The sequence below is a fragment of the Glycine soja genome, chromosome 17, assembly GCF_004193775.1.
Source record: "Glycine soja cultivar W05 chromosome 17, ASM419377v2, whole genome shotgun sequence".
Taxonomy (NCBI): domain Eukaryota; kingdom Viridiplantae; phylum Streptophyta; class Magnoliopsida; order Fabales; family Fabaceae; genus Glycine; species Glycine soja.
In genome coordinates, this window is record NC_041018.1 from 6,139,198 (window position 1) to 6,279,842 (window position 140,645).

Here is a 140,645-nt window from a genome sequence, read left to right on the forward strand (position 1 = left end):
AATAAAATGGAGGCAGGCAACCCTTTAAGTCTTACATTCTTGTCTGAAAAGAAAAAAAACATGTGATATTTCTTAGTATTTGGTTTTATCAACTTGAGTCAGCTGGTTTTGATTAACTGAACCTAGTTTTCAAGGATTAACATGTAGGAACTAATATGTGATCCAGCAAAGAGAGGACTTAGAGTGGTAGAACCACAAAATTGAGGACTAGAAACTTCGAATGTGGTCAATACTCAGTTACAGGCTCGGCTGGAGTTTCAAGTTTATTCCCTTATTTATTTATTGTTTTGGAGGAAGTGGAGGACTGAAGTTTGAGTTTCTGATTTTTTTCTTTCATTTGTATTGCTACTTCCTTCACGCACATATTAGACGCATTTTTTGAATTCAATTTCATTTGGTTGTACTCTGAAAGTATTCTTCTACTGCATTGTTAAATTCAATTAATTTTAGAAGAAACAATGGTGAACAAAATTATTTTTCACCAATATTTTGTATCATTAGGCATATAAGTTGTTAAAAGTTGAGAAAAGGCATCATAGAATATCTCTCATGCTAAGAAAAACTATATAAAAAAAAAAAAGAAGTGGAGTACTTTACAAAACATAAATAAGTAATACTTAAGTATAATTATTTTCACAATCAAATCCCCTGAATAAAAATGAATATCTTACAAATTAAAAAATTTCAAACTAAATTCACAGTTCGTATTTGAATAAGCGTCGATAAAATTGATTGTGAATACAATTGACTTTGGTTAAAATTTATTTTGAAGTCATGTGATTTATAATTTTTTATTATAAAAGTAGTTGTGTGAATTCAACTGTATAATTTTCTATCTAAATGTAAAAATTATTTTAAATTATTTTAACTCATAATTAATTTTAGACCTGAAATCAACTAAGGGCTTATCTTTAATATAAAAAATCAAATATGTGAAAAATTATTTCCAATCAATTTTAAAGTCAATGAATTTTTCAACCTAAAATCAAATATACCCTAGCAAATTCTCACGCATAAGTTCAACTCTAAAGGTTTGAAATTATTGATAGTATGAAAAAGGTTTGTGACCAATAATCTAAAAGTGATTTCCATTAAAGCCTATTTGTTCTTTTAATTTTAACTTGCCATTTTACCAATCAAAACCAAGCACATTTCGTTAAGTAAACCATTCATACTATTGTTTTTTTTTTTTTTGTATTATGTATAATTTCCGTGATATATATGGAGAGACACTTTTTCCCCACTAAAGCCATGAATTAAGAAAGAAATTTTAAGCTTTGGATGCACTTGAAGTAAAAAACTTTGCACGCCCGCTAAAAGGTGTGGTTCATGATTGAAAACGTTAACACATAATTATAACTAGACAATGAAGTCCGTTAATTACACGCATAATGTTGTCACTTTTGTTTTGCTTATTTTAGAAACCTATGGGAATGAAATGTTTTGCTTATTTCAGAGTATCATGATTATCATATAAGGAATAAGCCACGTCATGCACGGTACCTAGAGGGTAAGATGACAGAGTTAAAAGTTGGCATAATGACATATTGGCAGCCTAAGTTCGTTAGTTGTTACTAGACAAACATGAGAGAATATTTAACCCCTAAACTCGTGCAATACCATAAGTTTTATTTAACCCTTTTTTTTGTTCCTTCGTTCCAATTCATCACTTTCTTTTTCTATCTGTCGTGTTCGATATAACTTAATTTCTGCCAATTTTCTTGACAGACTTTAATAATTTGTCTGTGTTAGTCCTTGAAGGGAATGGGACTGCTGATTTTTTGGCCATATCTTTGTTGATTTCAGCAGGGGCCTGATCTCGGCAGTCTCTTTGGATATTTGATCTTTCGAACGCATGGCCTTTTCATGTACTCATTTCCTCTACACATTTTGACTTTAATTTTTTGGAATTTTTTTTTCTTTTGCATTTTTAACTTTCTGCGAGTAAATGGGATTTGTTCTGCTATCTTCACCACCATGTCGATTGAATTTCAATCATTGTGTATAGTACGTATTGGTTTTCTTGGGGATTTTGCCTTTGATACGTATATATACATATATAATATATAGCATGATAAGGCAAAGACTGGTTTGATTATGTTGTCTCTGTCCATTAATTTGGATGTTTTATAAACCAAATAGCACGTTGAATTAATTGGCATGTTTTAATGTTTAATTTTATAGACAGGTTGATGAGAAATTAACCAGGTATTCCTTATTTGTCTTGAAATTGAATTTAATTTGAAGTTGTGTGCATGTCTTTAATTATGTGTTTGAGACAAATAACAAATTTTACCTTCCATGTCTTTGTGTGTTTTCAATTAATATTTACCTTCATTCTCTTTCTGTTGTTTATCTCCTTTAGTTTACTTGAAGCAAATCATTGTTTCTTTAGGTTTTTGAATAGAAAAACACCTATGATATTTTGATGTTAATTTTCATTTTAGATTTTGGTTTTACAGCTTACTAAATTTTCCATTATACAAAACCTGGACCTTGTATCATTTGACGTTGCTGGCTGATGGAAACTGGAGGTGATAACAAAGAAACAGGTAAACATGATTTGCATCAGACATCTCAATCAAAGGAACAAGAACATGAAATCACAAATAATAGCCATTTGGACGACAAAGCTCATCCTTCATCATCAACACCACCATCCCAAAACCCTTCTGATGCATCAGAATCATCACAGAACAAATCATCTAAATGTGAGACTATCCCCACAAACGTTGAATCACATACACCAACAAAATCTGGTGAAGATGATGATGTTCAAAATAGTTCTATTATTCCAAAACATGAACATGGTGAGGTGGCAGTAACGGAAGACAACCAAGGATCATCAGAAATACAAAACCCTCCGGTGCAAGTGATGGAGCGTCCGGGTGAATCAGGAACCTCTCCTCAGTACGTTTTTCCATCCCATGTCTTCTCTAAAAGCAACGCAAACTCCACAGTGGAATGGAGCACTGCCTCTAATGAATCACTGTTCAGCATTCACATGGGAAACATGAGCTTCTCAAGTGAATTGGTTTGTTTTAAATCCGGTGAGTTGGATAAGTCTGGTGATGTGTCCATGCATGATCATCAGCCTATAATAAACGCTTCACCACCAACTCAGCAGCCAGATGCTCCACCAGCAGAGAACAAATTCAATGATATCAGCAAAATAACTTATGAACTACAATTGCTACACGAAAAAAGTTCGAAAGCTACTGAAGCAAAAGCTGCTGAGACTATGAGAGAGGTTATAATGGAAAGTAGTCGAACCACAGAGAATGTTGGTAAAGGGGATGATAAGGCTTCCAATTCCTGTCGCCAATCAAATGGCAGCACCAATTCCTACTCGTTTCAATCGTAAGCTTTCATCACTAACTACTTTATTTTTATTATGTGTATAATATATGCTTCTACAAAAAATTATCACTTAATAACTAACATTTGTCAATAAAAAAAAAAAAAAACTTTGTTATGTGTATAATGCATGCTTCTACTCTACTTAGGAGCTATGTTAATTACTTAATACACGAATAATCAACTTCAAATAAATGGAAGAAATTTTTATATGATCGAGGATCATATGGTTTCAACTAATTAATAGTCGTGTTACATATTATTAACTATTTTGATAAATTAAAAAAATGTGGTTGGAACCAGATAATCTCGAAAAATAATTTTTCGGATGATGGATGATGCATGTTTGTTGATAGTGACCTTTTTTTTTGCTTTGATTAATGTGAAGGTCGAAAGGTCGAGATAAAAGTGTTTCATCCAAGGGTGCTGCTGGAGAGAAGCAAAATCAACAGAAGCAGTCAGAGGAAGATGAAACACCAAATGCAGCTGATCAGGCCCCGAAATCATCCACAAATGCACCAAATAAATGGCTGAATTGCTTTTCGTGCTTTACGTGCTGTAATTAGGACACATTAGGAGATCATTATATTACATCAGAATCTCTTTGTCTTTTGGCATAACCGTTACCTATTTCTATGTCTTATTAAGTCAGTATCATGCATAATCTACATAGCAGAGTAGCTCTAGTCAGATAGTTTTAATTATACTTTTATTTGTCATGTTTCTTCTGCAAAAATCCCAGTTTTGAGATCAGAGAGAAAAAATATGATTTACTTTGTATGATTGGTTGTCAGTTTAATGGTGCTATTAACAGGTTAACAAAGGAATAACAGGTAATTCGCTTGGTATTTCATTGCAAGCTTGTTATCTCCCATGTAGGGTGCACCTAGATTTACTTTCCTAGTTCACAAATTTGTGATAATTGAAATAAGAAATGATTGGTGGACTGAACCACTCCAAACTCCAAACACCTTGTTAATATTCCTATCGCATATCTATGCATATTAAGCTTACACTTCTCTTTGATTTTATTTTCTAAGTAGGTATTAAATAGACGCATATATTTCTATTTTTATTTTTTTAAAAACCGAAAAAAAACTAACCAATGTAATTATTTTAAGAAGAAAATATCGATTTTTTTATTCTAATCTCTCTTTTTTTATTTCCATAAACACATTAAATTTAATATACATTATATTAAGATAATTAATATTAATTATTTTAGTAAATTTTATATTATTTTACTTGTGTTATCCATTATTTGTTACACGATGTATAAAATAAAAAATTATCCAATAACTTGTATCATTGTCCTATGCTGTTTTTTCTTGTCATGTCTAATATCACATATATTTTTAACAACTCAAACGGACCCAGAAATCAAGTATAATTTAAAAAAATAATATTTACCCATAAATTATATTTTAGATTTATATTGTGATAGAAAGTTTTTTTAATTATTTACATTTTTATAAACATTAAAATTCAATTTAAAAATAAAGACAAAAAGATATAGATGAAAAGAAAATGATTAAGAAAATCAAATATATGGTTGTTTGATATAGTTGAGAAAGATTTTTTTATGGTTATTAAATAAATTAAAATTAAAATTAAGAAATGCATTTGAAAGGATTGAAAACATATGTCAAAAATTAATCTTATGAAATAATCTTTTTTATTTTTTAAAAACAGAAAATGACTTTGAAAAATTGGAAGCAAACTTATTTTAACGAGTCAACATGGTTTTTAGGGGTGTTTGTGGGTTAATTTTGGTCAAATTCTAGACTCAACTTAATTAAATTTGATCAATTTTGTTCGGTTGGATTTTCATAATTTTTTTTTGAAACCCAACCCATTCATGAACAATTTGGTTCGGTTCGGACTGACAAATTATCCATCTAAGTTTTTTTTTTCTTAGAACTAATATTTTATATCATGATTCATTTAAATATCCAATACAATTAACACAATATTGTCAAATGTCTTGAAAGTAGTAAAATTGATTCATTTAATATTGTCAATACAATATTATAAAATAGACTAGTACACATTAAAACAAAATATTATTCAAAGAGATTTACTATCATAGTCTGAATCGCAACTATTTTTTACAAATTAATTTTTTGCAATAATGCAACCAAATTTGCTACAATTAGATTTGTTGCAACCAAATTTGCTTGAACAAATGAAAAAAATATGATTCATTGATACTATAAACATGACATGAAAAATAAATATGAAAAAAATGTGAAATAAATAATAATGTACCTAAAAGTAATAGAAGTTTCAATATTAGGAGTCCCAGAATTAAAAGCATTAAAGCTAGACCAAACAACTCTAAAAAAATTGATCGATTCAGTTTGATTTTGATTAAATCTATAAATCTAAATTCGTAATCCAACGTGTATATGAACGATTTTGTCGATTATATTCAATTTTGACTCAAATACATAAATAATCTACCTCAAAGTGTTTAGATCCATCTAAGTCAATTCGGATTCGCAAATGATCATAAATCCATAATGATTTAAAAACCATGTGGCACCTATATAAAATAAAGAAAGAATGTAAAAGATGAAAATTAAGTAGGTTAAAATTATGGTTTAATATAAATTTTGTTGCAATTCAATAATTTGTTATTGATCTTTCACCAAAAAAAAAAAAATTCTTTTAGGTGTAACTTAATGTTTTTTTTTTGGCACAGTATGAATAGAATTTTTTCGTTGATTCTGTTTCTAATTTAATAAAGGAACATATTTAATTTCATAAAAGAATAGTAGCAGAATCACACGATTTCAATTTTCAACTCGTTTTACTTTTTCCTGGAACAATGTATCTTCCTATTTTTCTATGGTCAGTTTATCATTAATATTAATTTGATCTGATTTGCGAGGGAAATAATAATGTATTACGATGTATATAATATTAGTTTCATTTTCTTAACAACGCAAATCGCATTTCCCAAAAATAGTTAAAAAAGCAAAGCAAAACGCAAGGCGCGAACGGTTTGCGAAAACGAAGCGCGAAACCCACGAATTGAAAAACGACGCCCACAACATAAGATTTCAGAGCCAATTCCCATTTCCCGCCACACTCCTCACTATACAAAAACATTTTCACTCTCACTCTCTCGTTATCTCTCATTCTCTCTGTTTTCTCCAAAGCAAAACCTTCCCTACACACTTTCAATGGCCGCCAAAACGGTAACCCCTGACGCCGTTTCGATGCTCCTGGCAAACACTTGCCCCGATTCCTCATCGGATCTCCCCGAAATCGTTGTTCAAGTTCTCGATCTCAAGGCGACAGGCAATAAATACATGTTCGTCCTCTCAAACCTTCTCATTTCGTTGCGCTTTCCCGTTTTCCGTTTTAGATCTGTAACTAATTGCACCGTTTTGTCATATTACAGGTTTACTGCTAATGATGGAAAAACGAAACTGAAAGCTATGATTTCTTCGGATATGTGCTCTCAGGTGCTCTCCGGGGCTATTCAAAACCTAGGTCTTATTCGCGTCCTTGATTACACTGTCAACGTAATACCCAATAAATCGGACAAGTAAGTCACAATTTTGTTGCACATGTCGCTTCATATACCCGCTTTTAAGCTGATTTGTGTTGTCTGATTTACTTTTTGTTGCAGATACCTCATTGTCACTAAATGTGAACCTGTATCTCCTGCGCTTGAAATTGAGATAAAGAGTGAGGAATCTGGATCTGGGATTCTTTTGAAGTCCAAGGTAGAGGGTGGAGTCAATACTGAAGGTCCTGCTGCTGCTGGGATTCTTCTCAAGCCCAAACAAGTAGTGACAAAATCTGCCAATCAGATTCTACGCGAACATGGAAAGTGAGTAGTGTTATTTTTTGTGATACTGTTCACTGCGTTCTGAGATTTAAGGGCTTTGTACATTTGTTTAGGGTCATGTGTTTGCTTTTTTTTTTTTTCGTTTATAAATTCTAACATTTACTCTTATTTTATTTTTAGTTCGGCTCCTGCTGCACGAATGGCAATGACGCGTAGAGTGCGTCCTCTTGTTTCCTTAAACCCTTATCAGGGTAATTGGACAATAAAGGTTAGCGTTACGAGCAAAGGGAACATGCGTAACTATAAAAATGCTAGGGGTGATGGTTGTGTCTTCAATGTCGAATTGACGGATGAAGATGTAAGAATTGTTGTGTATTTGTTTTGGAATGTGAATGTTGTCTTGCTTGTTATGTGTGGAGGGTGATGTTTTTTTGTTTTGAAATTTTCCAGGGTACTCAGATTCAGGCAACCATGTTTAATAATGCTGCGAGGAAATTTTATGACAAATTTATTCTGGGAAGGGTTTACTACATTTCAAAGGGGACTTTGAAAGTTGCTAACAAGCAGTTCAAAACCGTGCAAAATGATTATGAAATGACGCTTAATGAGAATTCTGAGGTGGAAGAGGTAGCCGGTGAAGCAAGTTTTGTTCCCGAAACGAAGTTCAACTTTGTGCAGATTGATCAGCTGGGTCCTCATGTAAATAAGTCCGAGCTTGTCGGTGAGTGTTGTTTAGATGTTCCGATTGTTTGGTTCGTTTATTCTTTTATTGATTGTATATGCTTTAATCTCAGATGTCATTGGGATTGTTAAGAATGTGTCTTCAACAATGACCATTCGTAGGAAGAGCGACAATGAGAGTATTCCAAAGCGTGACATTACTATTGCTGATGACACGTGAGTATTTGCCACTTCACACATACAATGTCTAGCTATTTTTTTAATTATTATTTTGAATTGGGGGATGACAGTATATTTGAATATTTAGGTTATAATACAATGTCATGTAAACCATGTACATGAGTTCACCTACTGGAGTAAGGTTTTTGTTGTTACTTGTTGTATAGTGAAACATTAAATATCTATGCTTGTCATTTCAGCAAGAAGACAGTAGTTGTGTCCTTGTGGAATGAACTTGCAACTACCACAGGACAAGAGTTACTGGACATTGTTGATAAATCTCCAGTTGTTGCAATCAAATCTCTCAAGGTTGGGGACTTCCAAGGTATGCTAAGGTGTATGCTTTGGTAAGTATTGCATACTAAAGGTGCAAGGGGCTCATGTATTCTTGAACATCTGTTTCAGGTGTTTCTTTGTCAACTATAGGCAAAAGTGTGGTTCTGGTAAATCCAGTCATACCCGAAGCAAAAAATCTCAGAAGCTGGTATACTAACATCCATCGGCCTATAGTCTTCTTGTTATGATATTTTTATTTTTATTACAATATATTTATATGCTCGTCTGGGTCACAGGTATGATTTTGAAGGCAAGGATGCTGCAATGGACTCTGTAGGCTCTGGTTCAAGTCCAACATCTAACAATGGGATTAGATCAGTGTACACTGATCGTGTTTTACTTTCTGACATAACCTCAAACCCATCATTGGGGGATGGCAAGGTATTTGGTTGCAAATTTTCCTGAATGTTGGGCATTGCTAATACGATTCCATCTGCTTGTTTGATATAAACATTCATTGGAACTCTTAGAAATTTCAATGGATTTTCATTAGTTTCTAGTTTAACTTGTAGTCTCTTATGTTGCTTTGGGCAGCCCGCATTTTTCAGTCTTAGAGGACATATAAGCTTCATAAAGCCTGATCAGGCAATGTGGTATCGTGCCTGTAAGACATGCAATAAGAAAGTTACTGAAAGCGTTGGTTCTGGATATTTGTGCGATGGATGCCAGAAAAGCGATGAGCAGTGCAGTTTAAGGTCATAAATTATCACTTTTAATTTTAATCTCAGTTTTCTAGATCATATTGGTATTAAGATTTTTTCACTTTGTTCATTTCAGGTATATTATGGTTGCCAAGGTTTCTGATGCAAGCGCTGAGACTTATATCTCTGCCTTTAATCAGGAAGCTGAGAAGATCATTGGATGCTCTGCTGATGATCTAGATAACCTTAAATCACAAGTAACATCAGTTACCCTTCGCTAATTATTGGAGCACGATGATAAACTGCTATTTTAATATTAAACCAAATACCTTGTCTATTTCAGGAGGGAGAAGTTAATCCTTATCAGATGACATTGAAGGAAGCTACTTGGGCTCAACATCTTTTTCGGGTAAGTGTTACTCCGAACGAGTATAATGGCGAGAAGAGACAAAGGATAACAGTTCGGGCAGTTGTTCCTGTTGACTTCGCTGCTGAGTCAAGGTTTCTGCTGGAAGATTTATCAAAGATGAGAGCATAAGATGGATATGCGGATTCACAGTTTCTACATTTTTTTGCTAACGGTTGTTTAGTATGTTACCGGTTGTAATTATTAATTAATTCCCTAGGTGGCTTATATTATACATTTTGCCGAGTTTTATAGAATATCTTTGCCATCCACATGGTTACTGATTTTCCATTATGTCATCAGTGATTCCTCAAAAAGCTTTGCCTCAATGAAAGTGATTTTTCTTTCAAGATTTGGGCTCCTATGTTTGGATGCGATTTTTCTTTCAAGATTATAATATCATTTATAGAAAATTGTTAATATTACTGATTAAACAATTTTTTAGAATTTATAATATAGTCTATTATAATTTTAAAAAGGAAATTAAAGTTTATTTTCTAATAACTTTTGATTTGTTTATCTATATCCTTTTTATTTAAAAAAATGATTTAGGAAATTTAAATTAGATTTTTTCAAAAAATTAACTTGTTATTCCCGGGTACTTTATAAAAATATGGTTGATTAACTATAAAAAATTGTTGAAAATAACTTATTTATATGTCTAGGAAAATAAAAATTAGTTGACTTTTTTAAAATTTTTATTATTATAATTACTAAAATCTCTTTAATGTTAGTTTGTTAAATTTTTTTACAAATGTGTCTAGGTAGGTATAAACATAACAATCCACACCAAAGTCTCAAAAAATGGTACACCTAAACAACCCAAGAGTCACTAAAAGAGCACCTTTATCGTGAGTAACTTGCAGGAAATCGATGGTAATATGAATGAGATTTACTCATGAAGTGGCATTGAGAGAATGAAATTGGCGATAAGATGAATAAAATTGTGGGAATGAAATTGGCGCAACATGCAAGAATAAAAGTTGTGGAAAAGAAAAATAAAATTATAGCACATGAAGGGAGCATTGAGAGAGTAGTTGGATAGTTGGTGGTAAAAAAGGATATTTAAGATGAGTAAATAGCATCGGCAAACTGAAAGAAGACAAAGAAGAAGAAATTCTAGAAAGTTTTTCTTAAGACGAAAGTGGATTCAATAAATTTGAAGGACAATAATTTTTTCTTTCTTGTCTTTTTTATTAAATTGGGATTATTTATATAAAAATAAAGTCACTGTAACTTTTCCTCTCTATTTTCCTTTAGACATTTGCGATTTAGAAAGAAAAGAAAAGGTTTTGAATACCATTAAAGATAGAAAAAATATTAAAAAAATAAATTAGTAATTAAATAATAAAATTTTATTTATTAATTTTAATTATTTAATTTTTTTGTGAGTAATTATTTAAATATTTTACAGTTGAGTTTTGAAATTTTAAACTTTAAAATTATTATAGAATTTTTTTTGAAATTAAAAAATACTTTAATTCAAATTAGTAATTACAAGATCTTATTACTAATAAACAATTTCATAAATATGATTCATATATCCAATATTTTTAATATGACTATACAAATTTAATAATGTTTTGTTACATACAAATTAAAAATTGCATTTCGTGGACTTCAAATAAAAATAATAATAATTTTGTTAATCGCACTAAATATATGTACTAGTATAAAAATAAAGAAAAATCATCATAATTTTTTCATCTGTTTTCCTTTCAGACATTTGTGATTTAGAAAGGAAAGTAAAAGGAAAGAAAAAAAAATTAGGGTTAACGTTTAAATCAAGAAAAAATGAAGGATCTAAGTGAAATTGAAAATGAAGATTTTTCAAAGTTTGCAAAGAAAACGACAGCAAGAGCAAGAACAAGAAGGAGACAGGCTCAGCAACTTACCGGACGACATCATCGACCGCGTACTTTACTTTCTGGACGCAGTTTCTGCGGTTCAAACGAGCGTTTTGAGTAAGCGATTCATTTACCTTTGGACTTCCCTCCCAGTCCTCAAGTTCCACGACCCTCTCCTTTTCCACTCTTTCGTCGACCACTTCCTCTCCCTCAGAGACGCTTCCACCAACGTCCACGCCCTCAACTTCACGTGCCACGATGAACTCGATGATGATGGGCATGTTGTAGATTCCATCATTGACTATGTTACCCTCACACCCACCATCTCCACCAGCATCCAGATTCTCAGCATCCTCACTGAATGCGTCGTAGAGAAGCTTCCTCAACTCTCTATCTGTCAATCCCTCACCACCCTCAAGTTTGCAGACATATCCACCGAGACCCCAACAACCTTTGATTTCGTTTCTCTCGAAAGATTGTGCCTTTTCGATTGTCGGTTCGAGTGCGGGGAGGAAGAGGAGCTTGATCTTTTCAGGGGCTGTGTTAGTTTGAGGTGTTTGTTTCTACATGATTGTCAGTACTATGGCAGGTTTAGGAGGTTCAAAATCTTTGCCCCCCACCTTGTGGACTTCAGCATCAAGGGAATGAGAGTGGATGAAGTGTTTGGTTCTGACTGTGTCGTCGAGCTTTTCGCGGCAAAGCTACAATCTTTTAGCTACCGTGACACTGATCTTTATGATTTTTTCATTGAGTTGAATCTTTCCTTCCTGGAGAGAGTGGATATTGCTATGGACTATTTGGCCGCAGATGCTGGTTTTTCTCTTCCATGACATTGTATCCTTATCGTTTGAAATCATTGAAGTAAGCATAACTCTTTGTCAATTGGGTTGAGTACTTTGATTAATAGTTGCTACCTTAATGTGCTTTGAACTAAATTCTTGTGTCTCTTGGATATTTCCTGGGTTCTAGCTATGTTTTCTGATCTACTGAATGGTCGGTCTTCCCCTTTCACTAGAGTGCAGACCTTCGGGTTAAACATGGACAAACCTTCTTCCTCCTATGTTATACCTACCAATGTCATGGCTTATTTATTTGGTGGATCTCCTGGATTTGTTTTCTTTGGATGGGAAGGTATGGAAATGGTATACAAATGAAACCTCTTATAGTTTTCTTGTAGCACTTATCATAAATGCTGAACATTAACACACGGATTATTTGTCATATTGCTTTATGGAATGCAAATAGTATTTCTTTCTAAGCTCAAAATTACTTGAGAAGCAATTACTCAGAACCGTTTGGTGTTTAAGAAAACTCAACGAACTAAGATACTTGATCCAACTTAGGTCTAACTATAAAGCTTTAGTGGCATCTATATCATAGAAGATCCAACAAAGTTTCAAGTTGGTTGTGGACTTCCTCCCATTTGACACTTGTCTTGGGTCTGATGTTAAAGCTTTGTGAAAATGGATTGGCCATATATGAGGAGACTAAAAGAATATCTAATGAGAAAAGCCAATCAAATATAAAATTTATTGTAGTAAAAAAGGGTGGGGGAAGACCTAAGGCTATGCAATGGTAAGCAATCCCTTCCACTTTATTCCATCCTATCATCATCCTTGAATCTAGTTGCATTTTATACAGAAAAGTGGTATATACCATCACTGAAAATTCATAGTTGTCTAATTTTAGTCCTTGTGATGGACAAATATGGATCATATGCTAGAGTATTGTTCTTCAATGGCCTGTAGAGAGAATGTTATGGTATATTTTTTTAGCCACGTTGAAATCAATTACTGATCATATGTTTTACATTGCAGGTGCTTAGAGTAAAATCCAATTTGATTGAAGATGGCTTCCAGCTAACTTCCACAGCTTTACCTTTTAGAGGATTACGAGATGTTTTGCTTGTGTCTTAACAAAGAACTTATGTTTTCTGCAATGGAGTATGTGTCAATGCAAAGAGGAGTTGACTTATTATTCTTAATCTGGGGTCATATTTGTTACTATTGTTTTTTCTTTGGCAATCTTCTAGGCTCTAGCTGTAATAGCCTTTCATGGGAGCTTTTTTTTTTTTGCTCTTATTTTGTAAATTGCCTATTACATATGGAATCTCAATTAGCTCAAAATAACAATACTGTAAGTGGTAAGCAGAATAGGCTTTATAACATTAGATATCTCATGACTGTAATCTTAGATTTCTGTGTAAAATTGGGCAAGCTCAAGAGTTTCATGATTACAGCTTATAGCACATCACCTCTATTATACTAATGAGGAACCTTTATTCGCAGACACTCTCCCCGCTCTCCATATTCATTCTTAACTTATTCTTTAGCCGTGATATTCATACGCTTAACATGTAAAAGTTATGCTTCAGTGGTGGAAATTTATTGTGAAGTTGGTATATTAGTATCAACACTGCTAAAGGTTGCACCTCCTTTTGTACTAGCAGCAGTCAAGGATGTTGTCTTATAATAGCTCTAATAGACAAGGAAACATGTGTGTTATTAGCTTTGGCTTTTGTTTGAGACGCTTGAAACAACTGATTGACAGAGCAATCACACATTTCTAACATTAATGTAGTCGATTTTGTGTGAATCAGTAGGGATAAATTGATGGCACTGTGGTTTGTAAGTTCTATCGTTCTTAATGACTACTGAGTGTCCGAGTGATGTTTCAATCTGTCTGTTGAAGTTAAAATGGCAAATACTAGTGTGCTTGTTTTAATGTTTGAGACCCCTCAAACAGCCGTTCAAGCAAAAATAACAAAGTGTTACGGGTGTTGCCACACGCGCCATGCAAATAGTTGGTACACCAAGCATAATGTGCAGAATTCTCATTTTATCCTTTCGTAAAACTGATACGGATTGGACAATCCGTAATTGGATCATCCGTGGCTTACAAATTAATGGCTAAAGTAGGAATCGAATAAAATAATTAATGTCATTATATATAATATTAAAATTTCTAATGTATATTTAATGCATATGTAAATTTAGATAATAAATTTTGTAACAATTAATTTTGATATAATAATTAATATATTTACATATATGAATTTTTATGAAAACTGTTTTTTATTTAAAATTTATATATGTAAAAAAAATATATTATTAGATCAAAATCAATTATAATAAGGTCAAAAAATATATTAGTAGATTTATCTTAATAAACATATAATTTTTATTTACAATTTATATATATAAACAAATTAATTATTAGATCAAAATTAATTATCACAAAATTTATTATCTAAATTTACATGTGTATTAAATATACATTAATTATTTTATAACATAATTTATTTATTAGTTAAGTTGGTTAGAGCGTCAATCAATCCATATTAGTGTTGCAAAACAGCAGTTGCTGGATGTATCAACAATTGTGCTGGGTGCATATAGCAGCAACCAATTGTTACTTCTCACAAATGACACCTCAAAATTCATGCAACTTGAATGTAACGGGCTCACAAGCATGTCCAAAATAGTATAGATCTTGTTAACAAATTGCGTTGTGAGTGGTTGAAACTTTTTTAAGACATTGCCACTGTAGCAACATGCTTTTTTTGATGTATGCAGCATATGCTTAAATTTCAGTCTAATCTTGGACAAAATATAATTATTAAGATTTTGGTTTGCTTTGCTGAGTTTTCATGTGATATATTAGTTAAAACCTTTTTTTTTTTATAAAATAAGTAGATAAATGTTCCATACCAAAACTTTTCAAGATTCAGCAGAGTACGAAGGTTAAATGTTGACATGTGGGTGGGGGCATTATCGTGAAAATCCATCCAAGTACAAGCTTTACCACGTGAGTTGGGGCATTATTGTTTTAGTTCCTATACTTGCATTACTTTTGCGTTTTAAACTTACCCTTTAGTTTCAACACTTGGTCCATTCACTATAATTGGTGATTTTTATTTTGCTTAATATTTCTGTTTGGATGCATTTTTCTAAAAACACTTCTCACAGAAAAATAAGAAGAGAAAAAGAAAATGAATTTTTTCACCAAGTGAGTTTTTCATTAGCTAATCATTAATTAATTAATTTATAGAAATTTCCTCATATAACTTCTCTAAAATATGAGAAGACATCTACAAATTAACTACTAATTAACTAATAAAAAACTCATTTAAGCTTAGGAAAAAACTCATTTTATTTTTTTCTTCTTATTTTCTTCTCCTAGAAGTATTTCTAAAAAAATTTACTCAAACATGTCCTCGGTCAAAACTCAAAAGCTCTCCGGTAAATATTATTATAAGCATTTTTTGAGCACAATAAATTAATCCAAACACTTATTGCCATATGTATTCTCAAGATGATCATTCATAAGAGGAGACTAACAAAGCAATTTTATGCAATAGATTCTTGTCATCATCATCTTTATGGTTAGAGGTCCATTCCTGATAACGATGAAGACTACCAGTGAAGTCTGTAAAGAGACCATCAACGCCTATCTTGTTGATCCAGTAATCATACTCCATATACGGATCTTGACTGAAGTTGAAGTGCAAAAATGGGAACTCATTTCGGTAAGTATATGGATGCACCTGCACCAATATTAGCAATTCTATTGTCATTTATTTGACTCTAAAACCATTAATGAAAGACAATGGAATAGATTAAAGAGGGCAAATGTCAAACAGATTCGCACAAAACATATAAGACAACAAAATCAAGAATAAATTCGTTCAATCTTCCAAAAATTATCAAATCCATGAAATCTTAAGGAAGAAAATAAGCTTTAAACAAGAACTGCACCTGCAGGTTATGAGCATGTGCCCTGGCAACAAGATTAGTAGGATTTGTCATATAATTTTCTACCACAGGTACCACTGTGTCCTTCCAAGGTCCAATTCCCACAACATATTGCTTTATGTAGTCTAGGTATTCATCAGATGTAATCTCCCAAAATGACTGCACATTGTCATCACAGTACTATTTTGTTAGGCTTTGGAATAGACAATGGAAACAGCATTGTAACATAAAATGGAGACAGTATTACTTTTGAAAAAGCATAAATTACATAAATGCTGCTAAGATCTAAGGATCGCCGAGGTTCAGTCAAGTAGGAATGGATAATCTCCAAGGGCAGGGATTTTTCCAATTTCAACATTTTTTTTTAAGGAAACCAGCATTGAGTGTGCTGGCAAGAATGACAGTGGAAAGCTGAAAAATAGTAGAGTGAGAGTTGAGAAGGTATTTGGAAAGAATGCGAAGTCTGAATACATTCTTCATTTACATTCCTCCATTTATACAACAAGAAAGAAAAATGTTCACTATTCTCCATGCATGACAAGTATAAAGCTGCACTGTTGGGACTACTTATGCTTTCTCTTTGTAGTGTAATACTTTTTAAGGTCGGAAGATCAGAAGATGTACCATCAGGATATAAATTATTAACTTCACAAGTATAAAAAACTCCATTAAAAATGAAAAACATTTTGTGCCAAAAAGTTCAATAATCCTAAAGTGGCTTAGACATCAGGGGTAAAATGTATTACACACCTGATTAGTGTCTTGCGTTGGAACAATAACATCATCAATTAAGAAAATCTTGGGCAAGTCCGTTTTGTTTGATATATACACGAGTGAAGTTGGAGCAAATGACTGAATAAATACAGGTTGTCTCAACCAATCTTTTGACAGGTAGGAACCCTTGTACCCATATTTCTGAAGTGTCTCCACAAACTTGTCCTCAAATCTTTTGCCATGTGACCATTTAACCTGTTGATTGTATCAACTTAATGAACAGAAAGGAGACAAAACCTCTAAAAGATCTTGACTAAAACATATTACTATTAAGACCAAATTATCAAGCATGAAATTGTAAGATTTTTCATAAAACATTCTAACAGGGTATAAGAATTCTTAATGCAATTTGCTCCTTAGAAATTTGCAACAACATAATCTCACCTCACCTCCTGTAATACTCATTAGCATTAATTTAAAGATGGGAATTTATTTCATTGAGTGCACAATATCACGAGCAGTCCAGCACTAACCATCAAATACATATGTACAATAAGAATGATGGATTCTACTGTATTCTTCAGTTAGATGAATTATATATCAACAGTTATGCCTTTTGGAACAACTTATCTTTGTTGCTACAAATCCCTCCTCTCCTAACATGTAAGCATTTGTTGGATTCTAGAAAGAAATACTCACTTGTTGATTGATAAATACTGGATTTTTTATCTCTGGATATATTCCAACAACTCTGGGTGCATCCTGTGCTATGGTAATGAACTCTTCAAAAGTGATGATTTGAAATTTTCCTGAAATAGATTCCAAGTATAAAGTTAGACTAATGGGTACTTTTAATGTGTGCTAAAGCAATATTAGTTTCATGTAGTAATCACAAGAGAAAAAGCAAGTCATCAGCAGCCAGCTTCCCAAAAAATGAAAAAGAAAATTAGTTCCACTCTTCTGTGTGTAGGGGACTAATGTAACAGAATGCACAGTTGGCAGCAAGATATTGAAGAGGAAAAAATATTGCAAGGATGGGGGAGGAAAGGAAAAGTGAACAAGGAGAGGGTGGAAAATGGTGGAGAGGACAATAGAATTTTGGAGAGGATTTGGTGGCTTAGGCCAGGGAGGGCATAGGCATAGTCTGTGTTTGAGCTCTGGTTGTATTCTCTTTACTGCATTTTCTTCATTTCTTCTATTCCAGTATCTCTGTTTTTGTGTGTTGAGAACTAATTTTTCATTGTAGAGGAGATTCCCTCCTTCAGTTCCATCTTATTTTCAGTATTTATGCAATTTCTTATCAAAATCTATCATGAATTAAAAAAAATATTTATAATGATTTTAGAACTATCAGGTAGTGAACTGTGGTAACTGAATATTTCAGAATCAATGAATGAACAAGTGAAACAAACGAAAGAAAATTACACATAATACTGCAAAGGAGGGACTAACCATTAAATTGTTGGTCCCTGAAGCTATACCTCTGCTTCACCCTCAATGACTTTAGTTCCTTTAATGTGAAATCAACTGCAAATAGCAAACAAGTAAACTTATTTTGGCAAATTAGATTATTCAAACAAGAAGCGAATTGGTTTAGATGGCAAATAGGACTTTAAACAAAATTAGAGAATTTGCAAGGAAGCTGAACAATGGATAGCAAGTTCAGCTACACTACCAGGAAAAAAGCCAGTCATGTTTATCCCTTGGACTTCATATGTTCTTTTACGGTTAGCAAACCCTGTGTGATTTGCAATGTCAGTAGTATCATCAAGGGTAACATCATGGAAACATATAAGAACACCATCTTTGGAAGATAAGACATCAGTTTCAATGAAGTCTGCACCCTCCTCAATAGCTCTCTGCAAGAAAGATTCGTTTTTGAGAAAGCATAAGCCAAAGATGACAATGATATTCATCATGTCATCTACATTTTGCCTAATAATAGTTTGTGCATAATTGTAGCATGATTGCATTTGATGAAAAAACAATTTTAGTCAATTTCCAAATCAGAAAAAAAAATGTAGTTTTGCAAAAAGATTCCTTTCACCAAGTATGCAGGACGCGTTTCTTCAGGAAGCTCTCCGTTTGAACCGCGATGAGCAATGTTATAAGGGCGAAAAGTTTGTAGGGGCTTCCTACTCCCATTACCACCTTTGCTGGGAAGTGGATACAAAGTCCTTGCATTGCTCCCAATTACAAGCAATAGAAATACAAAAGGAGCAAAACCTGTTCAAGTTCAGATTCATTGCACCAAGTTAAAAAAAAAATACTAGTATCTAGCTAGGAAAACTGCAGCAAAAACAATAATTTTCACACAAACATGAAAGGCATACATCCCAAGTGGAGAAAAAATACAATTGAAGACAAATGGTATGGATATTATGGTAAATTTGAATGTTGACTAAAATGAATGGTGAAACTGAAGCATGAATTTCTGACATAAAAATCTACCGTGGCACAAGATCCATTATGCAAGTAAATGACAAAGGGTCGTTGATTAATTAAGAAACAACAACAATTCCAGATCATATACACAGAAATTTTCGGTGACTCTCGCTCAGATCGACAAAAACGAAAAAAAGAGAATGCGGAGGAAAAAGAAAAAGGTGAAGGGATTCTGAAAAGTAAAAAAGGCCTTACTGGGTAAGGAAGCCATGGAGATGGAGAAGGAGATAATGATGGGTGTGGTTGTGTTGTGTTGCTCACTTAATCGTTTCTAAGTCCAATATGGTTTCAACTTAAATAGTGTTTCCTGTTGGTGTGAACGATTTTAATTTTATCCTAAGAACGAATGAAAAATGTTAAAATTATTGGTCAGACTCAGACAGAGGCTTTATGATTGGCGCCGAAATGCTTATGCTGGACTCTACGAATGTTCTCCGCATTGGAAGATTCTTTCGTAACATCTAAATCTAAATCTACAAAATATAATAATAATAATAATAATAAATAACATTGTTATTAATTATTATTTTTATAATTTTGACACCTGTCCTTTTTATAACTTTTTGGTCTTTTTACAAAATTTGTCTTCTTTTACAAATTGATTTCAAATTTTAAATTATTATTATTATTAAATAATAAAGCAATGCATAGGCAAATTTACTTTATTAACCTCATCTCCATTTTTTTATAGCTGTCCTTTTTATAACATTTTGGTAATTCTACAAAATTTGTCTACAAATTGCAAATTGATTTCAAAATTTGAATTATTATTATTATTATTAAATAATAAAGTAATGTACAAGCAAATTTACTTTATTAACCTCATCTCAATTTTTGATAGCTGTCCTTTTTTTTTTTATAGCTTTTTTTGCTCTTTTTACCAAATTTGTTTTCTTTTGCAAATTGATTTCAAAATTTAAATTTTCGATCCTATCAAAGTAATCACCCTATTAGATAACATTTCACTACCAACAACAAAATATTAATGCGATCCTTACGTATGAGTTATCGACTAGTTACACTTACAACTTAAAATACATACACCAATCTATATCATCACTAACAATATTTTGTTTATTCCATCCATGTTTTTTTTATTTGGGCTAGTCTATATTTTTTTCCACGTCTTATTTTTTAATCTTGGTATGATCCTCCTATTTTATTTTATTTTATCTAATATATTAAGGTTATATTTAAATCAAGTTTATTTTTTTTCCATCAATCAATCACACTAATTTTCTTATCTTGATAAAAAAAAACTAAAAAATGGCACTTCATGCGAGTTTGTCATTAGCATGGCTAGTGATAAAAATTGATGAAAGAATTAATTAATCTAACAAAGACAACTCTAAGGGGCTTTAGTTTCATAGAGTATTCTTGCATTCACGGGAATGTGTGGTTAGTAATATAAGATGGGAATATTATTTTTTGGGTATTTTTTTTAAATATTTGATTACATTTGAATATTTCTTGAAATAGGTTTTAAAATTTAAAATAATTTAAATAAAAACATATATATATATATATATATATATATATATATATATATATATATATATATTGGATAATAAAATTTTACATTTCAGGTGGAAATCACTTTCCCACTTCTCCTCATGCTAATATAGATGCAAGAAAGGATGATAAAATAAAAAGAAAAGAAATGATAACATTTATAGGAACCAATTATACCTAGGATTTAAAAAAAGACTTGTAACATACGTGACAATATATATTCTCGCCTTTCATATTCTCATAAATCCATCAACAAATTCCCCTAAGAGATTAAAGTAAATAAATAAACTTTGAAATTAAAAACTAGGATACAAGACTAAAAATGTATTTTTTGTCATTAATTTTAAGTGATTAATTCAAATTTAACAGTAAAAAAATTAAAATAAAAAATAGTTTTAGAATATAATTAATTAAGATTTGAGGTACACAGAATAAAAATTATTAAAAGAAAATTTTTAAGGGTTGTTGAATTTAAAATAGCAACTAAAAGAAAGTATTTCTAGATTCTAAAAGAATTTGATATCCCAATTCTATTGTAAATGTACATTTCAAAGGAGAGGGAAAAAATATTTAAAATTTCTAATTGAAAGAGTGATAACCACACTCTTCAAAGTATATTCTCAACAGAAAAAAATTATATATTCTGATTTATAATATAATAGTATATTAACTTTTAAAATTTTAAAAAAGTAAAAGTTAAAAAAAATACAATTAAGTATAATATATGTGCACATTAATATTTAGACTACTATATTTCCATTCTTTTCTCATGTGCAAGTGTAATGTCATTAGTTTTTTTTTTTTGGGCGAATCTGATTTTTTTATTTATAAATCACTTATATATTTCATGAGTCAATCTTACTTGAATCATATAAAAGTATTATAATTTTTAAAAATTATATATATACTCAAAGTAATTTGAACTTGATATAACTAATTAACTTAAAATAATATTGTATTAGATGATTGACGGACTGGGTGATTGATTTGCTTCCTAAAGGCTAACTTTTTTTGAGAGATTTTCTCGGTCTTTTCTACACATACCCTAAGAAATCAAACTCTTATTAATATATGTAAAAGATCTAACTATTTACCAACTTTACCAATATGAATGAAGTATTATTTTTTACGAGTTTAATTTCTATATATTATTTGTATAAAAAAATTATATTATTAACCAATAAAAAAATTGTAGTAAGCATAGTTTTAATTTAAGATAATCAGCAATAATCAGTATTGAGTTTATAATCTATAATGTTTTATATCACTATATTTTTTTGAATACATTTTAAATTACTTTTAAATTTTATATATGTCAGTAGGTATGTATAATTGTATATAAATATTTAAAAAATATATAAAAATAATTATAAATATTGTATAATTCTATTTTAGCCTTTTTTTTATAATTGTTTTCGCACACTAATGCGAAGGTTAGCAAAAACGAAATTAAAATCATATTTGTCTTTGATGAAAACTTCCCTTTACACTGTCATTAGAACCATGGATAAGGTACTAATTTTGCAAAACTATAGGGATGCTTAGCTGCTTCTACACAATCTAAAAGGGGTGTTAGCTGCTTCTGCACATTCTAAAAGGGGTGTGTGATAAAAGCAGCCCCATCTCCATTGATACCAAATGAATCAGAACAAACAGTGATGTGTTTCATGGGATCTGCCACTTCCTTACCACCAGCATGCATCACGAATTCTGTTGGGGAGGGGAAGCTGCCATGGCAGACACATACAATACAAACTGTTCTCTTCCCAGTAATGGTGCCATCTCCAGTAGTAATCACACTAGGCATTGCATCACTTTCTTGATAGGAATTCACATGCTTAAGCTTTTTGGCTGGCCTCTCATTCTCAATCATAGTCTCAGAGGGCCACAGTGTCATTTCCTGCATTGCTCCTGCTTCAGCATAAGATAAGTTATACATGAGCTAGTTGTTAGTGTAGCATGAGAAACTTTTAATAAAAATCAATAGGAAATTAACCTTGTTTTGTAATCAAGCAGAATTCTTTTATTCTGTCCCCTCTCCGAATCATGTGTCTATACTAACCAATCTTTAATGAGACAGGTAACTAATTTTTTTAATTTACAAGCAAGAATTTTGTTATGCATGTCAATCACCTCCACTCTCTCTGCCACATCGGCAATTATGTTATTTTCCTTTGTCACTGCGTGCATATTCCCATATTATCCTTCTCATCCACGTGGGATAAACCAGCTCCTCTATTCATATCCCTACTCTTATAAAACTGGGTAACAGGAGGTCTACTAGATTGTAAATAGAGAAGCAATCACAGTAGAAGGTGACAATTTGAAGAAATTATTAGGTAGTTTTTGACTAAGTTGGTATTAATTGTCACATAACATGTCTTGAATCATTTAATGATTTCTAGTCAATTTGATCATGCATGTGGACGCGTTAAATATTTGTGAAGACTCGAGTTCTCTTGTTTGCTTCAGTGCTTGCCTCCTTTTAGTTATTACACTCAACAACTTGAGGTTTTCCTATTTCCTCCCAATTTATTATTAGAAATTCGAATTAGCCTATGGCATCCTTTTCAATTTAACTTATGAAATACAGGACACCAAGTACACATGCTTGATTTGTTTTTTTTTAACAACACATCAAATAACATTACACAGAGAGTGTTAAAAAGTGTGTACTCACAACATGGTCAACAAACAAAAGAAAAAGAAAGTTACCCTCATGCCATGCATCCCCACAAGGATTTGCAAATGTCTTGAGACTGTTATAAATTGAGTGAGGTAGAGTCTGAGCACCACCGCCCGGAGACACCGGAAGAGACTTCTCTGCCTCCTTCGCCGCAGCCATTCGCATCTTCTTCATCAATAATCTCTTCCAAGTCTTCACTCTTCTCATTGTCTGCAAGTCCCCAAACCTCACCAGACCCTTCTCAACCATCTTTTCTTCTTCTTCTTCTTCTTCTTCTTCTTCTTCTTCTGCATTTTGACCGCAGGGAGAAAGCTTGAGAGTAAGGTCTATATGCTCAGAGTTAGTGTATGTGTATGGTTTCTTAGAATAAAATCCCTGCTAAAGAAAAAGAACAAAAACATAATCACTTTCTAGTATGAATGAATGAATCAATTTAATCAGCATTGTATTGTTTTATGCGGTTTATTGTCACCTCCTCCATTGAAATCCAAGAAGAGAAAGGTGAAGCCATTAAACAGAACAACTCCTTTGAAGAATACCTGTATTCCCTTTGAAAGAAAAAAGGACAAACAAGTCTTAGACATAAAATTTGGATGAATGAAAAATTGAAAATCGTATCCACTTGCAACACAGAGGGAAATAGAGTAACGAGGATTTCTACTATGTAAAACACAAAAGAGAAAGCAAATGAAATAAAATAGGGAAGTCAAAATCTAAACGCAAGCTCTAATTTAGGGACCCGATGTCACATCCACTGATTCACAAGTGGGAATTGAGGGAACGAAAAAAGTAAAAAACACGAGGGTGGGGTGGTCACGAAGGGACGCAAAACACAAGAAGGATACAAGGAGATCAATTTTCTTATAATTTTGAATTTAAAACTACCTCAAATCTCTGTGTTTTTTTTTTTTTATCTACATGAGTCAAAACGTTTAAAGGATTTACAATAATTCATTTGTGTTTTCTTAATCTTAATCGATTGAGTTAGATAGTTAATATTCTTAAGTTGTATTTGTGTATGGAGCGAAAGAGAAAAAACAATATTACGAGAAAAAAGTTTGTACTTTTATTGTGAGGCCTACCTTTTTTACACTTTAATTCTAAAAAATTTCTTCTATTTTTATTATCTAAACAAATCACACCCTTAAATAGTACTAAAATAAATTTTGTAAGAAAAATATAATTAAAAAATCTCACTAAAAAGATAAATCCGATATTTCAATCCTGACTAGTCATTCACAAAATCAATAATTGAATAAATATTTTAGACTTATTACACTCAGTTTCAAAAAGTAAATCGATTATTCATGATGAAAACACTAGGTTACTAGGTTATTGGTTAAGTCACTAATTGACTTGCATTATCTAGTATAAATGATTAAAATATTTAAATATTATATATATGTATAAATTATTTTTCTCTTATAAAATTAATATCGGTTGTTAAGATTCCTTCTTTAGACTTCAATGACTAAGGTTCAAATCTGCTTTTGTCAAAATTTTATTTTTGTTAAAATAAAACTGGATAAATAATTAAGATCAATATAAATATTTTAATCAAGTAAAAATGACAACAAACATGCTCTAGTCTAGTGGTAAGTAGCGCATCAGCTTCCTTCATGTTCACGTATCACCGGGCTCCACCACCAGACCAATTAATAAACACAACAAAGTATTTATTGAGTTTGCTAATAAAATTAAAAAAATTCCTATTCATCATCTTTCTATTACATTATTTTACAGTACAGAATATTTATAAATAATTCAATAGTAAATAGTCAATAAATCTAATAACAATGACTAATATAAACTTTGACATGATCTTAAAATTTAAATTTAGAATCCAAAAACTATCTAACTCATAACACTAAAATTATCCCCACTTAAACATACTAATTTCAGACGTGGAACAAAAACAAGGAAGACAGCTAAGCTAGAAAAACAGAAGAGAGTTGTCTTAGTTCATTTCAGGTTGTTAGGCTGCTTATAGTCATAGGTTGAGAGTGTGCAAGTTGACAATGCATTCCAAATTTTCCTCGTGTTTATTATCAATGAAAAGAAAGGTTCACGTATCTAATATCTTGTCACAGACTCATAGCATCAGCAGCTGCTGAAACCAAATCTGTAATCACTGTCACCGTTACTCTCATTCCTTACTAAGCGACACTTATTACTCAGCCCCGTACCAGGTTCCCATGTAATTCTCAAAGGATATTAGGGCATCTAGGTCAAGTTAAACCCAAGAAGTACAAACTACGAACCAAGCTATGTGGAAAAGTCACAACATGTTTCATGTTTTTTTTTCTTCTTCTTATTATATTGGTACAACCGTACAAAATAAATTTTATAGAAGTGATGAATAATGTTACCCGAAAATTATAAGTACATATATTATGAGTATTTTTTTAATATAATTTATTTTATACTTAAGGATATTTAACATAAACTCGCTGTAAGAGTCTAAAAAGATTCAGATCATGAAGTGCCTTTGCTTAGCAAGCAGCCAAGCATACCCTCAATATCTTTTTTCAGGGGAGAACTTTAACACCCATCATCATGGTTGGTACTAGGAGAACCACTACCAAGAAAAAGAAGTCAAACAGTTTCAATAACCATTGGTAGAAGAACTAATTTGTAGTGAATTGTGCATATTCGAAGATTAAATTGTATGCATTAAATTGTGCACATTCACATTAACGTGTTTCACGTTCCATATCCATACTTAATGGACCGAGTCAACCATCTGTTTTGCACATTTAAAAACTGTACTTGTAAATTGCCAATTTTAGGAACCAAGTTATATATTACCAACTAGCCCGCATCGGTGGATGGTAAACTAAGTGATAAAAAAAATCGTAATTTTTATATAATTAAAAAATTTGATCCCAACTTTTATTATAATCATTTTATGTTAAATTAAAACAATTTAAAGTTAAACGTACATAGTTAAGGATGATATTGGAAAAAAATATAGACAAATAATTAGATATAGATTATTGTTTTCACACTAGGAGAAAGACGGTTGTATTCTTTAAACCTTTATTATTGACTGGATTTAATTTAAAATAATAAAATTTTAACCTTCACTCATCTGTACAAAGCAGGGGATCATGCTAAGATAACAGCTATTATTTGTAGCAGCAGCAGCAACAACAGTAATAATAGTAATCACAATCTAGCAGATATTAGATTTTCTTTTTTGTACAGATGAGATTTGACATCGTAGCCAAGAATATCGAAAGTAGTTACTGTATTTCATACCAAACACATCGTAGCCATAGTATGTGAATGTACTATTAAACATAACCCAATCGGAAAAGCATTGCCATCGTTCACCGAAAGCTTCAAACCAAAAAACTCACTTCATGTTCAAATTACTGATAAAAAGAACGAAAAAAAAGAAGCCTAAACATCACATTACTGTTAAAGTAGATAATAGTAACTCATGGCAGACAATTTGCTGTTCTACTTTCAAATTGCCATAAGGTCACCATAGTTTCGCATAAGTAATATTGATCCTGCAAACAATCCAGCAGCACGCAGCAATTTCTGCATATGAGAAAAACAGAAGAGAATCAACATTCATTCTAAACTAATTCAAGCTCCAAGATATAAACATGAATTAACAGGAAGAAATACCTTTATAATTAAGTAAAACCTAAACAACACTGAATAGCCATAGCCCATTGCACAAGTCTTATTCATGTTCCTACCACCAACACTTAGTAGCGGCAATTCCTCTAAACTAAGCTCATAAATAATCTTATTAACCAAAAAGTTCGAAAAGTTTGGAGGATGGTTATTCTAAGTGAGAGGTTACAGCAGCCATTCACTACTCCTGGATAATCAATTTCTATGCTTCATTGGTTCAATTGCGTATACTATAATTTCTACAATAATGAGAAATCAGGCATCCTGTCTTTGAGAGTTTCTCGGCAAAACTGATTACAACCAACAATGTTTCACATAAGAGAATGCCTGAATTCCTATGAAACTAAAGGTGATGCCATAGTCACTAAGGCACATGCAATAAGAGGATTAACATTTTCAAACCTTGAAAGCAACATAACAGCTAAGGGTAACAGCTAGTCAGCGGAAGAAATATCCAAAAGTCACAAAATCATTAACACAACAACTTATAAAACCCACAAGAATCTTTAAACTCAAACGAGATCTTCGAGTTCGATGAAGAACTGAAACTCCTCCATATAAGTATTCACACCAGTTGACAATGGCAACGGATTCAACGCCACAAAGTATAAAATCATGGGTCGGCCACGGATCTATCATGTTGCAACGATGAATAAAATGGGAGGGCTATGGCAACCCATCCATTTTGCAAGCTAAAGGCACTCTCATCACAAAAGAGAAATCAATTTTTTTTCCTTCGCACATTAAAAGAAAACACAAGAATAGCCCAAGTTAATAAAGGGTCTCATGATTTTCATACATATAACTGTAAAATTTGAAAATAGCAAATACATCGGGGCTATTGCTTTATCTCACTCACGCTGTTTCACAGAAAAAACAAGGCTATATTGAATAAATGACATTAACATAAGCCAGAATCAAAGGAAAAAGGAACGAAGGGAGCGGTAGCGAATCGAATAGAAGAATAGGAAGAGGGAGAGAGAGAGATTACCGCATTGAAGGCCCACTTCTCATCGTCGTAGATTTGAGAATTGACGAAATCTTTAAGGTACTGAATCGAAATTACAGAGTCGGCCATTGATGTGAGAGAAAAGGCGAAAGCACCACAACGAGATTTTGGTATTAGGTTAGGGCTAGGGCTAGGGTTCTGGGTTTTGCATTTTCACGACTTTTGTTTTATGATTTTTATTTTTGTTGACTCGTGCAAGCGAGCCAAAATGCAAACCACTTTTTTTTTTTTTTTCCTTTCTTGGGCAAATATATGTAAGTATTTTATATACTTGATTACATTGTTTCAAAACAGCTTAGGAAAAACAATGTAAGAATTGATCAAATATTTAAATATTATTATTTTAATTATTAAAATTACCAAAATAAGTATTTAGGTAATTAGGATATTAAAATAAACTTGGAATCAGTAAAAATTAAAATAATTTTAATGTTTAATTACTCATTTCATCTTTATATTTATATTAAGTTTATCTTTTAATTCTTATACTTAAAAATTGCCTCTTATAATTTTTATAGATATTATTTTTAACTTTTTTAATCTTTATAAGTTTAGATGATAAAGATTAAGGGAGATTAAAAAATTAAAAAATGATATGTATAAACACTAAAATAAATTATTTTTAAGTATAGAGACTAAAAATAAAACTTGTTTCAGTAAAATAAAAAAAGAGCAAAGCTTGTGCAATTATAGGAACTAATTTTAATAATACTCAGTTCCTCCCGATGTACCATACAATAATTCTTATGTAAGAATTCTAATTTCTAGCGTTGCTTATTTGCTGTTACTTGGAGTGCGTCATTACAACTAGGACAGATTTTGGCAGGTCTAGTGTGAATCCACACTACCCTCCTTCCTTTTTTCTTTTAGAAAAACATTGTATATGTAAACTTTAATTTAAAGCAAAAATCTATTTTCTTATATTTAATAACATAATTATGTTTTTATTCCCCACACCCGGCAATCAACAGACTAATCTCTTGAATGTACGTTAATTTTTCTATATGAAGACATCTCTTGAACATTTACTGAATATTGCAACTTGCTTTCTCCTGTTGAAAAAGCTAAAATATCATGAAAAAAATGTCAACTAATAGTCAAATACCAATAAAAAGAACATGCACAAAGTCCTCTTACACTCACCCTAGGCTCATCGGTAAAAATGGTACAGTTTTCATTAAGTTTATGAAAAAAGGAAAATGAACTCACATAGTACCAATTTCCATATAAACCTTCCACAACAGAGATTCGTGTAACAACTCAATCGCAGGAACACATCTTGCTCGATAACTTAGCAAAATGGAAGAAGGATGAGAAGTGCATTGGTAATGAAAAAAAATACATGACCCATCCAAAACACTTCTACAAGAACTAATGAACCCACTAATCTTTCATTGAATGATTGCACTGATGACAATCAGGAACCTGAACTTGTGCCTAAACAAAGGGAAAAGAAAAAGGTGTTTGGCTTCCTTTTCCTATAAAAAATAATCAACCCACCAGCTTCTTGTGTATTGTTTTTGTTTGTCTTTTTCTTATTTAAATTAGCCAATATCATGCTGTTGATGCTGATGGTGTAGAATTACGGTTCCCCACACCTTGACGTCCACCGCCCCGTCCACCTCCATTTTGATTTGGCCGTTGAGAACTCCTAGGTTGCCCTGAGAATTCTCCTTGGTTTCTGAATTCATTTCTGCCATAACCCCGTCCACCACCAAATTTCCCACGTGCTCTGAAACTGTCGCTTCGGAAACTACCTCTTCCTGAGTGCCTCCCTCTCCCACTACCGCTGACTAGAATAGCAAGAAAAAGAGCATAATAAACATCTACTTGATAACCTTGGTTTAATCCCCATTAAATATGGATCATGTTTAGTAAAAATGAAAATATATCAGTATACCTCGTGTGGTAGTTCTCTTTTCCTCAACAACAGCTTGTCGCTCACCAACAGTGATAGGTGAAGCCTGAAATTAGTTTTAGCAAGATACTAGATCAGCATCTGTGTCAGGATAAAGACCAAAACCAGAAAGAAATGCAAATATCCCTACTATTGTAATGAGAAGACTAAAAAGTAAGAAATGATACTAAGGCAATGGGCACTGGTGTGAAAAGTAAAAAGGTTGAATGGTTTATGTGGTGGTGAAAGGAACAATGTAGCAATGACGAGAGAATGGAAAATAGAAATCATGTGATTGCAGGTGAGATTATTGCCTAATTGACACAGATACCAATCAGCAAATAATTAATAAAAAATATTTTTTAAACAATAACACACATGAAGCAAGAAGCCAAACAATGAACAGATGGCATGTATCAGCAAGATGGACAGATTTAATTTAATATAAATATAGATAAGTATTTGTATCATGAAGATGCTTCAAAATAAGTGAAATACCCGATAACTGTTCTATCTGCAGGGTACAAATAAGAATTCAACACCCACAAATTCTCTAGTTATTTATATTATTTAAGAAAAGTGAATCATGTAACTTGTAAGTAATATCTTTACCAAACTGCAAGTGATGGCAAAACAGATACTTAATGCTAGACCTGTAGGTTTCTATATCCTTTAAAAAGACAAGCAAAAAATCTATAGATAGACAAGTAATCTAACAGCAAAAGCACAAATCCACAGCATCCCAAATCCCACTTGGGCTCATCTATACAAGTAGTCTACACAGTTAAACGGTAGCACAGTACAAAGCTACTTCCTCTAAACCTCAACAGTCCCTATCAGGGGTGCATGCTGCCTTATTGAATTTCTATTTTCTACATTGGAAAAGCCAATGGAATCCATGGTTTTATACCACAGTTAGACAAGGTTAAAGTCATTTGGACCTATCACCAAAAATTCATAGGGCCCAGAGGCCAGTACAATAATAGTGAACTTATATGTTATGTATTGCAATGACAGCATTGTAGATAATTTTCTGATTATATGACAAATTATCTGCAACATTTTACCAAAAAAGAAGAGAGATAAAAAGTATCACAAGGAGACACAACAGAGAGAAGATAAGTTTAGGATCGAATGTCTCAGAAAGAGAGTTGGAGTGGAGAGGACACACAATCATATGAGAAGAAGACTATTAATAGAGGCTTTAGTTAGAAAAGTGGATTAAATGGAACATAATCCAATTAAAACTGTAGAGGAAAACCTATATAAAATTTGATTTGTAGAGCCCAATGATGTCCATTGATCCATATAGGCAACCCCATCTAGTAATACAGGGCTTAATTGTTTTTCTTATTTTTGATTAATAAGTTTCTATTCAAGAAAATGGAAGCATATTTTTCTTCAGAGACAAACATATTCTATTTCCCAACAACATACTAAGGCAATAGCATATTCATTTTCCGATCAAACTAAATGCTTCCTAATTCCAACTGAATTTTGTGAATGAGTATCATTACTGACTAGCCATCGTACTATTCATCCCCTTCAATATGTTATGCTTATTTTAACTGCAATGGCATTTTAGTCATGACTTTCACCACTGTCCTAACACGCCAGTAAACTTCTTAAACTACTACTCATCATTATCTATCATTATGTCGCCATAACCATCCTAATCAACTTGTCAACATCTGACTCCTCAACCACTCAACCAAAACATCAGCTCAGTGACTTATTTGCTGAGTACTAGTGTCAACATCAGTGCCACATCATAACCAATTATTGTATTCTAAAAAGCATGCCATTTCATCCACTTGTGCTGCTACTGCAACTTTATCGCAACACTGTTTCCCAATCATTTTCCAGATTACCATTATACCAAGCACCCCACATGCTTGACGTAACAGGAAACAAATGGGAAGGAAATATTTTTTAAAAATAAAAGTTTTATAAGAAAAAGACAGTAGTGGAGCATATCAATTAAGAATAACTTATGGTCCTGAAAGAAACAGGATTAGTCAAAAACCAAAACAAAATGAGAAACAAAAAGACACTGCAGGCTAAAACAAGCCTTAACTTCCTAAGTTTGAGTCAAGTACTTGTACCTGCAACCAAAATCAAACTTGAGTTGTCATAGATAACATATCAAATACTGATGTTTGAGAAGACAAAATATCGCAGTTTGTCAAAGAAACATCAGTGATATGAACAATTAACAGTGTGATTGGGCACCTTAATCTAAACAGATATATCTTCTCAAATGCTTTGCAATCATAAGATCCATTTATGCTTTTCACAAAACTATCACAACACAAACACATCCCCGATAAACATCTAACAAGATCAACTATATACTAAACACAAAGAAAATAATCCCCTTTCCAAAATGCATTAATATATTGCTTTAATCAGATTTCTAGAAAGACCTTCCAGTTTAGAAGCAGGCACAATTTTTTATGAGCAAAAGATGCAGAACATATTCTTTTCCTGAACATTCCAGCCCCAGAACTGCTCCAATCAGAAGCTGAACCTTGGGAAATACAGGCAACATTGCTACAAGCTAATGCTAATCGGTACCACTACCAATAAACTAAAAGTATTCTAAAAGATATAAAAAATTTTAATCTTATGGACATCTACAAATAGACACTTCTTCCATGGCCAAATAAACAAACAACAGCGCAGAACTACAAAATCAACAGTTCAAAATTGCTCTGTACCTCAAGTGCACTGTGCATGGAACTCAATTCTTCAAATTCAACAAATCCAAAACAGAATCCGTGCTGCAAGAAACCAAAAATATAATATAGCTCATAAGCTTGCCTCAGAAAATGCTTAGATAATTTGAAAATGCAGACAGTAATATCCACGGACCTTGCTACTTCTAACTTGGATACCACCATGCTTAATAGGACCAAATTTCTTAAAGACTTCTTCAAGTTGTTCAACTGTTGCATTAAATGGCAAGTTCCGGATGTATATGGAGTGACCTTCAGCTGTTAAAAGTACAGAACAAGTCAATTGATTTTCAAACTAGAATTTAATGCACCAGTATATTATAAATTCTATAAAGTATTTTTCCTCCTTTTCTTTAATGTATTTGTTTTGATCTCTACCGTTCACAAGCCATTTTTAGATGAAACAAGCCAGGGAGGAAAACTGTCTAGATCATGGTTGACAGGTCTGAAAAAGAACATAGCTGTCAATCATGTCAATTAGCACCAATGTATACCTTCTTCATGAACATCACTGCTCCCAGGTGCACTATCACTACTAGGAGCTAATGCCTCAGGCACAGGGGTTGATTTGGCAGTAGTAGGCCATTGTTCACTGGATTTAGCAGATGCTATTCTTGCAGCTCGGCTGGGAACATAGACATGACCAGATGCTACATGACTTTTCATGACCTTCATGTAAATGAAAATCATTAATTTAATGAATGTAAAGGAGCAGAAGAGTATCACAAGGCAAGAATATATATATATATATATAACGACAAACTCACAATGGCTGCATATGATCTCCTTGGTGCATCATCCAGGACAGCAGAAGTTGAATCATCAACAGTAACAATATCATTCTGACTTAAATCTGTAGGGGGTTCAGCAACCTCTTCATCAATAACTGATCCTTCTTCCTCATCCTGAGGATGATAAACTTCAGCACCATTATTAAGGTTCTCACCCTCTGCCAAAGTTGCATTGTCTTCCACGAGATGTTTGGGAGCATGCAGATCCTCTAGAAACATGGAAGAAGCAATTACGAATTGAGGTTTAAGTAAACCAAATAACTGTTGAATACATATATGTGGAGAAAACTCATGCTAACCTGATTCTGGCTCATGCACTGCTTCAGCATTTTCATTGATGACACTTACTGAGGAAGAATTTATCTGAGGTGTGTCATTCTCCTCAATGAACCTAAAGACGTCATTTAAGACATAATATCCTTTTTCTTGTGGAGCCAGAAAGAATGTCTGTGAGAACTTCCTTCTCACATTATCCTTCCCAGTTAAGCATCCAGTTACTAAAACTATCACACCTCCCTTATGTGACTCCTGAGCGTCTGCAGTTTTTATTTCTGCTGTATAATCTTCATATTTCAGGGAAATAATCTTTTCATGGATTTCCTGATCCAACAGTTAAGTAAGGAAATTCTTCAGAAACCAAACCATTAATAGGCAGCTTCCCAGGGAGTACAAATGTTATACAAACACAAACTAGACATATTATGTGACAAATGTATTTAGCAAGGGAGTAAGCATGCTATCACATCACAATAGTATTTAGCTATGTATACTGAAAAGAATGAATCTTGCCTTAGGTGGATTGGGGATATATGAAGAAAAGTGGTATGGTACACACCCCAATTAATAGAGTAGATTAGATGGATGGTAGTTCTATCATTAGAGATAGAGGGAGACCAGGAGAAATTATAGCAAAACAATTAAGGATTTAGAGGTTAATGGTTTGCCTAAGACATGGTTCACCATACAACTTTACGACATTGTTTGATCCAAGTAGCCAACTTTACCTGGTAGAAAAAGACTTGGTTGTTGTAGATTGTTGTTGTTGGAGAGGGCAAAACACACTCAGCAATTGTTAAGCTAAATATTTTAATAGAATAATAAGTTTAGCCAAATGACAGAACTGTTCATATAATCGATAAACGGATGTTCAGTTATTGCTCTTTCAATATGATTGAAACAGGTAACAAGACTCAACATAAGATGGGCTGGTATGGTAGTTATCATCTAGCATAGACAAATTGTAAAGAATCCATACTGCAAAGGTAGATAATGACTAAATTGTATTTTGAGGAAGAATCATGAAGTATAGATAAATCTAGCCCAAAAATCACAATACTAGGACAGAAAGTAAATTGATTAATATAAGGACCGACAGTAATCAGTTCAATAATCTTAAATCCAAAGCTACAAATCCATAACAGTTGAACCACAATTCGAGTCATTTGGTGGTTTCTGTTTGATAGATGCGATTTTATTAATTTCAGTCATTCTATAGTTAAATAGGGACCTGATTTATAATTTATAAATAATGCCAAGATAAAATGCATAATATGTGATATGTTGAAAATAACTATTTTCAAGATGGTTACGAATATCTACTTCCAAAGAGTTAATAACGATTTCATTGCATTCTGTCTCTTCATAATGCTTACATTCAATTTCTAAAATGTGACCTGGTAGATTATAGACTTACTTGTACAGTTGTCACAGTTGTCATCACACCATTGCTGTCTGATCTGGTTAAGAAACTTGAATCCTGATAAAATCTGTGCACCAATTCTGGGGATTGATGCAGAATGTGATAATATTGCTCCACAAAGGCATTGCCGACAACTTGAGCACTGGGAGTAGTGGGAGGGATTGTCTCCGGCATTGCCATCTGGAATTTTAAATTTACATTAATGTAAAGACAAAAAAATCATTAATGATGGATAAATCTTGGTTGTGGAAAGCAAGAGAAATATTTCAGCTTGCCACCCTGCTATGCCCCACCCCCATCTCAAATTAACAAAAGAATTGCATAACATATAGTATGTCAGAAAAAGGACAAAACAAAATCCTTTTAAAAAATAATAGTTTTTTTTTTTTTTACAAAAAAATCTCTCTTAAGAAGCAGCAAAAAACACACTCAGTGTGTTGAAATCATAATATAGGGTGAAAACAATTGCAAAGAGTCAGATCAGGACCTACAAATGGAGGGGAAAACACAAATGTAGGGTGAAGAGATAAACTGGAATGAAACTTCACATTTACCAAGTATCAAGTGTGAGGACTATATAGCAAATTTGTAACAGTATCTAAGTGCTTACGTAATATAACACCCTAATCAAGCCACTAGAGAACAGTAAAATCATGATCCTAATCCAGAAACATGGAACACTGGAAGATTAAAGCAAATTATACAAAAACCCACAAAATCATGAGAATTATAAAGTCCTAAAAACCCTAAACAAAATGAAAGTCTACATCAGAACCATTCGAGTTAAGTGAGAATTTTAAAAGTGGGAAAAGGCTGGAAGAACAAAATAGTAGCGTACATCCTTGGAGGGTGAGGGATTGGTCCTAAACGACGCAGTATTGACAGATCAGGTAGCAAGCAAGCAAGCTGCTAGTGCAAAACAAAAGCATAACTGAAAAACTAGAGTATCCGACAATTACTACGGGGAAGAAAGGAGTTGATGAGAACACGCACGTGCGTACCTGATTGGTGGAAGACGCGATTTACGAAGAGAGAGAGAGAGAGAGAGAGAGAGAGAGAGAGTAAAGACTCTGAAGCTTTGTTTGTGTGTTGTGTTCGGATTCGGAGATCACAATTCACTAGAGACGATGACTCCCGCTGTTGCTTTTTCCTTTTTTTCCAAGATGCCTTTCCCACGTTTTATTTTATTATCTGTATCTATAATCTATCTATAACAATATTTTATCATCTATAGTATTATTTGGTGTATAAATTTTCTTTTTGTTTTAGGAATGTTATTATTAGTACATTGTTTTAATATACTTCTCTCAATACATCCAATCTAGTTAAAAGTTTCTGTAAACTGCAAAATCATAAGTGTACCGGAAAAAATGTCTAAATGTAACTAGAAAAAATTACAAAACAAAAAATAAGAGATATTGATGTAAAAAAAGGTTTTGAATTATTTTTTTATATTATTTTATCTGCTCCTCAAATTACTTAATATTTTCTGCTGATTAAAAATTACTCATTATTTTATTTTTAAATCGTGCATCATGTTAAACCCACATGAAAAAAAATGAAATTACAGTAATTTTTTCATTCAATATTTTTTTTGAGGATCTTTTTTCCAAGATAAAAACTATTAAAATTAAACTTTACATTTTACCCAAATAATAAAAATACAAATAGAAAATAACATAGTGTCTATTTTTTCATTAGTTAATAATAATAATTTTAATCTAATTTAGGTTCTAAAATTAAATTATTTAAAATAGTGATTAATTTTTAAAATAAGATAAATCAAGCACATATTTCATTTCATAATTCCAGGAGAACTTTTTGTCAAAAAAAATAATAATCCAAGAGACCTTTCTCTATGCCTTTAAATGAAATTCATAATTTTTATTCTTGTGAAAGCAAGTGTGAAACTCTCTCATACACTCTTGTTGTATTAAGTAATAACTTTCATTTTTGTATGGTAGGTAGCCTGGCCTTTGCTCCTGGAGTGGTTCTTACTGATATTATTAATAATACAATGAAAACACTGTTTTGAATTTTGCCATAGCATTATGCCTTGACCATGGACTTGTCCAAATTTATGGCTATAACTGTCATTAACTAATACATCCAATCAGGTTTTAGCGTTCGTTTGGATGGAAGAGAAAATATTTATTTAAAAAAAATAATGGATCCCATAGCATAAAATTTCTTCTCTAAAGTGACAAGTTTTACAAAGAAATAAATACTATTTACCTTTTCCAGTATTCCTCCTTAGTGCACTCTTAGTCATGGTGTAAAATAATTTTTTTATGAATTATTTTAGACACTAGACTCTCTCTCTCTCTCTCTCTCTCTCATATATATATATATATATAAAATACAACTTCCGTGATAACACTTTTTTTTTATAGAAAAAGTTCATTAATATTTCAATTAAATGATATATTTTAAAAAGTAATAATTAAAATTTTTACAGGTTTATTTATTGTGTATTGTTAATTTGTTAAAAATCTAATGATATATTATATTTTAATTTTAATTATCTATTATTTTAATCTTGATCGAACATGACTGTATTATCACATGAGTAGTAATATATATATATATATATATATATATGTATATATATATATATATGATATAATGTATTTTTAATTTATTTAAATTTATGTTTTTGAGATATTATAATTTTATTTGTAGTTTAAATTTATATTTATTTATGTTAAGAAATAGTCATTCCATGTTTAATTTTAATGTATTAATATTTTTTTCTCTTGATTTTTAATTCACCAGTTCTAGTTAAGGTTAAAAATCACTTTTAAAAAAAAAAAATTGAAGTATTCATTAATATGTATGAATATATATATATCCAGCATCAGCGAGTAACGAGAAGACGAGTTTTCTCTGACAGACACGTAACGGGTAATCCATATCCGTGCCCGATCCATTCCTATTCTCCCTCAAAATTGTAGATCCTTGTAATATTCCGAAGAAGCTAAAAAAGGGTTCTCTCACCAACAACCCTCAGTTGCCGCTCCCTTTCTCTCACAGTTGCGTACCATCACCACCAGTCGCCATCGCCTCCGCACTCCGCACCGCCGTCGCCGACGTCGTACGCACTTCGCACCAACCTCGGCCTCCTTCTTTCTCTCATCCTGCTAAAAATTTTCACGCTGGTCTCTCGTGGAAGTGTAAGCAAGCATCCCAAAACCCCAGCCGCTTGCTTTCTTCGTTCGTTTCTTACATCAGGTGCGATTTCACCCTATTGCTTTCTTTATATCTACCGCTAATTGTTCTCGCTTCCTGTTTGGCTACGCCATTTGAAATTTCTTTAATAATTGTTTTCTTTTAATTCGAGTTTGGATAGTGTTTATGATTTCATGGCGGAATTACTGCTTTCTACGGCCAGTGTCTGTGGCTTGTTTGGTAAAGTAGTATAGACCTGACAAGTGATATGTTGGATTTGTTCATTAGCGTGCCTTCTCTCATTATAATAATTTTTCATTTTCTTATTAGTTTTTATTTCAACTGAACTTTGTAGTCGTCACAGAAATTGATAAGAGGAATTCAATCGAGCCAATTTTGTTTTCTAGAAATGTTTGTTTAAAAATTTGTCTACTATTGCAGTATTTTTGGGTTGAAGTTATGAATATGTTAGGTTATGGATCAATGGCAACCAACTATATATATAATAACTAAATGGAAGGGATTTAAAAATTTTCTTTGGTTGTAGGTACATTAATTAAGATAATACTACTTCTGAAGTGCTGCTGAGGTTATGGAACGTCAGGGTCATGATTATGCAGCTGCATCTGCTATGGCATATGCTCAGCAACAGCGACAAGCTGCTAATATGCAACAACAGCAGCAGTTTGGATTTCATCCCCAGCATCAGCAATTTCCTTCATCAATGCACGGTCCTCCTTTTATACCCTCAGGTCCTGGTCCTGGTCCTGGTCCTGCACCCCCCCCTATGCAACAGTTCCCTTATCATCCTGCCCTACAGCAGCAGCAACAGCAACAGCAACAGCCACTTCCACAATTACACCCTCATGCCCCTCCCCCGCCTCATCTTCTTCTTCAGCAGCAGCAGCACCAAGGACCGCCCACGTTCCCTTCACATTATCCTCCTCCGCTTGTTCCATCACCATTTTATGATTCTGCTCCTGCTCCACCCCCGGTTGCTCCCCCTTCTGATCCTGAGCTCCACAAGAGAATTGACAAGCTTGTTGAGTATGCAGTGAAAAATGGCCCTGACTTTGAAGCTATGATATGTGAAAAGCAACGGGATAATCCTTCCTATAGTTTCCTCTTTGGTGGGGAAGGCCATGGTTACTACCGTTATAAGCTTTGGTTATCAACTCGTCCCCCGGGTGGTCCATTCAACCCGTCTTTTCCATCATCTTCCATGCCCATGATGCATCCTCCAAATCCAATGATGAATCTGTCTCCTCTAAATGCTTCTCCAATGAACCCTGCAGGAATTGGTTCTTCACCTTCGATGCTAGGTCCACCTCATTTCCAACAGTTCTATGATCAACAACACCACCATCAACATCCTCAGTCTTTTGGACTTCCTGGTCGGCCTGAGTATGATCCGTCATCCAAGTCTTTCAAAGGGGTCTTTGGGCCACTTCCATCTGATGTTGCAATGGAGCTCAGTAATGTCCTTAACAATCTGAATGGTACAAAAGAATCCATCAAAGGTGCAAAACTTTGGTTCATGCAGAGATCTCCATTTGCACCAGCCCTAGCAGAGGCTCTTAGAGATAGGGTCTTTGCATTGGATGAAGTTGAGAGACAATTACACATAATATACCTTGCCAATGACATACTTTTTGACAGGTATCATATTTGATTAATTCACATATTATAAAATGTTAGAAATGTTCTTCTAATAAGCAGAAAGTATGGATCACACATACACTATTTTCCCTCCCTGTCTTCATGTTAAAATAAGCTTGGTTATTACTTATTAGTGTAGGTTTTTCTCCATTTGCAGTTTTTTCCTGATTGGTGGATTATTTTCATGACTCTAGGAATGCAATAAAAATCATGTTGTATAGGACTTACTACTGTTACCAAACACTACCCCTACTCATGTATTTCATTTTCCCCCTAAAACCTTCTATTTTCTTCCTAAATCTCTTAGAAATTGTTGTGAAATTTCTTCTTAAAACCTTCTACTTTTTGCAAGATCTTTGCTCTCTTGCTTATTTTGATCCTGGTTTGATAATCTTCTTGACATTGATGCTAGAGTGGATGATTCTGCTTTTCATTATCTTTACTTCACAGCTTAAATCGGAGGACAAGCAGTAATGACCTTGACAATGAAGCTCTTGCCTTTAAACCTGTTTTAGGCTCCATGCTTGCAAGAATTTATCATAATCCACAAAGCAATGAGGAATACAGGAAAAGAATGCAGCAAATGGTGGAGTTCTGGTCTTCTAAGAAGGTATACGATCAAGAGACTATATCTTTACTGAAAGGTGAGATGATTGGTGGGCCACAATCAACTTCTTTTCCTGGGGCTTCAAAGGATTTATCTTCTGCTTCAGCAGAGTCAGGTTCAGGTAAGCTTCTCTTTTTTAGCCAGAATGTTTCATGGCTTGATAAGTCAGTCAATTTCTTCTCTCGTGATAGCTGGATAATGTTCATCTCGCTTTAAGGAATACTTAAGTTTTTTTTGCTTTCTTTTCGGAAAGGGAAGGGGTTTACTCAAGTAATTTTGTTGTGTCATCTGTTGTAAATTTATCCATTAGAACACTGTAAGCTAATTTGGTGTTTTTCTTGCATGTTTTTCCATGAAGTTTTGGAATAAATGACTAGGCATTAATTTTTTATTACAGTCACCCACACTGGTCACCACTGAACTTGAAACAACTTAGTTTCATTTTCTTGACATTACTCTGAAGTTTACAAGTCTTCACAAAAAAAAAAACTGAAGTTTACAAGGGATTGATTACTTCAGGATATATATTATGTGATTTAGTAAATTATTTATAATTTCTTCTCCCTTCCCTATTGCAGGAATACTGCAGACACCTAATCATGTTGCCCAGCAGTGGCAAACTGATAGGTTAGGTGCTGGTTCAAGTGCCTTGGATCAAGATCGTCTTGATAAATTGGCAGCTTCAGCACAGTCACTATCAGTACCCCTAGCAGCTCAGCAGTTTCTTCCAAGTTCTGCTCCTCCCGGTGCCTTTCCTGGGTCAATGGCTATACCATCTTCTGTTCAATCAGCTAACCAAGCACCTGGTGCTCATTTATTGCCCCCTCCATCATCCAACACCAGTGAACAATTGCCACCATATCCATTATTCCCACCTGGCCTCATTCCGGGAATGGTTAAAAAGATGCAGATTGGTAGCGGGGTCCCATATTCTCCTTTGAGCCCTTTGGATATCCCAACTATAATACCACCATCGACTGTACCACCATCAGAAATTCTTCAAAGAGTGTCAAATTTTTTTAAAGAAATTGGAGAGGTAAATCCTTCTGAGGGCCCTATGAATTCAGATTCAAGAGATGATGATGAATATGATAGAGAATATGAGAGGGAGCCTCCAGTACGAAAGGGAGGTGCTTGCATACCTCCACCCCCAACCTTGCAGGTTGATCCAGAGACGGGAACCTATGCTGATGGGACTGTAGAAAGGAAACCAGGATCCAGTGGCTCAGGCAGGTTGGGGCTTGGGGCCACAGCCAATCCCAATGAGGTGAGTCAGTATGATGATGTATATACATCTTACAGGAAGCAGAGAAGCACCAATTACCATTCATCAATGAGTGCTAGAGCCGCCACAAGATGAAAGCATCTAATTACCTTTTCATCCAATATTTTGGATTCCAGGATCTTAGACTAGCTCAGTTAGCTTTGTCTTTATTAATGTTTCTTTGAATGACTGTAGTTGAGCTGATACTTTTGTTTGTTATTTGCCTATGGTCCAATGTGCTTTTTCAGCTGAAATCATGGATTTGATGTATCATTCCTTGACCAAAACTGAATATTCCATAAACTTTAAGTCACACATGGTAATGGGATAAAAAATGAATGATAATCCTATTTTCCTCTATATTCCCTTAGCTGAAGTTTGATTTTGGTATATGGTTTAATGGAGTCTTTATTCCTTGTAACTCTCTATCCTTTATTCATTTTAGCCTTTTTTTTAATGGATTTTGTTTAATTGTATGATTCAGTGTGCTTGAGCGAGTTGTGCTCTTTTTTTTTTTTTTTCAGTTCCACAGACCCTTAATTGAGTTACAATTTAAAGTGACCATGATCAAGCAGATAAATTTGTGAATTGAGCTGCGCGATTTGGTGGCATTGACTAACATACTCAACTTGGGCTAAGAAACTATTTAAGCTGTCACAGATGAGCAAAATCACTCAACTTGACTTGAAACTGACAAGTTAACAGCAATAGCAAATTCTTTATCGTTTATGGCCGCCATGATCTTTTTGTTTTGTCCTGTGTGGTTTGGCTATGAAGGTCAGCCACTCTGCAGGACACATTGAAAAACATGTCCCTTGCAGTAATCTTAACTGAGTCTTATCTACCTAGCTTTGCCTCGCATAACGCCATCGAGTCTTTTTCTGAAACTGTTTCAGTATTGTACATGTTCATCATATCATGGACAAATGGCGAAGGATTAATAGATCACACCTAAAAATGGCATAATTCTGCCAGCCTCTCAACTCAAAGCCCCATTCGGTTAGTGGATAAGATAACACCTCAGTAAGATGGCACACAATTTGATGGAAATGAGGTGTGGGGAGTTGAAAAGGAGGAATGGCAATGGTTAAGCTAAAGCTCGATAGTGTTTGGTGTGTATGTTTCTGTTGGCTTTTGGTTTATGTTTTTCAGGGTGAAAAGAAGGTGGCCACAAAATGTTTTTGCTGTCATAAAGGGATCTGAAGAATCTGATCGATATGTTCTGCTTGGGAACCATAGAGATGCATGGACGTATGGTGCTGTTGATCCCAGCACTGGAACAGCTGCACTACTCAACATTGCTCGATGATTTTCTGCTCTATTGGGCTTGGGGTGGAAGCCAAGCGAGACTATCATTCTCTGCTGTTGGGATGCAGAGGAATTTGGGATGGTAGGTAGTAATTCCTTCTTCACAACTGATATATATCGTGGTTCCATGAATAATAAGGCAAATAGCCAGTTTTTTTGGTTTTTTAAATTTTAAATTCTTGTTAATGTCTGCTATAACCGCTTTCATGATGATATGGTGTCAGTGGTTGTTGATAAGATTGGGGTGAAACTCTACTATTATTTGTTTTCTTTGCCTCAATTAATTGTTGTTATCTTGCTCTTGAATTTCTTCTTGATACAGATTGCAATTTTGTTACCAGTTTTCTCTTCAATGTGTTGTCAGTTGCCTTCTTCAACATTCACATATGCTCACTATCAAATCAAATGATTTTGCTTTATATCAATAATGGTGTCATTTCCTGCAATATTCTCTCTAAATCAAGTTTATCTGTTTATGTAGATAGGATCAACTGAGTGGGTTGAACACAACCTTATTAATCTTGGTTGCAAAGCTGTAGCATACCTTAATGTGGACTGTGCTGTGCAAGGTCCTGGTTTCTTTGTTGGTTCAACTCCTCAGCTAGACAGTCTTATTATTGAGGTCACCAAAAAGGTATTTAGTTGAAGTTATTATCATTTATAAATACATGTGCAAACATACATATGGATGATTCTTAACATATATATCATGCTTACTCCTAGTTTTTTTTTTTTTTGATCAGCCATGCTTACTCCTAGTAATTCAGAACATCAATCAGTTTTTGCTTTAATTACTACTATATAATGTTTGTCATGTCTTCTTATGTGCAGTCTATATATGGTATCTATATTTTTCATGTTAAAAGTATTGTTCATGAAAAGGTTGCTTCTTTGGGTGAACTACAAGTTCATGGAATTTTGAACCATGCTCTTTCGATGGAGGTGAAAAGAAATATGTTTCTTGAGTTGAGAGTTTATATTTTTGGAGACTAGGATGTGAAAATATTTAATATCGTTTTCAATATATATACTTTGATGCTTCTTCTCATATTTTTAGAGAACTCTAATCTCTAAGCATTCACTAAGATTAAAAAAAGAATGCTTCTACTTTCATAAAAAAAAAATCATCCAATTCTCCTCTTAAAAAAAAGCTGGCATAGTAAAGAAGGAACGTATCACGATTAATAGTCTCTAAGGTCTAACCAAAGGTGGCAATTTAGCTTCAAGCTAACTAGCTAAGTATATATAGCCTGCTGACTACATTTAACAACATCTTTTAAATTTGAGTTAAAGCTAACAGCAATTTATATTGTAGTTAAAAGAGTTATATATGATCTGTTGTGGTACTGTTTACTTATTATTATGATAGTTATTAGTGGGTTATGTAGTAGTAGTAAGGATAAAATATTCACCAAAAAAGAGAGTAGTAAGGATAAAATAAAATATGTCTGCTTCTAAGACAATTGTCATGAATAAATTTGTTTTTATTCTTTTCGGTGCAACTGAAGCGGCCTATTTTGGCTACTTTTTTGTTTTGGCCCCTTGACGTCCCAATTGTTATAATTGTTGTGGTAACTCAAGATTTACGTGTAGGAGAATTTTAAATATTAGTATTTCTCTGTGGCTTTTGTTTTTAAGTCCAATTCTGCATATAGTGGACACTACCAGCTAACAGATGGTGCACTCGACACCTTATCATATCTAAAAAAAACGGTGTCAAGCTTGATGCAGTTAAGGTAATTGATTAGCACCAAGTCATTCCTTTCTACTACAGTGTTCGTCTAGGCGAAAAGAAACATAATATTTGTTTAAGCTAATAGATCTTTCTGCTGCAGAAATGATCAAATTCAAATTATCATCTTTAAATATACATTTTTTTTTAATTTATTGCAGAGGTATATGGAACAACATCATGAGGTTAAGGTCTCAAGTCCCAACACTAGAAATGGAAACAATTCTTGCATCAGTTGAAATTTTATTGGACTGTAAATGCTACTTTTTGAAATCAATGTTCGATATTAGTCTACTTAATACCATATCAGTCACTTTGCCTACCTCTAGGACTTAGTCTGCATGTTAAGGTGTTGTAGGGCATGAATCAGTTATAGGGCATGCAATTTTACTATGAATTAAAAGATTTATTTAAATTTTATTATCATTTTATATTATGTGTTTTTTTTATTTTAAATATAATAACAATAATAATTGCAATATAACGGGGTAGAAAGTTGAGATTTAATTAAGAGGTAAATACTTAAATTTTTAGTCAAAAACTTATAATTTTTCTTATGAAACTGACGAACCAGTTGAGCAAAAGGCAACCATAGTTCGTTTCCAGCAATTTGGTGATACAGTGCTACAACTACATCATCACTATATTATATAATAAAAAAATATAGTGATTATCAATGGAAAATATTTATTTATATTAATTTTAAAAATAAAAATAAAATTATAAAGTTTGTATATCCCTACAATTACACATATTATGCTATATTATTATTTTTCTAAAATATACTATAATTGTACTCAATTAAATATTTTATTTTGAAATTTAATTTATTTATTTTTATTATGTCATTATTTTATCCATACGTCATATATTATTACAAATATGTTGGTAGGAAACTTGATTAGTATCATTAGAAATGTTTTGATAGAAAAACTGATTGAAATATATTGGAAAAAATCATTTTAAAATATTTATTACAACTAATATACTTTTCTATTTAAGTCAATGGAAAAAAATATGCTAATTATTTAAAAAATTAACGGTGATTTTCGTCTTACCGTATGATTTTCATTAAACATACATCTTACTTTTCGTGCAACAAAAGTATAACACAGTTTAATTTCAAAATAATTATTATTATTATATTTTTAAAATGAATAAAAAATCATGTATACACTGGCATGACTAGTGAACGCAGAGGTTACTTACTAGTATATACATAACGTACATAGACTACTTTCCAAAATGGGTCTTGACTTACCTGTGCATCCTCTTGATTCATTTTCATTTTCCATTATTGTTGTCTCAAAGCAGAAAGTACAAAACATTTGTGTTTAAAAAGGAAAAATAATAAATTAAAGAAAAAATTATCATTCACAATATTAAAAACAAACATTAAACGAACTTTAATTATAAAATAATGTTTGAATTAAGAGGATGAGAATAGAATAAGAAACAAAAATAGAGAAATCCAAGTAGGAAGGAGTCTAAAAATCAAACTAAACGATCATTCTATGATTCTAAACATATGTTTATATAAAATCTCTTTCGGGTTAACTAGAGCCACCACTCGAAATAAAATCCAATGTTAGCTAGCTCAATTATAATTTAATCCACAAAAGTTATGTGAATTACTAAGTAAAACATGTCTATCAGTGACCATGAATTAGTTGACCCTCTAGATGGTCAATTACTCAATTTGGCTTTAGGGTCCTTCACGAAGTTTTAGATAAATCTATCATAAAATTTTGGTGTTGGTCTCATATTGTTTTGATCTTTTTCAGCTCAATATATGCTAAAAATATTGAACTTATGTTAGATTGTCCAAGAGATAATAGTCATTTCAACTTCAAGTTCAATTTGGTCTATGATTCATGCCACTTTTTCTCATGACTTCTCCATAAAAAATGTAAACATTTGTTTCTTTCCATATTTACCATAATAAGCTCAATCACGTCAAAAAAGTCCAAGTTATAACCTAAACTAGAAGAATATTTCATTTATAAAAGCGTTTGTAACTAACGCCCTTTTATACTAAGATTGTATTCAACCCATCTTTTTAAAAGGTAATCCAGTAACTACTCATAATTCATATCTTAGTATAACCCGGTCTCTATTTAAAATATTATCAAATTTAAATATAATCAGAGAAAAATAGATATTTATTCTGTACATCACACAAACTAAAATTTTAGTTAACAAAAATCATTAAAATAAATTTATTATTTATTTAAAAGACTTTATTATAAAAAAAGTATTTTATGTTTCGGGGTACTACCAATCTACCCATAATTACTTTCTGAAATACTATTTTGTGTTGTGAAATGTATTTTTTAGAATGTTAAAAAAATAAAATTGTATTATAAAAAGTAGTTTCCAAAATATTAAGAAAAACATATAAAAAAAAATCAATCATGGAATCATTAAAAATCTAATATAAAGAAAAGAACAATTGAAGTGAGGAAAATATATAATTAATATTAGTCCTTCAATCTGAATAACTTAAGGGTATTTTTGGATAGATGGCAAGGGGTAAGATGGAGAGGGATGAAATGAAATGGACCTAAAGTCCATTGTTTGGATTATAAAATAAAGAATGGCACATAATGGAAAGTGATGGAGTTCATTTCATTAGATTCCATCAATTTGAGATTCTTTTCTTACCCCTCAAATCGGGCTGCACTCGATGGAACGATTTCTCTCGTTCTCTAGTTAATAATTTGTCATTTTACTCCTTCTACCTAAACACAATATAAACAAAACAAAGGTGTGGATGAGTTCTGGCTTTTGTGGCAAAGAAAAGGCAGATATGCAGAATTAGGCGGTGATGGCGTTCGATGGTCTCAGGAGTGGAAGTTACAATTTTGATCGTGACTTAAATGATGATTTGGCTCTATTAATGACAAATTGATTCTATGGGGTTTGTTGTCTAAGGCTAAGACATGGAAGATGTTTGTGGTGAGTGGCACAACAAAAATAGTGGTTAGACTTCAATTGTGGCATAGTGACTAATGAATGTGAGGAGGGTTTAAACTTCAAAGGCTGAAAGGGTGGATGACAAATGTTCTAATGACATTGACGTTGGATAGCATTTTCTGCAATGGCCAATCTTGTAGGCTTGAACTGCTATGAGTTTTATATTTCTTAGATATGGGTAATATAAAAATATAAAAGTAATAATTTATTCTGCTTCATTTTTTTCCAAACAATAGAGTGATATTTTTAGTCCATTCCATTATATTTTGGTCCATTTTGCTCCATTCTCTACCATCAATCCAAACATAGCCTAAGAGGTGTGCCCCTACAACAACTTGAGGTTTGGGGATGGAAAAATTATAACACTGAAGCAAGAGACTAAGCAATGGAGAAAAGGGGGAGACCATAACAAGAGGTCAAAGGGATGAAGAGAGTGAAAGTGTGATGAAAGAGAAGAAAATGTGTTGTTGTTATGAAAAAAAAAGTTGTAAACACGTTGTTGCATTAAAAATGAGAGTATGCAGGGAGAAAAAAGGTTTGAAGGAAAGAGGTCATTTAAGTAATTTAATTTTAGAAAAAAGAAGGAGAGTGTATTTAGCAAAATAGGGAAGTAAAATATAGCAATGGGCAACTTTGCCCATTTTCTTGACCCGGGTCCGGATTGTGTTTGGGATTGAAAGGAAAGAAACAAAGAGGGGTGGTTTGATCTATGTGGTGATTCAGAAACAAACGAAACCCAGTAGACATGGCGAAATCGGCGTCGAATTCTCTGATGCAGAGCCTGAAGCGGTTCATAAAGAAGCCATGGGAGATCACGGGCCCGTGCGCGGACCCTGAGTACAAATCCGCATTGCCCTTGGCCGTGGAGTACCGCCTCAGCTGCCCCGCCACCGTCAAGGAGAAGCCCATCATCCCCAACTCCCTCCCGGAGACCGTCTACGACATCAAGTACTTCACCCGCGACCAGCGCCGCAACCGCCCTCCCATACGACGCACCGTCTTGAAGAAGCCCGACGTCGAGAAGCTCATGAAGGAACAGACCTTCGCCGTCTCCGACTTTCCGCCCGTTTATCTCAATTCCGCCGTTGAGGAGGACATCAACGCTCGCGGCGGCGGATACCAGTGACTCACAGGTCTACTTTCTTCCTCCCCCCTCCCCATTTCTCTTTATTAGGGTTTTTCATCTTTGGATTTGCGAGATTAACCTTTGGAGGTAAGGTTTTAAATATCGGTCGCGGTCGCATTCGCATTCCGGTTTCGTTGCGTTTGTTGATATTGCGGACAAATGCGATCACGGTCGCGTTGCGGTCAGGGACAGTTAAGAAACCTTGATGTTGTGGTCCAAATCCCGGTCGTGGACCTTTTTTTAGAACCTCGTCTGAAAGTTATTAGGTTAATGAACTTTGAAGAAGCTGTATGGTTTAATAATTATACCTGAGAATTATGTAGCCTGCACGATCTCTCAGAGGTACCATTCCATGACCTAGTGTTTGGGTTATGGAGTTGTTTAACTTAATTCCAACTTATTTCTTCTTCTTCTTAGATTTCAATGTATTTTTTAAATTTGTTTCCATTGTGCTTTTTTGTTCCCGCAACTTTATGTAGCCAAATGAAGTGTGAATAAAATAAGAGGTTAAGTTAGGCAGTTGGCGATATCCATGTAAAGCTTTATTGAATCTTATGACATGGATTAACACTATGGTTTTGCTAATCCTCTAGTCCTTTACGCTTTAAGTATCGTGCTTTGTTAGCAACAGACTCTGGTTAGGAAAGTACATGTTAGAAGATAAATGAAATTCAAGAAGGAAGCTCTGTTGCATTAGCAAGATCTCTGTAAGTGTATTGCTCTTGCTCTCCCCAAACAAGGCTAGAGCAACATCAACATCCAATTTTAGGAAGATTGGAAGAGTTAGTTCAAGAAATCCCATAGGAAAATAATATTTTTTTAGGAGGGGATTTGAATGGTCTTGTTGCTAGAGTTATGAGGGATCCATGGTGTTACACACTCAATGAGAAGGTCCTTTGTGCAGTTTGACATGATGGAAGAGGTGTTGCATTGTGTTTTTTCGAGTGGTGATATCAGTCTGAATGATGGCTCTCACAGGCTCATAGCCACTATATTTAACATTCCATTGAATTCCTGCTTTGCGCTCCTTTTGTTCAACTACCGCCAAGATTTAGAGATGGTTTATGAAATTTCATAATTTTCTCCCATCAGAATGAAAATAGGGTTTGAAGCACATTCTTCAAAGAATGATGCACCAGGTTCCATTGTTTGCATTTTCCATCATTGGCTGTTGATGTGTCTTCCGGTGAAAGCCTTGTTTCTCCATCAGCTCAATGTATTCTGGCAGCTCCTTAACCTCTGTTGAGTCTGTACCTCCTTCCTGACTTGGTTCATAGTTCATACTTGCACTATGTCCATTCCTTGCTGCAACTTCTTCTCTTCTTTGACAATTCTGTCCTTTCTTCTTCTTCTGTGAGACAACCTCTGTTCATTCTCTTTGGTGCAGCCAAGGCATCATCTCAGTCACATCCAGCCCAGGTGCCCAGCGGAGCACCTGATCCTCTGCATTAGTCTCTTCTTGTTGTTGACTTGTTAAACTTGTTAAATATGTCTTATATAGGCGGTGATTGTGTATAGATTATTATTACTTTTGATTATTAATAATGATGTCTTTATTTTTTTTTCCAGCATTTCATATGTGTGGTATAAATTACCTTTTCCTCATTATCTTTAGTGTAGTGGCCATCCAAATATCTGCTATTCCACTATATTGTTTTTGAGTTGGTAGCTCTGCTCTGCTATTCAGATTAATAATCCAGCCTAAACTAACATGAAAGAAAGAAAACTATAATGCACTACTTGTAGTATGCACCTGCTATCATATTAGAAAGAAAGCTATCCCATTTTGAGATACTAGTTTCGTTTCTGCACTAGTGTAGTGCCTTTCTTATTAGTAATTTAGTATAGAAGAAAGAAAAAGAAATCATTCTTACGGTGCTTGAATTCTGCTACTTGATCTTATAACTATAGTGCACTAATAGTAGTATACACGTGCCATCATAACTCTGTTTGAAACTATCTTTGACTGCTTGTCTTTGCTTGTGACCAGGTTTGTGCTATTGTGGGATGACATTATTGGCCCTGTCAACTTTCTGTTATTTGTCAATGGAAAGGTCTGTGTAGTCTTTATCACAGACCTGTAATGACCGTCCATTTTAAAGAGGTGTGTAAACATTTTACATCAATAAAGTGTAGCTGGCTGGAGTTAAAGTTTAACTATATGTTTACTTATTTGTGGATGTGGGATCAAAAAGTAAATTGATTCAATGACTTGATAATGGTTAGAATAATTTCCCCTGCTTATTTTGATTGAGGGAAGCTTTTGAATATCATTTCAAAATTTCTTCAGGGCAACTAGACGGAGCATGCAGCTTACACATCTTGGAAATGAAATCCATATTTTGTTTAAAGCTTTATTCTTGTTAGCTATAAAATCGTGCCTTCACCTAAGAGCTCTATTAGCTTTTCACAAATTTTGTTTATAATATGGTGGTATCAAATTCTCTGTTGCTTTTAGTCTTCTAACTTGTAAATATAATTTAAATTTAAGTTGGGGCGCGGGCCTATGTAATGTCCATGTTTCAGAGTCGGCTCTTTTGTGGGAGGTGTTAGCCATAAAATAAAACTATTCATTAGTCTTCAGTAAGAGCTTATTATTTTGAAAGAGTTGTTTGAAAGAGTTCTTTTGTGGCATGGTGACGAGGTGATCTAGCCATCTGCCCAAACTTTTTCAAATAAGCCAAATTAACCCAAAATACTGATAGCCATCATAATCGTCATTTTTTTAACCAGAAAACACTTCTCATAAACTATCAATTAATCTCATCAAAACACTTCTCACTGAGAAGTCAAACAGAGACAAAACAATTCGACGTTGTCTGGGATTCAACCTAAAACAATATCAAAAAGAACTTCAAGAAGCAGAAACATTACAACCACTAGAAAGTAGAAGCCCAACTTAAACAATAGCATCGCCAACACTTACAATCCTGGTCCAGAGTTCAGCACACTCATTCCCAATTGGACCAGTGATAGTAGAGCCTTTCATTTCACCCTTGGGATTTACTATGATCCAACATTATCTTCAAAGTACATGTAAACGCCGTCTTTTGGGTGCCATGGCTTGCGCTAACGGACAATAGCGACAGGCAACACCTTACGGAGATCAGGCTTTCCCTTCTTGACGGTGTCCATGAACATGTCGCCGATGGCAACCGGTTGAGCCTCCCCTTGATCCCCTTCACATATGATGTAGAGGTGTCGTACCTGAATTTTCAGCAACTAACCTTTTTTAGTGGGTATTCAACTAGTTGAACAACTGCTCTGTGTAAAAAAAAAAAAAGTTGCTATGTTTACAAACTACCTTAAATGTTGCTGTTTTGCTTATCTCAGATTTCATGGTGTTTTACATTTTTTGTAAGCTCTGAAGCCTCAACCAACCTTGTAAAGATATATAACAAGGCAGCCAGTAAAATCTTTGATAATCTTGCAATATGAGTTGATATCATCTTGCATACTTGGTCCTGTCACCCTTTAAGTAAGAAAAGAAACGCATGATTTTTTATTTTATTTTTTTATCAATACCCGAGTTGCCTCCTCTGTCAAGCAACTAATTTTCCACGATTAACAGGCCCAAGATCACAGAAAGATACTTTATTAACTAGAAATATAATCAAAATAGTACATATAAACGAGATAGTAATAATTTTTATCTCATGAGTTTACTTTCGTACTTTATTAACTTTTCCGAGGGGTATACAATTTGCAAGAGGATAGGCACGCACATTAAAAAAATTTCCAGCTTAACTGTTAATGACAAATTTTTTTGGATGCATATGATAACTCGAAAGGGACAACAAAAGCATAATTGTCAGTCAAATAATTATATATATACTATGCCAGCTGATGTTAATTCTGTCTTGTCCCTATCTAACCATAATTGTTCAAGCAGAACACCTCTAGCTACATAAGAATGTAACATTAATTAGAAGACTTACCCATGGTGTCTGGATTATTTCGTATAATATAGATCTTGTAAATATATATATATATATATATATATATATATATATATATATATGATTATTTTGAAAATTATTCGAGTTGGTCCTTTTATATGATCTATTTGGCTATAGTCTATTACTAATGCAGTTCTTCTGTGATTTTATGCTCTAATGAAATTGGCTTAATGGCTTTAGCAATTCAACCTTTACCACCCAACAAAATGCAACATAGCGGCTTAGTTTCAAATTCAAAGGAGCGTCTGAGAAATGTGATTACTGTTGTCTGTTGGAGAGCTTAGGTATTTCAGTAGCTTGTTCCATACTGAACACATATAAGCTTTACTTACTCTTTTTGCAATTGCCACTTGATTTGGACCGCATCCATTATTGTTCCCCTTGTCCTTTTTATATGATTGTGTGTGTGTGATTTTTATACAGTATCAGTATGTAATTGCTTTTCTTGGTAAATAAATCAACTAGTCATCTTTTAGATGACAATTAATACATTACGACACTGAATGCATCTCCACTCCAGGGTTGGTTGTAATTAAGGAAATTTATTGCTCATTTTATTTAGGAGGTCTTTTGTCACAGTAATGTTTTTATAAGTATGTGTAAATTTTTCTTTTCTTTTCCCGATCAAAAGTTTATTTTATGAAAGACATTTAGTTTGAGTCTCGAAAGATTATTATAGGTGATATATTTAATTTCTCTTAAAATATTTATCACAATTGCAAATATAAGATTTGATCGAACTTAAATTTTTTTATTAAAGTAAACTAATTTTATATTCATTGATCCACATGTTTGAAAATAGTGTGGGTAATAACTATTTGTCTATGTTTGACAAAATATTTCAAGTTAATTTTTAATTTTTTTAATTAGTTGAAAAATTTATTTAATTATTTGGTAAATAAGGTTTTTTAGTAACTTTTAGTATTTTTTGAAATATTACTTGAAAAATATCATTTTTTAAACATTAGCCTTTAACTTTTTATATTTTTTATTTATTTTTATGGTCAATATATTTATTTATTTTCCTTGTTACTTTTTTTAAATAAATTATGATTTTATTTTATTTTTTGTTATTTTATACTTTTCCGTTAGTTTTATCAAACTCTTATAATTTAATAAGCTAGCTCTTAACTTCTATTTTTCAACTTCTAGCTAATTTTGTTGAACATAGCCTAACTCTTGGATGAATATATTTAAAGTTTTTTATTTTTATTTTTTTGGGCTACATATAATTTGAAGTTTGGAGTCATGGAAATGGATGTAATGTGAAACATATTTTGAATATTTTTTATTAGACTTAATATACATATATATATATATATATATATCTTAGGGCATTTACAACATAATTGCTTATGTGAGTTGAAAATAAGATGGGTTGTTTAACAGTTTCTATTGTTGTATCATTAACATGCTCTTTCTTATATAATCAATGTTACCTTAACTATTTTTATCAATAAAAAAGTATTTTCAAAGCCAAGAATCAACTGAAAAAAGAGAAAAATTAAGTTAAACAGTCACTTTAATAACTTTAGCATTGGAGTAAATTTTTGTGTAGAATTTTTAAATCTATATGACATTGTAGATCAAAATTAAAAATTAAAGATAAATAACCTAAAGTAACTATGTATTGTTAACGCTTTTATGTGAAGTTTTCATCACATTAAATGCACTATAATTGCACTAAGAGCATCTACACCATGGTTGCTTATGGAAATTGCTTAAAAATAAGATGGAATAAGATGGGTTGCTTAACAAAAGTCATTATTGGAGCATTTGACGTGACATTTCTTATATATACCCCATTGCTTAAATATTTTTTTTTTATCAATGTGTAGAGTTCTTAAACCTATTTACATAATCGAAACTAGAATCGAAATCAGATTAGAATGCGAGAGGAATCAATCACAAAATAAAATTCATTCAACAACTATCTATCATTAATTTTTATATAAAATATTTATAATTTGATGTTCCAATATGTTAAATTACATTAATAATTTATCAAAATATATAACATCTTTCTTATATGTCATGGAAATAATTAATAATTACATATTTTTTAACAATTTTTTTAATGTATAAAAAGATATTTCATCTTATTATGAACTTTAGTCTTGTTACTAAATTAAATAAAAATATAAAGAAATAAAAATACTGTGGTGTGATGTCTTTCAACTTTTATTGTTATTGACAATGTCAAAGCTCGTCATTAGAACGATTGTTATTGTGGATTTTCATAATTCGAAAATTATAACAATCTTCAATCAATCCAATAACAAAGTTTTTATGAGATTTGAAAAAGCAAGATTTCCTTCGATTGCAAGAAATTAGAGTTTAACAATAGTTATAGATATTAACAAAGCGAAAAAGAAAATTGATTATGTAATAACTAAAATTTAATAAAATATAATATTTAGATAAAATTTCTTAAAAAAGATAAAAGTATTATTAATTTTATATTTTTTAAAAATTAGGAGATAAAAATCGATTATATAATAACTAAATTTTGATAAAATGTAATATTGAGATAAGAATTCTTAAAAAAATTACTATTAATTTTATAATTAAAAAATAAAGTTAAGAGATAAAAACTAATTATATAATAATTTAAATTTTAAAAAAATATAATATTCAGTTTTAAATCAAATTTATTTAAAATAAATAATACTAATCTAAAAAAAATTAGGGGAGGCCAAGGCCACCCTCCTTAGAGTTGGATCCGTCCATGCCCTATGTACTATTGGATCCCACTAAGTTATAAGATAGACTAAAACATATTTTTTATTCTCCTAAAATTAAAATATATAAAATATGTCATAATTTGATGAAGTTAAAATTAATTAAAATCAAACTTATTGTGTTAAATGAATATGTAGATCAATTTTACACTTGTCTAATCCTTAAGTAAACATTTATTAAACACACAGGTTCGATTTTAATCCATCTTAACTCTGAATTAAATTATGATATTTTAATTTTAAGAAGATTAAAAACACGTAAAATTTTTGTAATGACAAAATTGGACTTTACTAATTTTGTAAGAATGACATAATTTAGCCTTTAAGATAAATTACTTATTTAAACAACCATGTAATCTAAGTATATTAGTAGTGTTTGCTTCAATCTTTTTTTTTAATGTTGTACATGTGTAACCTCAATATTTTATAACAATGTAACTAAATTATTGTGTTAGTAGACTTTAATTTTCTTTATGGATCAACCCATGCCAACTCACCCATAAGTGAGATGGGTTATATATATTTTCGAACTCACTTATCCAAAAACTGGTCAACATGCCTCAACTCATTTTTGGTAGAGTGCCAATAGGACATGTTAAAGTGGACTAAATTGATTCATTTTGTCAATCCTACCCCTTTCACATATAATTGCACAATGTATTAATTGTAAATAGATATAGGTGTTAGGTATATACTACTTTGTTGAAAGCTAATGAATATATACTTAGCACGTAGTAATTTTTTTACCTAAAAGCTATTTTTTAATATTATAAATTATAAATATTTAAGAGGACGTTAAATTACTTAATTAGTGTATTTGAAACAAGTAAAGGTTAAATGAAATGGTGCAGGTAGCTAGCATCAAAATTTGAGCTCCTGAGTTGACCTTTTGATCAACTACGTGGTAATAAATAATATTGCTGTTATTGGTCTCCTACATGAAACAGACCCCAGCAGCAGGGGCAAAGGCCACACCAATGACCAAAGCCATTTCCCTCCTTCTCAGTCACTTTCATTCACATGGACACACTCATAGAAGTTGGCAAAGCACGCGGTCACTGCTTAAGAGTAATGGTTTTGTAAGGAGAAGAGCCTCCTGATTCCTGGCCTGTCCTTCTCCTACACTTTCTAAAAACTCTTGGATGGGAACCATTTCTCTTAGTTCGATCTAAACTATTAATTCATCAGCTTAATTTGCATCATTTATCTTTTTTTCACCTTTCTCTCTCTCTCTCTCTCTCTTTTTTTTTATTATCTTGGCACATCATATATCTTGGCTTTTGTCGCTAGCTTTTGCAGTTTTGCCTCAGTGTAATAACTACTTGGGCCAGCAGGTTCAAGGAACCTAGAAAAATAGTATCATAGTTATATAAAATTTAAGACAATTTATATATAGTCAGATTTAATGATATCGTTTCATGTCTTTCATCATTATATATAGTATACACGTAAGACCTAAATTTAATTATTCTGTGCAACCTTTCTTCATATATATATACCGCATTTTTATATTTTTATATAAATAGATTCCTCTTCCCAATCGACAATGGGAATTTGTCACTCATACAAAACCCTCTCCTAAATTATCTATTGATCTCTCTGAACACACATTTATTAACTGAGTCATTTCATGTTGCTAAATATCAGAGATCTCACAGTCCTTGACAGTGATAGTATATGTATTCATTCATTAGAGAGTTACTCACTACTACTCAATGGACAGTGTTGATGGTGATACAACGGTGTTTTCAGCTGTGACGTGAAAGAAATATATATATATATATATATATATATATATATATATATATATATATAGTTAAGGGAAAAATTGTCTTTCTACTTAATTTCCCTGTAACATTTAATTAAAGTAAGCATTACTTTATACAAGTTGAGATACATATTTTGATCAATGTGCACCCATGTTCCCCCAGTCATACATAGATATAGGTTTGGAAAAGGAGGTTTTCAGATGTACAGAAGTAGTAGTAATCTTGAAAGTTTGCATGAAAGTGTAGACAATATACACCTATTGGAGGTAATTAAAGTAAAAGGAAAAACATATTTGGCGCAAACTCTTTCTTCAGTTGAGCTGATTATTTAAATATAAATATTTATGGATAAAAAAATATATAAACTCTTGAAGAGTTTCTCCTTAGTCAATGAGGGACTTTGTTCCCATATAGAAGCTTCAAAAACACCTACTAATTAAATTCACCAAAAATAAAACCCCTGCTAAATGCTAAATCCTTTAAATAAGGAGGCTTTTGAAAAATACGTTAAGAATAATATCCGTTTAATTAAGAACTTAAAAAATTAATTTTTCAAACTCAAAAGTATATTTTTCTCTCTTACATCGAAACTCTAGCTAGCCAGTATAAATTTCGAAGAAGCAATTTTCATCTAATTACTATAGGCTCTCATGTGTATTTATAAAAATGTGATTCACCAACGTCTGTGATTGATATATCTAAGTAATAAAGAGCTTGATTCTGTTTAATTAGATAAAGTCTTAGAGTTTAATTCTTGCGTGAATAGTTAAAATATGTGCTGGAAGTTCTACTCCTTTGAATAGGCTCATTAGCTAGTTTCAATTCAGATTAATTTGTTGAACTCTTGTGAATAACAAGGGATGACATGATCTATATTTTTTTTTCCATAAAAATTAAATATAATATCAGAGAATACATTTATATATTTTGTTTAATCAATTAAGTTAGACCTAACTAATACTTTATTAGCTATATAAAAGTTGAGGAGTTATTATTCTAGGTAATGTCTGTTTTTTTAAAAATAATTATTAAATGTTAATCACTTGGTTGTTTATTACTTTTGTACAAAACAATGGATATCTTCTTTTTTTGAGAAAAAACAACAACAATGAATATCTAAGTAACTAAATAAAATTTAAAGAAATAGCTTTTTAATGTTTATTAAGTAACAAGATATAGTTTTCGCAATTCCATTTCAATGCAGATTAATTAATTCTTTGTTTTCCATTTGTCAAATTATATAAATATATATAAATGCATATAGTTATTGCAGAGATATATATAGTTGGGTGTATAGTCTGAACCGAATTGACTCTACCTATTGTAAGAGTGAGTGGTGATCGAGAGAGGGCAGAATTATACGAGATTTAGGGCAATTAGGGGTAAGTAATTATGTCATCATTATACATTATATTTAGAAACTCCTCTCGTTAATTTCATTACTTTTTCTCTGCAATAGCTTGCAGACAGAAAGATAACGCTGGGCACATAAAACTAAAAAAACCTTGAGAAAGAGAGAAACAGATCGACAACAGTACGTCAAATTCATCATTTTCTGTTTCTGCAAACAAAAACTGAATACTTCCAATGGACCATCTTATCTCAAATGATAAAGTTCTCTCTGAATTGAAAATTTAGGGTTTCTTAAATATGATCACAAATAATACCATGCTATATGTATTTCTTGTTTTTTCAAGTCTGATAAATTTGTATATAAAACTAATGTCTCCAGTTGGGTGCATAAATAAATTTTCAACTTATTATTTAATTAGAATGTTCATATATATATATATATATGTGTGTGTGTGTGTGGGGGGGGGGGGGGGGGGGGGTTCACAAGGTTTTAACACCACTTAGGGTTTTGAGTTTAAAGTTAGTTCTGCTTTTGACCAGTACTAAACAACGGCAGTTGCAGTGTCCTGATGATGAATGCCTCAATAATTTAGGTGAAGATTCCAATTTTGTAGATATTTTGAAGGAAAAAGCTGAAGGCTCTTGTTCCTTGTCTCTAGCTCAGGCACACAAAATTTAGAAAAAAAAGATTCATGATGTTTTTTCTTTTTTCAACATTGGCCGGATATAACAATGAAAAGCTAGCTAACAGGCTAGGATTTTTCTGGTGTCATTTTACTAGACATATATATGTTTTCTAGAAACATACGCGAGTGTGTTTTTTAAAGGTAAATGTTGTTTTTTTTGTTTATTTTAGGTGTTTTAAAGGGTAAATATTCTCTGTAAGGCTAAATAAGCAACATTAGTTGCATGTTAGATTTTCTCTTTTCCTTGTTTGCCTGGAAAAGTACTCTTATAGCATATAACGGCATACACAAGACAACAACCTAAATAGGAAACGGTTTAGATATCGATACTACAGTAGTAGGCCAGATTATTCGACTAACTGGACCATATACTAATTCTAACCTGCAAAAGAAAACGCAGGAAATTAAACTTGGATAATAGTAATTATTAATTAGAAGCAACTAATAATTAATCTTCTAGTGCATGTACATATATATGAGACATTGATTACTTATATGCATATCTTTTTGGAGAAGCATATGCATCTTAATTTTGTGAAACAACTAGCATATATACATATATATAATTAGATAACTAATTAATCAAACTAATTGTTAACAGTGTGAACTCATACATACTCCAAATTGTGCTGTGTGCAAATCTCACTGCCATCTGCCTGTGGTCCCTCTCTTTTCTTCCAGCTATAAGTTGAGTGGATGCTTTTAAGAGCCTAAGTTTATGTTGGTCCCTCATCTATTGCGCAGCTATGGATCTATCATCTAATACAACAGATCAGACTCCAACAGCATACATCATAACTTTTGAAATATTTTTTTTTTTACTTGCAGTTGATATAATGTTATTAATAGCTAGCGACAAAAATATATATATTACACTATTTATTTTGTCACTTATTTTTCAGAGTTCATATTGAAAAACAGACTAGAATATATTTTCATCATTTTCTTCATATAACATTTTAAAAACAGAAAAATATAAGAAATACATTTTGTAATTTTGAACAAAAATATATATATGTCTATTGAAAAAAAAAAAAAAGGAGAATTGAAGTTATATTTGTACAAGTTTTTATACAATTAAGAAAAAAAAAGAGATAAAAAGAGAACAGAGAAAAATGTAAATAGATAAATGCTATAACAGAGATAGAAAAAAGACGAATAACATTATATAAATTGCAATATAAAAATAATATAACTCCTAACAAAATGAAAATAAAATATTACAATATTAATTATAACTTAGATGAGTTTCTTCCACAATATCCTACTTTAGGCTGTTAACTTATTTCAGCAATTGGTTGCTAATATATAAAGGAATCTCTCTATATAATGGAATCAAATATGTGTCTCTTCAATGTAAAGAAGAGGCATATGAACAAAATAAAAAACTACTAAAGGAACCGTTCAAAAAGCTAACTACTAAAAGAGGGAGAGAGAGTTATTCGTTAATTGGTCATGAACAAGGCTAAAATAAGGAACAAGTAATTACAATCATTCAATAACTTGTTCCCCTTTGACGGTCTCTTTCCCTGTCCTGATTAAAAAATAAAAATAAAAGGGGAAATTTAGGGAAAGGGGAAATTTTTAAAAGCTTTAAAATAAATAATAACTTTAAAGCATGGGTAGTTAATATTTGAAATAAACTGAAAATTTTAATATAAAAAATAAAAATTTAAATGTAAATAAAGTTAAATTTTAAAAATTTCAAATCTTAACATAAGAAGGAATTTTGGCGCAAACAAATATCATCATAAAATGAACACTTAATCATTTCAGAATTTCAAAACAAATATAAATATAAATATAAATATTAAATAAAAGTGAAGTCACGTATCATAAAAATAAAAGAATATTAATTAAGATTTCCTTACTATTAAAAAGTGAGAACTTAAATTTATAATATAAGAGACGATTAAAAATATACATCAATTCTCTAACAATTTATGCGGAATTTTGTTTATTTTCTTAACTATAATGAGGAATTTATCAACGGGAGTTAATCCAGTAAAAAATGATAAACCTCTAACAAAATTGTAAACTGCAGTTAAAATACTGACTATATAAAAAGCACCATATATTAGGTGTCTGATACCTTAAGTAAATTTCTCTCTCAGAAAGGATAAAAATGCATTTTGAGAGTTTTTTTTTGTTAAAAATATATCTATCGTTGCTAAATAAATAATGCTTCAATTTAATTTCTTTTCTTTTTAATTAAAAGAAAACTCAATGTCATAAATGAATTAAAGGTATTCTTTTTCCTAACTTTTATTCTGCCACTAATTTGTCCAGTCGGGCTAGCTTGCACAGGCAGTCGTCCTAAATAATAAGTCCGGCAATAAAGCTTTCTATAATTAATAATTAGTATAAAACAAACTCTTAATTAGTTTAGTCTTTTAAAATTTGGTGTATTATGATATTAGTTATTTTAAAAATGTTCTATTTTAAATTAATTCTTATGTGGCCACTAATTCTTTGATGATTTTAGTCATCGAATTAATTTTAAAAATATATAAATATATCATATACATCTTCGAAAGGAATTATAATAAATGACACAGAAAATATAATTTTTGCAATATTTGTATTTTTTAAGTGTAGGAGTAATTTAGTGATAAATTTTTTACTAAAAATTAATGTAATGGGACTCCAACTTTGAATAACTAAATTAAAAATTTAGTTATGATTATATTTGTAACACTTAACAATAGTCATTATCAAAGCAGTGATTATTCATTGTTCAACAAGTGGTGTAAACAAATTGAGGAAGTCAAGATAAGCAATTTGGTCAACGTGTCATTTGACAAGGATGCCACATGGTCAAGGTGAACTAATATTTATTTATTTATTATTATTATTTTTTTACATTTACACCCAACATTATGATATGCTGTAAAATTCTAACCTTTTTCTCTTTACAAAAATTCTCAATTCGATGCAACATTATTATTCCTTTGCAGGAAAAAAGGTTGAAGTCGAAACTTAAGGTCATCTGCTCACTTAATTAACATTGAAGACTTTGTACGAAGTTTCTATAATTTCTGCTGTCTCCTCTCCATTTTTCTTCTGTATATGCTGAAAAGTTTTCACCATTTGGCACGCAGCATCGTCACTTTCCTCGCTCTCACGTAAGTTCATCTTGTAATATCTCACTTTTGATTATCACCATCCCTTGTTCTCATGCTTCTAATCTTTTCAGTGAAAATCCTAATCAAATGCAGAATTTTCCCATCAAACTCTTGCTTCTCGCTTCGATTCAGTTTCTTAACTATCAATTGAGTGACTATTTGCCCTAATTTTGGAGCAGCATAGCTTCAGTTAGTCATGTTGAATTGGTAAAGCTGATTTCAGTGTAGAACTCTCCACTATTTTGTTTCTTTCTGACCCTTACTTTTGACTCTCTAATTTGTAAATCTTTTCCACAAATACTCAACAATTTTAGATTATATAATTTGTTGTCATAAATATTAAAACAAAAACTGCATATATAATAACAACACAAAAATGTTTATGGTATATTTATAACCTTTTTTTTTCCATTGTTTATCAGATCGGGTCGGTGAGGAGATCGAAAAGGTTAGTTTTATTGGATGAAATCAAGAAGAAAATCTATGAGATAATAATTAAGTAGCATGATGATAGAAAGTTCAAGTAAAGTTCATGGAGCCAATAACCAACAAGAGGGTGATGATAACAACATTAAAATTGAGAAGCTCTCAAAGGCACCCTCCACTTCCTCCTCATCAAGATCATGGTCAGCATTCAGAAATCCAAGAATTGTGAGAGTGTCACGTTCCTTGGGAGGAAAAGATAGGCACAGCAAGGTTTGCACCATTAGGGGACTGAGGGACAGAAGGATTAGACTTTCTGTTCCCACAGCAATTGAGTTATATGATCTTCAAGAAAAGCTTGGACTCAACCAACCTAGCAAGGTGGTAGATTGGTTGCTTGAAACCACCAAATCTGATATTGATAAGCTTCCACCACTTCAATTTCCTCACTGTTTTGCTCATCATCACCAACAAACCCTACTGCCAGGTACCTCTCAGTTTTCTCTTGGAGGCTTCTATGATGCTGCTGCTAATGGGGGAAATGAAAACCACCTCATGGCAACAAAGTCAACTAGGTATTGGGATATAGATTCACATTCACTAAATAATGGTAAGGATCTAGTTGAAAGTGTGTCAAACTCCCTAAAAGGAAAGAGCTGGATCAAAACAAATGAACAAGAAAATCATCAAGATGGAGGAATTGGTGGTAGTAGTAGCACTCATAACAATAGAGAGGAATATTCTTCAGCTCATTATAAGCTCTTCCCTATTGGGACAACTACTAATAACTCTTATTTACCTGGTTTGTTAAACAATGGCATGACACATAACTCATCCAACCACCATTCTGAGCCTTCAAGTCTATCTTTATCCCACTTTGGAAGCCATGGATTGTTTCCTTCATCACATAATGCCCATCCAAGCAGTTGCAGTGGTGTGCCATTTTCATCTTGTAATTTTTCTGCAGCATCATCTGGTCCCCAATTGCTTTTCTGTCCACCTACTTCTGCTACACCAGCATCTGCTTTTTACTCAGTGGAAAGTGATCCAAGACAATCCAACAACAATGTTCAGATCTTTAGCTCAAGTTCCCAAGTCATGATGCCTCATCCTCTCATCCAATCTCTTCATTCAACCAATTCAACTCTTAATCGACGCATTCCAACATCATTTAGTTCCAAACTTCTTGATTCAGATAACAACAATGATCGTAGCCAACCAAATAAGGGTAGTAGTACTACTCGTTCTTGAAGCTCCTCATCGTGGTTCCTTCCTGATGCAAACGATGTGAATAACTCTTAATCCTGGACATTCTTTTCATCAATTATTCAAGAGGCTAAAGCACATGATTTAAATTTTCTCACTCAGCCGTGAATGTGAGTTTTGTAGGTATGGCAATGCTATACATATACAATATTTATATTTGAACTTTTAAGTAATCGCTGTGGTTGCAGCTATTAATTATTAGCTAGATGTCTTGTTGATTAATCGTCCGAGGTATAATATAAAATAATCTGGAATAGTGTTCATGTGCTCATTGTTAGAGATATATATTATATAAAATTACTCGCGTGTTTTTATCTAATAGTTTAAACGCTTATGGTATGGTATTAGCTTTTAGACCAGTCTCTCTATATAACTGAGTGTTACAAGTTTTTATATCCACTTCATCATAGGTAGACTTGTATTATCTACACTACAAATCCAAATACTTATTGTGTCTCGGGGAGTATTAAAGGTGTAAATCATAAAATTATTCACGTGTTTTTGTTTAATACTTGAATTCTTGTTGGTTCATGACAGTATGACACTTATCTGCATGCAAAACCAATTTAATTAGCTCGTGCCTGTATAGTTTAATTTTGGACAATAATACTTTTTCTTAAATCTCCCACGACCAATAAAAATAAAACATTTTATCTAATCCAAAACTCTCGCCCTTAAAGTGTGTTTACACTCTGTAGAATATAAATTTCAACATGATATTGTATTGGGTCAACGTGAAGCCACCAAATGAGAAAGGACTACTGTTAGGTCAGTGTACTTAGAGGAAGGTTGTGAATGTCAACTCTTAAAGGGGTAACAATGCTAGGAATCTCATATTTTGGGTTGGGGAGGGGTACCCTTGTACTCCATCTTTCATTAACATATTTTGCATTATCGATCGAAATGCTATGAATCCCGTATCGAGTACAAAAAGTAGCTAAAACTGGTATTTTTTAGACTCGCATCTAATGAGCTTATCTCATATGCTACTCTTTATGTGTAAGCCGTAACTGTACGCAGGCATGACACTATCTTTCACAGCCTCCAATAAGCTAGAATTCAATTGGAATCACTGTATACTGAACGTAGTGTAGTTTGAAAAGGGTACAATTAAATAAATAAATGTAAGTCCAAGACAGATATATGTATATATGATTAATGTAGCTTGATCAGCAAATAAACAATATTGTTGTTGCTTCAACTTAATTAGTACGTACTACACACTTAACAGTCCTCTCATTTCATGTAGTATATATATGACAGCTTTAAAGGCTAATTAATCAAAGCAGCTCTTATAACCAGAAATTTCCAAATGATTCCAAGCGTCTTTGAGCTTTTGAACTTTTTCTACTCCTAATATGTATTGCTTTTTTGCACGATTTGACCAAGGAAATGTTCAAAAGACACGGGATACCAATCCCAAGAACGCTTCTCTCACTAGTACACATGCATGCACTCACATCTAATTAAGCTTTGTTAGAATTGTTATTTTCAGAATATGTCACATTAAAATTAAGCCCGCTGAAACCAAGGACATATGTATGATGATATACGATTAATTGATATATGAATGCAGAGGCTAATAGTAAGTAGCTAGTTATAATATGTTAATATATGTATGTGCATCAAATTTAGGTGTTTAATTAATTTCGTCAGTTGCATTATGCACAATGCAAATTGGTTTCTTTAGACAAACTGTGACTTCAGACACTATACATTAAAAGGTAAAATCAAGTCAGACTTTTGTATTCTGAAAGTAATATACCTTGAAAACATTCGGCAGATGGAGAATGACAAGAATAATTCCCCACATATATATGCATGTATGTGATGGTTTTCTTTGCAACTTTAACGGATGCTGCTTGGTTATTTTGTTGGTTTGTCATAAATCTGTTCTTGGTCCTGATGCATGGTTTTTTTTTCTTTACTATCTAAATGCCACTACTACATGGAACAGATGAAAAGGCGAAATAGATTGTGTGCCTTGTTTGGAGTTATTGTATTAAAAGCAAGTGCGCGCATGGCTAGAGGAAGATTGCAACTTGTAAGCCAAGTACCTTTTTTTTTCATTATTATTAGGAGGCCAAGGCTAAAGGCTTTCTCAAACTCCACTAAAAACCACTAAATATATACATTAATAATTTCTAAAATCTCAAATTCTAACAAGGTTTTCAATTAAATCACGTTCTAATCTTGTCGTTCGTCGTGATTGTGGACATGGATTTTTTATGTGGACAATTATAATTAAGCAGTCTTATCGTCGCAACTATAAGCTGAGATCACTAAATCGCACATATACCTTCAAACAAAGCTCACTATATAGTAGTGGGTTCCAAACCTCACTATATATATGGTATGCTCAACTATGGGAAACAAATTAAATGCTGAAAAATATATGTTGAAATTAGATGCAAACTTAATTGGTAGTATCTGACCCTTAGCATTAAAATTAAAAAAAAAAAGTTTTAATGAAGACAACTTTAAAAAATAATTTTTTATAGATAGATGGGGCCTATATATTTACTTTTATTTTTATTTTGTGTTTTTAATTGTTTCTTATTTTCAAAGATTTATACAGAGAACTAAATGAAACAACTTTTGAACTTAAAATAATATTACACAGATTTTACTTTTAAATTTAATGCACTTATTTTTTAACTTTAAAATACTTAAACAATAAGACTAGTAAGCCCTTGTCAAATGATAATTTAATCTCATATGCATGCAACTAACCATGCAGGCCAGACATGATAGAGACAAATACAATGTACAAAGGCTTATGGAGGTGCAACTAAACTCAGCCATCAATGAAATGTTAATTAATTACCAAGGAAATTAAACATCTATATGTAATGAACTCAAAAAAATTGAAGATAAAGATGTTACAGCCCTAATTAAGCTCTCTCTCTCTTAATTTGTGTACATATATAGTGGGGAAATAGGAAATCCTATCTAGCTTCATTCATCTTAATTTGTACCCTCTTAAACAGCATATTGATGCAGGGCATGGAACTGATAGAAGCATTCCTCCTAACACAAAGTGAAAAGGTGAGAACATGTTTTCGAATCGGCGGTTTCTTCTGACCATGAAAAGGAAGCAACATAAAATCACAAGCAGAGGTACTGATTTTGAAAGCAGTCTCTCCTCCCTGTTGACGATAATAATATATCACAAGATCCAAGATAAAATTAAAGGAGACTCAGTCATTGCTGCATCGAAGAAAAAGACAAAAAGTTTTATATGCCAGTGGTCCCGATTCTAAGGTTTTAAATTAACTAAGACAGAAAATGGGAAAACAATTAATTAATACGACGCAGTTACATTTATAGATATATGATTTTATTTTCTCACAGAAATTAGCAGTGCCAGTGGAGTTTGGTGTGTCACATTACCCTCCACTTAATTTATATATACTAGTATTATATTGGCTTTGCTCAGCTTGCAATTAATTACTACTCCACGTACCCTCATAAAGATTCAATAAAAGTAAGAAAAAGTAATCGGAATTAAACGCAACTTTTGAGGTAACTACATAGTAGTAGGTATGGTAAAGGTTCTGTGACTAATTTGTAGGAAGGTGTTATTCAATTAAAAAAAATAATAGTAATATTTCTAATTTCATGTTGTATGTGAGGTGTATATATATGGATGGCTTTGACCGAGTTTGGGTCTCACTTTGACAAAGTATGTCTCTTATTGACTGAGTTTTGAGTTGTACCGATGGCGATTCTTCCTTCCGGCATTCGAGATAAGTTGACCGGTTGAGTATACGTGAAGGTACTCCAAAATTTAAGTTAATGGTAATTTTGGCAGAATGGTGATGAGTAAAAAATGTGTATTAATTGTTGATGTTGGTTGAAATTTATAAGGTGTCCACAAGGCCCAGCCCAAGACATTTTAGAGGCAATGCATTTTTGTTTTTAGATTATAGTATGTGTTTGATTATGAGTTTTGTTTCCCTTGACTCATGTCAGGTTCAACGCTACTGTAAGTAGCTTTCACGTTTTTTTTTTTTCAATTGAATGTAAAAAACAGTATTTCATAGGCACATCAACATATTGAACCAAACATGCTAATAGTGTTGACTCCAATCAACATGTACTTAATAATTTGTGCTTACCCTAGTGGTTGTGGTTGGATGGATTATGCTTCAAGCCTAATCTGGAACAATTATCCCCTAGCTTGGGCATATATAGTTATATACTCTTGAGTTTAGTATGTATAGTTTCTACTTTTTGTATCTAGGTCTTAGCTTAATTCAAGGTGATCGAATGAACATCTCGCATCACTATGTATAAGTTGTAATGCACTAGTTAACATGACATATGACATCAGTTATTGAGTCGTGCATCTATCATGACAATTTAAATTTTTTGGCTAATGTATCATTTTAACTTCTAGTTCTGATCATGAGATGAAAAATTAAGTCGGTTTTACCTTATAATAAAATTGTTTATAAATAACTTCTTGTTCACCTTTTTCCTTTTCTCTCCCTCTGGAACCTTCCCTTCTTCTTTCCTTCAGCAATACCATATTTTATTAATTGTTTTTATTTTTAAATACACTTAAATAAATTGACAAAATAGTACGCGTGATGGAAATATATAAAAACAAAAATCTTGTTGTAATCATAAATAAAGTTCAATTTTTTTTTTGTGTGATTATAAATAAATGGCTTTTTTGATATATATCATTCTGTAGTTCAATGAGTATATTTTCTCTTTCAATTCGACCTTTACCTCTTAATCTCTCAATAAGACTTACAAACCCTTTGAGAGATACTATCACGTAATAGTATTTGTTCTTAATTTTATATAACATCAACTGAATTCAAAGAATGATAATACAACACATTGACCATAATCCATATAGAGTTATAATACTAAACTGTAGAAGGAAAAGCATGAGTATATAAATCTGTGTGGCTTTGTAGCTATATAGTGTTGCATGAACTTTGTAGGCGTGCAGATGAGTACACATTTGCCTAAAGACAAAATATATGGGCCCTGTAGTCCAATGTTACCTACTGCTCTTCTTTCTTTTGTTCCCGCTCGAAAAAGAGAGAGAAAAATGTGAAATATCTTTTAAATCTGTAAAAAAAACCATTATGAAGCCCCCGGCGAGGATCGAACTCGCGACCTTTCGCTTACGAAGCGAACGCACTACCACTATGCTACGGAGGCCATTTAATATATATTGTTAAATTGTTAATAAAGAACTATTAAATTTTACCTCTCTCAGTTTTCATCTTCGCAAGTAATTGATTCGATACAAAAATTATATAGGCAAAGTAAAATTAAATGCTCATTAGTACGAGTTTATTATACAAATTTTGGATAAAAATGTATTTAAAACAAAATTAGGCCTAATAACTTCTTATTTTAATATTTATCTAATAAAAATACACAAATACATCGGTTTATTTGTGTGTTTCGTAGTACATAGGTATTTTTTTATTTTCTATAATTATTTTTCCATTAACGTTTAAAAAAAACTCCAAAAAATTCTTATAGCATTAGTTCTTTCAAGTTCCTTCTAGACTCTATCCAGCGCAACTTCAAATAAAGTTAAAGCAGATCCACACTCATGTATGTCCTTAGATTGATGACTACCGATTATTGAAGGTGACAAGTGCCATCAAGAGCAGTATTGTCATTTAATTTTTTAATGCTTTTAACAATAATGTATTATGTACAAAATTTTATTTATAAAAAAAGATAAATTCATTCGAGAGATACTGACAATCATGACATTTTCCGATTATATATCCACTTTTATTGAGGTGTGCATAGATAGACCTGAGTCAAGCCAATTTATTTTTATAAATATAATTATTATTATCATGATTTTAATTTGTAATTACAATTGCAATCCCAATTGTAATTTTGTCACAATTCTTGGCATTGTGAGAAATTATGAAAAAATATGATTAAAATGTTCATAATTACAATTAAGAGGTGATTGCAGTAAGTTACAACAACCTTTGCATTGTAGCTACAATTACAATTGCAAACCACAATTTAAATCCATGATTATTATACTTATAAAAATAAAACATGAGATGAAATAAAATGTGTAGTTGAATAAATGATAAAATTACTTAGTGAGTTGAAAAGGAACAAAATTAGTTGATAAAAAAACAAAGTTTGATAACAACAAAAAAAATAGGGGCGACGGATTCAAATTAAAAAAATAGAGGAGACAAAATGATAATAATACTAGATATATACTTGTATTTTTCTCAAAGTCTAGAAATGAAAAATTGAGAGCAGTGAGTTGAAATTATAAAAATTGAAGGGGCAAAAAGATAACAACACTAAATATATACTTGTAACTTCATCAAAGTCCCGCGCATCTGCACCCCCTCAGGACAACATAGGTCCGTCAATGCCTTCATGGCAAGGAAGTTGGTGGCCTTACAGTTACAGAAGCCAAACTCAGAGATGACAAACATGTTCCAAAACGAACTCTTGAGAATACTTATGGTGTAAAATCCATGGCAAGTTACTTGCTTCACAATTTAGCAAAAATAGTCAAAGCTCTTAATCTGCAAACTTTTATGGCTTGATACAAAAAATTATGTGTAAATGAACAAAATGATGCATTATGGATTCACGAAAATAGGGAACAAATGGAATGAACAACTTTCCAAATAGCTACCTGTGCCTACCGGATTTCACTTGCAAACTAGCCATTTCATCAATCACAAGCTCATCAATTAAGTCCTTAAATATCTGTCTCTCAGCATCCAACACAACCCCAGGTAATTGAACTGAGAAACCTGTCCAGTTTTCTGAGTGACACATCACATCTTCCCGTAGCATACTTTTCAGTTCATCTCCCTCATCTTCTAAGCTACAATCTGGCTTCACATATTGAAGTTTTTGTACCTCAAAGCAAAGTTCTTTAAGAAGCTTTTGTGCACTGACGAATTTCATTGCTACGAGTTCATTAGGCTTCAAGCATGGCTCAAGAAAAGAGCCTAGTTTTTCACCAAGAATCTCATTCACAGCATCAAAGATGAGTTTCCTCTGCCACTTCTCTGTATTTAGCTTCATGTAAGCAGCTTTTCCAAATCTGCTTTTGTCTTTCGAAAGCAAACTACTTAACTTGGTCTGCTCCAGCACAAGGAATAACTCAGGGTTAATGGGATGACCTGATGAGTGATGTTGAAATGTCAGCAACTCAGAACTCAAAGCTCTCAATAATAGACCTGAAGTTAATAGTATTTCAGCAATGTATCTGTGGTCTGGATTTGTATTTTCACAAAGGGAAGCTATGTAATCGTTTCTAGTTTCATCATGACTCGAATTTAGCTGCCTAAGCTTTTGAATAAGACAATCTATGCTTTGCAATTTCTTGCAGTTGATCGTGTTGTTAACGAAGAAACCATCTGCAGGGTTCCACTGATCTGTATTATCATTTGCTTTATTTTCTTGAGCATTATCAGCTGCAGAAATAAAGCTTATAGGTAAAGAGTGTACGGAAATGAATAAAACTTGCACATTGTATATTAGACTATTACATCATTTACATGTGAAAAATGCAAATTGAAATTTCTTTCTCTAGTGAATACTTGTGGCTAATTTTTCAGAAAATACATATTACGCCCATGGCACCTTAAATTGATGCTCATCACAATTGCCTTTGAGAAATTTTTTGTCTCGTATACAATTTGAACGTTACTTAATGAGGCTGGCTACAGACCAGAAAAAACAGTGGCTAAAGGGAGTACAATTATGCATCATCATATCTAAGTGGCAGATCTGACATTTTTTTTAACGTATTTATACAATATAAACATGATCAACATCAACTCTCTAGTGCTCAATCCATCATAAAAAAGGATTTTCAATCTCTTACATGAGGAACCATTTCAAATAGAAAAGGACCAAGAGTTCTTTTAAACATAAAGTTGTAATCAATCTTGGGGATGGACTGACTTTCTAGACCAAGAATTTGTCTTATTTTATTGGACTCTATGAAATATAGTCATCAGACTTCAGAGATAACCTGTCTCTTTGTTTTTTTATTGTTATTTGGAAGACAGAAATATTACCTTTAGGAGCATTGGATTTACTCTTTACTGGGGATGGCATATCATATTTGTATACCGAGACATCATCGACTGAATCAAGACTTGGATGATCTGAGGCATATGTTGCAGGTTCTGCAATTGACTCATCCTCATTCCACCTCAGAGTTGATTTCTGAAAAATTAAATAAAATATATATATCAACTGATAATTGGAAAATGTCACTACTAATTTTTTTAATTTTCTCATACAGTTTAATCAGAAAGCTTGAATGAAAAGAGATCATCATAGTTCTAACCTTATGCATTGATCCTGAAACCAAATGCTCAATAGGCTTCATAGATGAGCATTGGCTTTCAATAATTTCAGCAGATTGTAAACTGCTGGTAACTTCAGTATCCATCTTTGAGTCAACTGTGATACTGTCTGATTGCAGAGATATTTCATCCCACTGACTACTTAGACTTCTCAATTCATTGCTAGTCTCACTAAGTCGGTCATCACAGTACCGTGAACTAGCAACTTTAGGTCTCAGTTTTTGACTGGGAGAACCTGATTCTGTTGGCTGCTTAAAGGACTGCCTTCTGGGATTATTTGAATCGGATGGTGGGGTAGGCAGGTTAGATTGCTTCTCAGACTCTAACTTCTTCTGTTGCATTCTCAGGCTAACAGATCCCGAATTCTTTACTGAACTTGGACTATTTTCTTTTGGAAGTTGTTTAGACCTTGGTTGGGATTGTGCTGATTTAATAGTCCTGATACTGTTTTCTTTCTTTTCACTAAAACTGGTAGGAGCATTCCAGTGACTGTTTCTAAGAGACTGATCTTTTGCTATTTGATTGGAAGCTGTCCCCCTTTTATCATGTGCATGTACACCACCACTCCGAAGTTTATGGGAATCAGAGAGTTCACCAATTGGAAAGACTGAAGAAGCAGAAATTCCACTTTTCTCAATAAGTTTTCCTGGTTTCATGATCACAATTGGTGATTCTATAGCCTTTACAGATTCAGTTTCCCTGGCTGTTTGTTGCCTCACTGATATAGAATGCTGAATAAGACTCGGATTTAGTTCATAGTCTCTTTTATTTCCAACATTTAAAGCTTGTTCTTCTTCTCTGGTCTCTAACAGCCCCTTTACTTGCATTGCTTCCAGTATCCGTTTGAGAGCTCTGAGATCCCTTCCAGATTGTTTAAATTCAAGATCCTTCAATCTCTTTTCAATCTCACAATAAACTGATGGAAATGAATCTGGTGATCTTGCAGTAGCTTTTATGGCCCGGGAAGTTAGTTTCTCAGAGCTTTGGTTTCCATCCTGCTGCTTCCATGGTGCTGGTTCAATGGGAAACCTTGAACTTAAGATTGGTTTCACAGCCAAGTCAGGATTCTTCCATCGAGGGGAAGTCGTGTCTTTCAATGAGATTTTAGGAGAATTATGAACTCGAAGTGGCTTGACGAGTCCATTTTTCAAAAACTGATCATTGCCTTGAGCTGAGCCAGTTTCACTCAAACTAAAGTTAGTATCACTGGCATTATAGGATTCTGGCAAAGCTTCCAAGCCCATTAATTTTGCTACAACACTAGGTGGCCGGCTCTGGGATGCTGACGGTTGTTGTCGACTAGAAACGTTGTCAACTGAGGTAGAGGCATCACCTGCATTGAAATTTCTTGAGGGGTTACTGGATTTTGAATCAGAGCCATATGCACGCCAAGAACCTTCCCTACTGTCAAGTGAATGTCTAGCAAGCTCTTTTAGCTTTGGTGGGCATTTAAAGGAATCATGTGATTCGAAAGATGTACCACTTGTTTCTCTTCCATCATAAGAAAACCGAGGAGCATCCTTTGAGATGGAATGCCAATGTCCTTTTACTTCATATGATAATCTTGGAAGTTCTTTAGCTTCAACATAATGCCGAGGTGCTTCTCTAAGTTTAGCAAGGACTCTCAGAGACTCCCTTAGATGAATAGGAGTTTGTTTTCCTTTGATGGATTTGGACAGCTGAAAATGTGTTGGGGAATCCTTTTCTTTAGATAGTCCTCTGGCCTCCCTATACATAGAGTCCTTCGCCACATCCCTCAGATCAAGGGACTGACATCTTAAATCGGGAGAGGAACTTGTTTGGTTCATAACTGGCTCCCTCATAGGACTTTTAGGATAACCATTCCGGTTGAAGGGAGCGCCTGCTTGAGCTTTATACTCCAAAGAGGACATTGATGATGAACAAGAAGAAGAGAATGAGGTTCTTGATGATTCCGTTGAAATTCTTTGTTTTTCACTCACACCCCTTATATCCTGCAACAAACTCACCAAGTAGCATAAGTTTAGTTCCATTCAAATACGAGAAGTTCAGACAACATGGTAGTTTCAGTACATTGCCCACACAAGGGAAAAAAAAAAACTTCAGCCACTGAATTAGGAAGTAATAAACAGAATACAGCAAATCCTGAAACAAATTTGAGGAAGATGAACAATTCTTAGCCTAAATTTTGGTCTGGTAACAACTTCCATTATTCAAGAAATTTTAAACTGTAAAACAGTATATAATATGTTAAACGGGTAAAGGAAGGCTTACAGCTGCTGATTGTCTTTGGTGTATTCTATTAGAACCTCTTTCCAGGTTGTCATAATTGGAGTGGGAATTACCTATAATGAAAGCAGAATCGTTAGGTTTGAATACTCTAATGAAATGGAAACATAAGACCATAAGGCCAAGAACCAACACTAAGTGGTGCAAAGGTCATGAGCTAATCTACTTCAAGATACAAAGTATTGAATGAACTTCAATATTTGTTAAATAAGATTATCACAAGCATCTCATCCCGTGAATGCAGAGCCAACCTCAGCTACTAAAATTTGAAAAATTACAACCCCCCTCCAGTGTTCCGAACATATGAAGAAGAAAGTTGAAAAGGAACCAACACAGACAAAAGGAGTTGAAACCTAAGACTCTGACATGAGATTAGTATCCTTGTGATAAATCAACCATTAGGAAACAGCACTAGTGATAAAAAATAATATATTTGAGACTGGTGAAGGGAAAATAGAAAGATAAAAGAAGAAAAAAAAAGATGAAATTATGAAAACCATGCTCACATAAACTAAATTACCAAAATTGAACATTACCTGGAGGAAGCATCTTCTGGGTAATGTGGCGAGGAGGAATAATATGGTGACGATCAAAGAGTTGGAAAACCCCAGTCATGCATCCTATCTGCTTTTGCAAATCTGGGTTGTCATCTGCTAAAGAATGCAATAGCTTTGCTGCCATATCTACCTCTTCTTCTCCAATTAAACTCAACTTCTCTCAACCACCACAATCAATTACAATTACTCCCTCTTCATAAAAGCTTCATCATTTGTACTCTCAAATCCACTAACAAAAGACGACAACAATGCAAAGTGCAAACACTTTCTGATAAGGTTGCAGATTCTATTAAGTAACAATTAATATAACATAGAATCCAGCATTTCAGACAGCTCACAAGGGTCCTTACTCCTTAGTCCTTACCATCCAAATTGTGCTTAAAGATATAAAGGAAGCTCCTTTCTCTTCCTTTACACTCAGAAGTTAATTCCAGGACACGGTTCATAAGACAACTACAAGTCAATGGAGCAGGTCTCCACATTTATGTTATATAGTTCCATATTCAGCATCCACAAAGTTGGTTTTCCATCCTCAGCTTACACATAAACAATAATACTATTGCTAAATTACAGGGCCACAATAAATATTTGATGCAAAAAAAAATCTCTAGTTGATTTCATCAAATAAATATAGAATTGGTTCCTTAAAAAATATGAAAGAGAACAAATTTTGCCAACTGAATTGCATTCCCAAATTTTTTGCAATTAGGACTTATATTAGCATTTGGGTATTGGTTTTACCAAAAATATAGACAATTAATGCTCCCAAAAATATGCACAAAAAACGCAGAGGAACAAATACACACACACAACGGCTTGAAACACCTAAATGAAACTAGTTCCAATGAATTTCTGCAGATCCAAGAAGTATTGTATTAATGTTTTCTCGAGTCTCAACAAATGGAGAATCATGAAAATGGGCACCAAAATCTGGTCAGAGCTGGGTCAGAAAGTCCATGTTTTTTGGTTATATATAATTTGATTTGTAAGAAAGACAAAACAAAAAAAAGGTAACTGAGAAATGTTTAGTGGTCCTCGAGACTCAGATATGATTAGACTTTGTTTCTCTTCCCCGACAAACTAGGTTATGCTACTATTTGAGTAATATATATATATATATATATATATATAATATTTTTAAAAGTTTTTAAAATATTAACATTTTATTTGTTTTAAATAAATTGCATATTCTTACTTCTCTCTTCTTAAATTGCTTGATGTGAAATAATAATAAAAAGTAATTTAAAATTTTCTTATTTTAAATTTAACTTTAAAATATTTATAGGTTAAAAAATGTTGAATCAAAAATGGCTTAAAAAATATTTTTCTAATTTTATATTATAAAAAGTAAAACTTTTACTATTTTCACTTCCTTAATTGGCCATTTTTAATATTCAAATATATTTATTTATTGCTATTTTAATTATATAAAAATATTTATAATACATAGGCTAAAATATAAAAATTAAATTATATGCTAAAAAACACTAAACTCACATCTTCAGTCTCATTTATCCATAGGCGAAAAAACTGTATCAACTCTAGCCCCGTCCTGCCTCAATGCCTGTTCCTCTATAAAACCATTGATTTGAGAGCTTTTAATTAAAGTTGTAAAATTAATAGATAAAACTAGTAAGTTGTAACGAACGATGGCGATAACCAATTTGTCATTTTTTTTATAGAAAAATTGCCCAAACCATGGCATGCAATTTATTTATTAAATAATGGATTAATGGGTATGTCTACTTTATGATAATTGATAATATTTTATAAAATGAAAAGTGATGTGTGTCGACTTTTTTCTTTACCTAAAAGGTCACATTCCATCTATTTAATTAAAAAAAGGGTTCATACTTTTATTTAAAAAAGTTTTGATTATTGAATACAGTTTTTAATAGTATAAACTATAAAGAGCTACAAATCTACGATCACAATTTTGGCTAATTACAGCAAATCAAATAAATAGAAACATAATATGACAACTTTTTTTGCATCTTTTAATAGTAAAATATTAACCACTCACGGATAGAGGTTCTTAGAAAGAGACCAAGAGCTCAAAAAGTTTCTATTTCCTTAACCTAATACATGATTTTGCATATCTTGATCAAGTGAAATCAGTACTCGAGGCGGAAACATCATTGGAGTAAGAGTTAGTGTTAGTTGCTAAAGGCTGAAAGAAAAGAAAGGGACAAAAGAAATTTTAAAAAGAGATTATTATTAAAATCTGAATAAGATTTATTTTCGTTACGGATTGAATTTAAATAATACTCAAATAATTTAATCTTAAATTTAATATATGAATGATTTGTGTCCGATTACTTAGTTATTTATTATACTACATTATAGATATACCTCAATCATCTATTAATAATTTTGTGGATTTGAGTTGTTTAATTAACAAGATTCTATTGTAATCATGCTATAACGTGACGTTTTTTCTTCTTGTATTTATGTGTTTTCCCAATTGATATAGCAAGGTAGAGAGATCTAGTAACTAGACTTATAGAATGATTAGAGTTGGTCTAATGGTGAAGGATTTAAATGGTAATGTAAATTTAATCCTTGGTGACAAAAGGAGGTAGGAAGGAGGGAATAGCAGTTAAAAATTATTTTATTAATTTATTATTGAAAAGTTAATTTGTTTTAATATTTTTTAATTTTTATATTTTAAAAAAGTAAATGATCCTATGGACTGGCTCATTTGGCTCTCGGCCAATTAAAGAGTGAACTGAACTAATAAAATTTTAGTCTGTCATTAAATTGGTTTGACTTAGCTTAACTCAAAAAAATGTTACCAGATGATAAGCTAACCTAAATTCACAGCTCTCATCTTCATTCATTTCATAGTGTGTTTAGAGTTTAGACACACCTTTGCAGACATATTTAACGTGACTTTTCACTTTTGGCTTTGACATCTTTTATCGATTTGATGTGATGCCTTATCAGTTGTTTGGAGACACATATTTCATGTTAATTTTAGTCTTCGAACGTGAATAGAGAGTATCGACCTACATTTCAAAATTAGTTCCAAACACACACTGCTTTTCCATCCCATTTCCAAACACACGTTCAATTAGTTTATGCTATATACAGGCCATGAAGATCATACACTTTCCATTGACTTATCTGCGCTGTTAGTTATTGATTCACTTAGCAATTGAAAGTGACGGTGATTATGTAGGGACAGAGAAAAATTCATTGTAAATATCAATTGAACCCCACATCCATAAAGCAAGACTAAGTCACCTATCCTAATCATCTCTACCCGATGTTCCAAGTAACATTTAATTTATTACTCCATCATCGTAAACCCAATTTGATGGGCAATCATGCCCTACCTTTCTTGGAAGAGCATCCTCCACTAATAATAGCTAGTCCTGTGACATGTGTACGTACACTGTGGAGGAGGCACTTTAATCAGGGAAAGAATTATAACCAAAGGTGGGATCTAACCAACATATTAATTAGTTTGTCCGCAAACCTATTACTATTGTGTAACCATGAAAACTAGGAATCATTCCAATCGAATACACATTCTTAGTTTCTCACATGTATCCTTGTTTTTTTTTAAAAGTAAATTACACTAATCTCATGAAGTTTCATAAGAGTATATAAACACCTCTTGTTTTCAGTGTTTCCAATCATTAAAAAAGTATTAGTTCAACATATAAAAACTGAGTATAGGTGTAATATTTTAAGCATAAAGAAAATTAGTATAGAAATAAATAAATAAAAAGTAATGTTATATATAATTTAATTTTTTTTTTAGAAATGCAAGCATAATTTGTTCTTTTTTCTTTAGAGATAATTATGTTTAAGACCGTCTAACATGACGTAGGCATCTCTCCCAATAAAAATAAAAAGATCTTACTTGTAACAAAATTATGTCATGAATCATTGTGTAATTGAATGACCAAAGCGAGAGCAGGTGCTTGTCTCGTTTTTGTTTTAATGGAAATTTTACATTCAGTTTGATTTCACATATTGGCATACTGTTGATACGATTTTAAGACGGAATATACTATCTGGGTTCTAGCATAGAATTGATAGTGGGGGCAATAAGATTGTGCCATGTGGTACCCGCCACATTCTTTTGGCAGTTTTCCCTTCTTTGTATTTGACATTTTCTATTTCTTGACAACGCAATTAATACTGAAATGAAAATTATGTCACATAAGGTTACTTCCACAACAATAGTGTGACAAAACCGTTAACAGGACTTAGCACTGCTCCTTCAATGAAATATTCAATGACAAACGCTAGCCGGTTGAAGCAAAGCTCCAAGTAATTAGACAAAATCACCAATATATATTTCAAGTAATTAGACAGAAAAGTAATTTATAGCACGTGAAAAGTTGAAGAAATTAGACAGAAAATCACCAAGTAATATATATTTTTCAATTAATGAATTGGGTCGGGAGAAGACGCCAAACAAACTTGTAAGTTTTTTCATTCATAACTGGGTAATAAGTTCAAATTTGGATAGTAACTTAAAATTATTATCATTTTGGTGCTTGAAGAAGGGAGACAGATCAAGTTAGTGGACCAGAGAAATGCATATTTTGGAAAATAATGAATATAAGCACAAACTTGTTCTTTAAAATAGTGGCAAGCACACGTAAAAAGAAACTTGCATGTTAAATGTACTGACAAGGTACTATTCTAAGCGTTAAGAAAGTGGTGGTTGGTTGGTTTAACGAATTGCTCAGTCATCATTGCCAAATACCCACATGAAGATGACAGTAAGTGACGAGAATACAATAATAAATAAAAAAAGTGCACTTGAATGCCTAACACATGAAAGTTAAGTTTTCGACTCAACAAGCAGAGAAACTAAAGCTTCTGAAAAATGTCATTGCCATATCCATTATGCTTTGTTTTTTTATGGCAAAGTTACAAGATAGATTAACTTTTCAAATAGAAATATGAGTAAAGATGAGATGAACTTACTCTTAGGTCCTCTGTCAAGGGAAACAGATTAATTGTTCTTTTGCATGTGTCATTGCCGTGCCTAATTTTCATCTTCATGCACTTGTAGTACAATAGTAGCTAACTCATGTTAGTAATAACTGGTGACTACTTAACTCATCTTTTGTGGTTCTTTGATTCTTGATATAGTATATTCCCTTACTAGATGTCTTTACTAGGCATTTGAAGCAACTATAGAAGCTATGGCCTAACCCTTTTTTGATAATAAATAAATTATTTACCTAATCTTTTTACTAAAATTGAGCATTAAGATTATTTGTGATAGGACCAGGGACAAACAAGAATAATATATAACAAAATAAGCTCCAAGATGTAAAAAGAGCAACACAGTAACTCTAACTTTAGAATTTAATAGGTTAAACTGCATTTAGAAAAAGTACTGATGCCCAGCCACCAACAAAACAAAATTTTTTTTCCATGCAATAAATGAAGACAGGAATGAACATAACACAATAAAATAGAACTGTTTCTATCACTACCTACACCTAAACGTAATCATGGTTTTGTTCAATTAAAATTTCAGACTAAAGGGTGACAGTGAGTAAATGATTGTATAACCCACCAGTGGAACACGTTAGCCTATATCACCAGTTATATTGACCTCTAAGATCAACATGAGAAGAGGAATGTACAAATGCCGAGCAGACAGTTATCACCATCAGCCGTTATCTCCTGAGCTCAAATTAATTTTGCTGATTCACTGCATTCTCTTGCCGTTGGAGTTGTGGAGTTGCGGAATCCACCACTGCACCTACTAGTCATTGGAAAATTAATCTTATATGGAAGAATTAGGGCTCAGAAACATTGATGAGAAACAAGAAATAAAGTCAAAAATAGAAAATGCTCAGTACCAGAAATCTATTCTTTTTTATTGGTTCCTTTAAAAATCACTTCCTGTCTTAACATAATACCTACTTTTAACATTAATTGTTTAAAAATCATATAGATGAACTAGTGTTGTATATCACCATAACACATTAAATGCATGTTCAACATCTAGCCTTCAAAAAAGAGCATTTTTTTCAGGGAAATGAGTGGGCCCCGTACAGCAATGGAAAATTTAATCCAGCTTTCTATGTTTTCAGCAATACACAAACACAAATGTAAAAAAACAGAGAAATCCATCCAGCACCAAAATAACATCTTTTAATGCCAAAGGGTTGCACAATATGCAGCTGCAGTCATAATCATATCTAAATCTAATCAATGATGCTTATATGCTTCCTTTTAAGTTTTAACAGAAATAATTGAAATGAAGCAAAAGGTTATCTTCTGAAAGTGGGATAAGGACATAATTCAAATGCAACATCATGATTTTTTTTCACAGCAGCAAATAAGAGTTGAGGCAAAATACTGTCAAAATAGACAAAGCCTGACCTGCATAAACCAACTAAATGTATGGGCTGGACAAATAAAATTCAAGCCCAATCTAGCCGAGCCCAAAATCAAGTTGGCCTGCTAACCTGAAATCTTATCTATTTTTTACCCCAACAAGCTATCGACTAAGTGCATGCCTGACACCATTTTTTGTTAAAAGAATTGAAGCCTAATTGATAAATGAACTAGCACACTGATTCATTGGTCATTACTCATTGGCTCAATCCCGTTGTCCAAATTTCTTAATTCTCCTTTTTTAAATTTCTTTTTAGGATTGATTCATTGCAGAGAGAGAGAGATTTATTGGGCTGGCCAGAAAAATATACGTACATCAAATTGGAGCTGCCTGAAAACAGTTCAGCCAAAGTGGATCAAGCTGGCCTGTTTTGACAGATCCGAAATCATCCTATTATTTCACTTATAAAACCAAGCCACTTATTCTCAAAAAGCATAAACAGCGCAGCAAGGGAGAATTACCATTGCAAGTTCAATTAGCCTAAAGGTTTAGTCATTGGTCTGGTTGGGGAGGGAGGATGGAATCCCTGATTTAGTCCTTTTTCATGTCAAAGGTTAATGATAGAATTGTTCACTCAGTTCACCTGTTCAATATTTCGAGCTGGAAATATTTGTTCCCTACTATCCTAGCCAGTTTGAAACCCTACCTCTGAAAATATGTCTTCACCTAAAAATTTAAGATTTAGAGATACTTGGTTCATGACATGGTATTAGAGCCTTTGACAATGTGGTCTAGTGTTCAATCTTTGTCCCCCCATTCATCTAATACAATAGGGTCAACACAAAGGCTTCTTGCATGAGGAGGCATGTTAGATCTAACAGTTTGAACCTTTGGAATAGTTAGTTTTTGATTGAACCCCAAAAAACAAAGTGATTGAAAGCAAACACATGAAAAAGACTAATGGCACTAACTACTAATTTTCACTTTTCATACCTTGATTTGACAGATGCAAAGCACTCTCAGCTGCAGCAGGTTTCAGAAATTCAGTGTTGTAGTTTGGAGCATCACTTGTTTTATCGCGTCTTGGAACTTCAAAGTTGGAAATTAGCATATTTGTTTGATCATTAGTTTGCACCTCACCTTTAGAACTTGTCACATCATTCGCTCCATCATTTGTCAAGTTTCCAATTAAGGATTTGGGTGTTTCATGTTTTTCATCATTTTGATTCAAAGCAGCAGCTTCTGCTTCTGGGTTGGCAGAAACCTGCGGGATAGTCATGTATATATAAAAAAGAAACTTTAAGAAAGAGCAGCCCAGCATTCCTAAGGATACAAAATTATTAGTTTGACATCTATTATTTAGGAATATCATAAACAACAAGGACTTACTAACCCAAACTTGTGTATCATATCTTCTGATGAGATTCATATTCTCATTTCCCAACACAGGATGGTGATTTTTCAAACATATACACAATTAGATCCAAGCAAACCAACCATCATTTAGAAACTGAAAATGTCATCTTATCAAGGGAAAATTATAAGATATAGAATTGGACATAATTTGACCCATGGCAAATTGGTAAGAAAGGAAAAACATTATCATTGTACAGATATCCCAGGAACATATCAAATGAATTGCATCAACTACATTTCACAGGGATCCACAAAATGTTATAAAGAAAACACTTAAGACAAAGTTACAGAAATGGATCTCAGGATTGGGCTAATAGATTATAGGAAACAAAGCAACATTTTCAAGGAACAATGGAACATACATAGACATAAAGTATCTTCAAGACTTGAACAGAATAAAACTTAGAGGAAACTCAATATCTCAGGCGGTATATACTATAGCTTGCAGCAGTTCTGGCAATTTTTAAGACAACAAAAAATCTGAATGTTAAGACCCAACTTCCTTTCAGTAGAAATCTCAACAGAATCACTTGGTCATTTTTTTCACACAGAATAATTCTATTGACCAATCTCTGACAGGTGGAATAAAAAAATAGAAATCATTCATTACTCAGGCCATCCTCTAGAACTCTAACTAACAAAAGTACAGAAAACAACTTCACCTTATGGGTATCAGAAGGATTGGCAGTCATTGGGTTACTTGACATAAGCACGGCAATGGATTCAGTGCGGTGTTCATGAGATTCTGAACTGTCTCCACGAGATGCTTCTCGGTTTTCCATTTGATTTTGCTTGACCACTTTAGGAGTCTTAAATTGGTTAGGGTGTATACCATTCGAGACAACACTATCAATTTCACCAACAGTCCTTTTCCTGCTTGGTGAATTAAGCATAAGTTGAAACAAACTTGTATACCAAAAGGTGCTTAATACTATCAACGCATTGAAAAGTGAAAGAGACTGGTGAGGGGAAGAACTCAAGAAAACATACCTACTGCAAGTATGAGCATCTGTGTACAGAGAGATAGGCTTGTTTAAAAACAGAATTCCACGAAGAGGTTTTCCATCAATAACAGTTTCAATAGTATATCCTTCTGAGATGTTTTCAGTAACCTTGGCTTCAAACATTTTCTTACCAGGAGGTAGGGATTGGTTTACTGGGATATTTAGTCTACCTGCATTTATGATAGTGGGCATTTAGCTGTCCCCAAGTGGTACTTTAAAGTCTAAATAGTGAATAGTCAAATATCATTTCAATTCTTTTTGTCCTCCAGGATCATAAATGATTAAAATCAAAACTTTTAGAGGGATCATTATTTTAGTCATCACTGACTTGCCATAACTACACTCCATATCTAAGATCTGATACATACTAGTTGCAAGAGCAAGACCTACACGAACACAAACTTGACTAATTAAATATGATGAAGAGTTCAACTAGAAACATCAATTTTTGCTGCCTTAAACTTAATTAGCCAAATTGCCCAAACCTTTAAATGTAAGCCCTGACATAACTTTGAAGAACTTCTTGAATCCAACAAATCTTTCAGCTTACATTGCACGAATATGGATAGAGCATTGGGTACAATATGGTACAAGATACAATAATTAAAAAAAAAAAAAAAAAGAATAAAGGCATGGCAACATATACTAAAAAATGTAATTTTTATTTTTAAATAGCTTATATTTTATTAATTTATTTTTCTAAATTTCTTTATTTTAAATGGCAATATCTTGCTTTGTCATCATCATTGTATTATTGCTAGTCTTTATTCTCTTGAATATTAAAAAAGCATAATCATAATCAAATTTAAATTAAAAAATGCAATATTCAAGTTAGGATAATGATCCCATATTTCCATCATTATCCCAAGAAAAAATGTACATCAAGACTTAAGAGGTTTGAAGATAAGATAGTCAAGCTCTAACACAAAGGAAACCGTATAATATACATGTAGGGCTTTATGAGAAAAACTAGACTTTATGATATCCATGAGATGAAGCAGAAAATTTATGCATAAAAAAAAAGTCTTACTTTGTTGGCTATAATTCAACACTTTCATGGTCTGTCCCACATCAGAACCCACTCCATATCTAACTAGAACTTGATTTTGGCTAGGATTGGGATTTTGTTCTAGACATTTCAGTTTCAATTGCTTCTTTAAAGATAATTTTTCTGGTCTCTGTTCACTTTCTCGAGCAATCCCTAATAGTCAGAAGTATATCACAATTTGTTATATATGTAATAATCTAGCAAAATATCAGAACCATAGGTTACATTAGAAAAGTTAATAGTTGCAAATAAATGACACTTTGCTGAACCTGTATATAGGTAATACATATCATCCAGGGCCTCAAGACTTTTATTACAACCACCGATGAATATAAGAACACCACTCCTAAAAGGGTCTAAACAGTCACCAGCCACAGAAAATCTAGCAGAAGGACCATTGGTTGCAGTTGTAACATTTGTCCAAACACCAGTATCTACACTCAGATCAGAAATGAAAGATTATATAAGAAATCTCAATTCAATCAATATTTATCAAAAACTATCACACTACCCGTTTCTGAACAGCAAACTAGAATTGATTAATCAAATTAACTATATGTCTTTCTAAAAATTGAGAAATTACCATATATATTACAATATCCACTAAAGCAATAATTTTGGCAAAAGTTGGGGCTAGACCCTACATTAATTTTAAAAGTTAAAATGACTAATGTGAACCTCTCATCATAAAAAAAGATTGAATATCTACTCAAGAAATGTGAAAAGCATTTTTCAACAATGAAATGTGTAGAAAAATAAGTTTGTTAACAGACAGTCACTTGAATAGATCCTCCTAAATTCTTAACTAAAAAGGCAAGAATTGTAAAAGTTAGAGCAATTACACTCACAGGAAGGTTCTACTTTAATTAAACAGTTAAACCACAGTACAATGCATACAAAAACTTAAGCAAAAAAGCATATTCTTATAAGCTATAATGAACATACCAATATCGAGCATATAAAGGTCATTATAGAGGTTTTGGGCATCTGTAAATCCACCAAAAACAAACAAGTTCTTGCCAAAAGAAACAGTGGAATGACCAGCTCGAGGTGGCAACAATTGGCCTGATGTACTCAGCTCCCTCCAAATTAGAGTATCTAATATTTACAGAAGTTCCAAAGAAAATTATCATATTCTGAATAAAGCTCCTTTACTTTGCACTATTTATAATTCATTGTAAATTTATATTTGTAATATTACAATTCAATAAAATTAAAATTAAAAAAAAAATGAAACAAGTCAATACCAGTATCAAGAATATGGACGTCAGACAAATAATAATCATGCCCATCTTCACCTCCTATCACAATAATTTTGTTTCTCCAAGATGAACAACTGTGGCTATCACGAGGAGATGGTGGAGTGCCTGATGTTGTAGCACACTTCCAAACAAATGTCTCTACAATTGAAAGAGTGAAAAGCAATTATCAGCATGTCCTACATCTAATCAATAAGTCAAAAGTAACAGACGAATTTTCAACACAAATGCAAATGTGAAAGGAAAATAAAAACTAAATAAATGTTGAAAAGCTCCACAGTCCACACCCAACACCCCTACTTCTCTCATTGTAACCAAAGGGGAGCTCTCTCATTTCATTCACAATCACAACTGAAATTATAATGAGCCTCTACAAGCTAGCCAGGAAATATATGATTTTGCCAAGTTCAAACATGTATCATACAAAAATAATCAACAAACTATGAAACCCTAGTCAATTTTGTCATTATCACCTTTATTTGGTCTCATTTAAATACCAAAGGAATAAATCTTGCAGTGAACTAACTAACTTGCTCCCTAACTGGCAGTATGATTTGGGAAAATCACCTGCATTTAATATGTAAAGATCATTGTAGTAGAGCTCATTATTATTATCTGCAGATTTTCCACAACCTCCAAAGATGAATAGCCGTTTGCCAACAACTGCTGCACTATGACCCTCACGTGCTGGTGGCCCTTCTCCTCTTATGGTTGGAGAAACCCATGTTTGCAAAGCTAACAATGATTTAACATCAGTGAGTCAAATAAGTAAAGAGATGAATAACAAATAATTATAGACATAGCTACATAACATCCTCACATTTTAACTTAAGCTGTAATTTTCAATGTCATCATCATCATCCAAGAAAAGGGGCAACATATACACGTTCAGGCTATACACAGAGACCATTGAACTTGAGCTAAAGAACATACATTTTGGCTTTTGGAGGCAAAAAAGGGTGATTAATTAATTAATTTAGATATGAAAAAGATGACTCACAAGTGTCTAATATGTGCAAATCCTTGAGAGGGTTCATTCCATCTGTACCCCCAAACACAAACAAATTATCACCAACGGCTGTGCTTGTATGGCTGTCCCTAGGAGTTGGTGGGGAGCCTTTTAAAGCAGGTTGGCTCCATGTCTGTTTCACTGCAAATCAAAAACGAGGAATCAGAAAAATAAACAATAAAATTCCCGCATTATAACAATTAATACATAAAAAATATATATATTTAAAACCAGGCCAGGCACAAAGGTAATAAAATAAATAAGGTAATACTAATACACACACTCTACAGCATCAATTACAAAACAAGTATCCATTATCCGTTTCAAACCTATCAAAAAACAAAGACAAAATATTTTCCAACACCATAACAAAAACATGGGAATGAGGAAACAACCGCACTGACCAGTGTCGAAGACATGAACTTGGTTGGTCTGGCAGTTATCTTTGCCGTAACCACCGAAGACATAGACAAGTCTGCCACCTTTGACGGCGTTGCAGGTGTGACCCCACCTCTTCCCTGGCCCTCCACCGCCACCACCCTCTGTTGTTGTGCCTATCGCCTTCACCTCAACCTTTTCCCACCTCATTTTCTTCGATAATACAAGGAATCAATTTTTTGCTAACCACCCCAATTAGAATATAATTTTAAAAATCGGATTTTTCTGAATTTTTTAATTCGAAAAAAAATGTGGGGAAGAAGAAACCGGGTGAAATGAAAACAGAGGGAGATAACGTACATGCAAATGGGGAAAAATTGTAAAAGTGTCAAATGAAATCAGACGGAGAGTGAAACTGATTTTTTTTTGTTTGGCTGATAAAGTAGAGGCCAGTAAAAAAAAAAAAAAAAATCTAACGAGAGAGAAGGGGGTGAATCTCAAGAGGGACGGGTCTTTGTGTAACACGTGGGAAATTCGTGCCGGTCTGATCGATGGCTTTTGTCAAACGTGGCATGTAAATTAGTCGTTCGATTCATGATTTGTTACTTTAATAAAAAAATTAAAATGTAATTTTTATTTTTTTATTTTCTTAAATTAATATTTTTAGTCCTTTTATTTTTTAATTGAGAAATTTTATTTTCTCACTTTTAAAAAATTCATAATTTTTACTCTTTGTTTATTAATTGAGATATTTTATCCTCAACTTTTAAAAAATCTACCATTTTAATTTTTATAATCAATTTCAAACATAAATCTATATAATTTGTAAATGTTCATCAATAACTATTTATTTATAATCATGTTTTTTTAAATTATTTAATTTCTAACAAGCTTAATTTATTGAAAAAAGAATTAAAAATACATAGTCGATGAGTCTAAAATTAATCAAGGAGATTAAAATCGTTGACTTTTAAAAATGAAATGTTTCAATTAAAAAATAAGGATAATAATATCATAAATTTGAAAAAATAGAGAGACAAAATTGTTTTTTAGCCTAATAAATAATGAGTGGAGTGTGCCATAACCTTAGGCTATGTTTAGTAGAGAGGAAAGAATTGAGGTGAAAAAGAGTATAAATCTAAGTGGTTTGATTGAGATGAAAGAGAGTGTAAAAAATGAAATATTTGAATTAAAATAATAAATAAATAATAAAAAGAGAGAGTAAAAAAAGTAGAGATAAAACAAATATCTATTTTACCCCATTAAAAGAATGCATGTTTCCTCTTAGAGCACCATAATTTTATTCATTTTTTTAACTAATTGAGCACTAGTAGTCAATTATGTAAATTACATATTCAACTGTACAACTTCATCTAAGGCCACTTGAAAGCAAATAAACCAACATGAAAATCTTCTCATCGGGGTCAATTTTGGCAAGTGCATTAATGTTGTAGTGTTATCTCTCAGGAGTCATCCCTTTCACTCTATTTTGAGATGAAAGTAAAATAGCATGAGACCTACCTATTTTCAAAATTTTCATCTACCTCTCACACACCAAACATCTTTTTCTACCACTTTCATCTTAATTCAACTCAAATCATTTTCACCTCTAATTCATCCCCTTAAACCAAACACTACTTTAAAAAAGTTCTTAGAATTTAGATCTTTAGTTTAAATGAGTTTATGGTGGGAGATCTAGACAAATCTATCTTTAGTGTAAGCAACTATGGTTCATTAGATATACTCATTTTAAAATGAACCACTTTAGTAACTCGTGTTTTGCATGAGTCTTAGGTTTATTTACAAATTCTTATATTATTATAATTTTGAATATATTTTTAATGTTTTTTTAATTATATGTGTGTGCATAAGTATGTATGTGCTTGTAAGTATATTTATAAGTATTCATTAAAAAATTTAAAACAAACAAATTTGAAGCATATTGTTATACTAAAACAAATAGTACTTTTAAAACATATATTTGTACTTAAAATAAATATTTTTGAACTTTTATATTTATACTAAAATTATATTAGAGTAACTTAACTTATGTATAATTAAAGTTATTAAAGTAATTTCAAATTATAGGTATTGGTAAGTTTGGGTTATTACCTATCAATATTTCGTTAATAAGCAAATAGAATAAAAAATGATTTATTTTATCCTTGGATGCTAATACCAATTAAATTTTATATTTTTAATCCATCATGAATTTTAATACATATTTTTTTGTCATCTTTAATCAATATACTTATGACCCAAATTAAAAGATTGATCAAGCAGAATTAGAAAATCCACAAACGAAATAATATTTTAATATTATATACATTAATTATTCAAAATCATAATCAAAGTCATTCATAATTATAATCACTAGTTTTGTTTCATATATGCACACATCATCTTTGAAAAAAACATCATCATCAACCACAAAAGAGATCAATTTTAACATTACTATAGAGGAGGAAACATAAAACATTTTTTTAAAAATAACATGTAACAAATGGAAAGGGAGATAAATCGTTACCTGAGGAGAACACATTTCACCACACAAATTGAAAAAAGAAATATTAGATAGTAATAAAAAAAAATGCAAAATGAAGAAAAGTAAACAAAAGAAAAGATAATAAAAGTTAGACAACTAAGAAAACAAAGCATACAAGGGGATGAATAAATAATACATTTGAAATTTAAAATGAAAACTAAATTCAATTCAAATAACCAATAAATAATTAAACTCAAAAGATGAACAAACTTAATTACATATAATTGATTTGAAATAATTAGAATTAAATATTTAATTGTTGGATTACTTATAATTGACTAATAACAGACAAATTTATAATTATAATCAATTTTTCATTAATTAATTATAATACCTTTTTCAAATAAATAAATTTTCATATTAATAAATATATTCAAAACTATTTATTAGAAAAGTAATAATTAAAATTTTATATATGGAAATATATTTAAACTTTTCTTATTGTAAATTTAATCATAGCAAAATTAATATCTAAAAAAATACTAAAAAAATTTATTTTTTAATATTTTAGAATAAATTAAATTTTCAAACATATTTTTAAATACAGAAACAGTTAAAAGTATAAGAAAATATAGTTATAAAAGATCTTGAATATCTGATTTGAATATTCACATGGATTTAATTGAATTATATTTTTTAATCACCAATAAATACATTAATATTTAAATTTAGTTTGTAACCTAACAAAATTATTATGAAACACCAAATGGGTGTCATCCAAATCTTAAAAAAACTGTCCAATTTTAACAGTGTCATCTGAATATATTTTTAAATTATCAAATTTAATATTATAGATAAATGGCCGCGAAGAGTATAGGTATATAGGATGAGTTATTCTCGGTGACATTAATTTAAAATAATAAAATCTTTTATAATATTCTATATGGATCTAGAAACTTGAGACGAGTCAACATCTGATTGACTTCATTGTCCCATCTTTCTCCAATTGCAAGGTTACCTTCCAATTTGTCTCCCTTTGCTTTCCATTCTTCCCTTTTGCACCTTTGAAAAATGATTTTATTAGCAATTGTTGACGAATCCCAATACCGTCCAAGATTCACTCCTCTAAGTTGTGACATTTTCGTAGTCTATATCAGAATGATAATTGAAGAAGAACTGACTTAAAGTGTTGGAACGAAAATTGGGCAATGGTGGTGAGCAAGATTGTGGATTCAGGCCAATCACAGGGATACACTTGTTTCTTGAGAGGAAATGTATTATATTTTCTCCATAGATTGTGTCTTATTTCTAAAATTCGTAGGTTGGCAACCTAATGAAGAGTGCAAAGGACTATCAATCTGTGATGACAGAAGAAGAAATTGTGGACATGGAGTGGTAAAAAGTTTGGATCTATGTAGACCATACTCCTGAGTTTCTCAAAGTGAATATAGCAATTTTTGCTACACGTAGCAATAGCAAATTCTATGCCTCAAGATCTATGTAGACCGGGGATAAGGCTATTATATATTCAGTTCTCATGTAAACCACATATAGCTTACTCTAGTACCTCTTTATGCCAATATACAGTCGCAAAACCTCTTTATACCATACCACTTAAAATAATGGACTAAGAAACGAATCAATGAGAATGAGATGGGTTCACCCCGGCCAAACTTTGTTAACCTAAGCCAAATGTAGCAGTAGAAGGAAAACTGACCCAACCATGTTGATTATAACAGTACATCATACTACTACACATTCAGCAAGGCAAATTCTGCAACAGAAGACCATTTTTCTAGTAAAGGACACTACACATACTAATTACCTACTCGTGCTTAGTCTTCCGAAAAAATGGAGCCATAAGCTGTTTGTATACTTAATTAAAAGGTTAAATTAGTTTTTGTCCTCTAATTGAACCCCAAAAAAACTAGAGGACCAAATTCAATTTAAAAAATAAATTAGAAGACAAAATACAAATTTAACCTAATTAAAATTTAGATTTTTATCATCACTTTATTCCATTCATTCTAGACAAAATTTAAATGCAATTCTTTGACTACTCTTGATAGTTGATATTATTCTCCAGTCAAAATTGAAGGGGCCCCTCAATAACTATCATAATAAAGAATTTGCATTAAACGTCTGCAATCTGCATACGTTTATTAATGTGAAACTTCAATTCTGATAAGAGAACACAACTAAAAGTACCTAAGCAACAACATCTAAGTTTTGTATCTTCCCACCTATATCACTGCAGCAATGACTGAATAGAGACTAAAAATGATTATCCTTCACAATCTCAAAAACTAGAACATTAAGCTTCAGTTTATCCAAATAAAAACATTCACCCAGTTTCACCATAAATACATCACTGAAGGTAAAAATCTAACACACTCACGGTCAACATTTTAGTATCGCACTCATCTGCAATTTTCCTGCAATATCAAGGATTGGGAACTGAAAACATTGGTTACTCTAACAACTACCAATAATAAGACAAGAGTGACTGAAAAGAAGAAAATTAAACTGAAATAAATTGCACCAAATTGCAACGTGAAGCATTATCATTCTTTTTTTTTTACAAGAATGATGCAGTGAAACTGGATTGTGTGAGTAATTTTTACAAACACTAGGAGGGGGTGCTGCTGCGGAGCCTATAAACGATGCGTCCTTTGGAGGAGTCGTAGCGGGTGACCTCGACCTTGACTCTGTCGCCGGGGAGGATCCGAACGTAGTTCTTGCGGATTTTGCCGGAGATGTAGCCGAGGATCAAGTCCTCGTTATCCAGGCGAACGCGGAACATGCCGTTCGGGAGAGACTCCATGATGAGACCCTCGTGCACCCACTTCTGCTCGCCGGACTTGTCGGGCTTCGCGGCGGAGGCGGCGGAGAGGGCGGGCGCGGCCGGGAGGAGCGGCGGAGGGGCGAGGAAGGAGAGGGTGCGGTGGAAGGGTGGGAGGGCGAGAGGGGAGAATTGGGTGCAGGACGGTGTAGGGTGGTGACAGTAACGGGGGTGAAGGATTGGGGTGTGGAGTGAGGTGAACATGTCTGTGCTGTGTGAAGAGATGCTGTGAGTGAGATTGGTTGGAAGGAAAATGAATGGGGTTTTGTGGTGGGATAAGGTTTGGGCTTAGGCTCCAAGACCAAGGAATATTTATTACTATATTTTAGGGAAAACATTTCTTTTACACAAATTTTGTATAAATTGGTACTTTAGATTGTGTATTAAACAAGAAAATTATTATTTTTATGTAATTAAAATTAATATTAATTACATATTTTTTTTAATAAATATATTATATTTTAGATTTATAATAAATAATTTCAATTTTAATTGTAATGAAAAAAAAATTAAAAATAGTGAAATTTATACACATAAAGATAATAAAGAAATAGTAGTTTGAGATTAGGTGATATAAAAAAATTAACTGTATTATTGGTTTGGTTTTGAACCTGTAATGTCTAAAAAAAAAAAGTTTTTAGCTAGCTTTATATGATTAGTTAGTGAAATATATATTTAAAGGAGAGAAAACAAAATAATATTAAGAGCATGGAGATAGTAAGAGTTTCACTTTTGAAACCAAAATTATTATCTAATTTTATTTTGTTTGGAAAATTTTCTTTTATTATTATTTTTATAAATTTACTTTTTATTTCTTTAAATATCATACTGTTTTTATTTAGTATCTTTTAGATATTATGTCTTTTATTTGATTTCTTCAAAATGAGAAAGTTACACAACCACAAAAGTCCAATTTATCTCAAATTTGGTGTATATACTCATTAAGTTAATATCAAAATATTCAACGAATAATGATCTAACAGTAGATTGAAACTGGTTAATTTAAAAACCACATAATTAGAGAATTAAAATTGCACAATTAAAAAAAGTGAGACCAAAATCACAAATTGAAATTTATAATAAGATCAAAAGTACAATTAAATTTAAAATATAAATAAAACTATAACCATGTCTAGATTAGAAAATTTCGTTACTGCATAAAATTTTAATCTAGCACATGATTAGAAAAATAAACTTTATTAGCAAATTTCGGTTGCATTTGATGAATATTTTTGAATTTAAATGGAAATAAAAAATAATAGATATTTTTATTTTTAACAATGAATAATGAATATTTATTTATATTAAATACAAATATATTTAAAGAGATTTGTTTAAAATTAAAAAAAAAATATTTGAGTCAAAATAGTACCTCACTTTTGTTAATATAATGTATCAAAATTCAAAACTAATAGTTTCAAATTAATATTAAGATTATCATAATATTAAAATTTAGTTCATCTAAAAGAGGAAAAATACGTTTAACTTTATTATATAAAAAATATATTTTTAGATAAAAAAGAAACTAAAATTAAGTGATAATATTTAAAAGAAATAAATATAAATAAAAAATAAAATACTCAATAAAAGAGAAACAGTCAAACAACTACGTGAATGAATAAGAAAAATAACACATAAAACTACTTTGGTTCAAGAATGTAAATTCAAATTTATAATGTAGGATAAATATCATCTAGTATTATACTTCTGTAAAATATTGAGCGGGATTAACATATTTCTCTAATGGATGATAAAGTGGCTGGCATTCTCTTTTTTCATTTTGGAAGACTAAAGGGGTTAACAATAATATATCATTCAAATCTGAAAAGAAAAACAGTAACTTGTCCTATGCGCGGCTGCTGAACCAATGTCTTCACTCTTCAATAGGATACCTAAGATAAACTTATTGAACAGTAATAAACACACATTTGCAGGGTATGAAAAAGGATTTAGAATCTTCCTTTCCGAACACCTGCCCAAGCTATGGCTGCAACAGCAGCACCCCCCAAGTGTGCAGATGCTGATATTTGACTGTTTCCCTGCAATTTGATAATCAACAATCGTTTTTATTTTTTAGTATTCTGCCATGGAATGAAAGACAAGTTGACAACGTGTCTCGTGTAGGAGAGGACAAAGGGGGATTAAAATGGAAAGGATATTAGCATGACATCTGTTTAGGAAAAGGTTAAAGAAAATTGATTAAAATGGTTTGGACATGTGCAAAGAAAATCACTGAAGACACTAGCGAGGCTAGCGAGGAGAGTACATCATATGGCTGGTTTCTAGTATTGTAACAAGGGGTATAGGGAAACCAAGAAGGACACAAAAGGAAATTATTAAAAGGGATCTCAAGGTAAATAATACTCCTAAGAAATAGGTTTTTGACCAACCCAATGACCTTCGTGTAATTCCCGTACCTAGTGAAATAAGACGGTTGTTATATCAATTAATAGCAAGACTCCATTATGGCTTATGATTGTTTTGTCAATTCCTATCCTAGTTTAAGGCTATTCTTTCATTGCTTCTAAATCTTATTAATCAATACAATTTATGATATACTGTGCAAAAATTGGTTTGGCTATTTGTAATTCACATCACAATTTGATAGCCATGATCTTAAGGCATCAAGATTGAAACAAAAGGACTGTTTTATACAGAAATTACTATACACAGGACAGACCTACTAAATCTTGAAACAGTTTGTACGAATTAAGTTGATTTTTTTTTTGGTACAATAGTGGCAATAAGATTTGAACCAATGATTTCATACAAACTACCCAAAACCCTCACAAGTCACAACTACGGCTTATTTTTATAGAAATTTATATTGATGTCATTGAACTAGTTAGCATTTGATCATTTCTCTACAACTAAGTTACTCAAGATGGAAAACACTATGAAAAATAGTAAACAAGCCTTGGAGAGTTCACCATACCTCAAGTATCCTCAGCATATCTTTCCCAATCAAAAAGATACCCTTAATTAACAAGAATTTATAAGAGAAAAGAAAAGGATATGTGAGTATCTACATCACAAACTTCACAATTTTGGCTTAGCTTAATAAGGTTGAGAAGATCATACCAGCAAGACCGCAGGAACTGGTACAAAAAAGTTAAGGTAAAGGGTTGCTTTTGGAAAGAGAAATATGTCAAGCAGCATAACTGCATTCACAGCTCCACTTGCCCCCTAAAGATTGCCAAGTGCTAGTTCAATTAATCGGGGTAGTGATATTAACCAATACCACAAGTTATAAATGAAAAGATAGTAATTTTCAATGCAACATTTAAGAGAACATTTAAAATAAATAAATAAAAAATAGATGTTTCCTGCAACCAGGAAAACTTAACGAAGTGCAATACACAGCAGAAAATAGATTAATGTTGGCAGGCAATGACAACTAATGTATACATATTGAATAACTGATGTGTGCCATAAAGCAAGAGTACTCAAAAAACAAAGTGTAGAACCCAAAATGGAATGAAATCATTGACTACATTGAATGTCGCACAACTCACACCAGAAAGAAATTTCCTGTCCTGTCATGCTAAGCACCCATGAAAAATTAAATTTACGTAGCAATATCCTCATTCATTTGATTCTGAATAAAAAGATTTTCAAGGAATCAGCATACTTTAAAAGTAAAAGGTAAAAATAATTCCCTGAAAGCACAGTGTTCATCAAAAACATAGCTGGCAAGTCAAACCAAGAACATCTGTTCGAACAAAACACGGCCTATATTTCCTAAAGAAGAGGAGCCCACTATATAATTTATATAAAAGCTTACCAATGCTAATTCCTTTGACGCAATCATAGCTCTCCAGTCCTGAAGCACAATGCAGAGAAACCTTGAAATTTCTTTAATTCAATAAAGAATTGTTGAAAAAGACTTTTTATTTATCGGGGGGATATACACTTTTTTCATGTCTGTAACCAAATATGTTTAAATCCCAACAAGAGAACAAGTATTCACTTTTGCTCATATGTTAATGAAATTTATCACTTGCCAGTAATCACCTAGTATAAAATATGTTTATCATTTAACCATTGCATACTATTAACAAAACAATTTTTTTTGTCTATCTTTCTGGAAAATTCATTTATAGATGATGGTTCTAAATCAAATGTACCAAGCATGTGAAGAAAAGTTTCAGCTTTACGAGTTTCAAAAGTTACAGGTAGGTAAATCAAAATGAAAGTAAAATATATTGACAATAATATATCAAAAAGGTTGTGATTTGAAAAATTGGCATATTAATTACTATTTTTTTCTAGTTTCTGAAGTAGGCATAAATCAAAATTTTGTTAATTTTCTTTACTCAGAAATTGCAAGAAAGAGTTATAGAATTGCTCAAGAGGTATTGTACTCAAACTTTAATAATCATTGGACCTTTGATGTTTGTGCTTTATAGGCCTGATGGATTAAGTAAAAAAACAGAGCCACCAACTGCCCCAGAAAGATACAACTTCAGCAGAAATTCAGATCCAAACTTTTTCTAGTCTGCCCAAAGCCCAATGGGAATAGTTACAGAGTAATATATAGAAGCTAAAAGAACAAATAATTCATTGAAGAAAAGCAGGAAAGAAATTTATCAACCAAGTGATAGTATCTAAATTAAATTAATTTTTTGACAAACTAGCCAAGCTATACGCTAATAACAAATAATTAGATCCATTTAGTATTTACTACCGTGTATGGCAATGACGATAGGATCTTTCTTCTTTTGGTAAAATCACAGTCTTCAAATCTTATTGCTCTAAAGGTGTCACCTCCTAACATATACTCATATAGTAAGTAGTAACTTAACTCCTAACACAGGAGAGTTTAATATATAACGACAAGTATGATACAAGAATAGAAACTTACGTTCCTTCCAAAGAAGTAGAGTCCAATCATGTTGGAAAATATATGAAAGGTGTTTCTGTGACTGAATGCATTGGTAATCAAAGTGTGCAAATGTCCACTGTTAAAATTGTCCAAAGAGATCTGTTTACAGCAAATAATTGAGTCAGCTGCAGTCTAGTTGATGTTAATTCCATACAGAGAATAAATAACATTGAAGGTTGAAACAACAATTTCTCAACTCCAACTCCATCATTCAACAGCTTTTTTTTGGTGAATTCCATCATTCAACAGCTGGTAAATTGCCACACCAACAATCATTATTACTTTGAAGTTTGACGAAATTGGTTGAAATTATGAGGCTTTACGTTTTAGGTATAAAATGAAACACTTATAGATATTAATTGAAATGTACTACAATTAGTACAATATACTTGGGTGTTTTATGTTTCTTAAAACCTAAAGCACTAACCTTTGTATATACTTTTGTACTAATCATAATCCAAATTAATTAGGGGAACAAATCGCCATAAATGTGATAACCAATCCTAAGAGATAATATCGAAAGAAGGAAATTAATCTTAGTATGAAGGTTTCCTAAAAAATTATGCATAAGCTAATTTTAGCTTTAAGTTCATTTTATTTTTTCTTTTTCTAGAGAAGTCATTTTGGATAAGCTTACCCAAAGAGATTTTTCTTTCTGATAAATTGAAAAACTCTTACGTGTCACAGAGAGATTGGTCAAAATAGTGTTCCAGGGCTATCTAATAATTTATCATGGCATTATCAAGTTGGTTAGAGTTTATAAATGAAGAAACTTTTCATCTGCCATCCCCCACAATAAGAAAACACCAACATTAGTTATAATCAAGGCCAAAACCATGTCATTAGGTGTTAGCCCGGGGAGCCATGATCTCCTGCAAACAGGATAAAAATACATTATTGAAAATCCCAAGCAAAAACCCTAACTAAACCCTCATTATTTAAAACATAATAGTGTCAGGGAAAATTACAAAGAACGCCGGCAAGAGTGATAACTATGGTTGAAATTGAAGTTGTGTCCTCGAAAATAATGAGCATTGGGCCTGCAACGTAGGAGGAGGGTTCTACAGAGAGGGTGAAGTGGTGGAATGAGTGAAATGATGAAGTGGGTGAGTGATGAGGAGGGAATTAGGGAGAATGTTGTGGATCCATTGTGAAGATTTGAGAGCAGAGGAGAAGACGCTGTGAACGCCGCCAGTGTGGAAGATACGGTGGCGATGAGGGTGGTGTGCCACTGCCACCAGTTTGCGAACTATGTTCTGCATTTTCAATGGTTACGTACAGAAAACCGCGAGAAGTGTGTATGTAACGTAACAGAGCTACAAACGCAATAGGCATGCAGTACAGGATTTTACACGGTTAAACACAAATATATTTTGTTTGTAGGAAATTAATGCAACTAACACACTCTTTATTTATTAGAATAATAAATTTTTTAAAGTTAAAACATATTTTTTTATTCGTAAATATAAAAATATTTGAAATTTATCCTATAAATTTTTATAATACTTTTTGTCTTTATAAAATTAAAATGTGTAATTAAAATGTGTAATTTTTTTCCTAAAGTAAAGTTTGGATATTCAAATCTAGGTGTATTGTTTTTTTACCTTGACTATAAATATAACTGATATAAAAAATGTTATATGATAAAAATCATTATGTAAGTTGAAATTTACTTGAATCAACATTCAGACAAAAAATTAATATATTTTTATTTTATGAAGATAGAAATGATATTAAAAATTTTAAAGTGACAAATTTTAAATATTTTTATATTTATGAGAATAAAAATTATAATTTTAAAAAATATTTCTTATAGCATTAACAATATATGATTAACATTAAAAACTTTTAAAACATAGTTAACCACAGTAGACATTTCATTAACTGCATGACATTATTAACTACTTGTGAGACAGTTAATTACTATTAAACATTTTAATAATTTCATCACACTATTAATCATTTATCGGTAATTGGTACAATATTGTTCATTTAACTTAATTACTTGTGAAGTAAAATTAACTACTAGCATTTTGTTTTGACATTGAACCAACTTAAACGTTCGTTCAACTCAAAGCAACGAGAGACAGGCTTTTTCCATGGGCGTGCATTGAAAGTTGTGCTAACTCTAAACCAAACACGCGTTATATTTACACATGTACTTAATCAGTCATCATATTATCCTTATTTCATGACATTTAATATTTTGGCACAAGTATTAAAAAATATAATTAATATTTTAGATTTTATAAAATATACTATTATATACTTCTTTCAATTGAATCATCAAAACTAAGAAAGGGAAGTTAAGCCATTAAATATGTCTAAAAATAAAACAAGTTTTCAATTATATCTTAACATAATTACACATCCAATTAATTCTATTAATAACTAATTAAATGTTTAGCCTAAATTATCATCTCACATTCTCTCTCTTGTACGTTATTATTAATATTCACATGTTACTTTACTATCCTCATTAATGAATATGGACCAATAACAACCTTCAATCTCAATATTTTTCTTTTCTCATAACGAAGTGTTAAGAATAATATAAAAAATAGAATTAAAAAATCATTATTAATAGGTTAATTGGTGACTTATAAATAGAATCAAATATTCTTTCTAGAATATGATCAAATATATAATACAGGAAACAATAAGTCTTCATTGGTTTTTTAAAATAATAACTAATTTGGAGCTTTCTATTTTGAACATAAATGTCATATCATATGATATGGTACGTTAAAAACATCATGACATTATTAACGACTTATTTAACCACCATTAAAAATTTCTATAACCTCATGATGTGGTTAACTTATCAATGAGTGTATATTAACAGCTTGTTTGAAACTAATTTATATTTTTAAACTTAGTCACACTTAAAAAAAAATCTCCAATTACAAATATTGCAACTTTAAGTCTATGTATAAAGCTTGTTAATTTTATAATAAATATTGTTATTTTATATTTTTTGCTGATAATTGTTATTTATATTTACAAATGAAAATCTATTAATTGATAGTTTATATATTTATACTAACGCATGAAAATTAAGCTCGGTTTGTTATTTTAAATTTATTTTTGTTCCAAGTTAGTGCCTTCTGTTAACATCGTTTACAAACTTAAAGGATGCTATCATCTACGTATCACAATTCACAATCAGTGGCTAATGGGTGCTAAAGTGTGATAGGAAAATGAAAGCATGCTGTAGACAAAGCATGTTGATAATACTCTACTGACAGTATAGATCACACTGATTACTTCTGGTTTTGAAATATCGGGAGTTACACCAAATTTGTTGCTAAACTTTAATCATGTGTTTGGACTAAAGTAAGAAAATACAGATAATGATACATTTTATTTTATTTGGTTAAGAAAAGAAAGAAAAATTGACATTTAGATGAAGAAAAATTCGAAATTTTCTTTCTTTCTATTTTCTCTTCTATTCAATTTTTAAGTTTTTCTCTCTTCACTCATTTTCTTTCCTCTGATACAGAGGGTAATGCTGTAACTTGCAACTGTGGAAGTGAAGGTCTTCCAAGGAACTTGTGCCTCAGTATCATTTGCCCCTCCCCTTTTGAGCAGACTGAGTGTTTAACAAGCAAGATGGTAGGTTTGGTTATTCATGATTTGCTAAACCGAGATTTCGGCTTTTGTTGTTTGCAGTTGTCTCTTGACCAATGCAGTATAGACACCGTTCTTGCTGAGAAGCTCTTCATGGTTGCCTCTCTCAACTACTTGGCCATCAGATATAACTGCAACAGTATCAGCAGTTTTAACTGTGGATAACCTGTGAGCAATGACTAGAACTGTTCTTCCTTTCATGAGAGACTCCATGGCATCCTGCACCATATTCACCGCCATTAGCATATTGTGCAAAAAATAGACAAGTTTATACGTTCATGAAACTGGAAAAATAATCCCAACCAAAATACTATGTTAACACACCTGCACTAGGTATTCGCTTTCAGCATCTAGGGCACTGGTGGCTTCATCCAAGAGGAGAATTTTTGGGTCCATAAGCAGGGCTCTAGCAATTGCTATTCTCTGTTTCTGCCCTCCTGAAAGCCTTACCCCACGCTCTCCAACAAAGGTCTGGTATTTTTCTGGGAATTTTGATATAAATTCATGTGCATTGGCCATTTTCTGCAGTCAAATACATACCAATTATGAGCAAATGAGAGTTGGGACTTGGGAGAGAGGTGTCTCATTGGAGAATGAGGACAGAAAATATTACAGCAGCATTTTCTATATCAACATCGTTCACTTTGCCATCAAATCCATAAGCTATGTTCTCCTCTATGGAACAGTTGAAGAGTGTAGGCTCCTGACTCACTATACTGATCTGCAAATACATGAGCAAACTGCATTAAATTTAAGTTCTCAAAATCACAAAAGAAATTTAGATTTTGGAGAGTCCAAATTCTGTTACAAAGGGACTCTCCAAAATCTAAGAGGACAAATTTAGATTTTGGAGAGTTCAGCACAGTAGGAACTTTAATCATATTAAACCTGTACTTCACTAAACTAATTTCTCAAACACCAAATTTTACATCTCCAGTAATATCATGCTTAATCACAAGGCAGCTAGACAGCACAGTAAGAAATGTAATAGGTGACATGACAACGTGATAGGCACAAGGCATGGATTAATAAATAGTTTTTCACCTTGATTTCTTAATAAGTTGATATATCAAGATTTTATCCCATACTCATCAATCCATAATACTAGTATACTACAAGATATATAGGTTCCCTAAAAGTTAAAAACATGGCACCACAAGTCTACAATACTAAATTGGGTAAATCATTGTCAGTAGTGTATAAATGTCTTATCTATGTTAATATGTACTGAAATGTACTTTGGTATTCATTTGCTAAAATGTTATAAATTAATTGTGTCCTATATACGGAAACAGCTGCTGCAGTGCTAAACTATTAATCCATGGTCCCATTGTTAGACAGTAAATAGTAATAATAACAAAAAAATTGTAGTATTTAAATTCAAACACTTGAAAAAACAAACTATAATCAAGATACCTTTCTGTGTAAATGCTTGTGTGATATTTCTACCAAAGGAACCCCATTCAGTACAATCTTTCCCTTGGTTGGATCATAAAATCTTTCAATCAAGTTTGCAATTGTACTCTGCACAAAATAAGAAACAAGTTCATGTTCGTGATGTTTTCTCCTTTCACTCCACCTTGCTTACGTTTCTATTCTTCTTCAACCCAAGCACATTAAATAAGAACCTTGTGGAATGATGAGCTGCAAAACACAGGAAGAAAGGGAAAATGAAAAGATATGTACTATACCTTTCCACCACCACTTGGACCAACAAGAGCAACCTTTGTTCCTGGATGCAGTTTCAATGTAATGCCCTAGAGATGAACAATGCAGCATAATTTGCTTAATAATTTACCACTCAATTTGTAAAGCCAGAACATAAAACAAGAAGGTAACTGCTACCTTGAGCACTGGATGACTAGGGCGTGATGGATAGGCAAACCACACATCATCTAGTTCTACTTCCCCATCGTGATCACTACAGTAAAAGATATTTAGGGTCACTTCATTATAAAATATCGCCATTCTTCCTTAGAAAAGAAATTTAAGCTGAAAGGGGATATATTTAATTTAATAAATGATTCTGAAACTTATATAACGGAAAGGGTGAAAAAGATGAGTATGACGCTTGTATTCTCACCCTGTGTCAGGCATTCATCTCTATATTACTAAATTTCATTTCTCTGTAACACTGAAAAAACAGGGGGTCGTATAGAAATGTCTGTTTGATTCTCTTCTCGCTTTTTTGTTTTAAAAACTATTTTCTAAAACAATTCTACACTTCTCAACAATCAATTTCTCAACCAAATATAATAAGTTTCGAAAATTGTTTCCAAATTAGTGTTTTAAAACCAAAAAACAGAAATTGTTGGAAGATGTTTTCTCATCTTTTTTCTTTTTCTTTTTTCTTTTAAGTGCTCTTTTTTTGTTACATTTTCTTTAAGTGCCCTGTTTAAGTGCTTAGGAGACAAACTTTTAAAAAACATAAAATATTCAAGAGACAAACATTTTCAAATGTGCTCAAGAGACGAACAGATTTTAGAAAACAGAAAACTGTTTCTGAAAACAGTAAACAAACAAGGGCTAAGTGTCTAAATACTGCAAGGTCTATTTTATAATAAGTTAACTATTTTCATTGGCAAATACATGATTTGAATGCATAATTGGACACTCTAAAATCCTATAGTACAAGATTCCAAAAGGAAGACTCCTTCGTCTGCACATCGTAGACTATGTGTATAGGTGTAAAGCAATGCTAGAAAGTAGAAATACATTCTTTACTTATTAGGTGAAATTCATCAGTGGTCCACTCAATGATATGGATCCTGCCCCCTATTTAGTGGGTACCACATTAATTTCACCCAACTGTACAAGGTATTTGTCTTATGTTACTATTTTTTTTAAGTTATGTTTTAGGGGGGGAAATACACACACACACACACACACACACACACATATAAATATTGGTGAACAACATTTTAGGAAATATATATGCAACTGACCCCAGTGGACATTTATCTCCCGACTTAGGCATGGATGAGGTACGATCCAAAAGTTGAAATACCCTTCTGCTAGCACCTGCAGCTTTCATAACTACTGTATACAATCCTGACAGACCAGATATAGAAGAACCCACTACAAAGGCAAAGGAGCTGAGTCAATATAAAAACAACAATAGCAGTTCAGATACAACAAATTAAACTATCGCTAAAATAAATCAAGAAAGTAAAACATCTTAACCAACTAATAACTAATGATCTAATATCTAGGGATCATACACACTTTAAAGTTTAAACTGTTGTGAATGTTTTACAGGATTCATTCTCATGTAAAAGGGAAATTTAGAATGACAAACTTACCTGAGAGACTATAAAGAATGAAAGATGTAAGATCACCCGAGGACATGGAACCCTTGATTGTCAAATTAGCTCCATATATAACAACTATAATGACTGAAAGTGTAGATGCAGCATTAAGGCCTCCAGAAAAGAGTCCAACAATTTTCTGTATTTTCAAAGAGATATAAGATTAAATGCTGCAAAGGTAAACAAATAAAATTACACACAAGCACGTATCAAACTATCACTGGCTAACTCACAGCTTGTTTAAGACCAAGATTAAGTGTTTCATTAACTTTCTCTGAGTAGCGTGTTACTTCATAATCTTCTTGGGCAAATGATCTTACTGTTCTTATTGCACCAAAGGATTCCTGGACAACACATAAAAATAATATTAGTTTAACTATCTTCTATGGTATCTGTTTGATGAAAAAGACATACCTCAGCTATTGATGAAGCAACTGCAGCTGCAGCTTGAGTTTTATGAGAAAGTTCACGCAGGTAACGGCCAAACTTGCGAACAGCAACAGAAAGAACAGGTACAACAGCCAAAGCCAACACTATAAGAGTTGATGTGAGAGATAGAGAGAGAAGTTAGGATAATGGATAAAAAAAACTCAGTTTGGCCAGAAAACTGGTGAATTGGTCAAGACAACTTAAAACTTTTAAGTTAAAAGATCAGATAATTAGAGAACCACTCAAACCAGTGGCTAAAACCCAGTTTGAACAAGTTTTTGCTTATTTACTTTTTTTATTTTTCTTATTCAACTAAAATATGTTTTGAATAAAAAATATCTTGCTGGATTTACAATATGGTCTTTTCATGCTAATGTTAAATTTTATCTGATTTGATTTCTTATTATTTTTATGTTAATTTATTGATTAATAATAATATATTATACAATATTAAAATTATTTATCTAATTAACATTGGTTTGATTATAGTTGAATGAACCAATACATTGTGAACCAAACTTACACTAGTTCAATGACTGATCTAGTTTTTTTAAAATATTGGTTAGTATAAAGTATAAACAGTGTGTGCATGTGTATTTCTTCATTGTTGAATTACTCACATGTTAACTTCCATGATGTTGCAAACATGAAGCTCAGACCAATTAATGCAGTTGAAAAGTTTCTCAGGGCCTCAGAAAGATTGGTAGTTGCAGCATTCTTTATGATCTGTGTATCTTCAGATAGCCTACTTAAAAGCTCCCCAGTTCGAGTAACATCAAAGAAGGCTATCTCCTGAAAACTCATCATCGATAATGTACAAGCCTACTCAGAAAAAGCAACACACCTAAAGAGTTACAATGCAAGAATCATTATGACTATTGTTTTACCTGGTTTACAAGATGACTGAACAAATTCTTTCTCAGTCGTGCAACAACCCTTTCACTAGCAGTATAAAAAAGCCAAGCTCGAAGTGCAGTGCAAATTGAACTGTAAAACCAAGAAAGCTCAGTGAATCACTTGGGATCCCATAAAATTCATGTGATGGATCTGAGGTCATAAGTTCACAACTTCTTCCTGATAAAACTATGTCTATGATTAATTGGAAAGTACTCAACTAGGCATCATACCCGAAGACAACGACCAGAAAGATTTCTAGTATGGTGTTCTTAACAGCATTCAAAGCTTCATCTTTCTCCTCTGGAGTTTTCATTTCCCTAGAGACAATGTCAATTATCTTCCCACCAAATTTTTGCTGTAGCAGGAACATTTCCATGTTCATTAGAAAGCAGCTTGAACCTTACATCCAGCAATGTGACAGCAAATAACATATACACATGCTGACAGAATTTTTGGTATCTATGTGTGTGTGTGAGAGGGACAGGAAAAGGGAGGGAGTAAAAGGTGCATACAACTAAGATACTTGATGTGGCTGCAATCAACAGAGCCACAGTACCGATCACCAACTTTCCAGCCTCAGGTTTTGCCTGCATCAATTTCAAATGAAAAAAAAATAAGCAATTTTAATGATCACAAAAATATGGCAGCAATTCATCCAAAGAAACACTGGCCACTTACAAGTGAAAGCACCCTACAGAATCCCACATTTGCCGCCTGTAATTTCAATGCACAAAGTTAGCAATTGCACATATTAATATGATGCTAATGCTGATTAAAAGGATGTATGGACAATGATTACCGGCACTGCATCACCATGCTCAAGGTCTGAGGCTTGACCTTCCGAGGCACCATCCCTCTTTCCTCTTCCCTATATACACCATAAAAATTAATGGAGTACCACAACGACCAACGCAGTTACAGAAATTTTTCCACAACCCTTTTGCAGTTTTTTTCTTTATTTTATCGTTCTAAACGCATAGCCATACCAAGAATTGGGGACTTAATTAATAGTTTCAAAGAGCAATTGTCACTGGGAAGGAGCCTTAACCAATAAACCATATATGAGTTCCAAATAGTTTGAAACAGTTAAAAGAAACAATGGCCTCTCTTATATATTTTAATGCTTTAATTACTCGTTTAGTCTATATAATCTTTACATTTTAGACCAAACATACATTTTTAAAACCTGACTCATTTTAGTCCTTAAACATACAATTTTCAATCAATTTTAGTAAAAAATTGTAGGGGCTAAAATGAATTAAAAGTAATAGAAGGACCAAACGGTAAAGATTATGAAGGTACATAGACCAAATAACTAAACCAATTTTGATCTCACCAGCCCTCAAAAAGAAAAAGAAAAAAAAAACGAAAAATGACAAAAAATAATAAAGACTCTAAGTCCAACTATGTTTTCAACTGAACATAGTTTACGCTTTACAGAACAGAAACTGAAATATACGCAGAGAAGCACATCAAAAGATTTCATAAATAGAAAAGGTTTCAAACAGTGCAATAGGATATTCCTATTATTATCCCAGAGGCAGTGGAAAAAAGTTTTTTTTTTTCCAATTCATCACACAATTAATTGACAAAAGACAAAAATTGTTTGAGTGTGGCCAAATTGCTGAAGCAGGAGAAGCTGAAGGTGAGCACCAATGAATGGCACTGTGCATATGGGCCAAGAAGAGAAGAGAAATAGACTTACAGCACGCTCAGCCTCCAAGAGAGGGGCTCTTTCACTTCTTAAGCCGTTCATTCTGAAACAGTGAAACAAACCTCTGAACGAAACGAAACGAATGATTCCCACTCTCTCTAAATAGATACTGCACACCAATACGCCAATTCCAACACGTTACATTCGGTAGGTTATGTCCATGAAAACATCAAATAATAAAACAAACTAAAAATCATTTTAAATTAATAGGGGCTGGGTTAGTCAAAATGGACTCTATCTTTGCAAAATAATTTATTGCATAGTTTAGTGCATAGGAAATTACGTTTTCCCCGCTTAACCCAGTTCGTAGAGTAACATGTCTTTGTTATTATAAATTTCTAATATTGTTTTTAATTTTCACGAATTAAAAATTACCTTATCACCTTACCCTAATGGTCGAAGGATTGAGAAAAAATAAAAGAAAAAAAAATGAATAATTGGGCTTAGGCATGAAAATTGAAAACTGAAAAGAGTGTGTATAGACTTTAGACTAACTAATAAGACTCAATGTATTGTTCCATCAAGAAAATGGCCATTAATTCATGAGAAAAATTAATAGCAAATTTTATTGATGATTTCTTTCTTCCTACATAAACTTTTTAACTTAGGTCAAATATAAAATTCATACTATTAAAATTAACATGGAATTTAGTTAAAAAGTAAAAATAACAAGATTGTTTCCACTAAAAAAAATATGTGGGGTCTAAAAGGAAAAAAGAAAGGCACCATTATTAATCAATACAGAGAGAGAGAGACAACTTTGACTTGAGTAAGTTCAATTGACATGGAATTTTGTTAGCATGAAAAGAGAAGGTGCAATCTGAATCTGAATATTTTAAAGACGTTCAATAGAGTTTTTTTTTTCTTCCTGAATTTCGTATTGGTGTAAAGATCTTTCTACCAAAAGTATTAACTAATTTTGATTGGTGATCATAAATGTGTATAAATAAATATTTTTTTACTAACATGATTTATTTCATATTTAAATATTATTTGAAATTTGAATCCTATAATACTTAGTTAAGGGACATAAATTATTATCACTTATATTAAATGTAGAATGACAAAACGAGTCAGACGCAGCCAGCTAGTGTGCTATCAATTTGGCGGGACGAGATGGAGAATCCAACACATCAACTAGTTATGGCACATCCCATCTAACTCGCTTACCCGCCATATATATTTTTTAAAAGAAAAATGTAAATACTAATAGGTGTTTAAAATTTGAGTTGTCATTTTATATTTTTCAAAAAAAGTTTATACTGTTGTTCAGAAATCAAAATACATATTTGTTGTTGTTTTTATATTCTTTTTATAAATTCAATTTCTCAAATACTTATAGGAAAATTTATTTTAAAATCAAATTTAGAATAAATGATTGATATATTTTACATCTTTTCAATTTTTCCGTGAGTTTTATCGAAAAATATTCCATCGATTTACTATCATTCTTCATCAAATCACATGAATCAAATTATTAATATTAAAATTTATGTTTTTTATACTGAATTGCATGAAATTTTAACTAATCTCGTATATGAAATACCTATTATGAAAAGAGAAATAAATAAAATAGAATTTTATACTCAACTTCGAAAAAAGGAATTTGCAACAAAAAAAACAGATAAAATCTAAATTCTAATCTCAAAAAACCAGAAATTTTAGTATACCAAAATGGATTAGTCCATCCTAGTTAGTTTTTGACAAACAAGGAATGGGACGAATCAAACTAACTCATTTTATCACTCCAATCAATTATTGGTGGTAAGTTCATTAGAGTTATTCACTAAAATTAAAGTGGTATCATATAGACACAAAATTATGTTTAATTTTTTTATTTATTTATTATTTAATACATTATTTGTATAGACTGTTGATTAGTTTTATTTATAATTAATTTTTATTAAAAAATATGATCGGTCATTATTGTGTATTATTTCTTTCGGTCATATTTGTACTTATTTATAAAATTTAAATTTAAAATCTTAGTTAAGAAACTAAGTTTCATATCACTTAAAAAAATATTTCATTTTATATTGTGTATTTTTCTGAGCCAAAAAAGTATTAGTCTATTTCTGTGATGACCTAACTGGTGATGTACGTAACCACGATTATAGTTTTTTGTTTGCTTCTCGTGATGCTTTTATATGTGATGGAAACCTTGATGCTTGGAATTTTTCTTAAAAATAAAATTAGAGCAGTGAGAAAACGTCATCAACCACGTCATTCTCAATCTGAATGGACCAGGAACATGGTGTATCCTACTTGTAGCTTAGTTCAGTCCGTGAATGTGGTCCCCACACTCCATGGAAGGCAAGACGTGGTTTTCTTTTGTTTATTCAAGGCACGTGTTATGACGTGGAAAAAAAATTGTGTTACATACATACATATATTCAGACCAAAATAATTATTTGACAAAATTAAGAAAAAATGAATAAAATGATAGGTTTTTTATTTTTTAGGTAAAAATACTAAAATAGTGGAATCTTAAAATTTGTGTACTAAAATAGAATAAGTAGCTAGAAAGTAAGCATGGTTACGATTTACGAATAGTCTTGTATGTACTCTTGTTCCACTAATTTGATATAAGTCGCAGCTGATGTTGGTGAGTTCAAATTTAAAAATTTAGATTGAATATATCTTGAGAATGATTTCAAATTATATTTTATGTTTTTTTTTCCTACAGAAACTTATATTTCAAGTTACTAAAACTTGTTCTAATATTTTATATTCTTTAAAACAATAATAATTGGCATACTGGACGTATTTTCAAAGCTCAGTTTTCTCTAACTCAAATGTCTAACTTGCAAACCATAAATCTCAAATAGCCTCAACCCACCAAAAGAGACCATCATGAGAGGAAAAAAGCACAAAATATGCAAGAAAGATCGAAATAACCATCAAAAAACTCAGGAGGCATGTACTGCACAGGTGCTCACAATATACACATACAAGGATTACACAACTCATGGAGTGACATACCAGTATAAAAGGATAGAAAGGAAAAAAAAATGCATTCATTCATCTCACACGACAGGACTTAGACTTGATCTTTAGAGCCTGTTAACCACATTCGGTTTGTAGCAGAGAAGAGTCAGGAAGATCGTGCTAAGATTAGCTTGTGCTACAGGAAGGTAATCTCCTGAGATAATACGTTTTTTTATTATAACATGATATTATATTTATCTTAAAATATATATTATAATTAAGATATGCTATGATTGCAGTGTTGTATATTTTTTTTTTAATTTTATGATTTAATTATATATATATATATAACATTAAAATTGAATTATATTAATATATCCAATTAATCCAATAATGACTCAAGTCTCATATATATATATATATATATATATATATATATATATATATATATATATATATATATATATATATAATTTTATCCCTCTTCCCTCTTTTAATCAGATTATATTTGAATTCAGTTAAATAATTCTATCAGGTATGTAGTTAGGATAGTGAGAGAAAAAATTGTCCTAACACTTTTTCCTTTAATGTTTTATTGTAGATATATCATGCTACTACTAGTATTGTGTACAATAATCTCGAAGTACCTTGAAGTTCAATTATTGGAATTGAATCTAAAATAGGTTTTTTTTTTCGTAAATACATCTTTTTTTTTTTTTTTCAATCTATACTACTTTGTAATTTAATTTTCAATATACACTATTTGAGACTTTCTCTCTCTTTTTATTTTTTTAATTTAAAATATTATAAAATATAAATATTATACTATATAATTTTTTTATTTGGTTTTAAAAATACTTATCTATTAAATTAAATTTTATAATATTGTTTTTTATTTTTTTAAAGAAAAAACATACAGATAAAGAAAAATAAAAAATTGGATAAAATTAGAGTATAATTTTTTAGTTACTTTATATGTACTTTTGTAGTTAAATTTACGTGCTGTTGATATTTTTTTGTTATATTCATTAATTAAAAATAAGAAAATTAGTTAGTAGTATTAAAATAAATTAAAAAACACAGTAAAAAAAATAATTGATACATTTATCTTATACGATATACATAAATTTCGAAGAGTAGTAACTGTTATATTGAAAATATCTTTAAAAATATTTATTTAGCAATTATTTTTTGCTTAAGTGATAAGAATTGATATTTTTATTATTTATGCCTTGTAGGTATGAAAAGAAAAGATTAAAACATCCAAAAGATACTCATAACTACTAAATATGAGCTATATTCTTTATAATAAAAATATATTGAAAAAATCTTTAAAGATATTTAATTAGCAATTATTTTTTGTTGTCCCCCAAATGGGCAAGAATATGAAACAAGATTAGTGTGGGGTCGTGATCAAAGGAGAAAGAAGATGGCAAAGGGTTGTCCCGTTTCAACTTGATGAGATTGACGAAGAATAAGAAAATGAACCGGTAGGTAATAAAAGAAACACGTGGAATTTTGCCGACAACATGGTCATAGAAACAATTGTCCTAACATATCTCCATCTTAAGTTTTTCCTTAGCCAAGTGTAATTATTAAAGTATTTTATTGATAATGCAATATAATGTTCTTCTATAAATAAATTGTTAAACAAAAAGTCTTCTCATTTTTAATTAAATCTAATGACATAAACAAACTAATTATATTTAGTAATATAATTATATTAAAAATAATTATATTAGACAATTCAGATTTTAAATAAAAAATAGTCACCTAAAAAATATGCTAAGTAAATTAAATAATAAAACAAAAATAATTATATTTAATAATATAATTTTCTTTAAAAAAAATTTAAAACAAATTTAAAAATTTTAATTTAATAAATAAGTAATTTTAAAACCAATTAAAAAAATTATATAATATAATATTTATATTTTATAATATTTTAAATAAAAAAACAAAAAGGAGAGAGAAGGTCCCAAGTAGTATATATTGAAAATTAAATTGTAAAATAGTGTAGATTGGGAAAAAACAAGAGAGAGAAAGTGTATTTACGAAAAAAAACCCAAAACATCATCAACTGCAACTTCACTCCTCAGATGTTACGTAGGTAAAGACGTCTTTTCAAAGGTAATGATCGAGATGTTGCGCTCTTCCCTATCCATATTTTCTAATCGGCTAAGGGTTATGCTAGGTGCACCCAACACTTAAGGGGAAAACACTGATATACCCCAAACATATTTTTAAAAATATTAGTGCACCCAACACTTTTTCTTCCTTCCGCGCCTCGTCTCTTCCGTTTCTTCTTCCTCCTGAGACTGCCCTTCATCTTCTTTTGCGCGTTCTTTGGCTGCTGGCGGCGTGGTTCTTGTTGTGTGTTCTTCTTCAACATTGTTGGCGGCGTGGTGGTGGTGGTCTTTACCTCGACTTTGTGCGTTCTTCTTCTGTTGGTGCTGCACTGTTAAAATTTTCTATAAGTAGTTGATCCGTAAAAGCCTTACGGATCAACTTGATCCGTATGCTTAATATCAACTTTGCGAATCAACTTGATTTGTAAGAAAGAAACATTGCGCTAACGTTTTTGCAAAAAAAAAAAAAACAGCTTTTAAAAGAAGAAGACAACGAAATACAGTTTTGGTATTTAAAAAAAATGCTGGGTGCACCTAACATCATCCTCGGCTAATCCATTATTATACAGTAGATTTTCACAGCAGCCTCTACCGTTCTAAATAAAAGCCCAATATATAACATCTCTTCATATTATTTTTTTTCTTTCAATTTTTCTTTCTTTCTTACGTTTTCTTTTTTCATCTCTCTAGAAAAGAGTGTGTTGCAATTTTATATTGTATTCCTTGCTTGATTTTTTCTCTCCCTCTTCTCTCTTAATTATTTAACATTAATTATAATTTTAACTATATTAGGTAACTATTAATTAATGCTTGTTAATTATAAGACATTGCACGAACCGATACCTTTTACGGGATATTATCTAGGAACAAATTCAGTCAAAAAAAATAATCTCGGAACAAATGATATGACTCTCTTTCTTCTTCTGTTACGATTAGATATGGCGGGTACGTTAAGAAAAATGTCACATAGATAGGTGCCTTCAAAAGATGCATGATACATGGCCAGATGCATTAATTTGTTATTGTTTATTACTCAGGTGTCATTGTCCTGTGGAAGACACTTAATTTCCACAAATCGCATTAAATGAAAGAAAAAAGAGTTGACATGTGAAACAAAATTCAAATTCAAGAAAAAAAAATCTCTTCTTATTCTATTTTATTAAATAATTTTAAAAATTATAATATTCTATTATAAAATAGCTAGCAAGTTAGTAACAAGGTGAAAAACTATATGGTTATCATTGTTTGAAATTTTTTTATTTCTTGCGTTTCAAAGTTCAAACGGCCCAACGCATAATGCAATGGGGCGACCATGAAAATCCGCGCATAGGCATACCAAACCCCGGAAGGCTTTAGCTATATACATTCTCCTTTCCTCTAAGTACACTTTTATTTGTTTTTTTTTATATATAGCATTTATACCTATAACATTGATATATAATCATTATTCTGGAATTTAATTTCTGGAGCAATTTTTAATTTTTAACCTTTCGGAAAACACTTTCCAAAACAATTTTTTTAACATTACAAAAGTACTTTTTGAAATGCTATCTTTGTGTTGTGAAATGTTAAAAAATAAAACCATGTTCCAAATAGTACTTTAAAAATGTTAAAAAAACATAACGACCATTAAGTACCGTATATAAAGAAAAAAATTGTACAATAGTGAAACAATTGAAGTGTGAATGCATATAATTGATACTAGCCCTTCAATTTGGATTACTCTAAGAGGCGCTTTGTTGCAACAACTTCAAAAAATTTAAGATCTATCCATAAATTATATGAAAAGAGACATTAATGGCATTGTGAGAGTGAACATAAATAAAATAAGAAAAGTAGTTGAGAGCATAAACATACTACACTCGAGTTTGGAAGATGAAAAAATCTGAGCTCTAGAGCAAGAGAAAAATGTGATGAGATAGTGAAAGAAAGAAAGGAGTTTGATGAAAGAGAGGGGTGTGTGTTGTTGCTATGGAAGATGGAGTGTGCAACGGAAAGAAGCAGGTTTGAAATGGAATTTAATTTTTTTATAAAAGGAAGGAGAGTGTACTTAGCAGAAAAGAAAAATGGATATAGCAATAGCCACCTTGGAATAGTTCGTGTCAAACCCACAAAACAATTCATTTGTCCAAAAATAGTCAATTTCATTTTCTGCCTAAATGGTCTTGTAAACACTGATGGTGTGTTTAATAGAGATGAAAGTGTATGGAATGAAAGTGAAAAACATTGAAAAGAGTGGTGAAAAGAAGAAAATATAGGTTTTTGTTTGAGGAAAAAGATAGTGGAAATTTTGAAAATAACATGAGATCAACATACAAAATTTTCATTAGAAAATAGGAGAAAGAAACTGAAATAACAATAATCTATAATAATTATATAATATAATAATGGAAGAAAGTAATTAAGCTTAAAATGGTGAGAAAAAAAGTAACTCTCAATAAACTATTTTGCATAGGCATGTGACCACCTATACTTTTCAATAGAACAAAAAATGTAAGGAGACTTATCTTCTTTGAGAACATATATAGTATGCCAAATCTTAACACAACACTAGAAACAACATGTATCAGCTCAATATCAGTACAAGAAAGAAACAAACCACCACTTACTCATAATACAAAGGCAAAAAACTACAAAAATAAAAACAAATGATTGAAGCTGTTAAAAATCCCTTTACCTTTTTAAATTACTTGATTTGCTTGGGATTAGGAATAAGTGTCTTGGAAGCATTGGCTAGCGAAGGTTGCACAAGCCTATTCGCATGCAGGACCAACATGTTTGAAGAAGGCTTAGATGACACCTTTTGCTTGGAGTGGACATGCATGTGTCCTTGTTTAGTTGTTCTTGCATGATGGTTTGGATGGTTGCGCAAGTTGGTGGGAGGGAGATAACGAAACCCTATCCTCGTGAGGCCCACTGGCATGATTGGAATTTGCTGCTAAAACTATTTTGGTTATTGCCTAGTAAAAATATCATTTTCCTAATAAAGCAAAATGATTGTTTTCCAACTTACTGAATTTATTAATTTGCTCAATTACTTATTTGATGGAACACTCATTTGTTAGGGATTTATTTTTTAAACAAGCCAATCCCCATGCAAAATGCAAAATAACGGAAAAAAAGATTGTACCTATGAAGCATCGACATCAACACGGACACCAGACACGACACTGATATGGATACGTAGGCACTTATAATGTCAAAATATAGAACATAATACGAGTGTCATGTCGGTGTCGGACACTGACACGAACGCGTGTCGGACACCGAATACGATAAAGAGTTGGAGTGTCTGTACTTCATAGGATTGTATCCTTCCCGTTCGACGGGCGGACTGTGTATCCTTCTTGATTGACTAACAACCAAGCCTTCACCGCTATCTCCTTGTTAATTTTTTTGTCATTGCTGACTGATGTACAATGCCTCACTGCATGGCCACAACACCCGCGTGATAAACAAAACAAGTGTAAAACTTCATATTCCACGTTATACCAACTTCCATTTAAACAAAATTTCCCCACTAGTAACGTAAGATCAATATCCACTTTTACACATGCAAATCAACCACATGCCATGTTGACAATGTTAAAGTCCACTTTAACATTTTTACCAATTGTGGAAGTAACTACTAACAATACATTCTCTTCTCATCATAGAATACCAAAACCAGACTAGGAAATCATATCCATACCAAAGTCCTTTCCTACTTTTGATTCGGAAGCTGAAAACTACAAAGTCCAAGCAGGACAAATAGTATGACGATGATCGTATACCATCCAAATTTCCTCATTAATACTACATTTGTCCATAAGTATAAGACTCTTTTAATTAATTTATACTCTTTAAGAGTTTGATTAAGCTAGGTCTTGTGCTGCTACAAGGCGTGGAGATGGAGTAAGTATTTATCAAAGAGTTTGATCCTTCTTTGTATGTATGGCGTATAGATCCCATCAATTGTTTGCTTCTTTTAAGGTAGATGCCACTGGAAACAAACCGCAATAATGTAACAGTGGTTAATTGGGACTATAGATTATAGGGGGTGGGTCTGTGTTTTGTAAACTGCAAGGGCAACACGGCTACATCGAGACCTTCCATGAGTTTGGTTGGTTCATCACCAAACTTGTGCTTTATTGTTGTGTAATATTGTGAAAGGTGTTGGCACTTCTTGTGGCAAAACCTTTTTCACTTGCTAATATAAGTTTCATTTGTTGTGAAAAAAAATATTATTTTTTTAAAAAAGTTGATTAATATAGTCAATAACATTAAATTTATTAATTTATATTTTTTTTCAAGGAAAAATAATTTATATTATTTTATCAAAATTATCCTAAAAATATTGAGACTTATGATCTTTTTTTCCCTCTAATTATTTCCCCACATAATTAATTAATGTATTAGTTTTTTTATTCGATAAAAAATAATTAATATAAAAGATAATTTGAAATTTTTTTTATAAAAAAGACAAACAAAATTAAAAAAAAGATCTTATATTTATAGAGAGAGGTAATAACTTTTTTCTTGATCATCCTTAGCATAAAGACTAACCTTAAAACATCCATTTATATCATTCATCAACTCAAACGTCTCCCTCGCGATATTGAAAAGCTCAATTTCTTCCTAAGTACACTAGAAGACACTTCTTATTTGACTGATAGAACTAATCAAACACCTTTGGTTCAATAACAAACTTAGGGAGCAAATGATTCCCTCCTTCATGCTTAAGCTTCATCATCCTCTCCCTTAGTAAATTTCTTACTACCCAAGGGCGATGTTTGTCTCGTAGATTTGCTTCCTCCATCATTCGGTGGTTGCACCATCTCAGAATAGGGAGAGAAAACCTTAACTCATCTATCCAACTTTGCATTTTGGGATTTAACTTTACCTAGTCTCTTCATATGCATAGCCAATAAACATTAAAGTAATATATTATTGATGAAAGATATTAAAAGAACTAAAGCCAATAAAATTACTTGAAAGAAAGAATAAGAGTATGTCTTACCATTAATTTCAGGGGTAATTATGGAAAGAGAACGTAAATTTAAGATAAATTTAACGCGCTATCAGTTAAATTAACTAACATTTCTATTCTTTACAAATTAGTTAATTGATTCTTATAAAAAAATTGAAAAATAAATTATATTTAATTGATTAAGATAAAGAGAAATGTTTAACAATATAATATTTTTTAATTTGAAGTTTTGAACACACACCTTACATTTTATTTGACTAGTTTTATTATGATTTTATAGTTTTAATAAATTTTAATTGAGAATAAAATATGTATTATATAAAAATATGCTGTTAACCCTCTTGTTAAAATAAAATATATTGTAAAAAAATAAGATAAAATATACTTAATTTAATTTAATTTTAACTCCAACAACACCCCAAATTTGTAACCGCTCTGCCTGCTCATATCTTTTTCGTGCCAATGCACAAAAAATAAAATAAAAAATTCTACCATGTGTATCGTACAATATACATTTTAAAAAACAAATGACAGCAAGGAAATAGATTATTAGTATTGATGAGATAGATTTATAGCATGTTTGGAGTATTAAGGGTATATGCAGATTAAGAATTCCAAAAGCTATATTCTAGGGCATCCTCCTACAAATAAATCTATTCAGCTAATTGCTACACGTTGATAATCTTAATAGGAAAGAATATGACTCATTCCAAAAAAATAAAGAGGGGAAAGAATGAGTCAACTAAATTACTCATACGACAGATTAGAAAAATGGATGTCTTAATTTTCTTTCCAAATACACTTTATAATTTATATCCAAATTAACTCAGAGATTAGAAAAATGAATGTTTTTTTTTTCCTTTCTCGATCCAAATACACTTTACAGTTTATATTCAGATTAACTCACTTTAAAAAAAGAATGCCTTGATTCTATCCAAATACACTACTACATATTCAAAATCAACTCACATCAGAAAAAAGGAATGTCTTGATTTCTTTCCAAATACATTATATATTCAACTTAATTAACTCACATATCAGAAAAATGAATTAATGTCTTATTTTATTTCCAAATACTTAGGAGTGTTCACGGGTAAAAGATCACTCACGAATCTGAATTGACCAATATCAATCCGAACAGTTTGAGTTGTATCATTTATATATTTGAATTAAAATCGAATCAAATCGATTAAAATCGTTTATGTACGAGTTGGGTCACATATTTAGATTTATAAATCCGTTGACCCCATAATTAAAATATATATATATATATATTAAAAACTAAAAAAATGAATTTAGAATGAAAATGAAGAAAAAATAGGGTGAGTACAAAAAAATGAATTAGATAGATATTTGGAGGATGATGTTGAAGATGACCACCTTGAATTTGATATTTTGAATTGATGCAAATTGAAAACATCCAAATTTTATATTCTTTCCCGTATGATTAGAGATATATTGATCATTCTTGTATCTACTGTATCATTTGAGTCTAAGTTTGCATCTAGTATAGGGGATAGAATTCTATATCCATAGTTCCTTGAATTCCATTACCGTTGAAGCTCTTATTTGTGATCAAAATTGACTTAGATTTGTTAAGCAAGATTATCATAAACTTGTAAGTTGAAATAAACTAAGCGGAAAAGATTGAATCATGTTTGTGATCTCTTATTTCATTTTTTATATTTGTAGAACATATCAATTAATTTTGTGCTAATGGATTGTGTTTAAATTTTTAGAGTTGTTTAGTTTGACTATAAATACGATTAACATTGAAACTTCAAATGTTGAAACTTCTTAAAATATTATTTTGAGATACATTGTTATTTTTTTTTACCTTTTTTTCATATTTATTTTTTCTATCATGTTTATAATATTAATAAATTATATTTTGTTCATTTGTTTTAGTAAATTTGATTGTAACAAATATGATTGCTGCAAAACTTATTATAAGAAATTAGTTTATTGAAAATAATTATGATTCAAATTATTATAGTAAATTTCATTTAAGAATATTTTGTTTTAATTTATATTAATATATTTTAAAATATTATGTTGATGATATTAAATGAATCAATTTTACTACTTTCAGACATTTGATAATATTATGTTAAGTGTATTTAATATTTGGATGAATCATCATATAAAATAATAATTTTAAAAAGAAAAAAAAGAGATTAAATTTAAATAAATAATTTGTTGGCTTGAAATGAAACAAACCATTCATACATAAGTTGAACTAGATTGGGTTAAAAAAAATTATAAAAATTAAACCAATCTAAATTTAATTAGATTGAATACCGATTTTGATCAAAATCGATTCAAACTAACTAGTTAACACCCCTACAAATACTTTAAACCCCTACAAATACTTTAAATCAACACACATATCAGAAAAATGAAATGTTCTCTCTCTCTTAAAAACAGTATACTGAAAAAATTAATTAATGACTAATTTTCTTTTCAAATACTACAGTTTAAATTAACTCACAAATCAGAAAAAAATGAAACGTTCTCTCTCTTATCTTTGTCAAAAGGCCGAGAAAGGTATGAAACGTTCTCTGTCTCCTTCTCTCTCAAATACACTATAATATTGTTTTTTTATTATGTGTAAGTGCTGTCATAGTGCTATATGCTTGGAAAATGACCCTTTAATCCATAAGATGTTAATTAATTCAAACTAACCCGACCGCAAATTATGCCCCTTATCCCGTTAACCGTCGCAATGTCTATTCTTATTATGCAGTTCAGCGGGATTCACATGAAGCTTGCAGAAGGCATTACTGCATGATATGAAACCAAAGACTCTGATTTTTTAATTAGCTGTTTTAGTCAGTTTTTCTGCTGCTAAAGCGCCAGCTTCCACTCTTTGAGAACAGCGAAATTTCGTAGGACGTGCGATATTTTGCATGGACAACCACGTAAAAACTTAAATATTTTAAACATGAGTAAAAATATCTTATTTGAATATCAATATTGAATTTAGTTTTATAGAATTTTTTATAGGCATTAGTTTCTATAGATTGATAGTGTAAAAAAATTATTTTCAAAACTTTTACAAATAGGTACTGCTACAAATATTCAATAAAATAAATTTTTTAATAATGATAAAAAAATAAAATTTTAATATTAAATATTTTGAACATCTGGGGACATATGATATTTATTCAAAAGCTTTTACCTTTTATTCAAATTAATTTATAGGACGCAAAAACAACAACTTATAGGTCCTAAAAAAAATAAAATCAACTTAAAGGACGAGTCAAAAAATTAACTTATGTACTGATCAGAAAAATGAATATCATATTGAATTTCTTTCAAAATATACGTTAACTCGAATATATATATATTATTTTAACTTTTAAAAAACTCAATGTTAGTACCAATTTTCAATAAAATTTAACGTTAATACAAAACATTAAAATACCAAAAGGAATCTAAACGTCACCTAAAACATGGCTCAAGTTGCAATTCCATGCAATGCAAGACTTGTTTGAAAATAGTGTTTCCATGTCTTTATAAGCGTTGGGTCACACTCTTGGTCTTTCACAGCCCTTCTAAAACGCCCTTCTAAAACGCCTTACTTACTTACTCTGTGCCTTCTTTCATCATCCAAAAAAGAAAACCGTTGGCATTCACACAAAGAAAACCTTTGGGTTTCCCAAAATGTCATCATCGGAACTCTCCTCTTTCTTTCTTCTCCGTCTATCAGACATACTCAGTTTCGATGTTTTGCTCGGAGTTATGTTTCTAGTTGCCGTGTTCGGCTACTGGCTGGTTCCCGGCGGTCTTGCTTGGGCTTTTTCCAAGTTCAAGCCCGCGATTCCCGGGCCTTCCGGTTACCCGGTGGTGGGTCTGGTTTGGGCTTTCATAGGGCCTCTTACTCACAGGGTCCTTGCTAAGTTGGCTGAAACCTTTGATGCAAAGCCCTTGATGGCGTTCTCTGTGGGGTTCACTCGTTTCATCATCTCTTCTCACCCCGACACCGCCAAAGAGATCTTGAACAGTTCCGCTTTCGCGGATCGTCCCGTTAAGGAATCTGCTTATGAACTTCTCTTTCACCGTGCGATGGGGTTTGCACCCTACGGTGAGTACTGGAGGAACCTGAGGAGGATCTCCGCAACTCACATGTTCTCTCCGAGGAGAATCGCAGCCCAAGGAGTGTTTCGGGCCCGGATTGGAGCCCAAATGGTGAGAGACATCGTGGGCCTGATGGGGAGGGACGGTGTGGTGGAGGTGAGGAAGGTGTTGCATTTTGGGTCGTTGAATAACGTGATGAAGAGCGTGTTTGGGAGGAGTTATGTGTTTGGTGAGGGGGGTGATGGGTGTGAGCTCGAGGGGTTGGTGAGCGAGGGGTATCATTTGCTTGGGGTGTTTAACTGGAGTGACCACTTTCCACTCTTGGGTTGGTTGGATTTGCAAGGTGTGAGGAAGAGCTGTAGGAGTTTGGTTGATAGAGTGAATGTTTATGTTGGGAAAATCATTTTGGAGCATAGAGTGAAGAGGGTTGCTCAAGGTGAGGATAATAAGGCCATTGATACTGATAGTTCTGGTGACTTTGTTGATGTGCTGCTGGATTTGGAGAAAGAGAATAGGCTAAACCACTCTGATATGGTTGCTGTTTTGTGGGTAAGTTTTTTCTTAATATTTAATCTCATGTTCTTTAGTTCTTTCCATTTCGGATAAGTATTATTTGGTTTCATTCATAGTACTACTTGCTAATTTGAATCTACTTCATTAATGACCTTGTGAATTATATTAATATGTGCCAATGACAAATTAAGTAATGGTGTTTAATTAATGTGATTTTACTTTTCAGGAAATGATATTTAGAGGGACTGATACGGTAGCTATCCTTCTAGAGTGGATTCTAGCAAGAATGGTTCTTCATCCAGAAATACAAGCAAAGGCACAATCTGAAATAGACTCTGTGGTTGGGTCTGGGCGTAGTGTGAGTGATGATGACCTTCCAAACCTTCCTTACGTTCGAGCCATAGTGAAGGAAACCTTAAGGATGCACCCACCAGGCCCTCTTCTTTCATGGGCCAGACTTTCTATTCATGACACACAAATTGGCAATCACTTTGTTCCAGCTGGCACCACTGCTATGGTAAACATGTGGGCCATAACTCACGACCAAGAAGTGTGGTATGAGCCAAAACAGTTCAAGCCGGAGCGTTTTTTGAAGGACGAGGACGTGCCAATCATGGGATCTGATCTTAGGTTGGCACCTTTTGGCTCTGGGAGGAGAGTGTGCCCTGGAAAAGCCATGGGCTTGGCCACTGTTGAGCTTTGGCTTGCTATGTTCTTACAAAAATTCAAATGGATGCCCTGTGATGATTCTGGTGTTGACTTGTCTGAGTGTTTGAAGCTCTCCATGGAGATGAAACACTCTCTCAAAACCAAAGTTGTTGCAAGGCCTGTAGTTTCTCTTGCAATGTAATGGGTTGGAGTATCCCATCCTTTTACTCCCATTAATAATAATATTCCTTTCCGTTGTTAAAAAAAAATGTCACTTGCTTCCATCAAAACAATGAAGGAACCATCCTATGGCCACTTTAAGTTTTTGCAATTTTGCAAAGTTATATATTCAGTCTATCTAATTTGTCCTTTAAATAATTTATACGTCTTTTTAAACTAATATTTATTTAAAACAATGAGTGACTTACTTAATTAAATTAGATATCCAAATTTTAAATGACATATGTAAAGTGAAAAATATTTGAGATGAGATATAATAATGATAATCGGTATGATGTAAATGAAAACATTATTGAGATTAATAAAATGATTAGTTATTAACATAATTGGAGGATTAACAAACTAGTAATATTGCAACTTAAACAAGATTAAAAAAAAAATTACTTTCTTTTGTCATGTACAGTTAGTTATATATTGTATTGTTAAGAGTTCTATCTTCAAAAGTGTTATAATTCTTATAACAATAACAAAGGGCGGAAGAGTGCAAAAATTAAAAATATGAGCAGAAATTGTTTCTTATCCCTTGCTTGATTTGGATACGAATTACAAATTAGGAAAATAGAAAAGCTGAAAATTATAAAATTACAATAATATATTCTTTCATCGAATTGGCCATGCCATTTCAGAAAAATCGAATTGGCCATATTCCAAAAGTTAATTATGAATAAAACACAACATATATATAGAGAGAAAGAAAGTTGGTCAGCGACTTAGCATGCGTGATGTACGTTATATATTTAAGCTATCAAAACCAATGAATTCCGTGTATATATGTTCATCATGGCTGCATCATTTTATCCTGCCCGCGCAGTAAAGATCAATTGATTCCTTTGTATAGGCTATGAACTAGCAAGTAGCGTCATGATAATAAGAATTTCACCTTTTCCCCTAGTTTTATCGTGACCATGCAGTCTGCAGAAACTTTAAAATGATTGAGGAATAAGAACCTAACAATTATATATAAATGTGCCTGTAAAAGCTTTGCTCCTTTCCCACCCATAAAGAATGATGCAAATAGGATTTGAATATCCAAAGAAATTGATAATATCTCTCTTATTATATCTACATGCATCAAATGCAAGTGCTTTAGTCCTTCCTTTTTCATTTTTAATTGTTATTTTCTGTTGAGCATCCTAGCTTTTTTTCTTTATTTTCACTCTATATTCCTTTCTGCCTTCTCAAATCACAACCGGCTACCATCCATAACGAACACATTGCTCATCATCGGTACTCGACCAAAATGCTTTAAGAATACCAATAAAATATATGTAATGACAGGAAGCATAAAAAAGAGCACAACTTTATTGAATAAACATAAGTTAATCTTAACCATTATTATTACCTGTTATGAAGGTAGTTTTTCCCTTAATTTCCAAGACTGTATTTGGTACAGAGAAGATAAAATAAAATAGATAAAAATAAAATTAGAGAGTAAAAATAGGTCAGGTGAGAAATAAAATGAAAAGTATACATCTTTGATTGAAAATAAATAAAAAAGAAATAGACAGAGAGATGAACCAAAAAGAAAAAGAAATAATACAGTAAATTTCACTAATATTAAAATTATTTCTCTTCATTCTCTCACCTACCAAACACCTTGTTCTATCTTATTTCTACCTTACAGATATTATTTCTGTTTGCTGTTCCAAAGCTTAAGTCAATATTGCTTATTCTAAAGTAATATTAACTTAAGGGAGATTGTTATATAGAAAGAGAGTTTCTGCCTTAATGTCTCAGTCAGTATTACTTACTCTAAACAATAGTGACTTAGAGATGAAGTCACTCCATCTTTTGCTATTGAACTCGGACGAAAAGGCAAACTAATGCTCCAAAGGACCCCAAGTTTAATATCTTAAACTAGAATCTGTATCTAACCCGAACGAAATATCAAGATAAGAATAGCATTCACTTAAGTAATTGGATATTTAATTACATGATCACACACGTGAAACTTAATGAGCCTAATAGCTTTTTTCACCAAGTACACCAATATATACGACAGTTCCTTTCAGGTATGGATAACTTCACTCATTCTCACCACTTCCTTGTCAGAGTCTCTACAAGTGTTGCTATCAAAATTGTTTACTGTAGATTATCATGAACCACGGAATCTCCCACCATGTTGTTGATCAGAATCCTATCCCTTGTATTTACATCACAAATATTACTCAAAATTTGTAAACATACTTTCTAGCCTTTCGTTATTAATCCTTGGTGAAGGGATGACAATAAAATGAAAAAAAATAAATAATGGGAAGATCTGATTAAGAAAAAAGGTTGTCATCATTTGGTTTTCCTATAGTGTTTCTTCTTCTTAATCTCTAACAATTAACAAAAGCTTTAATCTTTTCAAGCATTAATTCCACCATAATCTTTACGTACAATACCATTATTCTCAACTTTTATCTTTATTTCTTTGTTAATTTTTTTGTTTCATGAAAGGTATGTGTGAGATTGATGTGATACAGTAATGGAAATGAAATGTGGTAGTGCAAAAGAAAATTTGGTTGCAGGGAGAAGAACATCCAATACCCTAATATAAAATGGCAACGTTTTGAACTCAATTAACGGTGTTAAACATCACTATATAGGAAAGATACGTCAAGTTGAAAAATAATTTACCCCAAAAAATAAATTGAATAATAAAAATTAATGAATTCAATTGAAATCTAAATTAAGATTAGAAGATAATTAAAATTAAAATACTAGTTATTGTTGCAGTAAAAAAAGTTGTTATTATTCTTAATTTTGTTGTTTTACTTACTTTTTTTTTTACATTTTTTCTTTAAACAAAGTAAGATCTTGATTAAATTAAAATAATTATCTCACACAAGTTGATCCACATCATCATTCTTATTTGTATTAACATGGTTTAATAATAAAGAATCAAGCTACACACCTAAATCTTTAAAACGAATTATTATCAACTGAACTAAAAGTTGCTTGGTGCGTTATGTATCCTTTTACTTGAAGATGCCGCCAAAAGGTAGATCTGCGACTGGCATAAAATTGTGAAAGAAAGATTGAGTGAATCGAAATAGAAGGAACATTATATTAGAAGTTTATCTAAATCTAGTAATCCTATACCTGCTTTAAACAGAAAACTAAAATTTAATCCTCAAACCACATATTTGTTTACGAAATTGTGATTCCAATATTTCGAAAAGCAAAAATTAAAAACTGAAAAAGAAATAAACAAATAGAAGAAGTTGAATTAAAAAACACCAGCGCCGCCTCCTCAACTTTGAAAAACCTAGGGTTTTAAAAGCCCTGACTCAAGCATATGAACGAATCATCATCCTCCACCACCAATCGAACCTATAGAACGATAAAAAAAAAAACAGTACCAAATAGAAAATTTCTACGTTAATTAAAGAACCTCATTCTGAATTCCCATCGCATTGCATGCATATACATGTGGCTTATTAATTTATTAATAAGTGTGTATCCATCATACTGGCCTGCTGGATGCTTCTCCAACATATGCTTTAACATGTTAAAGAAACATTGGATAGCAAAAGTACTTTCTTCTTAATGTGCTTCCTCAATTTATGGACCACACAAATTATTAATAGTGGTTTTGAGTTATAATATGCTAATTAATTATCATGCTGATCCTATCATGACATCAAGAATTTAGCTAACCCAAGATTTGTGTGAATGGGGACAACTGTTGGGATCTTGCGTAGGGAAAAAGCCGCAAATCCAGTCACTACTTTAATACCTAAAGTTATTATTTTATTTCTTTTGACTGCTTAAAGTTTCATACTTATTCTCTTAAAAGATTAATGTTTTCATACTTAATATATTATTAGAAACCTTCTTTGGTACAGAAAAATTGAGAGCCTAGTTGTCTAGGATGTGTGCTAGCAGTGCAAGTGGAATCGACAATGTTCGTGACATGAAGAGCTTAATTACGCATCACCTGGATCATAATCTAGGCTAATCACGCCGACGCATCACATGCAGCCTAGCTAGTTGCCTCTCGAATATTATTTTCTCACTTCAAATTGAATAGTGATTAAATTAGTATTAATAAAATAATAATAATAATTAAATACGTAAAATCAATAGCTAGTATATATTAAAGGTACACATTATATTATATTTTTATATCATTATAAATAATAAATAAAACATTATTTTATAAATTTTTTAATATTCTAAGTATACGTAAAAACCTAAATTAAAATTATCATAATGATATTTCATCTAACTTTTCATAAATACACAATAATATTCATTAAAAATAACAACTTTATATCTAGAATAAAAAAGCTAGGATAAATACTTCAAGTTGCTTGTTTTAAGAATAAGATTAAAGCAGTGTCGCACTAAAAATTTGTCATTGATCTGTTGTAAATCGATATTCTTCGCCCTTTTTCATAAGTTTTCCGATATCCTTAATTTAATAGCTTTTCTCTAGATTGGTTTTATTCAAAATAGATCGATTCGCCAAATTTTTTTATCGGACGACCAACCATTTTGATTTTCAAAACACACATATAAATCATATTCAACCAACTAAAAGTTAGGCTATACGAAGCTTTGTAAAATATATAAAGCAAATTTCATAAATGAGTTTCAAACTAAATAATTGATTCTATTATATAGTACTATTTTAAAAATATTAAGATGAACGTGTGATCATAAAAAAATTGAATACAAAATGACTATATATAATAAATTAAAAGATTGGTGCAACATCGATCGATTGAGAAGAAAATAACAAGAAATTAGGGGAGAACAGAACTTTGAACTAATAAGCTACACTTTCAATAAAACACGACATATGAAACAATAAAAAAATGCATTTAATAATAATGAAAATTACTTTTATTAATTGTAATATCTCATTTTTTATTTGTGGGTATTTTTTCCTTTTTTATATATGTTTTTTTCCTTTTTATACAATCAAACAATAAAAGAGAAAAAACTTAACTTTCTTATCTTTTTTTCTCTCATACTAAACAACTTTAAAATTATATCATATTTCACTCTTTTTTTTTTTTTTTCTTTCACTTTCTTTTCTCTTACTTTCTTTCTCAAATCAAACAAGAGCCTAAATGTGTCCCAAACATGCTGATAGACTTCCTAGGTTTCCATAGTCAAAACCATATAATGGCTGACTATTTTTTTTTTTTTTTGTTATTAGTTACTCCTTGAATCCTGGTTTGTGCACTGCAACCCATGGCGGAAGATTAGTGCAAGTCAGCGGTTGAAGGCTAAAAGAATTACAAAAGGAAGAGTGCAAAATAACAGGATTAATTTCCAGGATACTTCAGGAAAAATGAATTACAAAGAATATGTTAGTAATAAGGGGAAGTGTAAATAGTAACTCTTGGATGGCCAATTGTTTCCTAAGCTGGCATAATCTCAATCCTAGTAAATTTGTGAATTGGGCTAAGATGGTGGCCGTTGTTTCCTACACCTCGAAGTTGATTCCTGTACTTCTTTTTGACTTTTGAAATAACCAATCAAAAATGTAAAATTACATTCTAAAATGATTATAGATTTTGGTATTCAGAAAGGCTAATCCAAAAAATATTCTAAAAAGGATGTAAGAAGTAATTTGGAGGTGCAAGAAGCAACAACCTAAGATGGTGGAAGGAAAAGGCCTGATATAAATTTCAACACAGGGAGGGTGTATCGTAACTTGACATTCTTTTATTTATTTATTTTGGACTTTTATCAACTTCCTATAGACACTAAAAAATATAAATTTCAACATCCGATTCGGATATATTGATTTTCCAATTTCCACGCATTTACATGTTTAGTGGCTTGAAATCGTCGGATAAAAATTACACCACTCACATTCTATTTAGACAAATCAGATTTGAAATACACTTTTAAGACTTTAGTCGTCTCATCTTCATCAACTGATCAAGAGTTGCAAATACGTTGATTTTGTGTGAATGCGTACAATCTAGTTCCTTTATGAATCTTCCATGATTGGGTTAGTTAGTAACGTCTATTCTTTTCAATGATCAAGGAGAAATTGATGTTCAAGATTGGTACGTACATTGCCGTTTCTGTAAGTTGGTATATATCTCTGTTTGTATTCCACACATGCTTATGAATGATTTAAATAACCGAGTCTTTGCATTAGGACGTACTGGATGGGTGATTGAAATTTTACATTTTCTTCATTAATCTTCTTTGTGATATAGTTGGATTGAAACTTGAATGTAATCAGGGAGGTACTGTTGCACTATATATTCTATTATCATTTATCAACAAACAAACAAAAAATGGAAGAGATCGACCTCACAGATTTTTATGATATCTGATGTACGTATCTGAAGAAAAATAAAGTTTGGATGGAACCTCTAGTCATGCAACTTGTCATGGTAGGCATGAACGTAGATTGGTGTTTGATATAGTATTTCTTTCTAATTTCATTGCCCATGATATTAATACTTCTTAAATTCTATCCCAGGCACTAGTGAATCATGAAAGCAACCAAAACTTCGGTGAATCTCAATCATAATACAGCGGTGTTACGTTGTATGGCACGAAATTCCTTACTAAATTTTAATGAAGTACGTGTTCTATATAATTAGCTCAATGCATAACAAGTTAAAAAATAAAAGAAAATTCGATGGTTAATGAAGCGAAAATGCTAAAAGTTACAAAATAATTTGGTACAAATAGTAACCAAATAACCAACGCTATCGGGTCACTTTACAACTCAATTTTATTCAGAAAAAAAAATGTTAATTGGCACATATACAATTTTGTCAAAACTCAAAAGCACACGATTGTGATTTTCATCAAATCACTTCTTATGTATTTTTCTAATTTCTTAACTGATACTAGCTAGTATTCATATGAAAGATTGCTTATTTATTGGGGTAATAGAATAGTGTTCTGAAATGCATTGCATCACAAGGTAACATGTGGCAAAGTTATACCGAAAGTTGACATGTGAGTTAGAAATTATATTAAATATTTCTAATTATTTTTGATAATTTGTTTTACTTCTACTTTTAAACTCTTATGTCAATTTTGGCATTTAAAAAAGCTCTTATATCAATACAAATTAGAATATCATAATAATTAAATATATTAGGTCATTTTATACTTCTATAATATTTATACTTAATTTCTTTTTTTAAGTACATTTTTTTGTTATTCAATTTTTTATATACTCTGTTTTTATGATATTAGTGTAAAATATCTATCAATTTTATTGACGAATAATCTCTATTTGATTGATAATTTTTAATAAGTATTTTTTAATAACATTTTTTTTGTATTTATAATATTTGAATTTGACACTTTACTTGAGAAAATTAAATAAAATCTACTTGAACTAACTAACTACTTGATTGTTTTTAAAGATGAAGTTATTTATAACTACATTTAACTCTATTATAGTTATATTTTTTATTGTAATTTTTAAAAATTTATGATATTTTTGACTTCTTATTAGATTATAATAATATTTTATATTATATCTATATTTTTTTAAAGTTTAATAATGATACAATAACAGTGTAATATCATTGAATCACAAATTATTATTGATATGATTTTTAAGATATTTTTATTAAAATTAATAAACTTATCATAAATCACGAAATGAAAGTATAAAATGTTCATCGTCTTTTTTTCTATTTTTTATGTTACTTATTTCATGCAATTTTTTTAATCCACCCTTAATTTTCGTCCCAATAACGGATCGTGGTGAATGATGATTTTCAAATCATCCCACGTATTTTTTCTTTTCTTTTTGGAGGTATATCATTATGTTTGCGTGCCAGTGAATTAAAGTCCATAATAATCAATTAACTGTGCGGCAAAGTGATTCTTATGGCTTAACTCTTCAGCAAAGTTCCTCTTAAGTGGCCGATGCTTTCAATGAAGATGCCACAGCACACAGGTCATCCAAGGGGGTTCTTCTAAAATTATAAACCATTTTTTCTTCTTTTTACAATAATAATGGCAATTATATTTGAATTTAAAATCTAATACTAATTACTTACATCTACACGCTACACAACTATATGCTGAAGCCTCAAGTTTAAAATTCCACTCTTCATTATATCAACTGATTTTTTTTTCCGATTTAAAAAGAATATATTGTTTCGCTTTAAGTATGAAAAAGAAAGGGAAGGCCGGGAAAACAATAATTAAAGGCAAGCCCAATCAAGTGTAGCAAGTGGTAACCAGAAGGGAAATGCACTTTTTTACTATTGTTTCTATGAACTAAAAGTTATAATCACTACAATTTTGTGCTACTTAGGAACAGTTATAGGTCCAGTTAAACTCACAAGTTCGATCCAACCTGGAAAAAAAAATTAAAATCAAATAGACTCGAGTTGAATCGGGTTAAAAACATTGCAATCAAATAATTGTTAGGTTGAGTCTTGTGTCACTAACAGTTAAACTTAAGTTTTGTGATTTATCGACTTGAATTTCTTTATTTTAATTTTCATTTGTATGAATGTTATTTTAAAACTAAATCCTGCATAAAATCTGTACAAAATACTTAACAGTTGCGTATATAATTAATTGATTTGAGGGTTTTAGACATAACATGGGTAGACGTACACGGCTAGACGCGGAAAACATCCCTTGGACCGACCAAGATAGAGGCCGAGGAAAGCCTTTGTGTCTTTAGTATCCTTACTTTCACAGCACGTGGTCCTGCAGTGCCTTCTCTTTATGTTTCATTCTTCCAATATTATCCCTATCCTATTTAAAAAATCATTCAGTAAACCCAAAAGAAGAAGAAAAGGAGTTAGTTTATTAGAATTAGAATTGAATAATGATGTTATCTGCACATTACTTCTGTTACATTCCTTTGGAACATTGGTGTTATTGAGAATGAAATAAAAAATATATATTTAAACATATCTTTTATTCTGAAGATTGAGTACGTTATGTTTTTTTTAAAAAAAAGAAGTACGTTATGTTTTCTTGAGAGACTACAAGCACATTGATATTTATTAAATATAGAAAGTAAAAAGTACTATTGTATATATGCATAACTCTCCCTTGCAAACAATAATATCAGCACTAAAAAAGCTGAACTGTTTGATAATTTTACATTTGAAAACAGAGAAAATGATACTAAAAGTGATAAAGGATTTATAAAATTAACTTAATGATTAAAAAAAATTCATATTTCTTTTATTAATAAAAATAAAACAAATTAATAATTAATATTTACGGGAAAAAAATAATGTCACTCAGACGGATTCACAGGGGAATCATTGACATTTGGCAAGTGAAACTGTGTTACAGATATAAGAGTTTTTTCAGTTGAACTCAAACTCAAAACCTTAACTTTGTCAAGGGGCGGTGGCTATCTTGAGTTGTAGCTAGCTACATTTACATTGTGGAATCAAATCTGTGAAGTAAGAAATGGTGTCTCTGTGGTTATCAACCGCTGGATCTGTTGTCCACCGTGGTGACTTCTTTACCATCTTACTTCTGCCACTGCTCTTGTGCACTACATTCACTTCTACAGGTACTGCTTCGCTTTCATTCTCACTTGTCCTTGGATATCAACTTCACTTCACTGTTAAAAGTACTCTCTTTCAGTAGAGTTGTCATGAAGATTCAAGGGCATTCCCCTTTTTTTTACTAAAACAAAAAAGGTGCAAAAGCAAACAGTTTAGCTAGTTTTTATTTTATTTGTTTTTTGGGGGACTTCTGAGATTTTCTCAACTGTTTTCAGTGTTTTGTTTTGTTTTTGTTTTTTTTAAAATCAATTTGTTTCCTTTAGAGTTTTCTATAGATTTGTCTGTATACTCTAATAGATTGCTGAGGCTGGTATTTTCCATATAATTTGTTTTTTATGGTTAAATGCTTACCATGTTGGTTGGGTATTGTTGTCTACTAGTTTCTCTTGGTAGAAGTCTAGACAAAAAAATCCAGTTGCACTTTTTTTTTAAATTAATGTTCTTTTGGTGATTATATGGGGATGTGACATAATAAATATCTTTTTTAAGCATCTTTTGAATGAAGAGGCGAAAATGAAAAGGCAAAAGTCCCTATCTGTTTCTTTTTTAACTTGAAGAAAATGTGATGTTGCCATAAGCATGGATACAACTTCTTTTTTAAGGCTTCCTCTAATCTTCACTTAGAAACAATCCAGTGATATATATGTTGCTTTGTTCTGTAAAATTGTTTGTTTTAAGTATGCTCGCTGAGAATTACGTCTTCCACTTTTCATGGTTGTTCATATACAGAAGCCTATGATGCACTTGATCCAATTGGCAATATTACAATCAAATGGGATGTCATAAGCTGGACTCCAGACGGCTATATTGTAAGTGATCATCACTTTCTTAATGTGAGAAAGTACTAGGAAAAACATTATATTGTGAGTTTTGACATTTAATCTGAAAAGTATTTTGGAGTAAGAAATAACAGCTATATAGTACTAATATTAGGCTTGATGATGGACTTCTAAGTTGTACAAGCCCATGTTTCAGCAGGACCTCCAGGGTGTCTGATTGGTTAAACTTTAATATGGTTAATGCTAAACTCCATTTCTAACACAATAGCTAGAACTCCATGTTCCAGAAAGCCTTGTATGCAGATTATTGAGGTGAAACTTCAATTCTGATTAGAGAACAACACAAGCAACAACACTTAAGGAACTGTATTTAAGTTCTCTTCTATGGTTAATGTTTTTTTAACATAGTATAGGTAACAAACTTTGAACTAGACGGTGAATGTCTTTAGGTTTTACCAATTACCTTTAAATTTGTATGTAAATAAATATTAGCTCATGTCTTCCCTGTTTCTTTAACAGATTAAATCCTTTCTTGCTTGTACAGGCTGTTGTTACAATGTACAACTTTCAACAGTATCGCCATATTCAGGCTCCTGGATGGATACTAGGTTGGACATGGGCAAAAAAGGAAGTAATTTGGAATGTAATGGGAGGCCAAACCACAGAGCAAGGGGACTGTTCAAGGTTCAAAGGGAACATCCCTCATTGTTGTAAGAAGGACCCAACCGTAGTGGATTTACTGCCCGGAACTCCTTACAACCAGCAGATTGCAAATTGTTGCTCAGGGGGAGTCTTGACCTCATGGGCCCAGGACCCTGAAAATGCAATAAGTTCATTTCAACTTAGTGTTGGTTCAGCTGGAACAACCAACAAAACTGTCAAACTGCCAAAAAATTTTACCCTCAAAGCACCAGGGCCTGGTTATACCTGTGGCCCTGCCAAGATTGTGAAACCAACTAAATTTATTACTAAAGACAAGAGGAGAACCACTCAGGCATTAAGTAAGTTACTTGCAAAATGCATTGACATGAAATGTTGAATATATATCCATGTTTCTTTCTAAACTTAGCTGAAAAACCTTTAGTTTCTAGATGTACTATATGTACACATTAGACTTAATTTTGTAAATTTGCTCTCGTACAAAACTGAATTGACTTTTGTATCTGATTGTTTGTGTAGTTATATGAGTGCACGTATCTTATAGAAACAGATAACTGGATGGGCTAGTTTCATTGAATTTTCAACAAGAGAACTCTTCCAATTTTCCTTGGTAGCAATATTTGTCTTTTGTTGATGAGATGAAATTATTAGCTTTTCATCAAACAAATAACAAGTAGTGAAGTAACTAGACATGATTATTTATGCTTTATACATTGTTCAGATAAATTATTAGTATGAAAACCATGTTTTAGTTTTTCAGATTTGGTTTAGCTTAATCTGCATATATTTTTGGCAGTGACCTGGAATGTTACCTGCACATATTCTCAATTCCTGGCTCAGAAGACCCCAACTTGCTGTGTTTCTCTCTCATCCTTCTATAACAATACAGTAGTAAACTGCCCTACCTGCACCTGTGGTTGCCAAAACAAAACAGAACCTGGCAGCTGTGTAGAGTAAGTCCTTTATCCATCATTCTGTATACATATGAAACTGTCCTCTGATATGTTTTTTCTGAACTTTTCTTACAGTCCTAATTCCCCACATTTAGCTTCAGTTGTGTCACCACCAGGCAAAGCTACAAATACACCTCTAGTCCGGTGCACGAATCACATGTGTCCTATTCGAGTGCATTGGCACGTGAAGCTTCAATATAAAGAGTACTGGAGGGTCAAGATCACAATTACAAATTTCAACTATAGAATGAACTATTCGCAATGGAACCTTGTTGTGCAGCACCCGAACTTTGATAATGTAACGCAGGTTTTCAGCTTTAATTTCAAGCCACTAACACCTTATGTGGGCTTAAGTAAGTCCTACAGTGCACAATCATATAGTCCTATGGATAAACTTGTGTACAAAATATTCCAATTCTTATATGATTATTATGTGATCTGGTTTTGCAGATGATACTGGTATGCTGTGGGGAGTCAAGTTCTACAATGATTTACTCACTTCAGCAGGACCCCTTGGGAATGTGCAGTCTGAGGTCTTATTCCGAAAGGACAAATCATCCTTCACATTTGATAAGGGATGGGCTTTTCCGCGAAGAATTTATTTCAATGGAGATAACTGTGTAATGCCACCGCCGGATGCCTATCCATGGCTGCCAAATGCAAGTTCGAAACTAATTTTCTCTTTACTGAGTACACTCCTAGGCACTTTAGCTTGTGTGGCAATGTTATTGACTTAAGCATGGAGAATAATGGTCTATATGTGGAAACATAAAGGGGTCATCTTCTACTTTGAAGTCAAGTCATGTGCACCAGATTGTTAAAAGTTGAAGAGATTCACATGGTTCAAAATATGCATAGAACACAGGTGCATGCATGCTTGCCATATGAATCCTGTCCTGTTATTTACTTAGGAGGGTAGATTTTTACTGCCACGTGTATTTTTGTAGCTTTTGCATTGTAAAATTATTTAAGTTGCTCGAATCATTACTTTTTCTTCTTGTTCTTTTTTCCTTTTTAGAATAGTTAATTGATATCTTAGCACTGTGATGAATTTAAGCAAAAAAAACTAGTTATCACCCACTACTCCTTTCGGGTGGATGGCTTCAGTGCTTTGCCATTTGTACTTTGATATGCCTGTACTTATCATCTTGCTATTTCTGCTTAGAAGGCTAGAACTATCTTATAAAGAAATTCAATTCTTCGTTTTTCTTTTAATTCAAATTCAAACTTAAACCAAGAGTTAAACATACTATGTTGAGCATTGCTTCCTCGTAGGAAAACATTTTACAGAATTCAAAGGGAAGAAGAGTTTTAATTAATTAATAACTTGAAAAAAAATAGTTAAGAATTAAGAATAAAAAACAAATTAGCCACGTCTATTCCCGCGGTAGTTTTTCTTTATTCTTTTCTAGGAACTAGCATTTTCCCATTTTACTATTATCACGTTCCTCGTACCACCCAATGACAACCGGTCAAAGTGTTTGGTGACATTTGTTGATTTTATTTATTAAAATATTCACACTTATTTTAGAAAATAAAAGTAGAATTGCAAATGTTATAATGTGTGTTTTATACTTTTATTTTCTTTTATTATTTTTTAAAAATATATAATAAAAATAGTATAAATATTGTTATCTAGACAAGAAGTGGTTCCAAAACTGGCTTATTATTTGTTTGATAATAATGTCCACGTAAATAAATTTTATCGTTTAACCTCAATTTTACAATTACAAAATTTAAATGCCATTAAAATTAAATTCTACTAACTTATTCCTAATGTGATTTTAATGTACTAATAGTTATTTTTTTATTGTTGCAAAATAATAAAAAAAACCCTAATATTTAAGGTATCGAAACTATCATTTTTTTAAAATAATGAGGAAAATGCACCTCGCATTACTCATTCTCTCTTTCCTTTTCATAAACATTATAAATTTAAGCACGTGTCTGGTTTAGCGTTTTCAACTACGGATCCATGCCTAGTTTGAAACAAGTATTTGTAACTTTTACATTTTTATATGAATTTGACATGAAAAATAAGAAATATCCACGTTCAAAACTTGAATTCAAACACAGTAAGTAGTATGTGTGAAAATGATTTTCCTTTCATATGATAATACTAATAATGTACCGATGGTCTGGCTTCAATTTTCTACTTGATCTTTTTATCGTAACTTTTGATGATTTGTTGCTAGTACTTGGTTGGTAGTCATCCTTGCATGCTGTACCACGTGGTTATGGAAAGAGATATTATTTGAAGGTTCACGTCTTTGCATGAAAAATTGAAAATGGTTAATATCATGAAGCCTTGAAAGAAGCCTTGAAGAGTTGGATTTAGTGACCCGCTTCTCAACAAGCTTAATGAGTTAGTCTGGCACATACGTCTTCCCGTTCCTCGATCGATGATGGTGAATTTGCTTGTCTCATCAAAGTTATGTAAAGTTCCTTTTTCAGTATATCTATAATTATTAAGTATTTCATTTCGTTTATACATTTATTATTCTTATTTTATCCTTTAATTATTTTTTAAAATTACTCACAATCACAAATAATTACTATCTAATATCAACATGAGAATTATTACAACTATATCTAACTTAAAAAAACAGTTAAGACACAATACGCAAAGTGTTTATTTTTCAATTAGTATATTATAAAAGAAAAAAAAATGCTTACTTTCCTCATTCCAACAAGAACAGGCTGGCTTCCACAGTTTGACTCGTCCAACTATGCTTGTAGTATTGACTCAGCACTAAATATTTTGATCAAACTCTAATTTTAATAAATAGCAGTACCAAAGAAACATAAAAATATTACACCTAAAGTTTGTCCTTATTTTTACAATACCCCATGCAGGATTAATGATTAATAATTCAGTACGACAAAAAGTCATTACCAAAGTTGTCACTAACTTAATCGAGCGTCAATTCTAGTAAACAATTGCCCTGATTTGAAGTGTTTATGCCATGAAGAACACATTTTGATACATCTAAGGCTCTTTTGTTTATTACATCCAGATGGATATATTAACACAGAGAGGGACAATTGTGTCCCAACAAATATCATAGATATAGCCTGGCGTGTTTAGATCAGTTATTCTGCAGACAAGTTGTTCTTGAACCGAATCAGCACAAGCAAGCTAATGTAAATAGTTAGCAACAGAATGGCACCATTTGAAGTTTCTATTCCCCTGTGGCCTACATTGTCTTAAGATGATTGGCATAGGCGTGTCTTTCACATGCTTCACAACTAGTTTCCTGCATTAAATGGAAAATAAAATGTTTATCCTCTAAACTGATATACGTTATGAGAATATTCCGTTTATGTAAATGTACTTCACAAAGGGGAAGTTAGCAACAATGTCTCTTTCCTTCACCTTGTCTCCATGACCTGAATGAAAACGTACAAGGATGACTTGATTGGCTAGAGACCCAAAAGATGTGGAGTTTAATTTGATGCATTATTAGTGTTAAAAAAGTTTTATACTTACAGTCAATAATGTGTTGTTAATGTCAAAGTCATTAATGTAGCAACACATCATGTGCACTACTTTTACACTGATATCAAAATTATATAGGAAAGTATGTTAAAGATCTATAATTTAATTAAAAAGCTTGATTAAGAAAATATTTCTTTCAGTAATGGTTTACGGTGGTAGTTCACATAATTTGATTAGTCATTGATGATATATTATAGAGCCTTAAACGACAGCCCCAGATTTCATTTTTCCATTTTCCTTCATAGCTGAGGAATTGAGGAAGCATGCATTCATGCTAGTGCAAACTGTGCAGTGCTAACTACAAGTTTAACCTGCAGCAAAGTGCCAACGTAGTCTAGTCTGCATAGGGGAAAATCAGATGATTAAATTTTCACAAAAAAGGACAACGCACCTCTTCCAAAAGCACTTTATGTAATCCGCAGAGTGCAAGAAGAATCATTCTCTTGCTTCACCTGCAAGGATTGCCTCTCATGCTCAACTCGCTGAAGCTGTGATGACAATTGTAGCAAGTCAATGGTTGCACCATCTTCATCGGAAAGACGATCTTTCACATTCAAGTAATCTGAACCTTGGAAGATACCATCTGCCATATCAAAGTTTATAATATCATTATTGCCTGATATTAATACAGGACTGAGATGGCTTCCATCGGCATGATTTAGTTCTGGTGGAAAACTATCTGACACTCGGCTTGAAGAAGTCTGTGAGCTTATTCCTATCTTGTCAGAGACCTGACTCATGTTGTAGTGATGGCTATGACTGCTTGGAATAACCAAGGAGTGAGCCAAGGGAATTCCTGATGATTGGCTTGAAGAGTTCTGGGATTGAGATGACAGAAGAGAGAGAGCACAACAAGAGTCTGAAATCCCTGATAATCCTTGAACATTTGGTGAGGTATCAAAAACACTGAAGTCCTCATTTCCTACAGTGTCCTGGAATAGTGGTCTCAATCCAGAATTTTGGGCCCCAAGGGCAGATGGATAGTGGCTATTGCTCTCACAGAAGATGCTTCCTGTGGTGGATGTAGAACTGTTTTCATGAAGAAAGGGAAATTGTTTTCCGTTATATGATGAAAATAAAGATCTTGGCAGAGGATGTCCATTGGTTGCAGCCATAGAAGAAAGATTCCTAAAACCAGTCCCGTGTTCTGCTTTGATAGGTCTCCAGAAGTCACTCATACCATATTTCTCGGAACACATGACCCCACTTGGAAGCATCTCTGGTCGGATAAAAGATGATGTTAGCATGGATCCCTGGAATCTGCTATCTGCAACCACATGATCCTTATAAAAATCCAATTCAATTAACTTTACTAATATCGGATGACTACAAAAGTAGAGAAAACTGGTGTCGGATGACCACATCTAAATTAACTGCTGAGTAAATGAAACATTTCAAAATTTATTGAAGGAACAAAGATAGCTTTAGAATTTAAGCACATCCCATACATACAGTTTAATGACCAATTTCAAGTGTTTCTGAATATTAGAAAAGAAACTAGAAATTATGAGGCACACTTTTGATGTTTTAGCACATGGGAATGAATGAAGTTTATTTCATTCCACAATGCAATTAAAAAAAAATAAAACGGTAACATATGGAAACTCTCACACTGCTTC

At 32.0% G+C, this 140,645-nt stretch overlaps 19 protein-coding genes and 1 non-coding gene across 29 annotated transcripts in view; 8 read left to right on the plus strand and 12 right to left on the minus strand.

Moving 5' to 3' along the window:
- Window positions 1-2,460: 2,460 nt before the first annotated feature.
- Window positions 2,461-4,087, plus strand: LOC114392217. The gene is made up of 2 exons (XM_028353269.1): window positions 2,461-3,360; window positions 3,746-4,087. Exons 1-2 carry the CDS (start codon window positions 2,522-2,524, stop codon window positions 3,921-3,923), a joined length of 1,017 nt encoding a protein of 338 aa, XP_028209070.1. The 5' UTR covers window positions 2,461-2,521; the 3' UTR covers window positions 3,924-4,087.
- A 2,359-nt stretch (window positions 4,088-6,446) lies between these two features.
- Window positions 6,447-9,792, plus strand: LOC114392552 (replication protein A 70 kDa DNA-binding subunit B-like). Its single transcript, XM_028353725.1, has 12 exons — window positions 6,447-6,676; window positions 6,767-6,913; window positions 6,998-7,201; window positions 7,340-7,517; window positions 7,610-7,880; window positions 7,954-8,056; window positions 8,260-8,384; window positions 8,465-8,543; window positions 8,632-8,776; window positions 8,930-9,090; window positions 9,173-9,293; window positions 9,380-9,792. Exons 1-12 carry the CDS (start codon window positions 6,546-6,548, stop codon window positions 9,572-9,574), a joined length of 1,860 nt encoding a protein of 619 aa, XP_028209526.1. The 5' UTR covers window positions 6,447-6,545; the 3' UTR covers window positions 9,575-9,792.
- A 1,441-nt stretch (window positions 9,793-11,233) lies between these two features.
- Window positions 11,234-13,537, plus strand: LOC114392672 (putative FBD-associated F-box protein At5g56820). 4 transcript variants are annotated; one of them, XR_003662362.1, is made up of 3 exons: window positions 11,234-12,150; window positions 12,259-12,431; window positions 13,107-13,537. XR_003662362.1 is itself a non-coding variant. In XM_028353882.1 (2 exons), exon 1 carries the CDS (start codon window positions 11,262-11,264, stop codon window positions 12,117-12,119), a length of 858 nt encoding a protein of 285 aa, XP_028209683.1. In that variant the 5' UTR covers window positions 11,234-11,261; the 3' UTR covers window positions 12,120-12,150; window positions 13,107-13,537. The 4 variants fall into 4 exon arrangements, 1 of the variants encoding a protein (XP_028209683.1); XR_003662361.1 differs by having other exon boundaries at window positions 12,259-12,420; XR_003662363.1 differs by having other exon boundaries at window positions 12,305-12,420.
- A 1,972-nt stretch (window positions 13,538-15,509) lies between these two features.
- LOC114392103 (glycerophosphodiester phosphodiesterase GDPD6) lies at window positions 15,510-19,554 on the minus strand. The gene is made up of 8 exons (XM_028353137.1): window positions 19,398-19,554; window positions 18,805-18,983; window positions 18,433-18,616; window positions 18,210-18,284; window positions 17,457-17,566; window positions 16,794-17,012; window positions 16,047-16,202; window positions 15,510-15,835 (listed from the first exon to the last, which is right to left on the minus strand). The coding sequence occupies exons 1-8, from the start codon at window positions 19,411-19,413 to the stop codon at window positions 15,608-15,610; spliced, it is 1,167 nt and encodes a 388-aa protein (XP_028208938.1). The 5' UTR covers window positions 19,414-19,554; the 3' UTR covers window positions 15,510-15,607.
- A 2,609-nt stretch (window positions 19,555-22,163) lies between these two features.
- Window positions 22,164-24,138, minus strand: LOC114391941 (ninja-family protein AFP3-like). Its single transcript, XM_028352962.1, has 3 exons — window positions 23,873-24,138; window positions 23,430-23,775; window positions 22,164-22,625 (listed from the first exon to the last, which is right to left on the minus strand). Exons 1-3 carry the CDS (start codon window positions 23,909-23,911, stop codon window positions 22,306-22,308), a joined length of 705 nt encoding a protein of 234 aa, XP_028208763.1. The 5' UTR covers window positions 23,912-24,138; the 3' UTR covers window positions 22,164-22,305.
- Window positions 24,139-26,623: 2,485 nt separating this feature from the next.
- Window positions 26,624-28,229, minus strand: LOC114392591 (mitochondrial import receptor subunit TOM5 homolog). Its single transcript, XM_028353780.1, has 2 exons — window positions 28,043-28,229; window positions 26,624-26,949 (listed from the first exon to the last, which is right to left on the minus strand). Exons 1-2 carry the CDS (start codon window positions 28,127-28,129, stop codon window positions 26,872-26,874), a joined length of 165 nt encoding a protein of 54 aa, XP_028209581.1. The 5' UTR covers window positions 28,130-28,229; the 3' UTR covers window positions 26,624-26,871.
- Window positions 28,230-29,141: 912 nt separating this feature from the next.
- On the minus strand, window positions 29,142-36,363 carry LOC114393820 (ras GTPase-activating protein-binding protein 2-like). Of its 3 annotated transcripts, XM_028355278.1 has the most exons (10): window positions 36,187-36,363; window positions 36,024-36,091; window positions 35,180-35,365; window positions 33,786-34,086; window positions 33,463-33,695; window positions 33,190-33,364; window positions 32,832-32,953; window positions 32,678-32,740; window positions 29,961-30,024; window positions 29,142-29,853 (listed from the first exon to the last, which is right to left on the minus strand). In XM_028355278.1, exons 3-10 carry the CDS (start codon window positions 35,363-35,365, stop codon window positions 29,615-29,617), a joined length of 1,383 nt encoding a protein of 460 aa, XP_028211079.1. In that variant the 5' UTR covers window positions 36,024-36,091; window positions 36,187-36,363; the 3' UTR covers window positions 29,142-29,614. The 3 variants fall into 3 exon arrangements, with proteins under 3 accessions (XP_028211079.1, XP_028211081.1, XP_028211080.1); XM_028355280.1 differs by lacking the exon at window positions 36,024-36,091; XM_028355279.1 differs by lacking the exon at window positions 36,024-36,091 and having other exon boundaries at window positions 36,179-36,363.
- A 1,697-nt stretch (window positions 36,364-38,060) lies between these two features.
- LOC114392767 (calcium homeostasis endoplasmic reticulum protein-like) lies at window positions 38,061-42,366 on the plus strand. Its single transcript, XM_028353990.1, has 4 exons — window positions 38,061-38,416; window positions 38,901-40,012; window positions 40,463-40,740; window positions 41,198-42,366. The coding sequence occupies exons 2-4, from the start codon at window positions 38,946-38,948 to the stop codon at window positions 41,977-41,979; spliced, it is 2,127 nt and encodes a 708-aa protein (XP_028209791.1). The 5' UTR covers window positions 38,061-38,416; window positions 38,901-38,945; the 3' UTR covers window positions 41,980-42,366.
- A 6,226-nt stretch (window positions 42,367-48,592) lies between these two features.
- Window positions 48,593-51,320, plus strand: LOC114394163. Its single transcript, XM_028355781.1, has 2 exons — window positions 48,593-49,032; window positions 51,016-51,320. The coding sequence occupies exon 1, from the start codon at window positions 48,645-48,647 to the stop codon at window positions 49,023-49,025; it is 381 nt and encodes a 126-aa protein (XP_028211582.1). The 5' UTR covers window positions 48,593-48,644; the 3' UTR covers window positions 49,026-49,032; window positions 51,016-51,320.
- A 494-nt stretch (window positions 51,321-51,814) lies between these two features.
- On the minus strand, window positions 51,815-52,365 carry LOC114393516 (60S ribosomal protein L23-like). Its single transcript, XM_028354870.1, has 4 exons — window positions 52,330-52,365; window positions 52,127-52,232; window positions 51,952-52,031; window positions 51,815-51,856 (listed from the first exon to the last, which is right to left on the minus strand). The coding sequence occupies exons 1-4, from the start codon at window positions 52,363-52,365 to the stop codon at window positions 51,815-51,817; spliced, it is 264 nt and encodes an 87-aa protein (XP_028210671.1).
- Window positions 52,366-62,471: 10,106 nt separating this feature from the next.
- Window positions 62,472-64,618, plus strand: LOC114392827 (transcription factor TCP17-like). Of its 2 annotated transcripts, XM_028354057.1 has the most exons (3): window positions 62,472-62,658; window positions 62,730-62,865; window positions 63,081-64,618. In XM_028354057.1, the coding sequence occupies exon 3, from the start codon at window positions 63,163-63,165 to the stop codon at window positions 64,330-64,332; it is 1,170 nt and encodes a 389-aa protein (XP_028209858.1). In that variant the 5' UTR covers window positions 62,472-62,658; window positions 62,730-62,865; window positions 63,081-63,162; the 3' UTR covers window positions 64,333-64,618. The 2 variants fall into 2 exon arrangements, with proteins under 2 accessions (XP_028209858.1, XP_028209856.1); XM_028354055.1 differs by lacking the exon at window positions 62,730-62,865.
- Window positions 64,619-69,459: 4,841 nt separating this feature from the next.
- On the minus strand, window positions 69,460-69,531 carry TRNAT-CGU. Its single transcript has one exon. It is a non-coding gene; the product is annotated as a tRNA-Thr (tRNA).
- A 1,004-nt stretch (window positions 69,532-70,535) lies between these two features.
- On the minus strand, window positions 70,536-76,578 carry LOC114392413 (protein LONGIFOLIA 1-like). Of its 3 annotated transcripts, none has more exons than XM_028353546.1 (5): window positions 75,506-76,578; window positions 74,955-75,025; window positions 72,683-74,674; window positions 72,408-72,558; window positions 70,536-71,504 (listed from the first exon to the last, which is right to left on the minus strand). In XM_028353546.1, exons 1-5 carry the CDS (start codon window positions 75,648-75,650, stop codon window positions 71,005-71,007), a joined length of 2,859 nt encoding a protein of 952 aa, XP_028209347.1. In that variant the 5' UTR covers window positions 75,651-76,578; the 3' UTR covers window positions 70,536-71,004. The 3 variants fall into 3 exon arrangements, with proteins under 3 accessions (XP_028209347.1, XP_028209346.1, XP_028209345.1); XM_028353545.1 differs by having other exon boundaries at window positions 70,536-71,741; XM_028353544.1 differs by having other exon boundaries at window positions 70,536-71,798; window positions 75,506-76,577.
- Window positions 76,579-80,845: 4,267 nt separating this feature from the next.
- LOC114394132 (RING finger protein B-like) lies at window positions 80,846-88,378 on the minus strand. 2 transcript variants are annotated; one of them, XM_028355723.1, is made up of 11 exons: window positions 87,989-88,378; window positions 87,576-87,725; window positions 87,143-87,310; window positions 86,564-86,716; window positions 86,262-86,414; window positions 85,586-85,750; window positions 85,299-85,469; window positions 84,255-84,438; window positions 83,927-84,137; window positions 82,842-83,112; window positions 80,846-81,269 (listed from the first exon to the last, which is right to left on the minus strand). In XM_028355723.1, exons 1-11 carry the CDS (start codon window positions 88,170-88,172, stop codon window positions 81,199-81,201), a joined length of 1,881 nt encoding a protein of 626 aa, XP_028211524.1. In that variant the 5' UTR covers window positions 88,173-88,378; the 3' UTR covers window positions 80,846-81,198. The 2 variants fall into 2 exon arrangements, with proteins under 2 accessions (XP_028211524.1, XP_028211525.1); XM_028355724.1 differs by having other exon boundaries at window positions 80,846-81,266; window positions 87,989-88,377.
- Window positions 88,379-92,734: 4,356 nt separating this feature from the next.
- Window positions 92,735-93,581, minus strand: LOC114392427 (translation initiation factor IF-1, chloroplastic). The gene has a single exon (XM_028353559.1). It carries the CDS (start codon window positions 93,491-93,493, stop codon window positions 93,077-93,079), a length of 417 nt encoding a protein of 138 aa, XP_028209360.1. The 5' UTR covers window positions 93,494-93,581; the 3' UTR covers window positions 92,735-93,076.
- Window positions 93,582-94,981: 1,400 nt separating this feature from the next.
- On the minus strand, window positions 94,982-99,436 carry LOC114393517 (RHOMBOID-like protein 12, mitochondrial). Its single transcript, XM_028354871.1, has 7 exons — window positions 99,240-99,436; window positions 98,986-99,046; window positions 98,154-98,306; window positions 97,074-97,112; window positions 96,371-96,475; window positions 96,225-96,266; window positions 94,982-95,328 (listed from the first exon to the last, which is right to left on the minus strand). The coding sequence occupies exons 1-7, from the start codon at window positions 99,434-99,436 to the stop codon at window positions 95,239-95,241; spliced, it is 687 nt and encodes a 228-aa protein (XP_028210672.1). The 3' UTR covers window positions 94,982-95,238.
- A 1,928-nt stretch (window positions 99,437-101,364) lies between these two features.
- On the minus strand, window positions 101,365-108,306 carry LOC114393666 (ABC transporter B family member 25-like). The gene is made up of 17 exons (XM_028355053.1): window positions 108,144-108,306; window positions 107,238-107,306; window positions 107,117-107,152; window positions 106,951-107,025; window positions 106,669-106,793; window positions 106,429-106,528; window positions 106,162-106,333; window positions 105,527-105,645; window positions 105,346-105,456; window positions 105,107-105,251; window positions 104,750-104,882; window positions 103,650-103,725; window positions 103,496-103,561; window positions 103,221-103,328; window positions 102,418-102,525; window positions 102,129-102,326; window positions 101,365-102,023 (listed from the first exon to the last, which is right to left on the minus strand). The coding sequence occupies exons 1-17, from the start codon at window positions 108,192-108,194 to the stop codon at window positions 101,814-101,816; spliced, it is 1,902 nt and encodes a 633-aa protein (XP_028210854.1). The 5' UTR covers window positions 108,195-108,306; the 3' UTR covers window positions 101,365-101,813.
- Window positions 108,307-121,740: 13,434 nt separating this feature from the next.
- LOC114392895 (cytochrome P450 78A5-like) lies at window positions 121,741-123,734 on the plus strand. The gene is made up of 2 exons (XM_028354147.1): window positions 121,741-122,807; window positions 122,998-123,734. Exons 1-2 carry the CDS (start codon window positions 121,845-121,847, stop codon window positions 123,619-123,621), a joined length of 1,587 nt encoding a protein of 528 aa, XP_028209948.1. The 5' UTR covers window positions 121,741-121,844; the 3' UTR covers window positions 123,622-123,734.
- Window positions 123,735-132,935: 9,201 nt separating this feature from the next.
- Window positions 132,936-136,656, plus strand: LOC114394256 (protein COBRA-like). Its single transcript, XM_028355931.1, has 6 exons — window positions 132,936-133,140; window positions 133,865-133,944; window positions 134,459-134,915; window positions 135,371-135,527; window positions 135,603-135,880; window positions 135,978-136,656. The coding sequence occupies exons 1-6, from the start codon at window positions 133,035-133,037 to the stop codon at window positions 136,262-136,264; spliced, it is 1,365 nt and encodes a 454-aa protein (XP_028211732.1). The 5' UTR covers window positions 132,936-133,034; the 3' UTR covers window positions 136,265-136,656.
- A 1,696-nt stretch (window positions 136,657-138,352) lies between these two features.
- LOC114394255 (teosinte glume architecture 1-like) overlaps window positions 138,353-140,645 on the minus strand; it is a 5,317-nt gene continuing 3,024 nt past the window's right edge. The window contains exons 3-4 of the mRNA XM_028355930.1: window positions 139,418-140,293; window positions 138,353-138,784 (exon numbers count right to left, since the gene is read on the minus strand). Of these exons, the coding sequence (XP_028211731.1) occupies window positions 139,434-140,293 (860 nt within the window). The 3' untranslated portion in view covers window positions 138,353-138,784; window positions 139,418-139,433. The remainder of the gene's footprint in view (window positions 138,785-139,417; window positions 140,294-140,645) is intronic.

What these genes read in the sequence shown, in the direction of transcription:
- LOC114392217 (XM_028353269.1), top strand. Translation starts at nt 2,522, where the DNA reads ATGGAAACTGGAGGTGATAACAAAGAAACAGGTAAACATGATTTGCAT. An exon ending in AATTCCTACTCGTTTCAATC is followed by an intron (nt 3,361 to 3,745) that starts GTAAGCTTTCAT and finishes ATTAATGTGAAG; the next exon opens with GTCGAAAGGTCGAGATAAAA.
- LOC114392552 (XM_028353725.1), top strand. Translation starts at nt 6,546, where the DNA reads ATGGCCGCCAAAACGGTAACCCCTGACGCCGTTTCGATGCTCCTGGCA. An exon ending in ATTCTACGCGAACATGGAAA is followed by an intron (nt 7,202 to 7,339) that starts GTGAGTAGTGTT and finishes TTTTATTTTTAG; the next exon opens with TTCGGCTCCTGCTGCACGAA. An exon ending in TAGATAACCTTAAATCACAA is followed by an intron (nt 9,294 to 9,379) that starts GTAACATCAGTT and finishes TGTCTATTTCAG; the next exon opens with GAGGGAGAAGTTAATCCTTA.
- LOC114392672 (XM_028353882.1), top strand. Translation starts at nt 11,262, where the DNA reads ATGAAGATTTTTCAAAGTTTGCAAAGAAAACGACAGCAAGAGCAAGAA.
- LOC114392103 (XM_028353137.1), bottom strand. An exon ending in CAGGGACCAACAATTTAATG is followed by an intron (nt 17,567 to 18,209) that starts GTTAGTCCCTCC and finishes AATCTATTTCAG; the next exon opens with GAAAATTTCAAATCATCACT. An exon ending in CAACGCAAGACACTAATCAG is followed by an intron (nt 16,203 to 16,793) that starts GTGTGTAATACA and finishes GACAATGTGCAG; the next exon opens with TCATTTTGGGAGATTACATC.
- LOC114391941 (XM_028352962.1), bottom strand. Translation starts at nt 23,911, where the DNA reads ATGGCTTCACCTTTCTCTTCTTGGATTTCAATGGAGGAG. An exon ending in CTTGGATTTCAATGGAGGAG is followed by an intron (nt 23,776 to 23,872) that starts GTGACAATAAAC and finishes TTTCTTTAGCAG; the next exon opens with GGATTTTATTCTAAGAAACC. An exon ending in TGGGGATGCATGGCATGAGG is followed by an intron (nt 22,626 to 23,429) that starts GTAACTTTCTTT and finishes ATGCTGAAGCAG; the next exon opens with GAGCAATGCAGGAAATGACA.
- LOC114392591 (XM_028353780.1), bottom strand. Translation starts at nt 28,129, where the DNA reads ATGGCCGACTCTGTAATTTCGATTCAGTACCTTAAAGATTTCGTCAAT. An exon ending in AGAAGTGGGCCTTCAATGCG is followed by an intron (nt 26,950 to 28,042) that starts GTAATCTCTCTC and finishes TCTCATATGCAG; the next exon opens with AAATTGCTGCGTGCTGCTGG.
- LOC114393820 (XM_028355280.1), bottom strand. Translation starts at nt 35,365, where the DNA reads ATGGCAATGCCGGAGACAATCCCTCCCACTACTCCCAGTGCTCAAGTT. An exon ending in CAACTGTGACAACTGTACAA is followed by an intron (nt 34,087 to 35,179) that starts GTAAGTCTATAA and finishes CTGTTGGATCAG; the next exon opens with GAAATCCATGAAAAGATTAT. An exon ending in AGTGCATGAGCCAGAATCAG is followed by an intron (nt 33,696 to 33,785) that starts GTTAGCATGAGT and finishes CCATGTTTCTAG; the next exon opens with AGGATCTGCATGCTCCCAAA.
- LOC114392767 (XM_028353990.1), top strand. Translation starts at nt 38,946, where the DNA reads ATGGAACGTCAGGGTCATGATTATGCAGCTGCATCTGCTATGGCATAT. An exon ending in AATGACATACTTTTTGACAG is followed by an intron (nt 40,013 to 40,462) that starts GTATCATATTTG and finishes TTTACTTCACAG; the next exon opens with CTTAAATCGGAGGACAAGCA. An exon ending in TTCAGCAGAGTCAGGTTCAG is followed by an intron (nt 40,741 to 41,197) that starts GTAAGCTTCTCT and finishes TCCCTATTGCAG; the next exon opens with GAATACTGCAGACACCTAAT.
- LOC114394163 (XM_028355781.1), top strand. Translation starts at nt 48,645, where the DNA reads ATGGCGAAATCGGCGTCGAATTCTCTGATGCAGAGCCTGAAGCGGTTC.
- LOC114393516 (XM_028354870.1), bottom strand. Translation starts at nt 52,365, where the DNA reads ATGAAATCTGAGATAAGCAAAACAGCAACATTTAAG. An exon ending in GAAGGGAAAGCCTGATCTCC is followed by an intron (nt 52,032 to 52,126) that starts GTAAGGTGTTGC and finishes GTTGGATCATAG; the next exon opens with TAAATCCCAAGGGTGAAATG. An exon ending in CTGAACTCTGGACCAGGATT is followed by an intron (nt 51,857 to 51,951) that starts GTAAGTGTTGGC and finishes ATATTGTTTTAG; the next exon opens with GTTGAATCCCAGACAACGTC.
- LOC114392827 (XM_028354057.1), top strand. Translation starts at nt 63,163, where the DNA reads ATGATGATAGAAAGTTCAAGTAAAGTTCATGGAGCCAATAACCAACAA.
- LOC114392413 (XM_028353544.1), bottom strand. Translation starts at nt 75,650, where the DNA reads ATGGCAGCAAAGCTATTGCATTCTTTAGCAGATGACAACCCAGATTTG. An exon ending in CCAGAAGATGCTTCCTCCAG is followed by an intron (nt 75,026 to 75,505) that starts GTAATGTTCAAT and finishes CTTTCATTATAG; the next exon opens with GTAATTCCCACTCCAATTAT. An exon ending in ACCAAAGACAATCAGCAGCT is followed by an intron (nt 74,675 to 74,954) that starts GTAAGCCTTCCT and finishes AGTTTGTTGCAG; the next exon opens with GATATAAGGGGTGTGAGTGA.
- LOC114394132 (XM_028355723.1), bottom strand. Translation starts at nt 88,172, where the DNA reads ATGAGGTGGGAAAAGGTTGAGGTGAAGGCGATAGGCACAACAACAGAG. An exon ending in AGTTCATGTCTTCGACACTG is followed by an intron (nt 87,726 to 87,988) that starts GTCAGTGCGGTT and finishes TTTGATTTGCAG; the next exon opens with TGAAACAGACATGGAGCCAA. An exon ending in CCTTTATATGCTCGATATTG is followed by an intron (nt 85,751 to 86,261) that starts GTATGTTCATTA and finishes ATCTGAGTGTAG; the next exon opens with ATACTGGTGTTTGGACAAAT.
- LOC114392427 (XM_028353559.1), bottom strand. Translation starts at nt 93,493, where the DNA reads ATGTTCACCTCACTCCACACCCCAATCCTTCACCCCCGTTACTGTCAC.
- LOC114393517 (XM_028354871.1), bottom strand. Translation starts at nt 99,436, where the DNA reads ATGCAGAACATAGTTCGCAAACTGGTGGCAGTGGCACACCACCCTCAT. An exon ending in TCTACTTCTTTGGAAGGAAC is followed by an intron (nt 97,113 to 98,153) that starts GTAAGTTTCTAT and finishes ATTGTGCTTCAG; the next exon opens with GACTGGAGAGCTATGATTGC. An exon ending in CAGTTCCTGCGGTCTTGCTG is followed by an intron (nt 96,267 to 96,370) that starts GTATGATCTTCT and finishes TTGTTAATTAAG; the next exon opens with GGTATCTTTTTGATTGGGAA.
- LOC114393666 (XM_028355053.1), bottom strand. Translation starts at nt 108,194, where the DNA reads ATGAACGGCTTAAGAAGTGAAAGAGCCCCTCTCTTGGAGGCTGAGCGT. An exon ending in AACATCATGGAAGTTAACAT is followed by an intron (nt 105,646 to 106,161) that starts GTGAGTAATTCA and finishes CAACTCTTATAG; the next exon opens with TGTTGGCTTTGGCTGTTGTA. An exon ending in CATTCTTTATAGTCTCTCAG is followed by an intron (nt 104,883 to 105,106) that starts GTAAGTTTGTCA and finishes TTGCCTTTGTAG; the next exon opens with TGGGTTCTTCTATATCTGGT.
- LOC114392895 (XM_028354147.1), top strand. Translation starts at nt 121,845, where the DNA reads ATGTCATCATCGGAACTCTCCTCTTTCTTTCTTCTCCGTCTATCAGAC. An exon ending in ATATGGTTGCTGTTTTGTGG is followed by an intron (nt 122,808 to 122,997) that starts GTAAGTTTTTTC and finishes TTTACTTTTCAG; the next exon opens with GAAATGATATTTAGAGGGAC.
- LOC114394256 (XM_028355931.1), top strand. Translation starts at nt 133,035, where the DNA reads ATGGTGTCTCTGTGGTTATCAACCGCTGGATCTGTTGTCCACCGTGGT. An exon ending in GAGAACCACTCAGGCATTAA is followed by an intron (nt 134,916 to 135,370) that starts GTAAGTTACTTG and finishes TATTTTTGGCAG; the next exon opens with TGACCTGGAATGTTACCTGC. An exon ending in AACACCTTATGTGGGCTTAA is followed by an intron (nt 135,881 to 135,977) that starts GTAAGTCCTACA and finishes CTGGTTTTGCAG; the next exon opens with ATGATACTGGTATGCTGTGG.